Source organism: Dufourea novaeangliae, unplaced genomic scaffold (assembly GCF_001272555.1).
Source record: "Dufourea novaeangliae isolate 0120121106 unplaced genomic scaffold, ASM127255v1 scaffold109, whole genome shotgun sequence".
NCBI lineage: Eukaryota > Metazoa > Arthropoda > Insecta > Hymenoptera > Halictidae > Dufourea > Dufourea novaeangliae.
The window spans coordinates 1476545-1619762 of record NW_015373997.1 but is presented as its reverse complement, the minus strand read 5'-3'; the positions used below and the strand labels follow the sequence as shown (position 1 = coordinate 1619762).

Below are 143218 nucleotides of genomic sequence, written 5' to 3'. Positions count from 1 at the left end.
GCTATAATAACCCTGAACATTTTGGTTACCCACACAAGGGTTAAAATAAAACCTTTTCGTTGCATATTATTTTGCCTATTACTTCTTTTATCAAATTTGAAATACAAAAATAACAAAATACTTCATTATATGAAATAGCTATTAATTCAAATGACAATATTTTTATTTTCACATAACAGAATGTCAAAATGAAGTTCCGAAATAAATTATTTCAAATAATTATTTCTTATTTTCATTTCAAATAAAATTTGCCCAAGTCGGATCTCGACAGACAAAACAGCGTGTACTGTAGCACGATCGGCTTCGTTCCCTTTCAATGCCGTATTTTCGAAGCTCCCCGAGCCAAATGTCGCGTCGCAGAATTCGACGAACAAGAGGAAGTTTGATGGCGAGTTCAGTGAACGCGCGGTGTTCCAAACGAAAACAGGAAGCCGCACGATGATTTAAATACTCCTCGACCCTCCCCCCTGGCCAACCAGACCGTATTTCATCGCCCGTGTCGACGATATTACGACGCGTGTCGTTCGACGATACGACAGATGATAAATCGGCAGGAACCGATCGCCAAGACGCAGATGCGATCCGTGCACGCGCGCGCGCTTATGGCGAACCGCGATCATCCTACGCTCGGACAGTAGTGGTTTTTCGTTTTGACCAGCCTCGGTAAATTTCACGCTCTGTTTAAACGGCTCGTCCAAATTTCGACGAATTTAGATTTCGAGTCGGATTAAACTGACAACAATGTCATCGCTGCTGTTTGACCCGGACAAGGTTCATCTTGTAATGTGTACGTACAGATGATACTGTGAAACCGCAGAGAATTCGTTGATACTACGGTCTCGGTTCGGACGAGAGGATTTTGTCATTTAGTAGGTTAACGACGATCCAGATACACAGCGATGCATAGTCTGGTATTTCAAAGTATTGCATGTACGCTGAGTTTATCGGAATCTGTGGAATTCATAGGTTTGGAATGATGTATGTGTAATCCACGATGAGAATGAGGTACTAAAGTGGTGATAAATTTAGGAAGGAAGCAACAGCTGCTAAAGTTGGGGTTAATGAATTTTAAGGCGGAACACTACTGTGAAACTTAAAAAATATCGATTTCTTCTGAATGCATTTTTTTTCAAGTTTAACTCTTCAAAAACACTGTATGGAAATTTCAAATCGATATTCGAAGAATTTACAAAGATACAGTGCATTTTGATTAGATAAATAATTTCAATTATTCCCTGCAAAATTTCTTCTGAGGATTTCAGGAAAATGAAACTTACTAGAGAACTTGGAAAAACACAATTATCAATAATTTGATGATAGAAGTTCTGTGCATGACAAGTCCATGTAGCACTTGTCTGCTTGATACGTCATTGACTTTTTATTTGTTCATTTTTTTATCATTGTATACTTCGCTCGATATGAAACAACTTTCGTTTGAAACATTTTTTTATAGAAGTAATTTAAGTCACTCACATTCTACGACTGAACTGTACACGCATACTTATGATTAGACTGCGAATGTTTATGCAAATATAGACTTTCGCAGATCAAAGTATAAGATTTGTAGTCCAGTAGATATTTAATGGCCTTATCAAGGTTTCCATAAGGTTCGACAGAAAATAGAAAATAAAAACCCCTGAAACATTATATTAAAAATTTAATTTCACCGAGTTGTAGACCATCGTATACGCGATAAATGCATAAAATCCGCAGTCTACTCACGCTTAATTTGTCAGGCTGCAACCCTCCGTTCCCGAAATTCTATTCGAAATCAACGAAACGAGTTACACCCGTATACACCTCAGCTACGAACGTATTACCATTCATTCGTGCATATTTTCACAGCGAAAAGATTAATTTTCCCGTCGATTAAACGCTCAAATAACAATTACCGTGATAAATATTCATATCCGGCTATAATAAATTAATCGCCACTGAAATCGTAACGAGATAGCGGCGTGCACACGAATACGTAGAACGAATTGTTTATTGGAATAAATGATAAAGAATTTCAAAAAGCTGTCGCTGCAGGAGCTTTGTCAGACTCACACGAACCGTTCGCTGGTATAACACCACGAGGTCCACCATAGTATCGCGACCGCAATTTATTTCGCTTTAATTTCTCCTCAAAGATCCGAGGCCACCGACGATTCCCACTGTCCGGCCGGGTATATCGCGGTGATTTAATTTAATCCTTTCATAAATCTGCTCCCCTGTGTCGTCAACGGCGGTGTCTCGTCGCGAGAGTCACCGACGTCGAAAGGAAGTGTCGTCGTTCGCGACGAGACGGCGCAATATGTATGGTAATACCCAGAGGGGATGCGCGACGAAAACCAAGGTCCCCCCCTTCCCCTAATTTCAACCGTTCCTCCAAGTCCCTACCCCCTATTCTTCCTGTGTCCCGAGCCGGCCTTTTAACACTCGTCGCGATCGTCGACACTTGGCCAAATTGCCCCGTCGCCCATTGTCCTTAACGTCTGAAGGGTTCTCGACCATATATGTATACCTGCCGCGGAAACGTCAATCGTTCGAGTCTACGCGACCGTCCACGCGATCGCGCCTCCACCCCCTTCCACGATCGATTTTTTCGTTCCAATAAAACAAAAGCGAAAAATGTAATGACAATCGAAATCCTGGGAAATAATTGCTTCAGGCGTGAGGATCATACCCGAAAACAGACAAGGCAGAAACTTTTCCCTCTGTATGCCATTCCGAGAGAGAAAATCGTATTGACCGAGGCCCTTTCATCGTCCTGTCAAGATCTATCTGAAATACGCGATCAAGGGGGTGGGCATTTGATACCGTAACCATGGCCCTTTGAACACAACCGATCGAGTGACAGGGAACCAGGGGAGGGATTGTAGATCCTGGAAAATGCTTCTCCCATTTCTATTCAACGCGAAACAATGGCTACAGTGTTTTTAGCTGTAAAACCTGCCGAGCGGAGTCTACGGACAACTTTGTGGAGAGACAGTTTTTAGAGACTGGTTATATTGAATTATTTTGTAGAGACTCTTGTTCGGACCAACATGTATGGAATACAGTAAATCCTCTCTCTGTTCGCGCTCGGATGGAATACTGGATGATGACCAGAGGTACAGGTAGTGTGGTGGACGATGATTACGACAAAGTGTTTATAGAATGACCAACTCGTTAATTGACTAGTTAAAATAGACTGTATTGCGAATTATAAGAGCGCGTAACTATTTAAAGGACTGTCCCTTACGACGACAAAACTATTATAATTATACGCTTCTGTTTGCGTCCGGTAGTCAGACGACAGTTTAATCTTTTGTATCTCCCAGAGGAGTCCTCCCGCTTCCCTACGGACAGCAATATACAGCGGGGGACAAAAGTATTCGTACACCTTTTAAAACAGAACAACTCTTTCCAAATTGGTATATTGAATCAAATATATGTAATCGAATTCAATTGGTAAATACTTATGGAACTGTAGTTGATACTGAGAGACACAGAAAAAAAGATATGTTAACGATCAAATAAAATAAAAAATTAAGATCAAAGTATGCAAACTTAGGTTTCGGTGCGTTTGCTAGTATCTTCTTTGCATGTCGACTATGAGCGTCGACGTCAATTATTTTCCTTTGATTGTTCGACGAACTTTCGAATTGTTCTTAAAAATTGAACAAAAATAAAATTTTGTACAATAAGGAAAATAATTCTTTTTTTCCACTTATTTGTAAATTTCTTTTCATTTAAGTATTTTGAAGTAGTTTAAAATATTAATCATTCTAATTAAATTGGTAAAATTGATAAAAAGTATAAAGCGCCACATAGAGCCCTAGCTAAATACGACATGAACCGCGTGAGCTACCTTAATGAGGTTTAGTATAGTGATAAAGCTTGCAGTTCTGGAGCCAATGATATTTGTTTCAGCCGCATATGGCCATTAGTTTATGAAATACTTAATGTTCTGTGTCGAGGAGCCTTCGAACACTCAACGAGGTTTCTTTGTAGTGCTGGAGTCATGGGATCTGTAACTACGGCCACTGTCCGATGATTCCCGAGTGTTCCGGGACAACGAAATTCCGGGCGGACGAGGGATCCTCGCGGCCCCCCTTTGTCACGATAATGAAATTCCCAAGGAAAATTAATTAATCGGGCTTAAGACATCCGTCCACTTAACAGTCGACAGCTGTCACGGGCGAACGTTTAACTGCGCGGAACTGTATAATGACCGGGGTAATCGAAACGAATGGGTCTTTTGTGACAGGCGTTATTGCTCTCGTTATGACTCTGAATAATTGTGACGACGGGATACCGATGGAACGATCCAAGGGGGAACTCATTGATTCTTCGTAGAACTTGACCAGTCCACCTTCAAATTGATTTCAACCGGCGGGGGGACAAATAAACTCCGGAGAGAACACGAGACTCGAGCTTGATCTGTCCGAAGAGCCAACGTACCCGCCCGTTTGACCCTTCCCGATTCAGACGAAAGCCGTTCTCGTAGCCTTCGGAAACTCCGTTTCCCGGTAACTTTGAAATCTTAATGGTTTTCGAGTATGATTTCGCGTTCGGTCGGGGTTTTAAAACATTCAAACGTAAGAAGAATAGCATCGGTGGGTTGGCAGGGACGAGAAATCGATGAGAAAAGGGATTCGAAGGGATGCTCAGGTGGCAAGCTCGTTTCTACAGCGAAGACGAACCTCTCTCTCGTTTCAGCAGTAGCTACTCGAGATTAGGTACGACCGGATGGAAGGAAGAAAACGAAACGGGAGGGAGAATCAAGGTTAACCTGCAAGTCGTGTTCCTACCAGCCCACTTACCGACGTTTCTTCTTCAAGCCCGATTCTTCCTCCGACCTCACATTTTAGCACTTTCCTCGCCCGTTATATCCCCCCGATAGCTTTTACACCCCGTCCACGGGTCTCCTCGTCCGGTCGATTGTCTGAAGAGAAAAAAAAAAGACAAAACGAAAGCTCCCAAGACCACCAAGTCTGGTGGCTGGCTTCCGTCGATTTTACGCCGGAGGAGAAAAAAGGGCGGAATGGGTTGTCGGCTTTGGTATTCACCCATCCTCAACGTTGGATTCCAGACGAATCCAGTTAACCGGGCCGCTTCTTTTCTCTCCAGCTTCGACTTTCCGTTAATTCCCAAGGTACCGGGGATCGTGGCGATGCGGTAACTTTCGATTCGTGGCACTTTCTGGCACTTTGGAAGTTGTTGTCCAGCGGCAGGAAAAGGGGAGATTGAAAAGGCTCGACTAACCGAGCGAAAAAATTTAGTCCCTCCAATGTTAAGAATGCCACGGAGGTACAATCTTACACAAAATTCCGTGAAATTTGAAATACTTAATTATCTACGCCTTACGCGTAGTAAATCTGAATGTAAGGAACTCAAACGATAGGTAGAGTCTTATTTAGATTCTTAAAAAAGAATTTCTCCCTTTGTAAATCAAGTTTTCTAGCATTATACGCACTTTTTTTCGTTTACAAAAAATAATTTACGATTCACAGGAACGATGGTCGACGTGTTTTTCGAAAAGCATCGTCCTCGATCTCATTTAATCGAACGTTTTATATTCATTCGTCGAACGCGGCCGCATATTTCTATCATTCCTTCCCGGCCGTAGTTCTTTTATTTCACCCCGTTCGAACCCCTCCGCGTGCTCCTCGTCACCCCTGGCTCGTTTATGATGGTATAAATGACGCGTCCATTATCCGCCTTCAGTCAGCCTGAAAACGAGCCGAAGCATCAGCTCTGTTGTTCGCGTTCTGCTACGGGTCAGAGAGACTTCTTACGGGAATTTTAGTGAAACTACCCCCCAACCGCCGTTGGATTATCTTATAACCGAACAATGAATTTTTTACGGTTATATTATACCCGTATTGTTTGAGACTCGGTATACCGAGATGCTAATTAAGGTTCGACGAGCCTGTATTTTATTCAAAATCTGAAAGTAACAATGGTAGTGTATAAAAGTGTAATAAAGATTTGTTGTACGAGGACTGATCAAAAAGTTCGTGGACTTTAAATCATTAAGTATTAATCTTAACAATAATTCCATAGGACCACCATGAAGATAATCTTCTACCCTTATACACCTTTGAAATCTTTTCAAACCACGATTTCTGCTCCTTCTCCACATCATAACCATAAACTAGCATTTCGTCCCCAGTTGTGATTAATTTAATAAAATTTCTACCTTCTTGGAAAACTGGAAGAAATAGATTTAAAAGGTGTACAACGGCAGAAGGTTGATAGGCCTTCATGACGATCCTATGGAATTATTGTTAAGGTTGATAATAAATAATGTATACATAAAATCCCCGAATATTTTGATCAGACTGTGTGCATCGAACTCTTAAGAAAATTGGTATACATAATAGAAATATCGAGGCGCTTAGACAACGGTTTGTTGAAACGAAAAGGTCAATCTATGAGAACCGAGAAGCAATATGCGTGTACGAGTGAAGCCCCGTGCAGTTTCAAAAGTTCTTTGAAATGGCAATTTCGTATATCTGGAACCCTCGTGCACCCGCGATCTCCTCCCTTTATTATGGTTCCCGAAGTCGCATCCCTTATTCTCGCTATTGCATCGTAAGGGGAGCCCACACGTTTATTTACATATTCTTCTATTGCCCTCCATGGACCCACGGCTGACTCTACGGAATCGATTTCCGCCGCAGCAAACTTTTCGAATTAAATGTCAACGCTCCGCCACTGTGACCCCCTCCACCTTCCGTTCTTCGCTTCTTGGGGCATCGTAAATACGGACAATACAAGCGTAAAGGACGTTAAAGACAAACACTCGGCTCTGATAGTATGACGCGTAATTGCGACATCGTTGGATAGCTATCGTCGTTGTAAATAACAGGATTGAATAGACAATGGCGTGGGAGCGGTTCGAAATTAGTCGAGACTCGTCTACGAGCTGCGACGGGAATGCCTGAGAACTATTTAATGATCGTCGCGTGTACAAACAGGAGAACGTCGTGCAACACTTCGGAACTCCTTCATATCTAGGGGCGGTGGAGCGCGACCGGGGGTCCAACCGTGAGGAGGCCCACCGGGTATGCAAAAGCGAGCGATTTAATAGGGAAGGGTTCTACGGTCATGCAAATCGCTGTAACGAGTTTAGACGAGCTAAAGGTTTACGGGCCATCCCCGACTCGACTTTCCCCGGAAACTGTGAATATATAGGCATGATCGAGAACAATTGAGAGCATCCAGGGTCAATTGTATTCTGTAGCTTTTGTAGCCTTTGAAATTGGGATGTGATGTGATTAGACCCGGTCAGGTGGGTTTAAGATGTTTAATGATCCAATTAGTCTGTAATGGAAATTAACTGGAGACCGTTTCGAACATCTTCTTTATTTCAAACCAGAAGATGTTCCTAGCTTAAGATTAGTGGTTTTCACCCTCCTTCTGATGCGTAAAGTAGAATAGATGGTTGATAGTCAGACAAGTAAATTGTACTATTGATGGTTAGATGCGACAATGCACGTTAGTCAAAAGCCACCATACCACTCGTGGCTTCCTAAAGAAAAATTGTACGAAACCGAGCCGCTTCCGGACGGCGTCCTCTTTTGGTAGAGCGTGGATGCTCTGAGTCTCTGGACCCGACGAGATAAGGGAAGCTTCTTAATGTCAAATCGATTGTCGGAAACAGTCGAGAAAGATGCCAGCAAACCGTGAAGAAACTAACCGCCGCGCCATGGCATCCTGCCACCACGTCCTGTGCCCTTGAATCCTCCACGATCCTCTGCATATGCACCAGCGATCCACCGAATAAATCATTGCGTCCATTTGTCCGCCGGCCTGGTACCAAGAAACCGCGATACTACCAGCTCTAATACAATCGATCGTGTTTATAGCTTCTGCGATCAAATTGAATTCCATTTGACATGCGTCGTTTTACGAAAAATGCGAGATCGCGACGGCAAGACATCGACCAAAGTGGCCTAGACGTCATTAGGGCTTCCTTTCAGACGACACGCATTCATCACTTGAGCGCCTTAGTGACGTGGGTGACACACGGAAGGACCGGGTATACGGAGAAGTGTACTGGGTGTACCATTTAAATCGATGCTCTCGAATATCTCCGAAAGTATTTGTGATATTGGAACGTGTTTCAAACAAGTGTTTAATGGTATCGAGAGGGACATAATTTGATGTCAATAGTTTTTTTTTGTAGGTGAAGGCGTAGGGGACATATGAAAATCAACTTTATTTTTTTCAGTGGAACCATTATGTTTTGACACACCGATCGATGCAGGTCGTCATTTCCTGTACAAAATTATTAACCTACTTATACTTTTAGTTTGGGAGATATTTGAATTTTTATTACAAGAGAGTATGAAGCACAGAGCGTTGAATTCCGTGAGTAATAGCTACATTGGAATTGAGTACTCTCTTGTAATAAAAGTTCAAATATCTCTCAAACTAACAGTTTTTCGGTATAAATAGGTTAACAATTTTTTTAGAGAGAATAAACTGCATCGATCAATGCATTAAAAAATATATAGTTACATTTAAAAAAATAAAGTTGACCTTCATATGTCCTCTCCGTCTCCACCTACAAAAAAAACTAGTGAAAATCTAATTATGTCCCACTCGATACCATTCAACTTTTGTTTGAAACATTTTCCGGTATCACAAATAATTTCAGAGATATCTAAAGGGATCGATTTAAATGGGACACCCTGTATATCGACGAGCTGGCACGTTCGAGTACATATGAAATTAGTGGAGAGCATATCTATGGAACGGTAGTAAATACATGAGAATACTCTACAGGGCCTATACTATTAATCAGAGCAAGTAAAGTACCAGTTCCAAAGGCCTAATGGAATATGTATAATAGTCTCTCCGAAGTGGTTCAGGTGTCTACGATAAGTCTTGTTTTCGGAGAATTAAGTGAACTTCTTAAGACGCTAACCGAGACGCAGAAGACTAAAGAGGTATGGTTGCACGGAAATACAAGCTAGAATTCTTCGTAGGAAATTTAATTGAAAACCTTGAGAGAATAGCCTTACGAAAATTTAGATCTTTAAGACAATCTTTGAGAGGCGTTGGTGACGTGTCTGACCAGTCATCGATATTTCTACTTACAAAGGAATACACTGAATCCGTACACACTGATTTTAATTAAACTTATATGGAAGATAGTCCTCCAACAAACTACTTTACTTTTATTTAAATAATGAGCATTTGTATTTTTTATATAAATTACGCCTTAAAAGGATCGTTTTAGACACCTTTCCCCTACTGCCTGATGTTCGTTGAACTTCCTGTATCCTCGCGATCAATTTGCAACAGGTTGCCACTGAAAACCTCTGTTAACACAGTTTTCGAGATACCAGAGTGTATAAAGGAAGATTTACGGACGAAGTAGTCAATGATTAAAATCCACTGTAGTATATTTGTCGAAGCGAAGCGCGGAAAGGTGGTTACTAAAATCGCCGGTTGAACCCGTTCAGGGAAGTTTGTAAGATACGGCACAGGTTGCAGAGTAACGACGCTCATCTGTTACACACAGTATGCCGTGTACATACCAACGCTTTTTCTTTTTTTTTTTTTTTTTCGAACAACGGAGACACTTTATGCGCCAGAGAACATACGCCAGGCGATTCCCGGTATCACGGTGTCGGTAGTCGGGTTTGCTTTATTCGCTGAAATTACCCGTTCGTGGTCTCCAGCTGCCCGTGGAAAAACGCATCAACATAAGAATTTATTACCGTACATATTACAAGCGAAGGCACGCGAGACACCGCCGAGATTTCTTATGAACGAGTCGCGTTTAATTAAAATCCAGCCGTGGATTATGCTTGAATTCGCAAAACTGCAATTTACGTTGAAGCATAGCCCGCGAGTTTTAATAACATTCCTCTCTTTCTTCCTCTTCGCCTCGTCTTTCTTGTTTAATAAACTACGTGCGATGAGAGCCAGAACGACAGGGCGCGGCGGCGATCCACCCGCCAAAATGGAATTATAGTCCTTTGCTTTCGATCGTTGCACCCTTCCAATTGTTTCCCTCGGCTATAGTGTTCATCGACCTTTCGATTATTTATCGACGTCGCGTTCGAGCTAGCGTCTTTGAAGTCTTCTAAGGAACGGGGAACAGAGGAAAGCACCACTTCTCCATGGGTATCCGTAGTTGTCTTCATGTCTGTTTCGTTGTTTTCTGTGCCAAGCACGTGAATTGTCGTAGAAATCGTGTAGATTAATACCGTTGAACAGATAGTTTAACAGTCTAAAGCGGAATTAAAGTTAGGAAAGCCTGGTACTATTGTAAAGTTAGTCCAACGAAGCTATTCAATTCGGTAAATAGCAGCAAAATAAGAATTTTCAGCTGATTTACGGACTTTCCCCGTAGCTAATTTCTATGTATTGCAGGTCTACATTGGGAAAGGAAACTTCAGTATATTGATTTCCTTTTCACAATTACCAACAAATTTGCCACACCCACACAAACACAGACCACCAATGGTACACAAAGCGAACCCATAGAACCGAACAAATAACAAATAGGTTTGCAAACAACTACGAACGGGTCCATTTCGACAGTCAAGTGAGACCTCAGACATTCGTCACAAGTAGCAAATGCAATCACCAGATTTGCTCTTTATTGTTATTCACAACTATTTCGATAAAATTAATTTATTCCTCGGGAAACGAAATTCGTGAAATAATCCAATTAAACAATTCCCATGAATATCATCGCAAAATATACTAAATGTTATAATTGTACTAAGACACTCCATAATAAGTTCAAAATCTTTGTTTCATTCGTTCGGTATTTCACTAAATTTCAATTATTTAATAAAATTTTCTCTTTAGATATTCTAGAAAAATGAAACTTGCTAGAGAGCTCGGGTAAAAACAATTATCAATAGTTTCTTATTATTTCTTAACAAAAACAAGGTCACCGGGCAACGAATCTGTCCGTAATTGGGTCACTTACCTTAATGTAAGTAAGAACGCTCAATACGCTCGAGGTTCAGATTGAAAAGTAATGTCGAGCGGAGTTCGACCGATCCCGAGTCTTCTCCACATGCAATCGCCTCATGGGCCAATTTTGTCCGTCGTTCCGTCCCGTAATTCCCTCGTAATTAACGCGGCCGTGAGGGTGGACGGTTCGCAGGCACGAGGGGCGAGTCTGCGATGTATGCAAATGAACGCTGACGGAAACGCCGACAGAGTTGTTCGTCTTGATGCACCGTCCGCTCTGCGATGACCCGCCGTGGAAGAATATAATAAACGAATTTTCCGCGCGATCAATCACGAGTCTATTAGGGACACCGAGGACCAAATGAAGAGGTAGAAGAATTATTATAATTAAACTGCGGATTTCATGCATTTATAGCCCACAGTACTCTGTGAAATGGAATAAAAGACAACTTTCATCGGACCCAATGATTTTTCTATTTTAGTTTATATCCAATACGATACTTAAGAGGAAAAATAAATATCTACAATTTGCTCCTGTCTTTATAAATTACGTTAGAAAATGTTATTTTACATAGAAATCCGCAGTCTACTTATAATATGCCTCTTTAGACGCTTCTACGAGCCCGTCCTTCTTGTCTTCGACGTTGCAACGGTAGCGGCGCGATTTCTCTTTTCGCTCGCGACAAGAGGCTATTATCTACCCCAGAAGTTATAAACCTTTATTTTGTTCCACCCTGTATATGCCGCGTCAAGAATTTATCCTCCTTCCGTGGAAATGGGCCTTTACGGTATCTTTCTCTAAACAGACCAAGGCAAATGGAACGATAACGACAGAATGCTCTTTGTTGGTCGGACGGTCGTTAATTAGCTCGAGCAGCCCCGTCCGAGTCTCGTTCGATCAACCGGAAGACATCCTGTTACCGTTCGCCCTATCGATATCAGGTAAATTCAACTAGTTCCAATCTCGGACAAAGCCTCGTCGTCTCCCCGCGTTAATCGATCGCGTGATCCCCGAATACTTCGCCAGTTTCGCGAGTGTTCCCACCCCCATTCCCCCAACCGAAGAGGAGCTTGGAAGGGAGTTTCTTGGTGAAACTTTGATGATACCCGTCGACCTGTGTGCAAACGAGCCTAAAACAATGAGCTGTTACCATCGACCGAAGTCAAAGTCCAAGTTCGCTTTCGACAACGCGCCACGCAACATAATCGCGATCCTCCCCCCACCACCCCTCAAAGGCGCGCTTGTAGCGCGTTTGCAAATTAAATTCACCTCCGTTCTCATTCAACGTCGATCGCACGACTGTTCGAGAGATCGAGCAATCGAATGGACAAGATACGGTTAAATGGGCGGACATCCGAAACGACGCCGGTCATCGAACATTCGAGAAACGATTGCTCGGAGATTGGGAGAGAATTTGTTGGTTCGTGTTGCCATGTGTTTGAAGGATTTATCGCAAAATGCTGCGGGTAAGTGACCCTGATGGGATTAATTATAATATTGGATGGGATTATTTATAAGACAAGGAAAATAACTAAATATAATCAGTTCTTCATAATGGAAATACATTGACCGCCTGATTGAACACTAATAGGAACTGTCTTGACCGTTAGAGCGGAAGTTAAATATTTCTACCAACCTAAATAAAGCGAACATATGTTGAACATAAAAACAAAAAAATCCTAACTTAAACCATTATTCGCAACAGACCCAATTACTCATCGTTACGGAAGAACAAGAATTCTTTACCCCACTTTCAATATTCCTTATCCTCGGATGCAATCCTGATAACCCGTTCGCCCGAATTAGAACGATTTCAAAGGACGATAGAATTTAAACGGCTCCAATGGAGCGCACCTCCGACAATTAGCGTACAAAGTGGAAAAACTGCAGATCCTCGTTCCTTCGCGGTTCAAACATTCGATTCGATAATGTTCCGTAAATTCTCGAAGAATAAATCGCGTTAAATCGTTCCCCGCCATTATCCCCGGCGTGTCAAGTTCGTTTTATCGGCGGCGAATTGAATAAGAGTGGGGAGGGAAACGAGCTAAACGAACTCGAAACTACCTCCACGTGGGTCGTCCGCGACGTCGTTAAAACTATAGAGTTATCGGGGCCGTCCGTGAAACTTCTACTTGTTGAAAACAGGACGCTTGTTAAATATCCGACTAGGGAAGGTAGCGTGGAATTAACATTGCTCCGCCTTGTTTCCAACCGAATAAACGGACGCGTTCGTTAACCACTCGACAAGCGTATAATCGTGCCGTGGGGCGCCGCTGGCGAGGATATTGAACGCCTTATTTAGCACCAGGCTCGAAATTGCCGTAATCCTATTCCCCGGGGCGAGTTTACGGTACCATTATGATGCTGATATTCGTTCGCCGGAAGTGGCGGCGCCGCCATTTCATCTCTGGTCCCACCACCCGCGAACTTTTTGTCGCGACACGGCCAGGACTATCGTAATTGAAGTATCCCCTGCGATTAAGATGGATTCTCGTATGATAGGTCGAAAAAGGGAAATAATTTTTTTTACATAAACCATAGATACAATTGATAAAAATATGCTCCCAAAATTTGAAAGTCGAATTACAAAAAGCAAAGAAGTTACAGCCTGTTCAATATGTCGCGCCAGAATTCGAAATGGCAAACAACATAGAACTTTAGAAGAATTTTTCTCGAAATCATGTTTTCGAAATTGGCGTTCACGATAACTCAAAAACTAATTAAGTGGTTAATTTCATGCATAGCTCATTTTATTCGTTATACAAGTCTCTGGGCACTGAACCTCAAATATTGAGTTTAATTTTTATTTATAACATTTTTTTCATTGATATGAATCTAAATTTATCTAGGGAAATAAGCTGATTTTTCTTTCAAACGCAATAGCTTTTCCAATTTTTCATGTTTTTTCTTAGAGTTTGGTTCAGTTACAACGTTAACTATTTAACTTTACGAACATTTTTTGTATTCTGCAATCAGATGTCTATGACATAAACTACAATATTACACCAATAGAAATTACATCGTCGAAGAGCATAACAAGCTTCTACATTAACTAATAAACTGTAAACACTACCGACACAAAAAAAAAATATTTTCTACAACTGGAAGATGTCCCATTTTGTTCCCAAAGAAAGTTTAATCGAATACTAGCAATAGTTTTCTTACAAAAAATTCATGAATATCCCCGAATGAGAATCCCCAAAGGTGACACGACCTTTGTGGGTGATTATTCACCGGTCTGTTTACGTACCGGAAGTCTTTGTCGGGGCTGAAACGTTTCGCGGGAAGTTCGAGATGTATCGGGCAACTTCCGACGAAACGGCTCCACCACTTGCGGACATTTTATCTAGTTGGTGCAGTGGCTCTGGCTTAAAAAAAAGGTCGTAGCGTTCGATGCACACGATGCACAACTAATTGTAAGTGTATTAAAACAAAGTGCTCGAAAGTTGTACACGCTTTGAACCTATGGCTTGGCATAGTTGCCGCATTGCAGAGTTCTTCCATAGAAGGGTTCAGTTACGAAATATAGAGGTTTACAGGGTGGCGCGTCCGATAACGGAGTTGGAGGAACTGACAAATTGTTGTTGAAGTTTCTGAAACAGTGTTAGTACCTCGTATCGGCGTTAATATAATATTATGTCTAAATATTCGTAACGGTGAATGATGTGCTTTGCATTCTGTTTTCTTCTAGTGTAGGAAAATAGATCCAGTCCTTCTATAAACGCGCAAGAACGTAGTGAAATAAGAATAAAATGAACGTATCTTTTATATTTTTACACTTTCGCTACTATGAGTGTATATACATACATGCTCGCTGCGAAATACTACGAGCGTATGTATACACTCGATATAAATCATAAGTGAATAAGAGCTACTATCTAAAATAACTAGTTAGCTATTGGTTGTATCAAAAAACGTTTTAATGAGGTTTAATCAAGGTGACCTTGAACCATTTCATGAATACAAGAAACTAAACTCTATTTGTAATTCCTAACACAACTTCCCCTGTACAAATTTGAAATTGTCTACACATTTCAGGAATTCTTCTGTTTTATCGTTAAAACTTGTTCCCCTTGTTATACAAAATGGTCCCTAAAAGCTCGCCATACTACTTAAATTCATCAGACCGTAAATCGTCTATAATTGTCGCCATCAATCACCTCGCTTCCAAGTTCCTCAGGTGTCCTAGAATCATCCGACGAACTATTTGCGCATAATTAAAGGTGACGTTGAAAAACCATCAAGCGATTCGTTGCGTACCGGACCGTCGGGAATTACGAAACGTTCACCCGTGGCGTCTCGACTGCACGCAAAGAAATTTACAAGGAGTCGCGGGACGCCGATAATTAACCGTTAATTAAGCGAGATTTTTCGGTCGAGGAAATATTTCGCGGCGGTAATGAAGCCGCGCCGCTACGAGATATCTGTTCATAGAGGAGTTACCTGTTCATAGACGAGATACCTGTTCATAAAGACGAGCGTGTGACCGCGGAAGCGTTTTGCAGTCGTTGGGTAGATACGTTTGAACGACAGCGAACCGAAGGAATCCTGTCTAGGTCAGGGCAGACTCTGAAGAGCACTCCTTGAAGCAGTCGCCTGCATCGCGATGCACTCGAAGAAGCAACTTTTAGATCTCGAGTGACATCCTTGCCGAGTGCGCGCGCGCGCGCACAAAGCCGCGGGCACTTGAATGCGCGGCCCATAATTAAGGCAGCGGGATAACGAAGTTATCGTCGAGAACTGAAACCACCGCGGCTGTCGTTCGCTATCCAATTCTCCTCCTCGTCGCCGTAATATATGTTACGCGAATGTAGATCGAGGGAAGACAGAATGAAAAGAATTTCGCGACGAGCATGCAAAGCATACGTTGGCTGTAACTATTCCGTGTTTCTTATCTGAATTCACTGGCGACTGCGTTCTTCTTCTCCTTTCGTTTCACTGTATGTATGTACTGAAGATTGCAGTTGAGATAGGAATTCTTATAAAAGAGACAGATAATGCTATTCTATGTGATACAATTATTGTAATGAGGAAGTAGAACGTCGCGAACACTTTATTCGTGATTGTGTTGATTGATTCTGAGAATTAATTTACTGTGGGGCTGGTTTTGTGTTGAAGAGCTAGGTACTGTAGTCACCTAGTACATGTAGGTTAACGGGTTAGCCCACCCTGACCGCATGGAAATCATAGATACCTTTGCGAATTTTTTCTGTATTTGTTGTATGGAAATAAAATATTTTGTATATTTGGACATATATGTATATATTACAGGCTTTGCAACTGACTTCCAGGTTACTTCACTGTATTCCCTGAAAAAATTCACAAAGGTACCTATGACATTCAAACGGTCAGAGTGGGTTAACTCCTTAACGTGTCAAGTGCCGAGTTGGTTTTGATGACTTTTGATGGTTGTTTGCAAATGTTAGAAAATTGTGCGAATAGGTTTACGAAGAAAAATGTAAAACGATTTGGGGGGTAATGATATATCAATTATCGACGACCGACGTGGCCTGAAGAGAAAGTTTACTGTCGGTCACTGATAACCTATATGACACTCAACGTGTTGACAGATATTTATATGAGCAGATTTGTAGATTGAACACGATTTCTTTCATATCAGATGCTACTGATGTTAACCTAACAACCTATTCCTTTTCCTTAATACAAGGATAAGGGATCGAAATGAATATTATGGAGTGAAAGACAGGAATCTCTAGTAATTACTGAGGTGGTACTAGATCAGCTCCCACCACTCGCATATCAAATCTGGCCATCACGACATAGTCACCAAACATTTCAGTAGTATATTCAAACAGTTATTATTATTCGTACAATATAGAGTTGAATTTCTCACCGATCGATGTGAATGTATCGCGATCAAATGAATACTATCGAAATCCCGGTCTTTCTTCAACGTTCTTTCAGCTCGCGGGTTTTTGTTGCCTCCCCTCATGCATAGTTCAAACCAGGCTCGTTGGAGGGAAGGGGAAAAGCAGATCTCCGTTTCCGTTTCATTTCAGAACGCCAGTGGGCCACTCGTCTTCGCTGTAGTTAACGCACCCGAACTCGTAAATCTCTATTCTCTCCGCGATGATCTCGTGTATGTACGCTTGCAGGTACCGATACTGTAGGTCCTGCTCATACGTGATCCATTCTTCCCGTGGCAGATAAGTCTTCAAAAAGTCTAATTGCAATGCCCGTATAATCCTGGAAATTCCACAATGTAACGGCCACTCGATGTCGCGCGCGCAAATAGTTTCGCCTCGTGGTCGTTCACGGGCGAGAAGGTTCGCGTTCGCCGACGAATATTCCCGCAGAAGTTTGTCAACAAAATTGTGGTACCGGTTCAACGACCGTCAGTTATGTATCAGATGGGAAATACCGAAAATTTCGAGCGTCCAACACATCCTTCGGCAAACGTCGAAGCACCTCCTGGATTATGGGAGTTCTCGTGTCAACAACGTCGTGAGTGTACAGCCCCCATCTATTGAACTTCGACAAATTAAACACAAGCTTCCTTAACATATAATTTTTCCGATCACGCCGATTTTCAGGAGTTTTCGTAAATTTAAACAGATTCCTCGGTATTTTAATGATCGACGATAGCCTCGACATCGAGACGAATTTCTAAGTAACCGTGAAAGCTAACCTCAAAACACACTGACGCGAGTCGCGGGAGATCACTCGATGAAAACAGGATCGTCTCACGAGTAGGAATGAATCGATTCAAGTAAGTAGAAGTAAATAATCGATACTTTCGTTTCGATATCGAGTATTTGTAGTATCCATACTTTCGGTTGTGATGTGTTTTCCGTGTGGAAAAAAAGAAGTCATTGAATGAAGCGAATAATTGATGTGAAAACTAATGAATATGAAGGTGGATGTCGTCCGGTTACGTGGGCATAGCCAGGTTATCAGTCAAGGAGGGGGGGGGGGCAAAAGTATGAACTATTAATTAACACATCGACTGTCACAGTGAAAAAAACCGTACGTAACCACACTTTATTTTGTTTTTTAAGTCACAAATCATTGAGAATGTATGCGTTTTGTTAATAGAGGCTGTTGGTCGTGTTTCAAATTATTCTGCAATATTAAATATTACATAAAAATTTTATAACTCTGGGAAGGGAGGGAGGACAAAATCCAATTTGTTTCTTGTAGGGTGGGGAGAAAATCCTCCTTTTTCTGTCCAGGGTGGGGGGAGTGCACTGGTCCGGTTATTATTACATACTTTATTAATAAATGTTCGTTAATAAAATATGACTTCGGTAATAAATGTTCATCGATAAAATATCTCTTTATTAAAATCAGAAATGGGCAAATTTATTATCTAAATAAAGAGTTTCGAATAACAAATAAAATATTAAAAATGTACTTCGTCATTTTTAATCGTGTAAACGTGAAAAGTCAAATTTTTGTAACAAAATAATACTAGTTCCTGAACGAGTCGACATTTGGCATATAACCATGCTTAAAACTCAGGATGATGCCCCTAGATACTGCAGCTTGTCACTGTATAATATTCGAATAAAATTCTGCTCAACTCTGGTTACAATATATTATAAAAAAAAAAACTTTGTATTCATTACAAGTTATGAGTGAAAGAATTGACACCTTGACAGTACCAGTTTATTCCTACTCGCGATATCGTATTGAATGGAACCCCCGCAACACTGATCCGTCTCGAAAATCAATTCTCTAACGATCATGAGACCTGTATCGTAAGTTTTCGGAAGTCTCGAGTGTAAATAACGGAGGGGTCCTCGCGGTTCAATTTCGCGGTCGTAAAAAGCCCCCCTCCCCTCCCCGTAATCGAGAAAGGATTTCGCAAGGCGGTCGACTTTAAAGCTCCCAACGCCTGTTCCCGGAGCACGACCCAAATCCAGAAGAGAACTTCTAAAGAGATTCGCATACCATTACAAGACAATGGCCCCGCAAGACCGGCAAACACGTCTTGCCTCCGCTTTCCTCTCACTCGTCCCACCACCCTCTGCTCTGGCGGCCCTCTTCGTCATTACGCTAGGACCATTCTAATATTGAGCAAACACCCGGAACGCCTTAAGAAGGTTTGCTCGTCGTCACGAAGAAATATTAGAATGAAGCGATCCGGAGCCCGAAGGGGCGAACGCCCTCGCGTGACGCTGCTCGCCGATCAACTTCCGTCGAGTTTTCTGGAAGGGGAGGGAGGGTCTAACTCTGTTTAAAATTCAAGTTCCGGCGTCTCGTTAGGCCCGTGACACGTCATTACGCTTGTAAACTCCTCGTGTTTCTTCTTGAGCGAAATGACAATCCTTCGAGAAGCTGCGATAGTTCGAGTTCGACGGAAACGAGTTTCCTTTGTTTGATACACGGAGCGTCGAGGATAGAAACTCTTGGCTGGAAAAATAGAAAAGTTGATAATTCGCTTTACGATCGCTTCTTTATTTAGTGCATGATCGTCCGCTACTTACTTTCCTCAATCTCAGTATCTCCGTCGGTTTTCACGAAACTTCTTTTTTCAAAGCAGCTTTGAGAACGTTGACTATATTCGTAATATAAGTCGAGGGTTCGTAACTTTAATTGTTTAAGTATGTCTTTAAAATAATCGAATGTCTACACCTAATATTTCACATATATCATTAGGAACCTGTATACTACCATCTTACAAATCCCAACTAAAATCGAAATCGAAAAGTTGGGATCTTTCCCTTGTTAGCGACTCTAAACCTGAACATAGTTCGTCACTTTACACTTTGTAACTATGTAAAAGTATAAAGTGACTAACTGTATTTAGGCTTAAAGTCGCTAACAAGGGAAGGATCCCAACTTTCCGATTTCGATTTTAGTTGGGATTTGTAAGATGGTAGTATATAACCATGTAATATTGCATTTTATTTTACACTACATCCCACATAGCGCATGACGCCCAATAACGCGTTGAACATAACTTAAAAGCGCCTTTGACTTAAAATAGCCTCAAAATAAGCGTCTTCAAGACATTATGCGCTATCTGGGATTAAAACCAGCCTCGATTCACGAAACCCATTCAAATCCCACATCTGTGAACCAAGTGCCTTCAGAATAGTTACAATCTAAAGTTTCGATGTTTCGAACACGAAAACGCCCATTATGTAAGAGTGGATACCGATCGATGTCAAATAACCGGTACACTCTAGGTCTGCTACGGCAATTTCTCAGTCTCGGTATCAGCGGAACGACGCCGAACATTAAAATACACGTCGTCGAAAGGTAAACAGAGGCTGGGGCCGTAAAAACGAACGGCCAGGAAATTATTCGTGCGGAGTCGCGCGCGGAATAACGGGCGCGGGATTCTGGGATTTATGCGGGAGATCGGGCCGAGACAAGCGTCGATGGTACACCCGCTCGGGCGTGTGTGTTCGATGCTGTGCCGTCGTTGTCCCCCTGGAAGATCACCGGCGCATACGGTCGCGGAGGGGCCGCGTTACACGTAACCGTGGAACGGGGGGCGGAATACGATTTATGCCGGCGGTTCCGTTGGTAACGTGCCACTGGCAGAGGGTGACCACCCCTTTATCGTTCGCCGTGCTACGCGAGTTTCCGTTTCTATTCGTCCCAACGGTCCCCCCACCCTACCCTGTGTGCGAACACGCGACCTCCGTCGATCGTAGCTCCTTTCCGCGCCGGACGAGGGTCCGAGCTCGCCCCGGCGAAAAGCGTTATTTCGCCTAACCCACCGCCCCCATCTACCATAATTTTTCCTTTGGCCTTGGGCAAGAGCCTCGCGTGATACTCTTTCGCCGCGTAATTCGTACACGTCCGCCGGAACACGCATCCAATTTACCGGATGTTCAGACGCGGTGTCAAGGCAGCTTGCAACGGAAGGAAGACCATTCGTCTCGTGCTCGATGAGATTCCTGCGAATTTACGTCGGCTGGGTTGCGGGTGAAACGGTTACTGGCCCCGGGACTTCTTGGTGTATACAGGGTGTCCCAGAAAGATGGAAAAGTCATTTACCGTTTTGTAATATGACGGTCCATTTCCGAGATATTAGCAGTTAAACGAACTCCAATCAGCTGAGCGGTGGGCCACACGTACGCGCAGCATAGTCAAGAAGCAGAGGTCAGTGTCCGTAAATCGTGTGCATTTTGTTATTACAGTCGACTTCTTAAAATTAAATCAAACAAAGTCAAAGTACCAGCATACCGGATCGATCGGCGGCGAACGTATATTAGGTCCATCGGCACGTCGAGAAAATCCTTAGTTTCCCAAGTCCCGTGGCTCCAGGCAAGCTTTTCCACCCACCGGTACCAAGTACAGTCCTCGTACTTTATATTGCGAGTGTGTAACCGCGTGTCTTATCATTTTCACAGAGGCGCAAGCTTCCAGGTGTCCACCGGCCGGCATGCTACCCTCGTACCGGCCACATTTTCCCTCAAAAACGAATTGCTGAAGGTCCAGCTGCGGTCCCAGTAAATCTCGAGCACCCGGGAGCACACATATACACACACAAACACATAGACACACCGTGGGTCACGTTTACGCGACTCCACTTCGCGTATTCCGGGATCAGCGCTCCCTTTCTTCCCAACGGAATGTTTCTCGACGGAGTGAGTTTCTTTTCAAGGCGGACCGATAAAAAGAAAAAAAACAGAGGGATAGACCGCGCGTGAAAGTATCGACGATTACGCGGTCGGTCCCGTGGAATTAAGCGATTTCCGCTCCTCGAGGCTTGATAGGGGAGGCATCGATTCGCGGGACCGAATCGAGGTCGGGTGCTTCGGCTTTTACGAGCCGCAGTATCTTTCGCGTCTTGATTTTTCTACACCCGGTTGTCGAGGTAAAGTAATTCGAGAGCACCACGCGATGCCCTATCGAGGAGACACTATGATCGAGGAACTCGACTTTCGAGCCCCATTCGACGGAGTTATGGCCCATCGGGCCGTGGGCACAAGGAGAACACCACCGCACTCGGGTAATACGTGAAAAATAATCCTCCGTGATGGGAGGAAAACATACACGCCGCCCTTCCGGGCCGTTCGATCGTCGAGCCTCTCCATCGTCAATTTTATCGACATCGATCCAGCTTCTCTTGGCCATTTGCTTCTCGTCGTCCAACGCGTAGTTTGTCCCTCAAGTCGAAATCGGGATTTTTTACTCGTTGAAACCATCTCTCACATACATATGTGCAGATAGAACAACATTGACATAGGTTTTTTCAATCGTTTTGTGCCGTTTCACTTCAAATTAAGTAACAGCAGGATACAATAACGGATATACACTTTGTTAGGTGTGTCATTTTAAATGAAAATGAACAAATGTTTCTGGCTAGAGGATTGAATTTGTCGACGTGTTTTGTTATAGCAGAATGGCCAATTTTTTAGGAATAGAAGAAAATGCAGGTGCAATATAAACTCGTTATACAGACTCCTCTCGATTATTGTTCCGATCTCGGGGCTGACGCACTAGCCAAGTCCTATTCAATTGGATACATAATCCAGGATTTTCTCGAAAACAAAGCTTCAAGTGAAGAAATTTTATTTTATATTTTTCCGTATTTTTCAATGAGGAATCGCCGTATGCTCGCTTGTACATACCTTTCGGCCCTGTCTGACCATTACAGATGATGATGCTCTATGATCTGTTTTTCATTGATCCGTACGAAATTCTCGTACAAAACGAATAATTACACATCATTGTTTGTGTTTATGAATATTAAGGGAACAAACAATAACCTTTAACGAACAGGTACACGGGTTACCTCGTGCTCAGCGCACGATCTGTTTATAAATATGTATTAAATAAAACAAATCCGGAACATGTATTTATTGGAATCAGAGTACAGTCAGACAAATTTTACAAACACAAGCATGTAAACGTCAGACCGGTATGATCGTGCAAACAATGACCCACGTTGACCAACATGAGCAATTTAATACATGAAATCGGCAAATTAACTGAATAGAAACGATGATTCGCAATTATTGATTGATCCTGTTAAATTAAATTTCCTACACCCGACAAGAATCCGGCTGATTAATTTGATTATCCTGAAAACGTTGAGTCAAGCCCATTGATTATTAATATTCACGATGAGTTTATTTGTCAAATGAATACATCGTGCAACGGGTACATACGATTAATTAAGAAAAAATAGACTGTCTGTTAATAAGCCATCGGTACTTCGGTCCGCAATACTTGGCCATTGTTTCGCTGTTCATTCGCGGTTTCATTCCCTGTGACCGTTTCACTGGTCGATCGTCGGCGAATCGAGCCAGACCAGTGACGACGAACCGTCTAATAACCGAGCAATTTCTATCCCAAACACTCGACTCGATTTATCCCCGACGGAGACATCCCTTCGTGTCTACCTCCGTGCTTTTATTTCGAAACTATCTCTGCCCCCGAGATATCTTAAGCTGTAGCGTTTCTTTCATTTCTTCGTTCTCCCCACCCCCCTTCTCCCTTACAGTTTACACATTATCGGGAATTAAGACAACGGAGACGTCGATGAACCTTCTGATCTCGTCGATTTATTTATTTCGATAGAACAAACTTGGTCATCGCTTAGACAAAATTACAAACAAAAAAAAAGTATATATATATGTACAGATCATCCGTTAACTGTGGTATCGTGGACTGGAACTGAGAGAGGATCAAGATCTTCCCACGTCAAGCCTCACGGAAAATGGACCCACCTTCACCTCCTTGTGAATCCCAAGTCCATCCCCCTCCGTGTTTTCCCTCATGGTGTTAGCCGCACTTCTGCCGCGAACGAACAATTTTCCCGGGAATCGATCGATCGACTCCTGAATCGTTTCAGTGGGTCTTGTGCTTATAGCGAGTGTCTGGAATATTCCGTGGAGAAACCTCCTAATAGGCTGACCCGGCAGACCCGGCAGACCGATGTTGCCCAACTGTATATTCGACAGCAGGTTTAGCTGTAAAAATATTAATTAATATACAGACATACGGTGTGTTGACATCAGTTCGTTTAGAAACTATCGTGACCGACACGAAAATGCAAGGAATATAAAGATTGTATGTGTACCTAACACTGTCATTACAGTAAAACTCGATTTACACATCTTGGGGATCAAAATCAGTTCATATAATAGGATTTCATTGATTTTCCTCCCTACCTGTAATTTTTTTCGTTCGAATATCCGGAATTCACGTTCGGATAAGTGGATTGAATCATACATTTACTCGCTTTTCTGTTTACAGTAACGTTTCAAAATCATGTACATTTGGAATTAAATTTTCGAGAACAATAATATCGTAACGGTTAGTGAATCAATTCTAAAATCTTCTCCTTGTCAGTGCCGAAGGATCGTCGAACACTTATCGATGATTTACTTTACTTGTATCTACAATTGTCATATACGAACCAGACTGTTATCATCGTGATGTGGCTCGTACTCGTCTAAGAACTTCTCCAGTTTGATTTCCAACGGGGTGGGCTTGTACGAATTGGGATCAACGTTCGCCGCAGGTGGATAGACTGCTGGCTCCCGCGGGTAGGTCGCGGTATGTTGACTCTCGACGCGATCCACCGACGAAGACATAGGTGGAGGATGTGGAGACACGTCTCGCGGATCGGGGATACGTTTGCCGTTCGGATTCGACGGTTGTTTGGGGAATCCAGAATCGGGGACGCGTGTGCTGCGCGTCTCCTCGTCGTCTCCTTTCGTCAATGGCGCTTCTACCGATCGCCGATTCAATTTACGCGATCCCGACGAAGACGACGTAGTCCCGTCATTCTTTCCCTTCGAGCTGATCATATCCTGGTTTCCTGTAACATCCAGATCCTGAAAGAATCGTTGATCTCGTTAAGCTTAATCGCGTTATCCCTTGCCGTCGACGTAATCTCGTCACTCCCAATAAATTCAGCATTTCGTGGAATACGAATTCGCTGTCGAGGGATTCGTGAAATTGAAATGAAAATTGAAACGTCATTGTTCGTTAAGTAATATTAGGTTGCATCGACGTGGTTTGCACATTTATATTTACTATACGCCCATGGAACGATCATTCTACTATCAATCGATCTAAGTAGGCAGGTTTACAGGTAAAGAGATTCACTTAGGAAAAAGGGAGACAAAACAGAGATACAATGACTAAATCTAACCCTTTCATTCCCACATTATTTTAAAATTACCAAAGATATATTTTGTTGCATTTTTGAGTATATTACATGACATATAAATGATTCTCAAGAACATTTTAATATTTTGAAACCGTCTAATGCCACTTAAAAACTTTTTTACTTTTTTTACAATTATATACAGTAATTCCCATTGTAATGTTATACATACTAAAACCCAATTTTTCGTACATTTAGTCGATAAATCCAATAATAACTGTCAAGTGAGTGTTAATGAAATTTAACAAATTTATTATTTTATAGTAGACGCATACACTACTGTAAATCTTCAGCAATACTACTGGAACTCGCTTTCCATACTTTATCGATCATTACAGATCACAACAGCTCATCTACACCGACTGACCAACACGAGCATTTCCATTAACACGTCGCCAGGGTCCACTCCGTGGCTCGAAATAAATTACCAAAAGAAATAATACGCCACCAAGTCGTAAGGGGGCGCGAGTCAAACTCAAGCCATCAGAACGCATAAAGAAAACAGCAGTAGGAAAAACGAAAGGGGGAGGGTCAAGAGTTCAGACGGCTTTGGTCGTCGCTCTCTTCGTCCTAGGTGTCCGTTGTCTTTTTCATGACGCGGGAGACAGGGAGCAAGAACAAGAAAAACGCAAAAGGAAAAGTAATTAGCGAGCATTGTCAGGTCTGGAATACCCACTCACCTGGTCGAAGCTCGTCCGAATAAGTCGCAGGACTTTCTCAAAGGCGTCTCTGTACGCCGCCTTGTTCCCCTCGTGCTCCGGCGTAATTACTTGTCTAAAAAGAGCCGCCACCAGATTCTCGTCACTCGGATTCAGATACACGGAATTCCCGAGGACAGCATCGTCGACCGTCTTCTCGCAGCCGACAAACGATAACACGAAAACGGAATAGAACGCAGCCACCAGAAGCCCACTGGACACCGTAAATAGTTTCATCGCGGAAAATCTGATTCTCTATCGTTCACGACACGATCGTTGTAGAATGTCGCGCGAAATCGCGATTATATAGGGGCGACGGACAGCTGTTTCGGGAAGAGTGATTGCGCAAAACGATGAAATATAACCTACGGAGGGGGGAGGGGGGGCTGCGACTGTTGATCGAACGTCGGCTAATTGTCGTTTGCACAGTCTGCTCCGACGATCGGATAGCCTAGCGAAGATGATCGGCGCACACGTGGACATTTGACGGATAGCTTGGATCGTTCAAAGGGGAAAGAGGTTGATCAAGTTAAACACAGATGCGGCTGTCTTCGTGGGTAACTGGCGTCTCGAGGACGCCAATAAAAGGGTCTTCGACGAATTCATCCGCCCGGAAATACGTATTTCGCGGTTCCCCGTCGAAATTTTCCACCGACGACAGCAAGAATTCTTGGACGGAGAGGGATCGCGCGACCGGTTTTACTGGCGGACAAGCCAGGGCGAGCTGCGGGTATCGACGAGAAAGGATGTATAAGTTCGTCGGCCACCGGGACGAAAGTTTCGTCGAACTGTCGTCGTTTTTCATGCAACTTTTCCGCTTGCCTTCCCCCTCCCCCTCCCCTACGTCCGAGGGGTGGAGAGGCATTCGTAAAATTTCTCGGGGAAACTTTATCGTTTTCCGATCATAACGCGACGTGCTTGTCCCTTGAACCCTTCGGTTCATCCACCTGATAGGCCGAAGAACTACGTGCATGTGTCGTATTAAAATTCTTTGAGCGATTCCGTCGCGAGAATAAATGCGTGGGAGAGTTCAAGGGGATCGTAAGTCGGGCAACCCTTGCTGGGAAATTCGAACCATCAATTTAACACGCGTTTCTTCGCGGTTCCAAGATGTAATATCGACAGCTGGATGATTAACGGCTTCGGGAACACTTCGTATTTTATGCTGTTTTAGTATCGGTGATTCTATGTGAATAACTCGTGTCGCAGCTGTACGAGATTGACTCCCGATAACAGTCGTGGGAAAGGGAAATTATCGACTACTAGAACTGGATGACTATTGGTAATAAAGTTTTTGAATTACGGAAATCTCTTACTTTCCACAAATATTGAGTTCTAGGAGAGATTTATCAGGTTCTGATAAAGTTAAAAATGATTGTCTTTAACAATTTCATGTTCTAATGGATTGTATGAAATTGTAAAGAAATACGTAAGGTGAGATTCGTTGCTTGCTAATTAGTTGACGAAGTTGAGGAAGTCAAGCGTCAGTTGCTGGTCTGTTAAACAATTTGTTAACGGTGACGACAAAACTTTTTAAAGTTAAATAACGAAGCGAACGTTTTTGTCCGTCGACGTGGTGAACAACGAAAACAAACGTACGGCCCGCATCGGCGTGTTGGTTGGCTTCCAATCAGGGTCCCTTGTGCGTCGTGATTGCTATTTCTTTTTGGCCTCATGGATCCCAAAGGAAACTCCTCCCAGTCACCCCAAAAAGCAACTTCATCTTGGTTCCAGTTCTTTGCGATCCAGCACGTACAACCGCTGGGATCAGCCGCTCTTTCGGCTAATTGTGACGAGCTAATTGTGAACGAACCTTAATGTGTTCCGCGTCGTGATGCATTTTAATGCGATGCTACGAGAGTTCTTTGGCTCCCACCGTTTTCCCTCACGGGCAGAAAAGACCTGATAGTATTTTCTTTCTGGTGGAAATTTGAGTAACTAGAAAGACACGTCTTTCAGGATTTTTTTTTCATTTCACATATTTTCCTTCAATTAATAGAACCCAATTACATTCGGAGACACATGATGGATCATCGGTGGATCACGATATGACTGTAGATTTCGTAGATTTATAAGAAATATTAAAAATTAAAATACTGTAAAATGGATAATGGGAATAATGGAGATGATATATCATATAGCGTGATAAACGAAAAGACTCGAGATACAGGACAGTTAAGTCAAGCTATAAACGTAGGAATTGGGAAGAACATAATTCGCCACCTTGATCGGTGTTTCCATTGCCATAGGAGTCTTGAACTTCTGGATAACGTGGAGCCTATTAATGAACACAAAAATGGAATGATTTTCCTATTCGTTTCCCATCGTTATCATCCAATATAATATAAACGATGTATGCATCTAAGAAACATTTCGAACCGTTTCGTGGACAGATATGCAATCAGAAGTTTCGAGCTGTACATGTGCACGGGGTCACGATATTTCGGTCAGCAATTACTGCGACCGGAAATGAAACGGGCGCGCCATTCGTGTACCGAATGAAGCGTCCAGGTAAATCGATGTTAGTTTCGGTGAATTTGATTTCGCCATAGCCATCAATTCATTAAGAAATTTGGTAATAAACAGGAAGACGGAGAAATTGAACGTCGAGCATAATTACGAACCATCGGACTACCGTCAAAAACGTTTCGGAGCAAATGATCGCAATTTAATGGAACAGTGATAACAACAGCATTTATTAACAGAATTACAGAATTAAATTAATTACATATTGATTGTACACAACATATTTAATCAACATATCAAACAGACTCTTGAGCTTTTCGGTATTCAAAGACGCTTCCTCGCTCGACGAATCCTTGAGTAGTCTTCCTTATTAATGTAGCCTCTTTACCAGGTGAACCGTAACCGCCACCGCCAGGACTCTCCAAAATGAACGTGTCCTGCAAACAAACCTCCCATTAAAACGGACGACCCGTGGAATATACAAAGAACATTCCACGGAATCGAAGAAAATGACACCGTGACCCCCGTCCCTCGATAAACGCGCCGTAATATCAGATATTTTTCAGCTTCTCGCGGAACAACCGAGTTGCAAACAACCGGATCGCAATTGTCGCGATAAAACCTTTTACGATCCAACGTAAAAACGCGAACAACTTTTCTTCCGTCTTCGCCGCGCGTAGCTACTTGCGTTCGACGGATCGAACATCCTGCAGTTTATTTTGTTCCGAATTTTATCGCACGATTTTACAACGACGCGTATATTTTTACGCAATTCATATATTTCGTCCTTCGAGGTAATGGTTGATGGAAGCTGTAAAAAGAACAGCGTCTCGTCGACATACCCCTGGACGCACTGGCACCGCAGTCTTTGGGCCCAAGTTGATTCTTCGCCCATCCGCCGTCTGCAACGTGTTCCTTCCGCGTTCGCCAGACAATCCTCCGGCCAATCCGGGAGGGCTGTGCACTCTTCTTTCCGTTAACACTGACAACATCATCGGGGTTCTACGAATGAAACATATCCAGTTAAAAGTAGCTTGCGATAAGAACTAGAAGATGACTCTTATTGAGTATAAATGTAATCTAATGGGTTCGTCAGGCCATTTTTAGTTAAAGAAAAAGTCAGTTTTTACGTGAAGTACCTAAAAGTCATCTCACGGATGACACCATCGCCTCCGGGACGGGAACCAGCTCCACCAGTCCCGGGACGTAGAGAAAATTTATTCAGAATCACCGGATACCGAAGCTCTAGTATCTCTGGGTCTGTGATCCTAGTGTTGGTCATATGGGTGTGCACTCCTCCTCTACCGTTCCACGTTGGTCCCTTGTTGATTGTTGAAAATTAAATGAAACAAATGGTCCAAAAGTGATCTGCTAATTTTAGCAATCACGTTGCTAAATTGAGAATTGTATATATCAGAGAAAATCGCTTACAGCTCCGCTGCCTCCAGCTACGGTCTCATAGTATCCCCACTCCTCGGTGCCCAGTGTTACATTGTTCATGCAACCCTGCGACGCTGCACAGGCCCCGAATGCTTGCAAAATAACGTCCACCACGCGTTGAGACGTTAGGACGTTACCACCGACCACTGCGGCTTCTTCAGATGGGTCCAAAAGTGATCCTTTCGGGATAATTATCTTCACCGGTTTCAGACAGCCCTAAAAATCACCGAAAGCTTTGAAGAATGTTTTATTACATGTACTTATACGTTAACTTATTAAACCAGAGAAAATATTGAGTACGACGAAAAGACATATCGATGGTACCTGATTCAAGGGCACATCTCGACCGACGATACACCTCAAACAGTAGATCAACGCGGACAGAGTAATGGCGCGAGGTGCGTTACAGTTTCCCCACACTTCGTATCCTGTACCACTGCAATTTCAATTTCTCGTTAAAGGTTTTAATGATACTCATGAACGTTTTCATATAACAATCAAATCGAACATACGTAAAATCACAGACCGCTTCGCCTCTCTCGATATCAACGTTCAAAGTGAATCTAATCGGACTTCCATCGTCCATGTGATCTACCGCGGTTGCAACGGTACTTCCGGTTTCTTCGAAGAGCTTCCTTCCGACAGATTTCAGCATTTCCCGGACTGCAACTTCCGCGTTATGTTGGATGTGACCCATGTAGGCTTGAACAACCTCCAGACCGTATATATCGATCAGCTCGTTCACCAATAGCGAACCCTTGAGTAAATATTAGCAATTTTCTTGTGCATTCTTCAAGATACTGAGGAAAGATTAACAAACGAAATACTTATTCCTACTTTGTGATTGGCTGCAATCTGAGCCTTCAGGTCGCTCAGATTGTCGGACAGGTTCCTGGTCCCGGAACTTCCTGGGATCTTGCCTGGAGCCATCAATTCTTCTGTCAATTCCTTCTCGCGGAACACACCATTGTGCACCAAGAGGAAACTCTTAAAAGTAGCTCCCTCCTGCAAGACGTATCTTCGTTATTAAAATGAACTGGGAAGGAATATTATCATTGAGAGGAATTGCACAACTGAGTGATGAGAAAATGCGAATCTTATTGATCAGAATATTAATAGACATATCAAATTCAGCTCTCACAAATACATTTTCCTTCAGGATTATCTGAATGGACGTTTTTCCTATCCTTGGATCAGAGATTCGATTGATTTAACACCCTCAAGTGTCTTTGCATCGAACTTCATCAAATTGTACGTCAGCCAGACACACGCTACAATCACTAGAAATTCTTCCTTGGTCTCATACCTGAAGCAAAGTAGTAGAATGAGGCGGCATGGAGCCAGGTGTGATTCCTCCGATATCAGCGTGGTGGCCTCTACTAGCCACGAAAAACACCGGTTTCGCCACGTCCCTGTGAAGATTTATCCCCAATTCGTATTCTCAACTCATCTGTGTATTATACAGAGTGAACCACGAATCGTAATCAGTAGATATATAAAAAAAGTAACATATGTTATATTATGATACTTATCGAATTCGTCTTGAAATCCTCTAACAGATAGGCGTAAAATAATTATAGATGTTTTTTCAAAAAATTAAAGGTGCCCTTGAAAAATCATGAAAAAAGAGAGTTGACAAAAAATTTGCTATAATCACGTTAAAGATCTCTTGAAACTATGCTATACCTGATAAAAACATTTTCAATCGAACTGCTAATAACAGAGTAATCTCTACTGATCACGATTCGTGGTTCACCCTGTATACATACTTAGAAGTTAGGAAATGTAAATACTTGTAAAATACTGGAGTTATGACAGTGAGATCCGGAAGATGAGATCCGCCAGCGGACGGATGATTCGCGAGTATCACGTCGCCTCGCGTGAATTCACCCCCGAAGGCTCTCATCTGATACTGCACCGTCTCCTGCATGGCGCCCAGATGGACCGGTATATGGGGCGCGTTGGACACCAATCCTCCATCGGGACCGAACACCGCGCACGAGAAGTCCAGTCGTTCCTTTATGTTCGTCGAGATCGAGGTTCTCTGGAGAATCCTTAGAGATCCCAATTTGTGAAACTTCGAGCAGCTCGCCCCGCAAAGGGTGGTTCGTAAATTGCATCTTATCGCTCGATCTACCTGCCCATCTGCTCGGCGATACTCATGAACCGGTGGGAGAAAATGCTGAGCTGAATAGCATCCAACTCGGTCGTGACCTCCGTCTTCAGGCCTTGACCGATCATTATCACGACGTCGCCGCGAGATGTGATCGATGCGTGGCAATCGGGCTCGATCAGAAGGGTGCTCAGGCTGTCCATGATAATAGCTGGTCCGGAGATCGTGTGGCCGGGCGACAAGGAAGCTAATTGGTACACCTTGGTCTCTAGGTAACCGTTCTCGAAGTAGACCATCGTTGTCTGGAAAGTCAATCATGTAAGAGTATTCGGTAGTATGGGGTACATATTGTATATTAATAACTTCTGTGTCTTGTTAGCGATTTGAACTGTTACCCAGTACCGATTTGGATAAGAAATGACTAGGATATGGTTGTGGATTCAAAGTTGCAAACATGTCGTAAATATTTTAGATACTAATGAATGTTCTACACTGTCAAAATCACAAATTTTTCTGTTTACTTGCCTTTTCCAACTTGGGAAGTGCTTCAGAAGACGGTAGAGTCGGATCTTCATCTACATCAGTCTTCCCCACTCCCCGTACTCTCACGTCGTTGACCAAAATTTTTCGATTCGACATAGTGAAGCCGAATTCCGTCTGATACCTAAATCAACCATCGTTAAGTTTCGTATTTCATGTTCTCACTTTATTTCTCACCATTAGAAACTTCACCTTTCTAGAAACGTAGTCAGAAAATCGCCATGTCTGGTACCCTCGTTTCCATCCCCTTTTGGATTCGGCGTGCACATCAATGCGCAGTCTGTTCCTTGGTAACGCAGGTGTAAAAATGGCTGAGTAATTATGTGAGACTCTGCGAATCCTTGCCTCAATAGCCTAGCTCGAACTCTTCTCTCTAAAGCATCTAGACGCTCGTCCAGTCGCGCAAACGATTCTGAATTTAAAGAAGCAATGGTATTAGAACTACTGGACTATAGATTTTATTTCTATGACGAACATAAATCCCTATTTAATTCTCACTTTCAGAATCTATATTTTTAAAAAATTGATATGTTAAATTATACACATATTTGTTGTAAGTTGAAGAAATTAATGCTTTCGCGATTTTTCAAACGTACCTTTTTCGTAAGCTTCCGCGCTAGGTTCCTGAGCCTCTTCCACAACGTCGGCTAAGGCCATCCCATAGGCTGACAAAATTCCCGCGTATTTGTGCACGAAAACGGTTCCCATTCCGAGGGACCGTGCAATCGCACACGCGTGTTGTCCACCAGCACCCCCGAAACAAGCTAAAACGTGACGAGACGTATCGTATCCTTTAGCCTATCATATAAAAAGAAAGAATAAATAATTTATCTCTATTTATCTCAGTCTCAGTACTTAGCTACTGTAGTCTGCGAACTATATTTAAACAGACCTGTGTTAGAGCTCGTATCGGTCTACACATCGTTTCATTGGCGACTCTCACGAATCCCATAGCCACTTCTTCGATCGTCATATCCGTCTTCGACTTCTGGCCTTCTTTCGCCAAAAATTCGTTTATCTATAAACAAAAAGTTAATGCCCCGTCTACATAAAAATCTCATGGTAATCTTCTACAGAAGAAGCTTTAATCTTTACGTAAAAAAAAAATCTTCCATGAATTACTATACTAGTTACAGATTTTTAGCAACAGTCTCAATTGAATTCAACTTCCCTAAAATGGTCACCGTTTACGTACCTCGTCGGTAAGTGCACGGAACGCCTCCATCGTCCGCGACTTGTCCAACGGCTCGTTCTCGCTCGGTCCAAATATTTTCGGGAAATACTCGGGCAACAATCGTCCTAGAGCCAGATTCGCGTCAGTCACCGCTAGAGGGCCATTCTTCTTGTAGCACGCTGGTCCAGGATGTGCTCCGGCGCTCTGAGGTCCGACCTCGAAGAGACCCGACCTGAAGAAAAGCATCGATCCACCTCCTGCCGCAACTGTGTTCACGTCCAACTTCAACCGAATTTGGTGATGTTTGAGATCATCGAAGTGACTAGACTTTCTCACCGGTTCAATGATTTGGAAAACTATTTCCAGTAGTTACGATGACGCGATATTATTGCTAATCTAGTAATAGGTAACTGAGCTACAAAATGGTACCTGCGCGGCTTGGATCGTCACGCCAGCCGTGGTACTCTCGTACACGTGCTCGTAGCTACCACCGTAACGACTGACGTCGGTAGAGGTCCCACCCATGTCGAATCCAATCACCGGTAAATTGGTCTCCTTGCCATAGGTGGTCATAGCGTAGCCAACCACTCCACCGGCTGGACCGGAAAGTATAGCGCGGGAACCGTTGAACCTGAATAAAAAGAATTAAGACCTAGACAAGATTGTCCCTGAACTCGTTTGGATGTGGTATTACAGTTATTCCAGTTCGTTACTTGGCTACTTGAATCACAAAAGACTCACGAGTTCATTGGAGTCAATCCACCGTCGCTCTGCATGAATAGCACATTCACGCCCTTCAGTTTATCTTTGAATCCCGAGGCGAAGCCCTGAAACAGAGTTATGAATTAATGATCGAGGATGCAGGGTCCTAGCTTCCAAAGACAAGTCCTGGAAATTCGAAAAAGCGGTGTGCTATTTCGAAATAGAATGTTTTCTTCAAGATTTAAAACAAAAATAACGGGACTGGGATATGTACCTCTAAATACTGTTTAATATGCGGCGTCAGGTACGCGTCAGCACAGGCGGTGAAGCCTCGAGGAACGATCCTCGTCATGGGCATAACTTCGTGGGAAAGGGACACTTGAGGAAAACCAGCCTCTCTCGCCAGTTCACCGACTCTGATCTCGTGTTCAGCGAACCTAATAAAGAGAAAGACAAACGAAAAGCTATGAAGTCGACAATTGATTACAATCCAAATGTTTGATAGTCACATTTAGGGACTGACATGTAGCTGTGCGCTAGAACCACCGCCAAGCTCTCAATCCCAGATCGTCGTAGGTCCTCCAGGTCCTTCTTCAACCTCTCTTCATCGAGTTCCTGCGTCACGAACAGATCTTCGCCCGTGGAACCCTTCACTGTTCGCCACTTTTTCGAATCCAGGCAACATCTACCGGGTAAAGCAGGTACCACCCTGCACTTCACTTCTATGACCCTCTTGTAAAGGACTTCCGGTGTGGTTACTTGCTGAAAAGACGGAATATTTATCCCTCCCCGCTATTCCACAGCGTCTTCTTTATTATTCGATCACTAACCAGGTCAAATATATTCGGTCGTGCCTGGTTTCCAATGAAAAGTAGATCTTTGAAACCCTCGTTTATCAGAAGGGCCATCCTCGCGCCCTTTCTCTCCAGCAACGCGTTCGTCGCGACTGTTGTCCCCATTCGAATCCACGATATCAACGAAGTATCGATTTCTCCGTCGATCTTACGTCCGGTTTCCTAAAAGTATCGCGCCTAAGACATCGTGAAGAGCTCGTAGATTGTGAATATCGTTACCTGTTCGAGTATCCTCCGAATTCCTTCGCGCGGCGCGTCCTCGTAATTGGCGGGATCCACCGAGAGCAGTTTCATCACTCGAACTTTGCCGCCCGGACACCTGGCGTACACGTCTGTAAACGTGCCGCCCCGATCTATGGCGAACTCGAACGTCTCCGGAATCATGTTTCACGTTAACACCGACGAACGACGATCTAGCTGTTCGGTCTGGCTGGCCGCGATCACCTAGACGGTCGACGGGAGACTGTCTCGCGGATCAACTCGGAATTTTCTAGAACATCGGAAGCCCGTAAACGATAACGATCCGATAAGATCTCGAGAGTTACGGGGCATAAAGACCGCCAGGGCAAACACAGTAACGTCTCGATCAGCTGGCGACCAGTGAACGTTTCAACTGTCGGACGCCAAAGTAAACGGGAGCACACTGATGGTGACAGCGTTCCTCGAACAGACGATTGGAGGCCAGGCTGTATCTGTACTGTCTAGATTGTTTGCATCCTGACACTTTCTATTTGTTCTGAGATTGGTGAGCGGTGGAACATTGCGCACACGATAGCAGGCACTGTAGCGCAAAGTTGAGGCAGCTAGTATTTTTCCATTTATTTAGAGACAACGAGCGTTGCGTAATCACGTTGAAACGGCTCGAGAGAACGTTTTAGATGCGTGGATCGTGACGGTTCACGGTTGTAGAATCTACGATTTGTATATTTCATAATTATTAGACTTTCTCTGGTAAACTGTTCGTTTCACTTTGGTAGGCAATTCTTCTAAAAATCACTTTAATCGTACGTGTCTTAGGAAAATGAGTTATTAATGGAATATTCGTTTCTGTTGGCTGTGTAATTTGTACGGAATGTTGACACAATACTATTCGTCGCGCCGATAACGATAAGAGCCACTGTACTCCTAGAGACTGCGCACAAACGATGCCTGACTCTCTACTGGGTGTCCAAAAAGCAACGTTTTTCCAACATGGAAAGTCGAACAGGCGTCTTATTTACGGAGAACAATTTTTATTAAACTAGAATCTGGTGTTCCATTTTACAACGTTAGTTTACAGTCGCAGTCCTTATCACTTCTTACAAAATAAATCAAAGTCTTAATCTCTAGAGATTTGTTTCGTAAAGTATATCTACATTCATCGCTATAGATTAAAAGGAAATGGATATGCACAGGATTGTGGATATTCTACAAGGAGGTATCATAGATTCCATTCACGAAAATCTAAGATTTTCAAATTGTGTTCTGTAGCTTGAAATAATTGAATATCAGCTTCAGCATTCGTAGGACAAAATACGTGTAAAAAATATATATAATATGTATAAATGCTTCTCGGAATAATTTCTGACGAAACGTTCCGACGAGACGAAAGACAACCAATCGACCGAACCCTCTTCGGCTCGCTGTACTCCCCTTTCCTATCAATAAATAGAAATTGTACAAAAATCGGGATTACACCTTCATCGACTCTTTCGCTGTTTAAGACTACTTTTATAAAAAAAAAAGATATTCAGTTCGTAGCGTTTATATTCGAGCTCTGCCCTCGAGAATATCGTTGTAAAGCTGCTCCGTGAATTTCACGTAGACGCCAGAGCTATCCAGAAAATAAACTGGGTCCGTAATCTGCGAATGAAATTCATAAAACAAAACTAGAAATAAAAAGGAACCAGAAAATTATGGACCAAGTGGAAGCGTACCTTTTTTATATTGAAACCGTCTTGCTGAAGATCCTTTTTCTTCAACTTAAACGTACCTGAAGACGTGAAAATCGTCGTGTGTTAACATTGAAGATTTGAACGACATGAAAATATTAATTACGATTGACACAATTACCAGTCATTGGTAGTTCCGACAGAACTCGAACGAAAAGAGGCCTGGCGTACGTTGGCAGGGTCTTCTTCACGCCCTCCGACATTTCCTTGATGTTCAGGGTATTCTCTGGGTCATAAATAGCGGCCATTCCAGCCTTCCCTTCCGCGTGAGGTACCTAGCGTTCATATGAAATATTCCAAAAATATATCTGGATTCGTATCTTTAAAGAGCACCGTGTACTTTTCATCAAGAATCACCTCTACACCATAAACAGCTGCATCCTTCAGTCCTATCACATTGCTGACAATAGCCTCCACCTCCGAAGTTGCAACGTTTTCGCCACGCCACCTAAGATGATCGTGAAAAACCGTTAAATACGTCGTGAATGGTTGAAAAATGCATAGTCTATACTTTACATAATTAGCAGACTACAATTTGGGAACATTTGTACATCAAGAAAACTCGTTCCTAGTCAGACTATCATGGATATAGCGAAAACGCTTACCTGAACGTGTCACCGGTCCTGTCTTTGAAGTAGAAATAGCCGAACTCATCCATAACCAAAATATCACCTGTTCGAAGAAGATCATAACGCTAAGTGTGCTACGAAATAGACTATTTTGTTTTGTTTGTTTTTTTTTATGAATCACCAACCAGAATTGAAGGCGCGATCGCCTTTCCGGAACACGTCGCGGAGAATCTTCTGCTCGGACGCTTTCCTATCCGCGTAACCGGAGAAGTCGTTCACCACCTTCTTCGGGTTTATCTTGCCCACGAAGATGCCTGGCTCGCCTATAAAAAGACACGAAAAAATCCAATATTAAACAATTACATAGATCACAACGACCATGAATAGGAGATAGAAAATGAACCTGTACAAGGTTCTTCGGTGAACTTACCAGCTTTGCAACGAACACAGAGGCCATCTGGTCCTCTCACGGGTTCTCCAGTTTCGTGATCAACCTTCAACAGAGCCACAGGGTACAAAGAGCCCGCGCACAACGGCACGAATCCCACGGCGCCGATTGTATTATCAATATTCACTGGAAGGTGGATGAATAAATTTTCTCTTCCTTTTACCTCTGACATATTACAGTAAAAGCTCTATGAGAGTTTGAACCTCAGGTCCGCTTCGAAACTTTCACGATGCACCGCGAATCGTTTCAAAGTAGAAACTCTCACGAGGAACTTCCTATCCAACACTCATGGAGCCATTACTGTATATCAACTCCAGAAAGTGGTAGTTACCAAGATTCGAGTTTCCTTCGGTGGCGCCGTAAAATTCGCCAATTTGCTTCACGCCGAATCTTTCTATGAAAGGTTGCCAGATGTGTGGTCTGAGCCCGTTCCCAAATATCAGACGAACTTTGTGCTTCCTGTCGCAGGGACCCGGAGGGACGGTGAGCAAATACCGACATATCTCGCCGATATACTGGGCGACCTATGGTCGGAAGATCGTTTTATGCAACGAGTGTCGAGTTTTTCGTAGAATGCTTGAAAAGACACACAAAACGTGTTCAAAGAATCTTACCGTGCATTCGTAATGAACGCAGTCCGGCCAGAACTTCGAGGCGCTGAAACGTCTTCTGAGCACGACCGTCACGCCGGTCAGCAATGCCTGGCCAACACCAATCAATCCTCCCGCGGTGTGATAAAGCGGCAGGGAATTGTAAATTCGATCGGTAGAACGTAAGTTCAACATGAATCGAACTCCACACGACATCAGCATGAACCTGAAAAGCGATATTCTGTCCTTGATTCTATGCACTCGATAGATTTCGACACTAAAAGAAACTACTGAATAATGCAATGTCACTCGTCGGCGGAAACAAAACTTCGAATGAAACACGCGTAAACGAGATACAGTGATTAACATACACAAAGTGACCAGGAACTTAAATCGGCACTTGAATTCGAATTATTTATGACCAGACTTCTGTGATCGTATGCATCCATTAGCAATACATACAGTGAGTCAAAAAAGTCTTTGGACAGCCTCTAAAACAGAACAACTTTTTTTTTAAATTGGACCAAGTAACTTGAGGTTTTTATTTGTGAAGGTGGAAAGATTAGTTTAATAAATGATGTGTAGAAAAATTTGGAAAAAGTTGCAATTGATTGGGATCGCGTAGAAAATAGTAGAAGTTGCTTTTTGTAACTTGTTATTTGAAACTGTAATGAAAATCTAATAAATACATTTCGAAGATTTATGTTAGTTACATACGTGCTGAAAATTTTATCGAAATCGGTTAACATTGCTATGAGATGCAAACGGTTAGTAAAGTTGAAAATTGCAGGTTTTCGCGACTTTCAACCACAACTATAATAAATCTAAAGATTCTTACATTTCGATGCCTTTTGTGTATTTTTATACCAACCGATTGCAATAAAAGCTTCAGCATGTATATAACTAACATAAATCTTCGAAATGTATTTATTACATATTCTATCTTAGATAAAAAAAAAGTTGTAAAAAGCGGCCTTTACTCCCAGGTAACACATAACGCCTTGAAGACGTGCATTTTACGGTTCTTTTAGATCTAAAGCGCTTTTAAGCCGCCTTCTTTTCCAAAATTTTGTTAACACATCATTTACCAAACTAATCCTTCTCACTTCACAAAAGAAACTCAAGTCACTTGGTTACAATTTGAAAAAACTTCTTCCGTTTTAACGGTTGTGTGAAGACTTTTTTGACTGACTGTACATAAAACGCTAACGAAGTTCAACAGAACCATTAATACATCAAGTCCCGCCGTCACAAGGAAGTTCATAAATGTCGGAATTTACGTAAGTACCCGCGGTCTATTCATCGATTCAGAGAAGCGCAGCATGGCATACGTTCACGAATCTCCATTCTGAAAAATACTGATTTTACGTTATCTGGGTAATTCGATCGGCGTGTCGTAATGTTTACAATAATTTCCTCCATGACTGGACGATTTTTTCTAATAACAACAGAGCTGTTCGAAGATTAAGAAGATCTGGTTCCAAAAGTTGCACCGATTACAATCCACTGTGACGCACAAGCCATCGAAAATCAGATTTATCTTTGTTCGTTCGAACGTTTTGCCGTAGCAAAGAGGACGCCGTACCTTAGATTAGTGATAACGGCAGCCTTCGGCAGCCCGGTGGTGCCAGACGTGTAGATGTAAATTAATTTATCGCGGGGTGTACCAAGAGCGAGCTCCTCGACGAGGGGCGCGGAATCGACGCGTCGAAGTTCCGCGCTTAGATCGGTCGCTCCTTCGAGACACGTCGTGTCTGGCAGTTCCGACGATTGGTAAAGTGCCAGCTCAGGGATTTTCTCCTTGATCTCCTTAATCACTAAACAGAAACGTTAGTTCATCGTTAGATCGATTTGCTCAGTCTTTGGATCGACGAAAACATAACGACAATCTTACCTTCTTTAAATTCAGACCCAAAAATCACCGCCTTGCAGTTAGCCGCCTTCATGCTGTGCACCAAAACATCGTGACGAAGGTTGGTGTTGATTAGAGCGCCAACGAAGCCAGCCTTGCTCAGACCCAGCCAAGTTCCCACGTATTCGGGCCTGCTTTCCATGATCAGGGCGACACTGTCCCCGCGTGACAAGTTTTTCGATCGAAAGTATCGTCCCAGACGATTGCTGTACTCTTCTAGCTACACAGGAATTTGGAGCATTACGTTGTTGCACGAGGAATTGATGTCCTCGAGGAGGCTGGGTCGTCGACTTACGTCTCGATAGGTCCATTCCTTGTCCTCGAATATGTAGGCTATTTTATTGGGATGGGCTGTGGCGTAATTGGAGAACACCCTAGCCACCGTGAGCTCTCGCGTTTCCCACCACCACAAGAGGATATTGACACGGATGAATCTGTAGGCGCCCCTGTTGTCAGAAAGAATGATTCTGTAGTTGTTTCTAGGTTCTTTTTATATTCCTGTTACTTGGCACACATTGCAGAATCTAAATCTCTAGATCCTTCACCTCGTTCACTGGAAAACTAAATCCCGTAATACCTTCACAGGATTAGAAACCTCTTTTTATGAGGTAACTTTTGTCATAGTTATCCCTATGCTTTGTGTTTAAGTAATGTAGCCAGAGAAACAATTTATCTACGTTGTTGTTTATCAAATTAATCTTTCTTGGTACTCGGTTAAGGAAATGGGGATAGGATTCTCGGGCAATTTGTTCCACGAGATGATCCCTGGAGGAGGAATCGTACGGGAATTGGGACTAATGGAGATTATAGTAGACCCAATCCCACAGATTCTACGCGACACGTTTTTGTTATGGGAAAGGGGTCACACGGAAAAGGATTGAATGAAACGATCAGTTGGGAAGCGAATTGGGTTACGGCCGATGATGAGGCTCGTATGTTTTCTGGATCGGTTCTAATGTCCCCCTTCCAACCACGTTCCCCTAACACCACATCCTATCCTCTCGGTATCAATTGGCTAATATCGCGGCATGACACGCGCGTGACATGTGTCACACGAACCCAACCTTTCCGTCATTGCTCCTTTGACACTTGTCTGATTGCGGTTCTATTAGCCGAAGGTGGCTGAAAAATTCTCGTTTACCGTCACGAGCACGTTTGCCTATGAATCGACGGACCTGATTTACGTATTTCCAACTTGTAGCTGAAAGACAAGTCACGATATTAGAAGTGTAGGCAATATGTGTCACCTGGCCAATGATTATTATAGCGATCACCTTGACTATTTCACTTTAATAGAAATTCTATTCGAACTGCACCGCATACCATAGTCAGGGAATTAAACCGGTATGATTTTGATACCGGTATTAAAATACTGGTTTAAATATTGATACCGGTATTAAAATATTGATTTAAATACTGGTATTCTTTCGGTTTCTATAAGGGTAGTGCTTATATAGGGTTATATAGGGCGAATGTACAACCGAAAATACCGGTATAATTACGTTTCGGTAGAAATCCCTGACCATAGTTGATCACAGGTTTATTCGAATAATAGATAGCGAAAAGACAGGATATCTAAAAAAATTTTCAGAATCAACGATTGTTTGCAGACATGCCTTCTCCTTCAAACACAGACGTTATTTTATCTTAAAAATGGAAACTGTCATGCTTATTCAATGATAAATCGACAGCTAGTCCCCTCGACTGTATCGTTTCCTATCTTCATCTAGATAGTGAATGAACTGGTGTAAGAGTAGCCGAAGGAAGACGAAGAAAGGGAATCAAGAAAGCTGGAAAGAGGCTCGGAAAAGACGCGAACGACGCGTCCCTGGAAGATTACGCCTTTGTCGAAGCTCTCGTATCGCGGTGAGCATACGACACCAATGGTCAGTCCCTTCCAGCGTGTCCACGGTTATTAAATGAAATCAAATAAAATAACGAAGCACGTTGCGTGACTAGGTATGAGGATTACCTGCGGCTGCGGTGCATCGCTCGCGGTTTCGCTGGCATGCGTTAACCCCTTGAGCCATTCCGTTCATTTGCACCTTACAGATCGCCAGGTATACGTCAAGTTTCTCACCGTCTTCGAGCCTGAGTAATCCAGTCTTACCTTTACAATTTCAGTCGCTCACACCTACCACCGGATAATTACATCTCTCATTAAAATATGTTGTGGCGACCCAACGCAGGTAGGCGATGGTCGTAACACTAGTCGCGTCTTGGGCCATCGACACGGTCACTAAAACGTCATAAACAGGGATTCCTGGACGGCTGCACATCACGTGCAAAATATTCACGGTCCTTAAGACCCTTCCTTATATTTCGGCGCTGACTTCCAGGACCCCAAGAAACAATACATACACCAAACCCCACTTCTTCCAACTCATACTACCACCTCTTGAACCACTTACACCAACCAAAATTCTGCATTTTCCACCAATCAAGAGTCGATCCGTTCCAGCAAGCATCTATACGTTCATTCATTCACCAGACAATATTCAACCGTCAATAAGAACACATCGATCAGTCAGAACACAACCAGTAAACACATATACATACATCACATTGTTAAGTTTATATTAAAGTCTAAGTGTGTTACTAAGTTATGTCAAATCATTTAAGACACATATTACTACACACCAGTACACCTTTCCAACGAGCTCCGCGGTATTAATTCACCAAAGACCAGTGGCTAATCGCGAGCTAATTCGCAAGTACACCGCATCATAATAATATGTCGATCTTCCTTTCATGTTCTAATTATTTTTTTTTAAATCACGTGAAATCCGCAGTACGATCATAACATTAACAACAGACAAACAAACTTGACAACTAAAATATTTTCGATTAACGGTATACATATTTAAAAAAGAATTCAAAAAGCCACATTACAGCGATTAATACGTGCCCATGGTTTTGGGTGCAAAAATTCAGCCTGAAAAAACCGTATCGTCCCGTAGGAAACTGCAACGGGTACACCGCTCCCGTGCAGGGCAACTGGGACCGTTCGCTCTTCGAGTCACGAATGGGGTAGCGCTTAATGGAATGTAAACGCCGGTATCCACTGACTCGTTCGCGGACAAGGCCATGCGCAAACCTGTTTACCCATTCGGCGAGCGTGAATTTTGCAAAATAATAGTCGACAACGATTATCACTCAAGCTCAGCGGCTAATGTAAACGATCTGCACGTGCATCGTGACACACGCGACAACCTGTTGCGAGAGACCGTTTCGACGCAGAGTTGGGCAGAATTTTATTCTAATAATGTATGTGAAAAGCAACAGTATCTAAAGGCAAATTTGCAGTTTTATACTTTGAATATGCAATGCAGATGATTCGTCCACACTGAAAGGTGTAAAAATGATTTTCGTCTATACTTCATGCAAGAAGATCCAATGTGAACATCCAAAGTGACCAATGAACAAAGTAGAGCCATTCTCTACTCCTGACGAATTGAATGGACTGTGGATGAGTCACCTACGAGGCAAATCCAAAGTGTAAAAGTGTAAATTCGTCTTAAAATCGTCATCCAGACCTTTAACCAGTTAATAAATTTTCACATAATGCCTCATTTTTGCCCAGAATCGTACGTTTTTAAAACAACTCATGATGTTCAAAATCTGAAAGATGGTAGAGCAACTCTGGTTTCGGTTTCGTGTTTGAGACAAGAAACTCTACAAAGATCGTCAAGTGGATGTTACAGATAAAAAATTTCGTCTCAGTGTTATCCGCGGAAACGTTCTTAATCAATTCCCATCGAGCTGCTCGCTCGCGGAATAAGGAAACAATTACGGTAATTGAATTCCCCTCACACGACCGTCGATAAATCGTCCGTCTGCGCGGAGTGCGATCGACGAACGACGGAAGGTCACGGTGTTCGCGATCGATGTCCTTTGATATAATCTTTGCCTTTCCCCCGCGATGGCTAATCCAAAATCAAATTATCTACGGGCGTGATGACATGTTTTCGAAAAAGGACACATTGTTCGACAGATTACGATGTTGTCACGGATTTATCGTTTCACTCTCGTTCGTGATCGTTTGGTTGATCTATATCGTGGACTTTGAACTTTAGTGCAAAAATCGGGCTCCATACTGCACTTCGACTGTTGTTTGAAGTTAGGTTTGATAGGTGATTACTAAATTTTCTTAATATACATTCGCCCATCTTTCGTGTCCATCCTTTTTACTTTTTTTGTATTTTTCTGTCGTAACTACATGTTTTATAATATGTACGAATTATTCTTTACTATGCCTACGTATATTATTATGAAAAGGGCAAATTCTTAATTATGCAAAATACACGTAGATAATGATACGTCGCGTAACATCGTGTAACGCTGAATGATTATCCTCACATTCGCTTGAAATAATTTAAATATTAATTATGCAGATATTGAAATGATACAAGGATATATACGTGCTTTTATTCTTGTGTTAATTGATCGCGTGGAGATGGAGCGCAGAAAGCAGTTTCCCTTGAGACACGACGCAAAACGAAATGCGTTTAAAATATACATACGTCACCGTATGCGTACAGATTTTCCTACGAATTTCGTATTACGGACCGTGGTATCCTTTTGCGACAAAAAAGAAAATGCGTAATTGCAAGCTAACCCAGATATTGAAAATGGGTTTAGAATGTCAAAACCGTCACTTATCTTATCACCATCGCTCCCTCCCCAGAGTATACCCAATATAACTGACAAACAAATCAAGCGTAACTGTTAACATTCATAAACAAGCTTCCAAGAACCCAATCTCACGCATCCAGCTCGAGATTACGAAATTTTCATTAATCCCTCATACTCGTTGCAATCTAGACCACCTGTCTCTAAAAAAACACGTACAGTCGCCTCCGAAAGTATATTAGCCGAAGTATACATGGCATATTTAGGTCGTTTTGTTTTTAACCACAATAGCCTGGATGCACCAATAAATGAACACGTATCAGTGAATGAACTTTATATATAAAAACGAGTAAATTAAATTATCAAAATAATCAAATGAATAACTATTGAGATTTTACAATTCCTTGTTTCATATTCAAACAATTTTCACGCTATTAGTTAAATATGTTCGTTCACTGGTGAAATCTGTAGTTTTTCTTTTCAATTTAATTACTTACATTTGTTCAATGTTTCTCATTGAAATCTGTACGTTATAAAAGCTGTAGATACTAAAAAAAATCTAATTTTCCTGTGCCACATATTCATTAGAATTATTATCTAATATTGTTACAGAATTGTTACAGAATCTCTTAAATGTTCATTAATTGGTGTGTTTACCCTACACAAGAATTAAAAACCTTAGGGTGTTTGTATAATTATTCCACGCAGGTGCATATCTTTTATCGTCTTTATTTTAACCACAATACCATAAGAATTGAAAATTTAGGTCTGTATTGGTCCAGTCGGTTTCGTCGAAAAGAAGACTGACCCCCAAAAAAATCGCGTGCGTGCACACGCGCTCGCGCTCACGAGCGTGATCGCGGGATCAACAACAATATCATTGAACAGGCTGTTTAAATTCCATGCACCGCGTATTAGCCCCACAATGGTCGGGTCGCAAGCTGTACAATGCGCGGGATGCATCCGCCGGTGAACGTGTGCGGTCTTCTCGGAGCAGCAGGTCGCACAAACGCGCGACACGACGACGAGGAATACTGGCACGATGTGTCAATCAATGGCCGGCGTTTCTGCGGGCTCTGATAAAATCAATGCCAAATTGACCACGATCTGGTCGACGCGGTATTATACAACGATCGGTCGGTTCGAAGTAGTGATGGGCGATATTTATCGATATATTTATACAGTAAATCCTCGATGACCGTTCGAAGGCTCTTCGACACTGAGAAGGAGGTCTCCAAGTGTAACGCTGACTGTTTAATGAGGTTAATAGTTAGTGGGGATATTTGTTTCAAGTGCATATGGCCATTAGTTTATGAAATATTTAATGTTCAGTGCCGAGGAGCCTTTGAACACTCATCGAAGATTTACCGCATATCGATATTTATTCGTCATTTTCCAGTTATGGTCTTATTTGGTTATTAGTGTAATTGTTTTCATATGATTACTTGGAATCTTAATTTAAATAAAATAACCTCTTAATACTATGCAAAAACTTTTACTTTAGAAAATTCTTCATGGTCCAAAATGATATTCTGTTGAATATATGCAACTTACTTTTTAATTGGTAAATTGATAGGATTTTCGGATCGATATTATGAATATCGATGCTTATTGAACTATAGTTTTTATGTATCGATATTTAACGACAAAAAATATATCGATAAGCATTATCGATATTGAAACCTATATCGCACATCTCAAGCTCGAGGTATTGCTGGTGAACGCAGCCGATTGCGTCCGGAAACGAAGAAAAATGCAAAAGCACGCGAACGATATCCGTGTCTGCCGGTGCAGAGGGATCGATTAAAAGGTAAAAACACATTAATATCACGTCACGTGAAATCACATGCTATCACGTTGATTATAATTTGTTTCCAAACAAATTTGAAACAATGGAGATACATATATTAGCTCACACTCTACGAATGTAATCACACAAGAATGTAGATTTTTTGTTTTACTATTACTGAAATTTGAATGGTACTTTTGGCGAACGTTATGGTGATTTTTAATTTCCTATAGATTGCATGATATACTATATTATGCTAAATTGTATTGTAGATTATGTATATTAGGTACTATATTATAATTTTTAGTATACATTCAATGCTAGTAATGCTCGTGTTAAACTCAGTTTTCCCCGTTTAGAAGTTAGAGAAAATAGAACACTGAAGAACCAGAGCGACGATTTTACAGTATGTGCCTATTTCATCAATTTAATGCCAGTATCTCAAACATTTCTTGCCGATCGACAGTACGAAACTACTTCCAATGACATCCGAACATTAGAAAAACTAGGTCTTACTGTTATTACTATGTTCGCTATTTATCGTGAACAAACACATTGTTTACATATAAAGAATATTTTTTTAAATGTCTTAAATATTCTTAAAATGGCTATTAATTCTTGATTTCATGAAAAGTAAGCAGGTTAATGTGTTTTTACATTTATCATGCTTCCAATTGTACAAGTTTGCAACAAACAGTTGCAAAAAAAAGATCGACAGATTTTTTGCAAAGCAATTTATGTTGTACAATACTTGTACGATAGATCGTGTCGTCTGTGGGCGGTTTAACGTCTCTATCGATCGGATCGTTCGCAAAACGCGTGCATGTCACGGAGTGAATACGATCGCACACGCGCCTCTGCTTTTCTTTTGGACGATGGACTTTCGATCGCGATCTCGCAACCTCGAGGAACACTCGCCAGACGGTTCGAGATAAGAATCCAAACGATCTCGTTACTGCTATCTTTTTTTGGAGAAGAGAGATCGTCAGAAACCATTCTGCCGATACTTCTTCCGGGTTCGACGTGACTGTCCCGATTTATACCATCCGTAGAACATCGATAATACAGCCGGATCTCGCTTTGAAGTTCGAGAAAACGACGTCTCGATCGTGAATGACAAACAAGTTGAATTAATGTTTGATGAAATTTCACTATATTCGGTGAAATGAACGTCGGGAATATTTAATGCGTCGATCCATCATGCCGTGACGCATTTCACGGAATATATTTACTTAATACGTACACTTTTCAGCTGCTGATGATCGAGTTCAACTGCGCATGACTCTATAGTAACGGAATCGAAAACGGTACATTGTACGCGAACTTTGAGAGTAAAAAAACGTTGAATGGCCGTAATGTGGCAGTCGATTATAGACGAGCCTCTGCACACGGGTAAAGAATTTTGTATAATTTGAAAGAATTATGGAATAATTTCTATGTATTCTTCGGTAGTTTGTAGGTTTGTACTGCATTCGTACGACTGATCTATTAACCCCTTGCCCTACAATATCGAGTCCGACATGTGATAAGGATTTTAAACTGAATATAATAAACGTGTATATTATTCGTTTTCTTCGAGTCGACGTGAAATACTGTTCCGCTGGTATTGACATTTAAGGTTTCGAATAAATGTAACACTTGCCATAAGAATAGAATTAATTTTGTGTCTGGGAAAATATTAACGATAAAGTAATTCTTGAGAATGAAGACGTACAAGAAATCGTATTGCATGGAATTAATAGCTCAAAGGGTGGATATAGTTGTACAGATGAAAGACAAAGTTCAATTCGCAACGCGTACGAGTCACGGGAAAAAGTGGCCTTTCTGACTGATACTTGTATGTAGACCGTCCTGCATCGTCGATCGCGTATAAATATCTCGTTTCACTGCTTTTTATGCGCTTTCTGTATTCCGCAGTCGCGTGCAACTTTATTACCTATTCGTTCGCGAGCACGTGGTTCCCAATGGATTCGCAATAAATGTCACAACAACCTGTCACCTATTTAATCCACCTATCCCACACGTTCCGATACCGAAGAGGCAACGATCCGAACAACGCCGTCCCCAATGACTCGTACTATTCTTATTCGATTGATTCCGATGGTATTAATTATTTCCTGCTCGTTCGATCGACGTTAGAAACCGCGCAGACGATTAGGAAAGTGGGCTATAGCTCTTCGATTCAAGATATTTAACCCTCTGTACTCGACTAGTCTAGCCTGAAGAGACAAAATGTACGGAGAATCAGAAAATTCCACGTGCAATTAAACCATCCCGGTTCGAAAGTAATTTCGCAACTATCATTAACTGATCCAACATTAAACACATTTCCAGAAATGTTTCCAGCTTATTCTACCATAGATCAACAGCCATCTTCGATCTTTTTTTTTTCTCGTATTATTGACTTTAAACCGCTCCCATAATCATCGACACAATTCACACTAGATCACCTGCTAGCAACACCGTTCGTCGAGTACGATAAACGAGCAAACGATACAAACCTAGTTCTAACACGGAAAGAAAACATTCACCCCGCGTTAATACTCACAGCACGTCTCTAGGTAATGTTTTGTAGAGCGCGTAAATGAAGCGTCGTCGGTTTCCAGTGAGCAGATAACCGGCGATAAACACGGACAGTGCCGTGAACACCAGTTCTTGGGCTCCCATGGCTACGCGCGAACGTGGGACGCAGACGAACTGGGAGAGCACACACGATCCTATCGATCGATCGATCGTACGCGTGGGCGGCTACCTTTCGACGCAGAGGATCGCGCGGTAGGCCCCGATACCGCGCAGCCCGCGGTTACAAAAATTGCAACAAAAAAAAAAAACGGTGTATGTATTCGGCTGTCAGAGAACGGGCCGGCTCGAGTCGCGAGCGAACGAACCACGACTGACAAGCACACCGCTTCCCGGCCGAACCGTGTATACTAGACGGCTATCTGCCGACGTGTGTGTATAATCATATATGTGTATAGATATCATGCATCGTGTATATACAGGGTGTCCCCAAAAGATGGGACAATCCGCAACCAGGATGTTCCTCGTGCAAATACAAATCGAAAAGTCCTTTACAGTTTTGTAATTTGAAACTTCATTTCCGAGATATTAAGGTAGCTGATGCATTTGGTGTCGTATCTAGCTGGGGTTCCAAATGGCGCTTTATACTTTTTAGCAATTTTACCAATTTAATTTTAATGATCAATGTTTGTGTTATTTGAAATAAATTTGTTAAAAACGTCGTTTGAAATAATATTTCAAATATCATTTCAGAAGTGCCCAGGTCTGGTCTGCGCGTACGTGTGGCCTCAACTGATTGGAGTTCGTTTAACCGCTAATATCTCGGAAATGGAGCATCGGATTACAAAACGGTGAAGAACTTTTCGATTTGTATTCGCATGAGGAATATGCACGTTACGGATTGTCCCATATTTTTAGGACACCCTGTATATCTCACCCGCGAACAGAGAGTACGGATCGTCATTGATGGGCCATTGGCGTAGCACGCTCCGCGGGAACTTCAGAGGTGACACACGACGCATTCGAAAACGCGAGCAAAGATCGAGAGGAATCGCCTTTAGAACGTGTCCTTTCGAAAGATTCACTGATCGGTGGACCATCGAGAACGTGCTAATTTATACGTCGTATAAATGAAATAAGTCATCTGTATCGAATGTTCACTGTCTAATCGTAATATCCCGAAAGGAATGTTTCCTTAATAGCTTTTTCCTTCGTATTTTCCCTTTTTTTCGTCGAATAAAGGAAATCACTTCCCTGGGAAGTAATAGAAAGTTAAGGAAAGGGTAGAGGATTATTATGGGATGCAGTATGGGAATGAATTTTATGTTCGATTCTTTGGTTAATTTCTCCCACGAAAACCGACCGAGACCGGTTCACGTTGGACGTCGTACCGCGTTAGAGGCAATCGTGCCCGGACCTTAATTGCACTATTTGCGATGACGCGCGTGTGCACGCTGCAACGTCGCGTTCGGCTGTTTTTTTTTTTTTTTTCTTTTCTTTACAATCGATCATTGAGATCAAGCTCGGCTGGCACGGGCAAGGAGTATCGATAATGTAAGATTTATCGCCGTGAAATCGAAACCGATTCGTTTTTCTATATCGATTCGGAGTGACAAACGTTGTTTCTCGGGGTGAACGAAAGAAACGAAAACGCGTGCGAACGCCGATGCGTTTAAAAATAACAAGGTATGTATTTATATATAAACTTATAGTTATAATACACGTATTGAATCCATGAAAGACAGGTACATATGTACAACGTACGCTCGCAAGCAATCGGATTTTTCAGTCTGGAGGGTAGCCTCGATCACGAGTATTTCACGACGATGGATACTGAAAACAAAATAAAAACGCCAGTGATACGTAACACGTGCTTGCTGATCGGGCCGAACGCGGGAAATCGAGAATCGAAGCGTGCGATGGCGGGGGTGCGAATCGAACATGAGAATGCGGGGAGATACATGGAGGAAAACGTTGCGTCTCGTTGGACCTTGCGGGGTTGCACTGAATTTTCCAGACAGCAGGATGAACTTAATGATCGTGTTATGTGACGCAAGCCAATCTAGCCAATTGTATCGTGATTAAAAAGCTGTGCACGGACGCGAGATAAGAAATAAGATTAGTGGAAAAAGAGTGGTGTGAGAATACCTGGAATCGAACGACCAAGGCTCGCTACATCGTATTCGCTATCTGAGAACCAGGTAAAGCACCATGATGTCCAGAACTGAAAACGATACGCCTCGGTCTAACTACGTGGGCTACGATTGAAACGATCTTTTTCAATGGCGACGAATGACTGACAGAACGAGAAAAGAATTGTTGACAAGAGAAGACAGAGAGACAGAGAGAGAGAGAGAGAGATAAAGGCGGGCGACAGATGAACACACAGACGGTTGAAATGCACGATTGATAGTCGAAAAGGATTTTAAGCATTCTGAATCGACTCGATGGGAAGCGATTTTTGTAAAAGCAAGTGTCATAGTTAATGGAAATGATATTATGTACTATGTAATTTCAAACAAGATCGATTAAGTATAATTTACGTAGGAAAATCGAATCCTCGACATTTACACAATTGCGTATTTCTGTTTCGAACCTCAAATGCAACGAAAGAAAAAAAAGGAAACACGAACATGCATCGAACATGCATATGCCAGCGAACGCTGGTTTACTTATGTACCGATGATGCAGATGACGACCGTCATCGTGATGGTGACAAGGATGATTCTCGTTTTAAAGTTCTGAAGCCACGCCTTTTGCTGGGCTCTCTTCGCCGCAGCCCTGAACTCGTCCCCGGCCATGGACAGACGATCGCTGGCCTCCTGTAATTCCTCGAGTCGATCACCGCGCTCCATCACCTTCTGCACATTGTTACGCATCACGTCGGTCACTTCTTGAATTTGCAGCCGAACGCTTGAACATGAAATTATTCGTTTCTTAAACTCATCGCTAGAAATTAACATTTTCAACCGACATAGAATTGTCTGAAGCAGAATGTTATGTAGAAACGAAGCACAAAAGTAAACTATAGATAGAGACCATATTTACCTGTCCATCTTTCCATCCGCTTTAGTACTGCTCGGTTCTACGGTAGATGTATTTGGTCGACTGAAAGTTAACAATGCCCATTGAAATACATTTGAAAATGTGTCGAAGATGTAATAATGTCATTGAACTCACTTGAACAGCATATCCTCGTCCGGGTCGCTGTCGTGCTCCAGCAACAGCTCCTGAAACAATTCGAGTCGATTCAAAATTCCCGCCGCGCAACGATATCTCGAGTCGACGCGTTATCGACGTCCTGCCGGGGGTAGAAACAGCTGCGGCCCACTCACTCTTTCGTCCTTGGCCGCGATCTGTATGTCCTGCCTGGATAAATTCCACTTGCTTGACGTTGCCATTTTCCCCTCGAATTATCCTGCGACTGGTGTTTCACCGAATGAATCGTTTATCCTGCCGCGAAACGGCCAGTTACAACGGCCTTAGATCAAACACAGATCGACCGCAATGGACGCGTAGCCATATTGTTACGACATAACCACAAACAACGTACAAGGATAGAGTGGATAGATCGGATATGTTTGCATATATTTTGCAGACAACAAATTTTTGGTTTTTCATTTGCGAATATGTCAAGAGTATGAGGGATAGATAATAAGATGCCAGGATATATAATAAGGGTGGCAATATAGAAGGAAAGTATTTCAGTGGATTAAGGAGATTATACGTATAACTAGCATCACTGACTAGGTATAGGATAGACCTATCATCTTATGGGACTTCGTGTCTCATGTTCTGAAATACCGATAGTGTAAAAAGTCAGGGATTTTCTGCTGCCCTCTACGTTATGAGAACGGTGAATTTGTGAACTACGTTAAACCATTCGAGCTTAACTAGTCTAACTTCTACAGTGTTATCGAGTCTAAAGTACGTAATGTTATCAGATCATGTACGTCGGAAAATCATCGAAGGGACCATGGTCGTGAACGGATTCTCCTCTGTCCGTTCGTTGTAAACGTACTAAAAAAAGGTCTTTTCACTTTATATAAAGCAGGCTTGGGTATTTTTGATTTGAAATGAAAACTACAAATAAAAAGAGCCAATATTTATTCCAAATAAAATAACAGATAAGTTTATTTGAAAATAAGGATGTATGCAAATTTTTGTACGAGAACACAAATTCCGACAAATCCGACCCCGAACCTGCACAAGCTCGGTGAAATCGGTATGGAACACTTCGTAGGTTCGTTTTTATTTTATTACTAATAATTCTATGATATATGTATATTCCATATATTTGTAGCATCCTGAAGACGGGTATTAACGAGCCATTCCACGTCGAAACGCACAGAACTGCGATCTTATAGACAGATTTTTTTCGAATTAGCAGCATTTGTTGATACCCACAAGAAACTAAATTGTGTAAAATTTTAGTTTCTAATCTTGAACCGTTTCCGAAAATTTCCCTTGCGGGAAGCCTTACCATAATGAGCCATCTCGTGGCCGCGGAAATCCGGGAATCGGGTGACGTCACGGTGTGCGAGCGAGAACGGTAAAGCGAGCCGCGGTATCGGTGCTCTCCGTCGGTGTTGAAGGAATTTCAGGGGTCTATGGGGGGAGGTGTGCGAGCGAGAGAGTACGGTAGAGCGTGCCGAGTATCGGTGCTCTCCGTCGATCCAACGCGCTAGTGAGTTGCGTCACCCAGTTTATTGACTTAGCCGTGTACGCCGTGTACCAAGGTCGTACCATCCCGTGCAGGTCTGTGCTTGCTTCCTCACTTTGTCGTGAACCGTCGCGGAGGGTGGTCGCGCGTCTCATACTCGTCCGTTCTCTTGTTACTAACCTATTGTTTGTTGCAGGCATTCGACAACCATCAATTTATTTACTGTGCATATTGTTGTGTCCCCTCTCTTGATACTAATCCCTTGTATGTTACAGATGTTCGAGAATCATTGGCTTCGATATTTATCTTCTTATGTACTGTGTTTCATTTACTGTGATTTATTTACTGTGCATATTATTTATTTATTTACTGTGCATGTTACTAATCTATATACTGTGCATATTGTTGTGTCCCCTCTCTTGTTACTAATTCCTTGTATGTTACAGATGTTCGAGAACCATTGGCTTCGATATTTATTTTCTTATTTACTGTGATTTATTTACTGTGCATATTATGTATTCTATGTGTATTGTATAATGAAAAATATTTTTCCAAACAGTTATTCCATCGAAAGAAGACATCGATCAACGTCTACATCTTCAAAGCGTGCGTCTACCACTGCGTTAAGTTACTGTAAGTTAAACTTAAATCATAATTCGATATTCATTGTTATATTCATATTCATCATCACATCGTTTATTATTAATTTTAGTCTATCTATTAATAGACTTAAATTGTGATCAGCCATTGTGCATACCAAGTTATTATTAATTCATTTTGCTCGTTGATTTCTCTACACAGACTTGGGGTATGGGCAGTGGGTCTGTACCTATTATGGTACGGGCAGTGGGCCTGTGCACTAAGACTGTTTGCCGATCCCTCTGGTTTCTATTGAGAAGCCAGATATCGGACGTGTTTAGTCTTTGCCTGGTAAGTAGGATTTGGAGTAAAGGCTCGTGCGCGCCTGGGTACAACGTACCCGCCTACGGAGTAGACGGGAGTCTGCTCCGTAAAAGGACTCTGTTTTACAGGGGATCTCGCTTGCACTACCATACTTGGTCATGACCTGTGCTCGGGTCTGGTACGTAGGTGACCAGCCCAAAGGGCCTGGAAAGTGAGAGATGGATTCGGGTTTGCGAGGTTGCGCCCGTCTTTCCTATTTTCTTAAACCAGGTTCTGGCGACAACACTTTCATCGCGATACTTGTTCATACTGTAGTTTAACGTGGTTCATCGTAGAATTAATTTTTGGCTTGGTATATTAGGTGCGTAAACGAAATGATCGATGGAACTTTTTCCATTCCGTCTATCTCTTTCGATTGAGCATTAGCGACTACATTGCGTTAAATTTGTTATTTCGTATTACTAGCATTAATTCGTATTAATTAGAATATTAAGATAATATTAGTTCTAAGCTGAAGAACGAAGACAACCGACGAGGGAACTTAGTTTTTTATAGGTTTAGGCTCAAGAAAGAAGTCATCCGCCGAGGGATTTTAGTAGCGATGGTATTAGATAGTTAAAGTTTAAGTTATTTATAAGGTTTATTGTGAAAGGTGGGTAGATGTGGAACTTGTGATTCCATCTACCTGCCTTGGGCCTCCACTCGCAGCAACCTCCTCGTGGTGAGGCCTGGGCAATCGGTAAAGTACTTTAAACTGAAGACAATATCGAGCTAATGGCTGCGAACTTCGAATCCATCTCATAAAACCACGTTCTATATTACATCGAACTAGGATTATTTTAGAAATCGATATGAGATTCAAAGTGTAAAAATGTCTAGTACTTTGAATGTTTTAGAAAATTATTCGAGATAAAGATGTATGGAACTACTGAAAATTACTTTAGATTCCTTTTCCTTATTCTGTAAATTCTTTGATTGGAACATGAATGCTGCTGGAAGTATGAACATTTTCACAGGACAATGATATAAATGGAACTTTAACACTTTTTTAAGTGTTACAGTGATATTTCGTTGGCCTCCGTATTAGCGCACTGCGCCGTACGCGGATAGCATGATGTTGTAGTCGCAAGAGAGCAATTGAATCGAATAAACGTATTGTACCATAGCGCATCGTATTGTATTTCAAACTTTTGTATCGTTATAATTTATATGTATATATGTATATTCCAATAAACATACGTCAGGCAATATAAGCTTCATTTCATCGAATTGTCTTAAATATAACTGCATAAATATTGTACAATCCTATACTAATTATAGTTGTCTGGTGCAACAGGTTACTACAGAAACTAACTACTGCCTACGTCTTTTAAACCTGGGCTGTAGTAGTATCTGCAGAAACTGCCATGATTGCTGGGGTTACTATACAATTTGTTCATATTTCGACAGTTGCACGAGCAACATTCGACCGACCTCGAGAGTTGTACGAGCAATAGCGATAAAGAATCACGTTTCAAAACCCTTACGCATGCTCGGGGTGTTCTATGACCCCAGGCTCTCACCACACGGGGTCCATGGCGCCTCCACCGGGGGCTCTGTGACCCCACGCTCTCACCACACTGGTTCTCTGGCGCCACCTGCGGGGGCTCTGTGACCCCACGCTCTCACCACACTGGGTCTCTGGCGCCACCTGCAGGGGATCTGTGACCCCACGCTCTCACCACACGGGGTCCATGGCGCCTCCACCGGGGGCTCTGTGACCCCACGCCCTCACCTCACGGGGTCTCTGGCGCCACCTGCCGGGGTTTTGTGACCCCACGCTCTCACCACAGGGGGTCCATGGCGCCTCCACCGGGGGGTTCTATGACCCCACGCTCTCACCACACGGGGTCCATGGCGCCTCCACCGAGGGCTCTGTGACCCCACGTTCTCACCACACGGAGTCCATGGTGTCTACACCGGGGGTTCCATGACCCCACGCTCTCACCACACTGTGTGTATTGTCCATCGCAACTAATTCCCTCTTCTGTAACTTATAAACCTTCCGTACGTTCTTCAAAGATTCATAATTTTTTCATAAGTTTGTCAACGAAATCTTCATTCCTGGGGACATAAGATACATGTGAGTAATGAATTGCAGATTCTTCTGCCAGATTCAATCTGTTATAATTAAATACATGTCGGTGATAAGAGAGTGGACAATAGTGAAATGACTTGAGACAACATCCGCTGGAAACTTGATGCTTTATTGCCGTTGCTCGTATAACTGTCGAATTCGGACTGACGCTTGTCCGTTCTACCGTGAACACATTGCATAATAATCACAGCAACAATGGCAATTGCTGCAGATACTATTATAGCCCAAGATTAAAAGACGTAGACCGTATGTAGTTACTTTCTGTAGAAATCTGTTGAGACAGACAACTACATGCAGTTAATATATATGTATGTACAAAGTTTACGAAGTTTAAATATTTGAACCAACTGGAAGAAATGAAATTTAACAACTGGACTCACTAATACGTTCGAAAAATGATATTACAGGAATCTACTGTTACACGCCGTCAACTATGTATCTAAATTGCTCTATGTATTTTGTTAAACAAAGGATGTAGACCCATAAATAAATTATTCTTATTATTATTATCTATATATAAATTATTATTATTACTCCTGTGTTTTGTTCTACAAGGGAACACAAATATCCGATAATGTTCTTCTGTATTAGCGTCCAATTAAGAAAAGCATGTACTAAGTAAATATCGATGAGAACGAGATTCCATCATGTGATTGCTTAATTCGTATTAATATCTATAATGTCTAGATTTATCCGGTAGTTGTATCACGTGTCACGGGTCGCTTGACTAGTGTTTTCATAATCAAAAGATAAAGCATTGCGGGGGACACTTATTATTTCATCATCGTGCCGAAAACATTCATAGCCACAAAACATTATCGAGATTGTACGTTTATTTAACAGAAAAATTTTAATTCGTCTTCTTTTAAATCATTCTGTTCTTTCCTTTAGCGTAATATAATCTTGGTAAAATGTTCTATTCGCATGAACGAATAAACTAATAACTGTGACGTTAATATTAATCTTAACAAACATTTCGATTTTCCCGGCTGTCTAACGGAACAATCTTCTGCAACCGTATCTCGTCGCGCGACCAATCGGCAATTCTTGTCCAGGACCTGTTCAACAAGTGTCGTGTATATACATATACATCGACAAAAACGAAATGAAACCAATGAAACGAAACACCGTGTGGCCAGTGATCGGTGTGTCGGTCGCACGTAAAAGCGATCGATTTCTTTCCTCGTTAGATATATCTTGGTAGGTATTCAGTGTTACATAAACAAATTGTAAACAAAACAAAACTCGAGAGAGAAAGTGAAGGGGCCGGCGATACGGGAACAGAATCCCCTTAGAACGGTAAGTGTATAATTAGATCGACTGTTTAGAAATTGTGGTATTCAAGCGAAAACATTGTAGATTATACACAAGGTGGCAATAACAGGGAAAAGTAACTGTGTTAGATAAAGTCCCGTATAAGACGCTTACCAAAGAGATAACGACATCCAACAGACCGGTTATTGGTTTCTGCACTGAACAGTACTGAATCTACTTCAGTCTTTTCGTATCAGCCGTCCAGTACAATAGTGGCGTTCGTGATGACCGATCAAAGCAAGAACCCTGTGATCAATTTTGGAGCCGGACCGGCCAAGATTCCGCACGAGGTATATACACCAAATAATTATGTCCACAGATTGAAGTCTTTTTACAGGCAAAGATACAATATCGAAACATTTTAAATCGTTATGAAAACATATTTCTAAAACACATAAACATGAAATAATGGTATAGAATAGTATTATCGTTATAAGGCATAAAATTTAGTATTGGCCAATTTATTAAGAGTGATAAAATATATAAATAGGGTATCATTCGTATAGAGGTCAAACTCGTTCCTACAACCAACGTGTGCACCGCTTAATATCAATCGAGAATAAACACTGGAGTAATTAAATACATTCTTTCGCATCAGATAAAACATTTTCTTTAAACTTAATTTGTTCTTTCATCCTTTTGTTCCCACATCTTCCGTCTGATTTATGCTGATCGATCGGATATTGTCTGGCTACAAACGGCAAAATTTATTCATTAAAAGCTTGTGTTTAAAACATTATATCTCCTAGTTTATCGGTCGTAAATATCGATCACGATAATATTTTTTATAGGTATTAAAGGAAGTGCAAAATGAACTTCTCGCATACGGTAACACTCGAATTAGCATTTTGGAGTTGAGTCATAGGTCGAACGAGTTCAAAAATATTATTGAAGATGCTCAGGCAACGTTGCGAGAAATATTGTAAGTTAACGTGAAAAAAGAAATCCATAATCAGTTATCGTATTTATCCGATAAATATTGCTTATTTAAATTTTTCAGACACGTTCCCGACAACTATAAAATCTTATTTATGCAAGGAGGAGGTACAGCTCAGTTTGCAGCCATTCCTCTAAATATGATGACCACTGGTACTGCGGATTACATAGTAACTGGTAAATTCTAAATCCGCCATGTTAGGACTCTTATAATTCTGATTCAAATTGCAATTCTATTGTATATACTCTTTCTTTAACATAAAATGAATTTTTAAGGATCGTGGTCTGCCAAGGCGGCGAAAGAAGCAGCAAAGTACGGCGAAGTGAACTTAGTTCTGCCAAAAACAACGAAGTACACTGAGGTCCCTGATCCCTCCACATGGAAGTTGAACTCAAATGCATCTTACGTCTATTATTGCGCCAACGAGACGGTTCATGGTAAATGTACAATAGTGTAATAAAAACAATACGCACAAACAATGATTTATTTACAGAAAATGATTATTTAAGGAATCGAGTTCAATTATATCCCCGAGACGAATGGTGTGCCCCTGGTTGCCGATATGTCGTCGAACATCCTCACGCGATCTCTAGATATTTCAAAAGTATGTACCATTTAATTCGATAACGATTAAACGAGAAAAATTTGTTGATAGGGAAATAACAACAGCGTGTTGTTTAGTTTGCAGTGATATTTGCTGGGGCTCAGAAAAACATTGGCCCGGCTGGTGTAACGCTTGTGATAGTGCGGGATGATGTTCTTGGTCATGCTATGAAGGTCTGCCCAACGATGCTGGATTTCACTGTTATGGCAGCTGATAACTCCTTACACAACACACCACCAGTATTTCAGTAAGCATCCTCGATAAAATCATGTTGCACAAAACGAATAATCGTTGTAGTCCTAAGTATATGTACATATGGTACTAGATTCGTTCGTGCAGTTACTAATACCTAACATAATACCATTGTTTATAAATCTATTTCGATTGTTAGAGTGTACACAGTCGGATTGGTTTTCAAATGGATCAGAGAGCATGGAAGTGTTGAGGGAATGGAAAAATTAGCCATCCTGAAAAGTCAGAAAATATACGAAGTGATTAATCAGTCTAAAGGGTTTTATTCCTGTCCTGTTAAGACTGACGTACGGAGCAGAATGAATGTACCATTTAGAATAGGCAAAGACGACGAAGAGCTGGAGAAAAAGTTCCTTTCCGGCGCGAGCGCACGCGGGATGCTTCAGTTGAAAGGTCACAGGTCAGTGTATCTTAAAAAATAGTCTATTAAACATTAGGTATCATTGAAGTTTATGCATAAATAATGCCATTCCAGGATTGCCAGCTTTCTATTTGTACACATTAACCATTATTCAGTGGAGTATATTTTTTGTTACAGATCGGTAGGTGGAATTCGGGTATCTTTGTATAATGCTATCACTGTAGAAGAGGCAGAGAAATTGGTAGAATACATGCAGTGGTTTTTCAATGAACATTTTACGAAGGATTAGGTGAATTATAGGACAGCCTATAAGAATATTATCTCGTAAAAATAATTTGTATTTACATACAAAATATTATTTTTGCACATTTTATATACAACCTTTTATACACTTTATACAACTTGCATTCCATCTGTTCAAACGCGAGAATATTTCGTATTTAATAGTAATATTCATCATTTTATTGAGTATTATATATTACCACACCAATTATAATTTTTTTTAAATGTTTTCCCGTTTTTTATGTATTGAATAAATGTTGGAAGTATCAATTTATTAATCAGTGACACTTTGATAAGGACATTTTCTTACATCCACACACCTCTCGATCCCTAGCAACCCGATTTGCATATATTAAATCTAATTCTCTCTCTAGAGTAAAATTAGTTTTACGACATCCATCTATCACAGCTTTGGACCACTGTAAATACATTTTGTGTAAGTTTGTTTAATAGGTAAGTTTGTTTTTCTTTTATATGAATTACCTTGAAATATTCTTTCACTCTTTCTGCTGTCCATCCAACTGGGGTGGCTTTTTCGATATCCCTCAAATTATATAATTTATCAGCTAAAGTAACTAATTTAGCTTTATAACTTCGTTTGGAAGCATTTTCGATTTGTAGTCTCTTACGTTCTGCTTTTGGTAAGCTTTTATCATCAGTTACTTCTCTAACAATACCGCAAACCTCTTTACCAAATTCATTTTCTATTTGCTCAAATGTACAATCTGTGTCTTCTACTGTATCATGTAATAGAGCTGCTAAAATTACAGGTGGATCATAAATGTTGCCTTCTTGAATCAAAATATTTGCAACACCTAGAGAAAACATATTGATTGTTTAAAATATTAGAACTTACATTTTTCCAGTTTTATTTTCTTTAATTTACTGTAATATGATTTGGATTTTAAATGGTTACAAACCTATAGGGTGATTTATATATGGTGTTTCTTCAGTATCTTTCCTTCTTTGATCCTTATGCTTTACTGCCGCAAAATTTACGCATTTCATTACTAGCATTAACAATTCTGCATTAGAGCATTCTTTGACGCATGTTTTACAAGGGCCATATGTATTAAATAGATCATCTCCCACAAATGCTGCAGAAATATTGTCTTCCATAGCTAATTTGCTCAACAACGCTAAAATCTTTATTCACATAACAAAAGTCACTTTACTTGTTAACCTAACGTAGTAAAAAAAAAGATAAATATCCATACCTACGTAACTGATGAGGTATAAAATTCTTTTAAATCCATAAATATATCAGTTACCTCAGCTGATGTTAACGCTGATGTTAGTTTCAAATTTTTAGAAGAGAGGAGCAAACGTCGGGTCGATGGTACATACGAAACATAACCTGGAAACCAAGAGTTGGTGTTGTGTTTTGACAGTGTAAATTGTGTCTCAAAATGTCACTTAAACGAAAACTAACACAAGATGATTTGCGTAAAGCGATGAGTGAGCACAAAAAGAAGTTAGGTGTTGTCAAGAAAATCGAATCACCTTTAGCAAGATATCCTTTTTATTAAAATGTAATATATTTTAAGGTTAAGATTTATGTTTCTATTCGTTTATGTCAGAACTGGTATTTCCGGAATATGTATATTTAATAATCGGTTTTATATATGTTATATGTTTTCACTTCCATTTAACGTAACTGAACACAAATTAAATAATATACTATGCACATAATCTTAAAATTTTTTATAAATCCTTAACCATGGTAAACACATATACAGATGTAGGTCAGCTGATGTGTATTTTATGTAAAGTTATTGTGAGGAACGAAACAGCTTGGCCAGTTCATTTAAATTCAAAATCGCACAAAGAAAATATAGAGTTAGCAAAGAAAACAAAATTAGAACCAATAGCTCCAAAGACTACAACACACATGTTTAAAAGGCCTATATCTCCTTCTCAAGAAGTTTCAGCAAATAAGAAAATAAAAGGAATATTAAAGAATTCCTCACCACAGTCAACACAAGTAGCATCTAGTTTGCCACCAGATTTCTTTGATAAATCTCCTAAACAACCCAATGGTTCTACAGCATCAAATACATCTATAACAACACATAGGTCAGGACATAATAAAGACTCTTTGAATGATAAAGATATAAAGCCCTTTGAAACAGAAGAAGAAAGAGAAAAAGATAAAAACAAAGATATAAATCCAACAATCCTTCCAGAAGGTTTCTTTGATGATCCAGTTCTGGATGCTAAAGTATGTATATTATAGGTACGTAATAAATTAATATAAAATTATATATTCACTATGGGTGTTGTATTTATAGGTACGAAATGTTGAATATAAAAATCCAATAGAAGAAGAATGGGAAAAGTTTCAAAAAGAAATTAAAGAGGAAACAGCACAGTCTGCACAGATCATTGCAGATGATCAGGAGGAAGCAACTACAGAAAGACAACTAGATGAGATAGAAGAGCAGATACGACATTGGTCTAGGTAATTAAAAATGAAATCAGTTTTTCTTTAATAAAGACAAGTATGTATAATAAGTAAAACATTGTTTTAATAGGGTAATGGATCTTGTAAAACGTAAGGAACAGGTACAAGCTACTGATAGGAAGCAAAAGAACGCGGACGACGATGTCTCCAGTGGAGATGAGGCTGATTTCGATGAATTTCTCGATTGGAGAGCCAAAAACTCATACAAATGAGACTAAATCTTACTCTGTACAGTATTTACAGCCTGTAAATATTTAAAAATGTGCTACTTTTAAGACTATTTTACCATTTAGAGTGTTATTATATCAATTGGTTTTCATATAAAATTCCTAGTATTATTTGTACAAAAATACAAAAAAACAAGAAAGGAATAATACTTGAACAACTTATTTTATTCTCCTCCTTATCCACCTCTAAAGAAAACTATGCGAGAACATTAAGACCAGTTCATACAGTGTATTAAGAGTTTATTAAAATGAATTCGAAGAGTTAGAATATAATTAAATTTCAGATACAATTGTAATAGATCATTAATTATACGTTTACAAGCTATAATATGAAATGTATAATATAAAGGTTACAAGGTAGGCTAAGCCGCTAATAAAATAGTGTGGGGTAGTATATTGCCAAAAGTTCAACGATATTGATATATAATATATATATATCCACTTTCGTTACGTACCGGACACATTATAAAATATTGAAAATTGAAAAAATGAGAGACTCGCATACGTTTTACCCGCACCCATCCACGCCATTACCTAAGAAACTTTATAATCGCTACACGATATCCTCGCGTCGAGTTCGTCTAAATCTCTGTCTCGATACATTATAATCTCAGAAAGTTGCTGGCTAAAAATCGTATATGTATAATATGATAGATATATCCTTAAAAGTTATCAACGTTAGCGCGTAATCGATAGAGCTTAACGGTTTAGCTAAATGGTTTCACGAATTGCATTTTCTCAATGAGCACATGTGCGTATATATTAATATATTATATATGCATTACACACGCGTTCCTCAAACTGTGTATACAATAATAATAAAATGCTAAGTCGAATCACAATTGTTTTACGTGAACCGTCCCGCCAGTCGAGCCCACAGGACGGATCATAATCCGAGAAGTGAACGTAAAAGAGTACGATCGGACGAGACTTCTCTATGCCCATATTCCGTATAGATATTCTACCTCCTTGAAGCATTAAACGTACGTACACGCTATACGGTAGTTCCTTAAAAGCAAGCGGTGTCAGTGATTACAATAATTCGTTTTTAATAATATTACGCGCGCGCGTGTTGTGTGTGTACGTGTTTGTGAACAGGAAACGGATACTTGATCTGAAAAGAGTAACGCTCAGGAAATTCGGACACGTTCTCTTCGTGCGGCTATGTAAAATCGATTCGAATAATTCAATGACGGTTTATTTAGTGCTTGAGTCAAAGGTGCCGTACGGGGTGAAACTTGCAGCAGGATATTTACAAAATCGCGAAACTCGTAGGCGAACAAGAAAGATCACTTTCCTAAACGACGATCGTCGTATCCCCCCCTCGACGAAAAAGATGGCGGCTCCCGCCACGAGTTTCCTCGTGAATCGACGATCTTTCTCCGTTAATTAAATCTCGATTTCCTATATCACCAATTGGAGGACTACGTCGCGACAATAGGTATGGTCTAATTTTGATTTCAGGACGTTTACGTCATTATGTCGACGAGAATCGGTCACGAGTTTCTCGTTCGCGTCGTGACGTTCCGGTTTCTCGACGGAAATCCGGTGTTCCGCCATGACGCATCGTCGATCCCGCAATGATGATCAGTAATTGGTGGTCACGATGTGTGTTACCTTAACGCGATCTACGTACATTCGTCGCTAAATGTCACACCTGAATCGTCGAGGTCAATTCCACGCGGAAGTTCAAGTCTGTCTTTCCGTGGGAACGAAGATGGTAATCCAAACACTTCCCCATACTTGGATTACCGTATCGTTCGGCCCCCATTCTGATTTGCGAGAAAAGCTTCCACACTCGGTGCTCGACGATTCTTCGAATGTATCGCGCGAAACCTCTCAAAGGGTTTTCCCCACGGTGTATCAATTACAGATCCGTCGCTCGATGATACCGAAAAGAGTCCTTTCGACTCACTCTTTCGTGTTCACGTATCTCGAAGTAGTCTGGGGAATTATTTGATTTGGAACGGGACCGGGAACGAAATTCTAATAAAATCGGACGAACAGCTACAAGTTCCGTGACGGTCCAGACAGGAAAGAATGCCCCAGTGGCGTTTTGTTCTCCACGCAGAGCAACGGAGAACACGAACGGAGGCGAGATAATCTACCGAGGGAGAAAAAGAAACCGAGATACAATCACCGTGTTTTCAATATTGGACCTGTTTATCGATTATCGTGTAGAGTAGTATCTCCCAACACCGGGATTGCGCGCGCGCGAGGAACCAATCTCCATACGCGCGCAAAATACAGAGAGACGTACAAAAGTGAGCGAGTGTCTGAGTGATAAAGACGGAGGCACCCTGCTTGTTTCGTTTGGTAGTTTCAATTGTGTTTTCCTATCGTATTTAAGGGTGGAGGGAAACTAACGGCTCGAAAGCGTCTTAATTAATAAATTACTCGAACAATTTAACGTATCGTTAACTCTAAGAGTGTCGCGAGCGGACGATATACTTTCCACGGGTCGTACGAAAAAGTGTGTCGAAGATTCGTCGCTTCGACCGGAGACGAAGAATCGGGGTTCGAGGAGGAAACGTTCTATCCGGAAACGGAAACCTTCCCCGAATTTCGTTCGCCGGATCAGACCGAGTCCTCGTCGGATGAAAAATTGATTTCAATTCGACCCTTAAATTCTTCCTTCCTCTGGCCTTTTTATTCCCGTTTTTAGTTCTTTCCTTAATACCCCGGCCTCTGCAAATAAGTTCGTCCGCTCGAGTACGAAGCTCGACTGACTTTCTCACGCGTTCGTTACACGATGACAGATTAACTGGCTAATATAATGTGTATATATATATATACGTATGATGATAGTTCTAGCATAATCGTTGAAAAAGATCCTCCTATTTTCTCAGGTTCATACCTCGACACACGTGTTATACAAGATCGGCCTGGTGCGCACGATGATACTTAGGTGCGGGAAGATAATAGCTAAGCGAGTCGCCTTACACGATTTTAAACGCTAATTTACCCTAGATATTAAGTGTTTAGTAACAACGACGGTAGCAAGAAGAATTCTGTTGTAGCTGTACGTTGCACATAGATCACAGAGTGGATACAGTCACTAGGCATTCCCAAAAAAGTAATCTACAAATAGTGCAAATAGTGCCAAGCCTAGTATCATGTATATGTGTATATATATATATATATATTTCTTTTTTCTTGTACTGATATTTATATACGTATCTATATATATATATATTTTTATATTTAATTAATCTCAATTCTGTTTCTTTTTTTTTGCGTAAACGCTATACACGCGAGAGCGCAGGCACTAAATTGTTGAGATACAATCGTACCGGACTATCGATGATCTTCATTTACTTTACATATTTATTCGCTTCAGACACAAAGAAAAATGAATTCAATGTGTGTGTTTACGCGCGCAATGACTTCCGTGTATATGTGTGTGTATGTAAATGTGTATACAGATTATAGATCGATCGAAATTTCCGAGAACGTGATCTTGTGCGATTAATAAAGATAGTTGTAGAAACGCGTCATATCGATATACGTGTTTGGTGCATCCTACGGCGAGAAGTCCTCCGAGGGCAACTCGATCTTGCTCCGCGGAAACTGATTCAACCGTTAAAAATTCAATCGCTTTACACGTTATTCGCCACACTAGTATATTGTACGGCGGTGGGTTTTCTCTGATCGACTAGACTCAACACTCGAATTCCTCTTTCCGATTGGCGTTACGGTGTTCTGTCCTCTATAATTACAGTCTAATCGAGACTATCAAGTGATCTTCGTTATTCAGTGAAAAGGACTATGGCGTGTCTAATATCCCGTTTTTAATTAGACGGTCGATCGCGAGAAGCGTTAAAATAAAGGATGATCGATCGTTAAACGGTCCAGCGCAGTGATGAAAGAAAACTTGTGTCGCGAAGAGTTGAGCTATCTCTCGTTGCCTAGATCCACGCGCGACTAAGATCGGATTTTGAATCCTGTATGTACGTATGTATATGTGTGTGTGTTCTTATAGTGAAAACGGAATAGAGCAATAACGCACATAGTGCTTTGGGATAAACACGCGACACGCGCCGCGAGTTGGTCGCTACACGCTATTCTCAGAATGTCGGCTCACAAACACTTTCGTCTGGTCCCTTTCGTGTTGGCTTCTCGAAAAAAAAGCGGCGTCGATGAGAACACCTGCCGTGAGAGAGAGCTCCTCATTCGCCTCGTCAACGGATCGCGGGCCATTCGGAGCCGGTTCTCCCACGAAACTTAATCTATCACCCCCGTTTTTCTTCGCGTCTTGACGAGCCCCGGATTCGTCCGAATCTGTGTGTGGTTTCACGCGTAGATTCACGCCGTCAGACCAGCTGACGCGATCACAAAGAATCTTCCACCTGTAACTCGCCTTATCCTAGGACAACCGGAGTTCCATCTTTTAGTTCCAGCCAACTCGATCTTTCGGACGACTTACAGGTTATTCGAGTATGCTTTTAAATGGTGAAACAGTAAGGACTTGCGCGCGGACTGTCGTAGAGGTAAAAAGGTAGGAACGCGATGGATTCCGTCGAGTATCTTTGGCGTACGCGCGATCCGATCGAATCATCCGGTTGAACGGTGGCGCTGCGATCGCCGCGGCAGGGATCGCCGCCATTTTGTCCGTAGATAGGATGTCGGGGACGCGGAACGACCGATTCGAAATTCGAATTTCGAACTCGTCAAGCATCGACACGCGTACAGAGAGCGTCGCTTATAAAATACTGAATTTATTTATTAGCTAGAGAGTGATTAGCGCTGAAGCAATGCATGTATTTCGCGCGCGGGGTGTTCGTTAAATGACGGAACGTACACGCTTGTCGTTTGGTCCGAAATAACGTTTACGAACGATGCGAAATCCCGGCGAACAACGGTGGGACAATCGCGCATATTCCCGCGATTCCGTATTTCGCGCATAAAATACATAAATAATGTATTTTAGCGCATCGCGAGTTCCACGACGAAGTTTCGGTAGCAAACGAACTAGATCAGAGACGGAAGAAGTTCTGCTTCGCGGTGATAGAATGATTCGTTTATTTATCTAAGCGTCTTTTTTTTTTGTCGTAGAAAAAGTTACGTTTTTCTTGCGTCTTTTTTTTTTTTTGAATTCTTCTTCTCCCTTATAGACAGCGGAATGTGAAACGACCTATCTACTCGAGAGTCGAAGTTCGAAGATTGCTTTTCCCGGTGCGATTCCTTTCATTTGTGCAAGAACACGCGGATTAATTATGATATGCTCCTGTAATTTTTCATCTCGTTCGCATCGAGTCATGTTTCACCGGGTCCCGTCGTTTCAGCGGCGATTCATCGAAATCACGATTTACCCGTTCTTCGAGCATATACACCTTTCTTAGATTAACACGCCGTCGAATGATTCACGAGAGACAGGAGCGGTGTCACGTGCTTCCACTGCATACGAGCCGGTTTTCGCTGTCGATTTACACCGACTGGAAAACAGTAAACCGGACACACGGCCCCTCGGGCAATTAAAGTTAGAGAATGATTATCTCGGTAAATAATGATTATCTCAATTGTAACATCGTTTCCTTCGATTATCTGAGAGTCGGATCGGATCGTCGCCCTTCGCTGGGCATCCGAATATCGAAAAACGATAGTCTCGATGAAGTTCTATCGGGATCGCTATTGCTAACTTGCGCGGCTTCGTTGTCGCGATAGACCTAGAAAAAGTTTCGGTATCGAAGACAAACTGTGTCGATCTCGCTAAAATGGACAAAGGGAAATAACAGAAAATGGCGAGAAACGTAACGTGGGGAATTGTGTGAGAAGTTTGCACGTGAAAAATAGAGTTTCGTAGACGGTTTTCGTCTTCTTCGGACGTTTTCCCTCCGACCGTCCGTGAGTGCTGGGAACTGAGAGGGTTGGGAAATTCTTTTTTCTTGTTTTCTTTTGTTTTTCTCTTTCATTCCCCCCCTCCCTCTCTCTCTCTCTCTCTTTCTCTCTTTGTCAGATTTACGCCTTCGCCTCGAAAATTTCCACGGTGACGTTATCCAAAACGGTTTCCGTCATGTTACTCGGCTGGTTCGGCGGCGACTTGTTCGATTTCGTAGAGACCGCTGACGCGTTCCCGCTGCTCCCGCGACTTCCCCGTCGTGATCCTGTTCGTGACCCTGGCGACAGAGATTTTCATGCTAAAGTATCGCGTGCTTTGGCTCGACGGCGATTCGACATGACACGAAAAGCCGGAGTAAAGTTTTTAAGCATGAAGAAACCGCTATCAGGCTCTTTGTCACGGTTGGAGAAACTGTAATGGCGGCCAGTGGTGCGTTCGTGACCGAATGTCCCATTCCGAGGACATTTCCGTTGTCGTCCGTTTCGTTCATGGATGAATGAGAATCGATTAACAATTGGAGTTTTTGCAAATTTCACGTTTAGTCATATTTTTTTGGCTTCTATGCATACTTAATCGCGGTATTCATCCAATTAACGGATAAACCTGAGCACACTTTGTGTCTATTAATCAGTTTTCTTTTCGCAGAAAAAGTACGTAGTACAACAATTAGGAATTCAATTTTTCAACGAAAGATTATGGTTCTATCGTGGAAAAATAATTTCTAATATGTATTGGCTAGTGTTTCTTTGTATTCTTAAAAAATCCTTTTCCCAGTGAATAGAGGTGAATCGAGATTAACAAACGATGCGGAAACTCGATGATCGATAACTGGAAACAAAAAAATTTAAAGACTCCGTACGTTTACTGTAGGGATTCCAATTAAAAACTGCATTAACTTTTCACATCTCTGCTCATTCTCTGCTCGTCGTTTATTCCGTACCGAATTTCCATCGGTGAAACGAAAAACGTAGAAGGTTTTTGGAAAATATCCGAACGTATCGGGTGGACATCTCGTTTAAAATGATGGAATTTTTAACCGACCCGATTAATATCGCCGCGGCATTCAGCATCCGGGCTTCGTCTCGTTACCGGTCGCCATTACGTGCGCGTGCATGCAATCGTCTAAATCTAGAAGTGCTCAAAAAGTGAAACTTGAAATTGTGTTGTATACGAAATCCCATCGGGTCCGCCGGGACATTTTATCGAAGAACAAGTGCAGGCGAGCATGTATCGACGAAACTACGGGTTAATAACACCGTTTCACGCGTGTCACCAACGCCCCCACCCGTGCTCATTATTCATTTCCGGCGGAGCCGATCGACAATCTCTCTACCTTACCGTGTACAATCGTGTCAATCAACCGAGTCGCATTCCCTCGAATGCAATCACGGCCCGTTTAGAGAACTAAGTACTTCAGAACTCCGTGCGATAATGGAAATGTACCCGACGTGTGTGTATCCATTCCCGTCGCCGCAGCTCGTGTTCTTTCGTAACTCTATTACAAACTTGCTCATACTACTCGCGGGAGGAAATAAAAAATCCCACGGGAAAAGTATCGAGACATTCGTCTCGAGTTTAACAGTTCACGAAGTGTCGCCGCTGTCGACACGATGGTCGATTAAGAATATATACATATGTACATATATCGGATCGTCTCATCAGTCTTTATGTAATTATCTGTGTAAGCTTTCGATAAATGGTATAATCAGGGCCGGCGCTACCATTAAGGCATTCTAGACAGTCGCCTAGGGCATAAACCATGAGAACGCGGAAAAATCCAGTCGGTGTTATTGAACGGTGCAGCAGATATAATAATACCATTTTGTTTAACGTAATGAATAAAAATATACATACGACCAAGGTTGAACACTTGATTTGAAGGAACTAGTAGAACATTTAGCGAGGTAAAGGACAAGAAAAATTACATTTTAATTTTATGATCTATGTGTAACTTGTTTTCTGCAATTGATACTAAATATGTGGATTCTAATTATCGTTTTCTTTTTTTATAATTTCAATTTAAAAAAAAATATTTTATACTAATTGTAAAATAGGGGGCGCGTTAATTAGCTTGGCCTAGAGCGCAAAATAACCTGGCGCCGGCACTGGGTATAATACACATGTACGTGAACGGAACAGGTGCAAAAGTGAGCACAACAGCGAGGAGGATGCGCGGGACGGGTCTAGGTTAAGTTACCAATTTAATATTGTAAGTTGCTGCTGTGTGGATTACATTCCGTATCGCTGTGGTGCATTTTATGGAGGTCATTGATATTTTTGTAGATTTACCATTCTTGTAGATCAGTGATGTCCATACTAAACCCCGGAGATTAAATTCTTTCCCACCATTTTTTAGATTATTTTATCGCAAGCCGTTGGCTACTGTCGGTGCTAAAAAGCAATACTCGTGGACATCACTGTCGTATACGATTAACGATCTTTCCATATATGTACCTACTTTCCGTCTACCGGAACTCAGCCGTGCCAAAATACGCAAAGACTGCTGAGACGACCAACCATAATCCGGATTGTTATTTCCTCTCGTTTCTCGGTTTTACCGCGTATCACCGAACGAATTGCTTCTCTAGGCCACGGTCGTCTATATGGTAACGTTTGAACGCAATCTCACTACACGTACAGAGACGCAAGCAACGTTTCTTTACTGTAGCAAGCAACTATAGTCGTGATCCTCGAAAAACGTTGGATTTAGAGGGAACTCTCTAGTATATACTATATTCGGGTCGAGAACGATCGACAAACAACCCACCGATCAACTAGGCTCGAAGTTCTGACGTATCCGAAAGAGGGTAAGTACCATTTTCTGGGGCTATGTACAAGAAACACAGAAACACGCTACACGATACACCGTAAACAGAATAAACAATATGTATATACATATATATAGTGGCTCGTAAGTGGGTTTACGAAACTTACCCTCTTCGAAGGACGCGTCAATTTGAAAAGTTTTTTTTTTTTTTTTTTGTTTTTACAATAGAGCACCTCATAGGTCCGCAGTACATGATAATTCAAGATTTAACGGTCACAGACGGGATCATTAAACAGACTACTGCTATAGATGGTCGACTGCAAAGAGAGTCAAATCCATTAAAAGAGATACATGATTATGGCGATAGGGATGCATCGTTCTGGCGAGACTTCGGGTAAGGGGACAGGGGGTTACACAATGCTGCTTCGACGCTTCGTAACGATCGATTCTCAATGATTATCTGATCTTCTTACAATTAATCGTGATTTTAAAGGCCGTGTCGGGTGTGTTTGATGGTTACTTAACAGAATTTTTGTAAGGGATGGATGGTTTCGCATAATCATTCACTTACTAATTAATGCAAGATTTATCGGTATAATGTAGTAATCTATATTCGACAATTTTAATCTTGTTATTACTCACTACTATTATTACATGCGTATCTGCCATGAACTTACGAATTTTTTTCTTTTCGCACGATACTTGGTCCCGTAGTTTCTTTTGCAGGCAATTAAGTATCTTGGTTTTTTCTTTTTATGGTTCTAAGGATCGATTGTAAAAAGTGTACGCGACTATTAATGCACACACGTTGTCCAGTGACTAGCGATTGGGAACGCCCGTAATGCTTGTTCAGTCACAACGATGCATCCAGGTGTGACACATCGGTCTCGATGCACACTGGGGTATAGAACGTGTTTAGCAGATATCTACCCTCTTGGCAGGCAATTGTGCATGCGAGAAATTCAGAAGGATTCTGCGCTGAACAGAAGGTTTCTAAAGTAGAGATAGGCAAGAGTAGGTAGTCACCTACTTTTATGTACTCGTATCTATATTGTACATATATGGGATGTTCTACGGAAATCGATAATAACGGGAGACAGCTATTTACGGTGGCGGTTGATCCAGCCGTAAGAACTAATCTCACCCCCTCCTTTGGTTGGTCGAGTTCGTTTCATTGCAAGGGCTACCGTTACCGTGTAACGATAATAATAATCGTTGTTGCGAATAACAACAAAAGTGTGCCTGGACCGTTCACTTCGACCGGGGTATGATTCGTATTAAAATGCAAACAGAGGGTTGCTCTACTTTCTACTTCTTTCAGCTATAAGAATGGTCTACTTCTCGAACTCACGTTTACCCTGAATACTTAATGGTACTTCATCGAAACCACTCTGAACACTCCAATCACGTATGACTTTTCCTTAACCGTGCAAATTATATGTTATACTTCGTACACGACGAGAAAACGTCGAATAGAGCGACTGACGAAAGTATTCGAGCAATAGGGTGATCAAATGGTTGGTACGAGAACTGTGTAACATATCGTGGATTATTGAAAGAAATTTAGCACATCTATAAACAAAATATGTATTACCTTTCGAAGTTTCTTATCGTGCTTATTTTATTATTACGTTTGCAAAGGACAGCTCTGTAAAATTGATTGATCTAGATTATGGTCTCTTGAGATGAAAATTCAGTCGATCTACCACGTTCGATCCACTTTCTTCTTCACTATATTTATTAATCTCGCAAATGTTATTATCAAATAGGTCGACAGAATATTACCATGCAATGTAAACGACATAAATGTATATACCCCGATATCGGTTTATTATCGTTGAAACCACCTTCAAACTTCGACAAATACCATTAACTCATAAAATCCACCGTTTACATGCACCTCCATATTCGTTAATGCAATTATAATTCAATAGTAGCTACTCCCCTCGATTAATTCTCCAGCTCGTTAGATTCGTTTCAAAAATATAAACCACTGTCCACACGATTCCTTCGATAAACCACAATTTTCTCCACCATCCCTCGCACTTCGAAATCTACCCTTCGCTGCGAATACCTCCGCTAATAAAATGCAAGCAGTCTTTGCGAAATACGGACATTTCGAGAACAAGAAGCTAGAAAGCAATTAATGGAACAAAATCGGCCCCGGTATGGCGGTTGTGGCGAGACGACCTGCGTAGGGGATGGAGAGGGCGGCCGCCTCACGATTTCCATCGAACACCCGATATATCCGGCGCGTAAAAGAGTCGGTCCCGCTTCGTTTCAACGGGACACTGTATAACAAGTTGCTTGCTTAGTAAGTGAATGAATAAAAACCCGTACAGCTCACTCTGTGCTGTGAGTGTTGAGAGTGTTTCGCACCTTGCGAGGCGTTCGGCGAGTGGGCGCGCAAGGAGGCCATCGAGGGTTGCCTCGAGGGTACACGTACGCTCGCCCTTGAACCACGTCTCTCGCCCGGGTGTAAGAGTTTGTTCTCCCTCAGCAACGAAACGTTCATCAGACGCGCATTCGGTGTATTGAAGATCGTACGATTCTCGCGCCAGCGAGCCCTGAAACAGAATGCACACACACACACACACACATGGTCAGAACGACGAACGAACCGCCATGGTGGAACGGCATAGACTTAGAAATACAGGGTGTAACAAAAATGTTGCAGGTCCCTGAAACGGGACAGTCGTAAGGTGATTTGGAACAAGTTTTTCCTTAGCAAACATTTTATCCGAGGCTTTGTTAACGAGATATTAGCGAAAAACTCCGACCAATCAGAGCGCGAGTTTACCGGCCAAGTTCCCGCGGTAACGTTGGCTACCAATGGCAGCGTGTAGCCAACGTCACCGCAGGTACTCGGTGAACTACGGGTATTACTGTTAAAGTTTTAGCATGAAAGTTGTGTCCGTTATGGATAAAAATATTCTAAAATTTCTCGCCAAGGATATTAGGGTTCCTCCTCGGTAACCATAATAATTAATTTTTTTGTATACCCTTTAATCTACTGTTATCTTATAATTCAAAGTAGTTCTAAGATGAAGGGAAGTTAGTTAAACGGTTCGAAATATTCTTTCTTGTTTGAAGCGAGCGAAAAAAAAGTGTAAGGAACAAAACGTTAAATTCACATTCGGCACGCGACGGTCAGGAAGTCCATTTTTGCATGGAATGTCGCACGGAAGTGGGTCACGAAGCTTCGTCGCGGGAATTGGTAAAGTTGAGGGACACCGTGAAAAGATATGCAAATGGATGGCTTACTTGCTGAAAAGCCTAAGAACGACGCAGATGATGATGAACATGAGGGCCATACCAACGAGAACACCAATCATCGTCGCGTCGACATATTGGAGATTGGGTTCCTCCTTTTGCTCCGCTGAAACAACATTCACTATCATTAACTAAATGGTAAATGACACGAAAAAATTCAGATTTGTATCCTTATTGGCCGTGAATGTATAACGTCCACTAAATGAAACATTATGTAGATTTTAAATTACAGCATGCAAAGTATACACAGAAAGTGACGTTGGTCAGCTTCGGTTTCTAGAAGAATTATATTGTACGATGCGCAATTTACAGTTTCTCATCGTTTAGACTGCAACGTTTTCGTACGAAAAAGAAAATTCTACTTCATAAAGAGGAACACATTTTGCAGTGTAAGACAAGTACGAGGCTCGACACAGTGCATCCTTCCATAATCCGAAGCTTGAAACTACAGAATGTATACATATATCTTCCCTCGTAACAGTCTATTTAAGGGAACAAAGTTTCAAACAAAAGACGCCTGAATATGGCTCGTTAAGCAACGACTGACCCTGTTTTACAGTTTTTCCTTCGCACTCGGAATTACCTAAATTCAAGGGTCGCACCAGCAGAACGAAAAAAAAAACGAATTTCGGCCGTACACTTTTGTTTATTATTCCTTTAAACCGTTAATTCAATTCTACAGGTTTCACCTAAAAACTCAAGCATCCACTTTCTGTTCCCACAACATTCAACTTTCAGCGTTTCTATTTCATATCGAATTCCTTCAATATTAACAATATTAAATTCCCATACCCTATGTAATCTTCCAACCCCGAATTCCACCCCCCTCGTACCCGAATACGAAACTTTCCTCGAATATACAACCTTCCATATTACACGTTACAAAATTCAAAAAGATTCCGAGTTCTCACTTAAACCAATTTTCAAGACAATCCAATTACCCGTTCATTGTGGTCCGTTAACCAAACTCCACCGTTTCGAGTTCTTCTATTTCATACTAATTCCCTCACCCCCTGTTCCACGATCCGTCAGGGGTATCGAGTAGAATGCCAGCAGGAGCAAAGCAACACTCTTCTTAATTGTTTAATCCAATCGCCGCGGCTGCTTCGTACGCCCTTTAATTGATCGCGCAAGACAGCTGACGAATTAATGAACTCCGTCGAGAGATTGTAGGCCGGAATTCCATTAACAAGGAACACGTCTCACTCCCGCCGTGCCTCCCACCCCTCTCCCGCAACCCCCATGACACGACGCGTAGGAATCTCATTAAAAAGCGCGAGAGAATCGACCCCCCACCTCTTCCACTAACACCACACCCTTTTTTCTCTCTTTTTTTTTTTCAACAATCCTTACCAACGCACACTGTCAGCCCGTCCGACTGCGTCACCGGGATCTTCTCGAAGATGCATATGCACCGTCCGTCCCTGCACTCGGTCTGGATTACCTTCGCCTCGCATTGCTCGTTAAAAAAGCACGACTCGTTCACGTTCGCCGCTGCAACAAAACGAAACGGTGTACAGGAGAACCATTAACGGCAGCGAACTACTCTGCCACGCGCCGGAACGGGTTTTCCTTTCTGTCGCGAGGAACCGATTTTCTCTGGGAAGTTATTCTTTCCTCCTCCCACCGTCCCCCATCTGGGGAAGTTCTTCCGTGCTTACTATGGAACTAGCTCCTCCCCCCGCGATATCTGGCGCTCATCCTGTCCCGGGAATGAATGCAATAAGTTTGTGTAGACGAAGGTTTGTTTCACTTTGGTTTCTATCGTGTACACGCGGATTGTCTGTTTCACTTCGTTCCATGTTTAGACGTGTTCTGATTCGCGCTGGCGATCTTCTGGTGAATTGAACCTAACAGACGGTGTCCAAGGTGACACGTAAAATTTTTACAGGATAAAAGCCGATACGTCAATCAATTACCATGCGATGCACTGATGACCTATCGTAGGCGAAGTCGGGGTCGCGCGTTATTTTCGCGATTCTGGAAACGAAAGTTCCGTCTCCCCTGTTTATCGATCCACAACTACGTAGACCGTACTCCTCGATATCAATCCTGTCGGAAACTTCCGGTGTTTCCCTTTAATCGATAACTTCCTGTCGTCTGAACCTGCTCGATGACTTTATTGCGGGACGCTCGGTGATCAGTACTTCCGGTGTCCTAGATTTCACCGGAAAAGAAGCTAATCGAACTGTTTCACTAACGATTCGTTGTGAATTCATGAACAGATTAATACCTTTCGTTTCTGAATGGGTAACAAATTTAGAACTTCATTGATTGACTTGCAAAAAAAGAAACGAGAATTAAAAGGAAACAGATTTTCGACTTTCACCTTTCGTGTCAAACGTGAAATACCAATGTTGATACAGTGGTTATTTTAGAATATAGTAAATATTCGACTAATGCTCAATACTTGGGACTGTTTGGGAACAGTTATCGTAGAGGGAGGGTATTTCTACACCTCATAAATTCAACTGGTCGGTCGATTAATTCCAAGGGGTATCCACCAATCGTGGGGATGAAACAGAAGCATTTAACATATAGATCATTTTGAGCGTTTATCGAGAATTTACTGTAGGTATCTAAAAATTTCCATTAATATCATCATTACCCACATTTAAAGCTAGAATCGGTACTTTTAAAGAAAACAATTTTGATCCTCATGGCTACGTAATTCATAAAAATAATGAATATTAGAGGAAAGTAAATGATGCTACAAAGTCTGACTAATTTTTTCACTACAGTGAATGGTACTGACAGTTTTAAAAATCGAGAAAAAATGCTCGAATTGTTCGTATGGGTGTTTAGTGATAGAATGCGCATGATATATCATATTAATGACGGGAGATTCCTCACAAAAGCGGGGCTACAACCGTAAGCCTGTGGTCGACAGCGTACAACCCCGATTGGCATGGTGAGTCCGATCGACTGATTATCTACCCGCGATGCCCTCAATATATCGACCACGAGCTCGCAATTAGGAGAGTGGCTCAACGCTGATCAGGCCCTTAATCCTGGATCAAGTTCGCTCTAGCCTTGCGATCCTTTTTCCTGTCCGCTGACCGACAGGTGCATCGTATTGAAAAAAAAAATGTTAAATAAAATTCAGCTAAACCTCTCCCGTGGCAGCTAACTAATATTGCCAAATCCTTTAAATAAACGCTCATCGGTAAGCAGTGTGTAACGTAACAGAGTCTGGATGTTACGAAAGGAGATTATTTCTTTTTCAAAAGAATACCTCAGGGTTAAATAAGAAAATGTAGAATTTTTAGAATTCGATACGCTCGGCACAGTTCTGTCCTTTTATACCTTTGGTGCCGTTTTTATGGTAAAAAATTTCGCAACACAAACGCATCGGCCATTACGTTTTTTCTGTAAATACAATTCTAAAGATTCTGCAATTTGTCACGTATTTACAGATAATAGAATTTCATCATGAATTGGTATCATTGGTATATAATTCTATTTACAAAAACCCTGGATTCAATTTTTAATTTCTCTCGCTGACCCCTTGACGACCGGGAGACCCATAAAAGAAGCACCGGGTCTTTTTTAGATTCTACGAGAGAAAGCCATAAGCAGCCATCTTTCGACTTTCATATCGTCCCGATCGTAAAACTCGTCCCTCGGACGTGACTCGAACCCTGGACCATACACAAAACTGCCTTTTGCCGTCTGCTTTTCGATAATTTCACGGAACCGTATTCTGCGCATGACGTCGAGGGAGGGAAACAGATGTTGCACCCGTTTAGAAATAATACTAACTTACAGTGTCCACACTTGTCGATGTGATTTGTGGCCTCGAACTCCTCCATGCATGCGCATTTGTTTTTCTTCGGCTCGCAGTACGATCCTGCGAAGCCGCACTCGCGATCCTCCACGCATTGATCGCCGAACTTCCTCGTGCCCCGTCCGCTTAGATCTGAAAACAGAGAGGTCAGGTCGTACCGTTAGTCGAAATTGGGAAACTAATTGTTTTTATGTAATCTACAATTCGCTTCAACAAAGTGGTGTATGTAGATTACGAATCTTTATGCAAATATCAATCTTTAAAGTTTTATTTATGGAAACCAGCAACAGGCAGAAATTTTCGGATCGTTCTGAACAGTTTGTCGAACTGGTGTCGAAATTAATATTTGGAAATAAAAATGAGTTTCCATGGCTCAGTGTTGTTTCCAGAATGATCTTCCAGACGATTCTGAAGTATCATAATTATACTGCGGTACAAACCATAGATTTATACCTATCGTTATAAAAAGAACAAATATTAACAGTTTTATATATTGATTTCATTAAACAAATTGATTGAATTAATTCCTAAATTGAAATTCAGCTAAATTTTTAAAATAAAGTTTATGACTGAAAAAATGATTCTTTTTCAATCTTCAAGAATAGAGAAAAAAACGGTGAAACGAGAGAGCGAGAAAGAGAAGTTGCAATTCCTGTGAACGATTTTTTTATTTCTATCGTGTAATTAACACCTGCTCGACGTACACTTGAAAGTTCAACAGACCGTCGGGCTGTTGAAGAATTTCAAGGGTCGTGGGGGGTCGACGCAAGCAAAGACGCCGGGACGCCTGTTTCACAGAGTCAAGGAAGCGATCCTTTTTTGCAAGGCAAAGAGACCCCGAGCTTGATTACTGCATTGTCGTTGCATAATGGCCGTCTACCCGAATGCGATCGTATTCATGCACGGGGATGAACGAGATATAGTACCCGAGCGTTTCAACGAGAATGCACCGAGATGACGATCCCGAAAGATGCTACGGTCGTTTTGTTACGCTTTGTCCACGCTTCAGACGACGAAACGAATCGTGAAAATAACGCCTCCATCCCCTTCCCCCGCGACTGCAACCGTCCCGCGAAAATCGCGAATTAATTCCGTAGACGGACATATTGAGATACAGAATATCCCAGGTTGAAATATACAGGGTGTCTCTAAAAGATGGGACAATCCACAACATATATATTCCCCATGCAAATACAAATCGAAAAGTCTGTTACTTCAATTTTATCGTTATTACCTCTATCCTATAGTTGGTCGCCATCTTTACGCTTGAATACGAACACGGTAACTTTCATAATGAATGTTACATTGACATTCTATTCGTTACATAGTGCAGCACACAGACAGTTCGGTTAATATGTGCAATGTTCGGGTAACTGTAAAATTTTCCCACCATAGAACAAACAGAACACTGAATGTCGATTTCAAGGTTGAAACGAAACCGTGTATCCCCTCGTTTCAGAAGGCTCGGGGACAAAGACCGGTAGCACCGGTGGCTTTCTCACAGGCGAATTACCATCCAAACTTTCCTATCGGACTAAATGATTAAAGCGGCTGACTTTCCAAGTCATTCGGAACAGTCGTTGACAAAAGGGAACGTAATAATACGGGAGGCGAAATCGCGTGGATTGCCGAGATCGATTCGCGTACCTATTTCGCTGAGTTCGGCGAACGATTTTACGGCGCGTGGCACGTGAGAAGATTGCTCAAATAAACAAGTATATACAGGGTGGTGTCTTAGGTCAGGTGGTAGAACCGGGCAAAAATTAATTCTGTAAGAAAAAATAAGTCGAGAAAAAAAAGGAATAAATTTTTTTAGCAAAATTGGATTCGATGAATCATCGAATGTGAAACGCGTGTAATTTTTACACGAGGAATTACCTTCTTCCCACGTTACACCACGATTTCGGAAGCACCCTGTACAGATTCGGGGGGATTTCGTCCGGAAGGGTTTCTTTTGTCGAATAAAAATGACGTTGGTTCCCTCGTCTACGCCACGCTTAGGGCGACCTACACGTTCGCGAAAAGAGGATTCCTGTCCCGATGAATATGAGGGCGCCAAGACCACATTCCTCCCCTTTGATGGAGCACTTTAGACCGATCGAAAGGTGTACGCGGCCGGATACCTCGTGGAAAATTTAATAAGCGTTGAAAAAGAATTGTCTGGTTCTTTCTCGTGCTTCTTTGAAAAGAAAAACTTCGTGCAATACCTAATGCGTCTAAGAACTTTTCGTTTATGGTGACCATTTAGTTCCTGCAGCCTCTTTCATCAGACGAAATCAAATATTTCTTCTGCACAGGTGAATAATTGTACTTGTTTCATAAAAAAAGTCGATCGTTGTGGTATATCTTCTGGATTGAAACTGGACATTACTATTTACACAAGATTATGAGAATTAAAAAATTTGGTTAGCGGATTACATACGTATAAGTCATTAAATAAGAGAGAAAATTAAAAAACAGGTTTGTATATGCAGAATTATTGTTTATTGAAAATTCGAGTCTTCAGTAAAAATGATAATCCAATCAGAAGTATAAACCTTTTCATCTTTCAAAAATTCAGTTCAATCAGAATCTTCGAAGAAGGTCGACAGAATCGAAAATGATCTAGCAAGTGAGATCAACAGATTCTCGGTTTTAAGCGTTGATTCCCGCGGAAATAGCCTACTTACGTGTAATTACATGTGTACTCGTCCAAAATGGATATGTGTGCGGATGACGCAGAATTGTAATGCGGTAAGCCTGCATGCGAAATGATCGGGGGCACCGGTCACGACGCTATCGGTCACCTGCGGATACCTTAAACCACGCGAAAGGTGCGTGCAGAATGGTTTTCGCGATATCAATCGGAACGCCACGACGGCGCCGCCATCCCCCGCGATGAAGTATGATAACGTACACGTTCGAGTACACGTATATTTTGTAATACGTTCGCTAATTAACACTCGTTACCGTAATGTAACGTTATTACACGCTACGGGATTTTACCCAATTAAATCTGTGTCTTCGTTATCGGGATATGGTGGTCCCGGGCAGGAGTTCGTTTGGGAGGACACCCGAGAACGACGGTGATGTGAAAAGCGCCGACAGATGTTTTAATGGGCAAACAAAGTCACGGGCGCGCTTCGGAACTGGACCAGGGAGTCGAGTTATATACGAATTCATACTTTCGTAATCAGAATTGGACGAACGTTGATTTCCTCTATGGATTTTTTGGGTGACCCCCACAGATATTACAGAAGACTCGTCAGAGTATTACGACTAAAGCATCTGTTTTATTCTTAAAGCCATTGTCAAACGAAAACAGTGCTGCGAACATGGTACAGTTATGAACATTTTCTTCCGTGCTAAATAACGTACCCGTTTCTCTCATCCTAGACTAAAAGGGTTGTTTTCATTCCCTAGACCACGGACTATTTCCTCGAGCACTCTTTCGCACATAAATTTCATGGGAATCGATCCGCGTGTACACGTCTCGAGTGACGCCTCTGTTCAGTCGTGGAATTGTTGCGGCATACGAGACCGTGATTAGGAAAATGGCAGCGGGATCGTGGTAGGCTTCCTTCCTCGTTCGAGTATTCGTTAAACGAGACAGATTTAGCAATTCGAAATTGCGGATGCCGGCTAAAATCAATATCAGTTCCAGTTCGTTTCATTTCCTGGCTGGTACGAGAGTCACAGCTTAGCTAGACTTCTTCGACCGTCTGGATCAAGGATTCGCCTGGATGGTCTTAACTGATTTTTCATTACTGATACGAGAACACGTGACCGACCAAGATTTTCCCAGAGACTGCGGCGCACTTTCCATTTGTTACGCTAACGGAAACAGAACCGTCGGCATTGCAGTTAAGTAGGACAGGCCTGAATGACGTCGGACGCTATTGCCCTTGCACGAAGGACTATTGCATGACTGAAACGGGTTTCGTGTGCTCCTCTTGAGCAATGGACCGAAGATAGACATCTACGTTTTATCAGAAAAATCGATCGAATTCTATTGTGGTTTTCTGTCTGACTTCTACGTTGGACAGAAACAGAAGATTTCGTTCGTACGAAGAAACCGTCCTCACGAAGAGTCCTACAAGTCTAAGTCGATCAAAGTCTAAAAAAGCCGAGTTTTGTTAAATAGGAGAATCATGTAAAGATTTTTCATCCAGTGTTTAAATCTTTTTGTCTAGAGAATATTCGCGATACAGAAGGTAATGTTTTTAAGAAAAATAGGAATATGTACTTGGAAATTCACCATTTAACGAAAAAAAAAAAACAAAGGATGCTGTGCAACATGTGTGCTCTAGATACCCCAACTCCAACCTACGCAGTCGCCACAAAAGTCATAAAAGAAAACATCGCATTAACTGCACCCTCGGTAATATCTTGCACGAGAGCACAAGCAACGAAACGTCTGAGCGTGTAATTATCCTGCAATAGCTGCAACTAGGGAAGAAGGTCAAACGGGGTGAGCGCATTTACATGAACTTTTCAAGTTATGTTTGTGTCCCGCGTCTATTTCCGATTCCCTACGTGTCACAAAACACTCTGGTATATGGGAACCAGGTACCGTATAAACCTCAAATTATCAAGTTTCTCTATCATCGATAGCTGTCAAAAAAAAAAAAAAAATATACGAATCCTGTGCCGTGAAACTATTCGTCGTTGAAAAGGGAGGGTCAGTGGCGGCTACGGTTCGCAATTTCCGTCTTTGAGTCGGGCGCTGCATAAAAGCGAGAAGGGGCAAACTCGAGGGCCTCGAACCTCAAAGAACTTTGCTGTTCGCGCATAATTGCGTGGTCAGTTAACGATCTGTCCTCCTTGCTACCACCTGAAAGAAAGAACGAAGAAAAAAAAGAAGAAAAAAAGATCGCGTAGAGCACGACGCAAGAACTACTCTCTCTCTCTCTCGCTCTCGGTGACTCTCCCCCAAGTAAAAATGGCGACACTTGGGTCAATCTACGCGTCGAAACTGGGTCACTTTGCTGTGGCACGCTGCCAAAGCTCTCACGTGCGAGCCCCGTCGTCCCGTGCTAGCTGCAGTTTTGAAGCTGGCAACCCACCTTCGAACAGGGACGCGGATCTAACAGGGGCAGGAAGTCAGGTGTCTGTTGGCCCATACAGAAAATTGAGCTGTACGAATTCCGGACGGATGTCGCGTACCGTTGTCATTATCTATTTTAAATCTACTTCTCTGAAATGATATATCAGTTTCATACCAAGAATTTGCGTTTATACGTCCAGTTGATATCAGGGACTTCTACCGAAACGTAAAATACCGGTATTATACCGGTATTTTCAGTTGTATCTTCGCCCTATATAATCTTATATAAGCCCTACCCTTATAGAAATCGAAAAAATACCGATATTTATTTCAGTTTTAAGTAATATATCGATTTTAGTATAGCTTTGATGGCATAATACTGGTATCAAAATCATACCGGTTTAAGTCCCTGGTTGATACAGAGATGGATCAGATGGTCGCTCTGGGAAATTATTACTTCCTCCACCTGTGATAGAAGTCACGATTTAATTTAACAGAAACTTGGAATCGAACTTTTGAAATTCAATTTTCAGCCTACGAAGATATGTTTCTTAGCGAATGAAATGGGTTAATGGAGAATTAATGTAACTGTAATGTGCAACTGAGGATGTTTTCCAATCGAGAAATGTTTATTTCCAGTTTCCGTTGATCCTCTAACACTACAACAGTACAGAGGAAACATGCTAGAACGATCCAGGGTAAAAAGTGAATTTATTTCATTTTCCCACGAAATGCAAATACGTGTCGGCGGGCATTCGACGCGGACGAAATAACAATTTTAAAAATGAAGAGGAAAATATCGTTACCGTTGAATTTGCATGAGGGACGTTGAGAGTCGACGATTTATCGGCGTCTCCACGGAAACAGAACGTAACGAAGAAACACGGTGTGCTTCGTGTGTGAACTTTCATTTCTCGTTCACCCCCTCGGTTAAATTGTAAATTACTTCCGTGGCGGAATCGTTAAAGAACGCGGCTTCAGAAGAAAAATAATCACCGGGAAAGGTAATACGGCGAGGGTAGTAGAAAAAAATCCCGTTCGAGTGATCCCTTTTCGTTCCTCTGGCGTTTCATTTACCAGACGCTTCTTTATCCCGACTTGTTTTTCGAATAAACAACAATCTCTCAAAACGGAGAAGCTTTGCAATTTTACATATCCGATCTTCCGTACGATTCGAACGAAATACAATCAAATTGAAATTTTTTGCTCCACGAGAAACTCGTAGAGGATTCAACGAACACAAAGAATTACACCTTCTTAAACGTAGACTATTTTCAATCCATTAGAATCGTCTCACCTGACCCGGAATTCATCCTGTAACTGGTACGAAATACGAAATCAATTTCTTTGTTTCTATACGAATTCTAGAGATCCAAACGTGACCTATCAACTTAAGAAACTCCTTGTTAATTCATTTCAAACACAACTCTGGGGGGCAATTGTCACGTGAGCAGTCGCATTCTTCCATGACCCCTGTGAAGTTCCTCGAAACGGAAAATCACAATTATTCCCAAAACAATTTATCCTCTAGCGTGCATCGATTAAACATTTCTTCCTTTCTGTTCTGTCGGTATTATACATCTCCGAGGTCGACATTTTTTCGTAAAGCACGCTGTATATATCGGAATGAAAAAAAAGTAGAAGGTAAGTATATAACGTTTTTGCACGTCCAATCGAGTAGAAAGACGGAGGGAGAATCGGGGACGCGGAAAAGGTCATAAAATATACAAATCCCCGGACATAGATACTTTCAGATGGCTCGATAGCTCCGATGCTTATCTGAAGCTCAAAGGGTAGCTTTTATTGTGTTCCTTCACGCGATTTAAACAGCCACTTTTCACTCATTCGTAGCTGTCGCTCTACTTTAACAACGATCGGTTTAGCCCTCGTTTATCGACGATATTCCCGACTGCTAAGTATCTTTCGTAACTTTTGCCGTAAAAACGAAACTTACGAGAATAGATAAAACAGCCATAACGTGTCTTCGAGATGAAATACTCTAGGATCACGGTCTCGTACCTACTGGCAGAGGATGGACACTAATGTAACGCTTTAATCTCAATGAAGCACTTAATCTTGAACCGCCCGGAGTAGATCGCTACAATTGGGAACCACTACTAAGAGATAACCTCGAAAGCGACAGGACTGAAATTGCTGAAGCACACCACTGGGTTGAACCAAAAGTTCGTTGGGATTTTAAAAGAAAATGCAAGTCTAAATATTAAACATTTATCTTTTCCGTTCAGTCGATAATGTATTCATAATTATTTTTAATGTCTCAGCTATTAGACAGTTAATAACAGATAGTTGTATGCTTGTAATTAACGCGACAATTTAATCATTTCCACCGATGAAATGTCCTTTCACAGTGAAATTTCCCGTTTGAAATTTTTCAAACCATTTCCGACATGTACAATCACTGACAACATCGTTTCCACACACCGCACAAACATTTTTCTTTCGAGTGACATTTTAATTCATTTGGAAGTTATAAAGCATCAGATGCTGGAAATGTACTTTCTGGTCATCCATTTTCAAATCACACGCAAGCTCGATTATCCCAATGTTTACGATGTTTTTTTTTTAAACTGAAGAGAAAAGATCAGAGGAGATATACGATTTATAGGTTACAATGCGGTAATTGCAAAATATTAGGTTTTGTTTATCAGAAGATAAACAGAACGAACTTTTCATTCAAACCAATACATTATTGCACCAAATTGGTACCGATATAACCGACCAAAGTGTTGTATAAGTATAAACAATGAAAATATTACGTACTTGAAGATTCCGAATGCAATGCGCAGGACATAAAGAAAAGTAGACGTCTTGCATTGGTAATAGCTTCTATTCCCCGAAGAGAAATGGCGGAATGACAAACCGAACGTTAGATTTACACAGCGTGGCGTTCTCCCTTCGGAATGGCCGTTGCTAACCGACACCCGTGTATGATTTAAGGGACTCGAAGGAGATGAAAAATTCCGCCGTTAGTAAGATCACCAGGGCCACTTAGCATCCTGACCGTTTGGCGTCTATGACTACGCGATGAATTTTCAACTGGATCGATAGGAGGGTTAAACCTTCGCCAAGCGAAAGCTGGGTGAGGAATCACCCCAATCGTGATGTCACTCATCGTTGCAGATTCCCTTAATTTTACAAGAAAAGCTTCCCGATGCAGTAATCACGAAAAGTTTGAGCATCGTTGCAAATTAGCGCGTGGCAGAAGATCACGTGCCAGAAACCACCGTCTTAACTCACAGTTTACTTGTCTGTGGAAACAAATGGATCGGATAACGTGGTCCATAAACGACTATAAATTCTGCTAAACGAAGCTTTCTGTAAGCTGAATTTTTCTCCTAAGAGATCCAAGATGAGTGTTTGTCATTTTAATTCTGGAAAGTTTTTACGGTATACAGAGGAGTTTATAATATGTGGGAGTTTATTGTGGATTACCTACTGGTGCACCTAATTCGTGATGATTCCTGTTTGATTTTATCTTCCTGTAATTCTTCCTTGTTTTTATTTATTCGCCTGAAGATTATTGAATATAATATATGGATCAAATTGAAACAAGCCGCTTAAAATAATTCTCTGCCCATCTTTAATAATTAGGTTATAAGATCGATATATTTGTATAAACTGTCCAACAAGCTGATAAATGAGGAAAGGAGGACTATACATATATATGTGTATATCAATATCAGTAGGACAGCACTGTAATACTGATGTATCTTCACGAGGATATGACGTTAATTGATAAATGGTCTGTTGAAATCGGTAAGGCAGCGTTACGTTGATATGGCAGTGTCGATATAACAACGTTAATATGTCTATGCGCTGACATTGACATTATCTGTTTAGGGCTATTCGTAAACACCTTAATGAAGTCGTGGTTAGAGTGTATACAGAGTGTTCCATAAAAAACATCCTCTTAACTCTCGCAGAAGGTTAAATTTATTGATAGAGAAGATAAAGTGGAAGAAGTTATATTCTATCAACATAGTTAAAAAATGTATATTAACCAAGTAAATGTCGTCGAAGAACTTATTATTATCCACTTCTAATCATTAATATGACACTAATCTGACAATTGTCCTTGAAATAAAATCTATGATTGTTTCTAATTTATTATTCCTATGGGAAGATCCTTCAATCGTCTCGCGTCGCTTTAGATAGATTACAATACAGAACACCGTCTGTTTCCATTAAAATGAAGGGGGCTTACAAACTAATCCATAAAACGTCTCCACTAAGTAAGGATTCATCCGATAACATCGAACATCCTCTTCGAAGCCGTACTACCATTCACTTAATCCACTCTTTCTTATGAATAATAAATTTAAAGCAAACCTAGGTGTTAATTTCGTGCAGATAACTCGACCTATCAAGTGCTTTTTTTTTTTTAAAAAAATCTCTGCTTTCCCGTTATTTTTTCCGCCGATAACGAATGTTCGCGTCGATGCATCGAGTGTAGCTTCTGTTTGACACTTCTGATAAAGGACAGCCGCGATTGCAGATAACAGTACGTCGGCCGGATGGCGTGTGCTCGTTTCGAAAATTTCTCGATAGTGCTGCAGAGCGGAACATTTAATTGTAAGTGTTTAAACAAAACATTTCGTTTTGCATTAGACTCGATAAGATTTTATTGCTAGTAAATTATACATTTTAAACAGAGCTACCTTAATAAATCGCAGAGAATATTAAAGTATTAAACGATATTACAATAGAACGCCGACAGGAGGTCACATACTGTACAACGGGAATGCATAAATGAACTAATAAACCAATATCGTCGAATACATAATGTACATTTTCTGGGGCACTCTAACTAAAAAGACCCATAAAGTCGAAAATTTGGCTACTATCCGAACACGACCATCGTTGCTAAATAAGCTCCAGACTCTCGTACCCTGAAGTTCGATCACGCAGGCTGAGTCACCCGCCCCCGTCAACAATCCACTAAAACAACGGGGAACAGACCTCAATTCGAAACTCCAATATCAACGAAATAAAACACTCGGTGTTACGACTCGACAGGCCCGAAAATTCAATCTCATCAAGGTCGACGAAACGAAATATCGATTACCGGGGTATAGCTTGAACCTCTTAAAACGGGAGGTCGAATCGTCGTCGTCCCCGTTAGGTTAACAAATCCCGGTGTCTCGATGATTAACTCTGGTTATTTTTACGAGGCCGCGGGAATGAGGTGTCGTGCTTAACGGCGATGGTGGTTTCACGAAGATCGATTTCCACCGACGGTTTAACCCCGATCGACGTGGAACTCTGACGCCCGCACGACCCAGTCGCCCCGGCAACTCGTGTGAAAAGTCGCATAATGACTATAATGGGAGGGTGGGAGGAAGGGGGTTGAAGGGGGAAAAAAGGTGAGGGCAGCGTTCACAACCGTTGCGTGAGGTCGATATATGTATAAGTATCGCCTCGTGTTACAGTCACGGCACGCAACCACCCGAAGCAACCCCCTTTCACGGAAGGTGGCAGCTGCACCCTTACACGCGGAAGACATTTTCACCTCTCACGTCGCGCCACGTGGATTCGCAAATTGACGTCTTCTTCCGACGTGTCTTAAACCCTTCGGACGACGATGTGTCGAGGCCTATTTTCACCCAGGATTTCAGAAACTTCATACATCGTTTCCGGCTTAACAGAAACTAACTGAAGCGTACAGTTATTTGTATTGGGTTTTCGTAAGATCTACATATTTTCAAGAAATCCATTTTAAAACGTATTTCTGGGTGGATGAGTAAGAGTCTATCTGGAGCCTGGCTAGCAAATTCGATCATGAAAAATGTCTGCCTTCTGAGAGTGAACGTGTTCATTGTTGAACTCATCGCCACCCTCTTAAAGACAAGACTTTAGCTAATAATTGGAATCTTTAGGAGCCTTGCTGTTTAGTTTTATGACCATCAAGTATGTTTTGTTTCTTCTTTTTTTAATATTCCGCGATACAAAAGTGAAACCTTGAATCAGAATGAAGAAAGGGGTTTTATTAACCCTTTTAGTACTATGGATATGTCGGGGAACAAAAACTAGTTCCACCCTCTTCGAACGAATTGTAAGATTCTCATTTTTATGACGAGCCAAGTTAAATTTTTACGATGAGTGATGAGATTTGTATTAAGAATGTTTCGCGGACTCATGTTTGATAGCCAACGATGTCGGGCAAACTCGTCTTTTCGTTCAGACAATTTCCTGGAAACGAACGGAGAAACTGGTCGTAGATAACGTCGATGAGTTTACAGAGTCTCTTTAACGAGCTTGCAGATAGCCTTACGGAGTATATGGTATTCGATTACTGTTAATGGATCCCGGGCAGATAAGAAGATTTCAAACTCGAGCCTCATCGATTATCTAAATAAAGTGTCACGGCGCCGTATAGCCTCGCGACTGTAGAAAAATCGCTTTATGGACTCGTCGGGGTGAAACACTTCGCCGCCCCGGAATAGCTTTCAGAGCTCCGGTTCCACGTGGTATGTATTAGCGACTTCCTATCCTAGTATTGAAAATAAATTTTTACCCCGTGTAAATTCGTACCGAAGGAGACTTACTTTTACAGACGGACTAAACTATGAGGTTATGGCGCTAGCTTTATCGGTGCATGAATCAATGGAGCCACTATACTGTGATTAATAATGATAAAGTAGGTCCTAAAATACCAATGTTTCAGATTATTATATCAACATAACATTTCTATACGTTCTCTTATTAAAAAAAGTGAAAGATTCTATAAATTTTGACGTCAAACTGTGGATCTATTAAATTCAAAACCCATTACCGCCCTTTTCTCACTTCAAAATGGCGGACCTAACCTAGACAAATATCACCGAAACAGGCTTTTGATTTCTCGAGCAATAAAGAATAAATTTAAAAAAGTAGAGTGAATTTAATATTGGTGCACTTACTGGTTAAGTTGTATATACACCTGGTGTATTTATTTCAAACTTGTCGTTCACTACACATAATTGATAATTGATGAATACTGACCCTGCGGGATACACTCCGATGAAACGCAATATTTCGTAGTTTGATAAATGACTTTCATCGCCGTATCGGATTTTCATTTTTTATTCGCATGCTCGAGCATACCATTAGGCACGGCGTTTGCGGCAAATTTTATGCAACAGTTAGTTGCGGTTATTGCGGCCTGGCTGGTAGTACACACATTCGCGTGGTTTCATCAGGCAGTATTGACCTTTTGTACACATAAATCGAAACTCGATATCGAAGTTATAATTCATAATGGCGGTCCGCAGCGATAGGCCAATGAAAATTCAAGCATCCACCGAATTGAACGAAACAATGGATGGAACGATAATTTTACGCTATTGCTGAATCCTCTGTTTGGTACCTCGGTATTATTAGTAACTTCATTACAGCTTTATGTTTGCAATTATTTAATTGAAATATTATCTTCGGACATTGCATAAATATCTATTATTTCAACGAACTTTTCAGGTTTCCTAGTAGACCAGGGTTTCAGTACATTTACTTTGCATCTTAATTAAATAAAACCTGTTATCCATAATGTACTGTATAGAGTACTATATTTAATTTGAAATGAATAAATGTCGAACGACAAGTAAAATATTCTAAAACTATTCATGGGTTTCTTCAGACCCCAGCTCATCAGTTAATAATGGATTTGTAAGTGTGTCTCGTGCAGAAAACTCGAACCTGTTAGACATTGTATAATGGAATAACTACAGTCGGTACTGAATTCTTTCCCCATTTAAAACCAGAATTTTCTACGACACGTCTGTTCTCCTGGACCTACAACGCTGAATATTTTAACCACCTCGTTGTCCAAGATCGATGACGTCATAAATTATTAACGTAATTATTTCGGGCCACGGTTTCACGCCTCGAAAGGCCGTGCCTCCTCTGAATAATTCGCGACGAGTCGAGACCCTATCTCCCGTTTTTCGCGAACTGTTCGTTCTGTTTTCCTAACAAAAAAAAAAAACAATTAAACAAAAAGAACGCCCTTTCAATGGTTGGTGAATATTTTCACGGGCGAGACATTAAAAAGCAACCAGGCTTTGAAAGCGGCGCACTCGATGACACTTCCTTTCACCAACGGCCCGGTGGGTGTCTACGTGCTTTGTGGGGGTGAGAATTTTTCAGAGCGACTCCGTGGACCCGAATTTCTTCGAGTTCACGACAAAGGAACCGTTTATTCGCCTTATTGTCGTGTGAGCCAAGGGGAAAAATTGAAGAAATGAGACCACGAATTTCGTGGTTTTTATTATAATTTACGGCAATTCACAAGATTGGTTTGTCTTACAATTAGAGAAATTCTTTTATTTCCAATTTCTAGGAAAGCATGAAAAAGTATTTGTACAATGGTTGCGTCTGTTGCTATTGTCATATATGTCGATACGGTATTAAGCACATTATTTTATTGGGTAATAAATATATAATGAGTTTCATGTTTGAAACGAGAATTACCACAACTGAAAATTCGTCTGGTTATTGTCATTTGGTCGTTAAACCAATCTGGATTTAGTTCTGTCGTGTACTTATAAAGTAGAACGTCGGTTACCCGAATGTCGATTATTGGAAATGTCAATCACTCAAAATACTGTGTATCGGGTCACTGTGAGTCACAAATGTTTTGCAGTGCATTATGCAACGCTTTAATTGAGAATACAAAAAATAATCAGGAATCAAATATTGGCTTCGGGTCAAAGTGACCCGAATAGTGCGCTTACACCTTGCATTGAATCGATTAATTATTTTTCGAGTTATTTTACACGCCAGTTTGAAAAACATGGCTCCGAGAAAACCGCGTTTGAAATTTCACAAATATTATATTAATATTCCGTGCACCGTTTGCTTCAATAATCGTGTAGCACAATCATTTTCAAGAATTTAAAAATAAAAGAACATTTTAGCAATACGTTATTGACTATAAAGGTACTGCAAAAGTGCGAAAAGAATAATTTTTCTATTTTGTTTCACCGTTGCACTGGTCTTGAGTAGATTGAATTTAAACACAGCGATTACAAAATTAGCCGTGGCCTGTGTCGAGCACACGCCCCACACGTGTCAAGTCTGACAGACGTCGTCGCTTATCAAACAGCAGACAAGCCTTTACTCAGCTTTGGGGAACGATAATTTCGGATTAGGGAGGGAGGGCTCGGTTCAGAAAACGAGTCTCGATAATCCAATTTCCGCGTTACAATTCGCTAATTTTACCAAGCTCACGACCGAGCTGTTTTCGTGACAGATTTCCGGCCGGTCTCGCTTTGTCCGCATTATTATCGGATCTGATTGTTATGTCGGTGACGTGACTTGCGCAGTGTATTTGCAAATGGAAATGAAAAGACTGTGCTTGGCTCTGGTCGTTGGAAATTCATCACGATCGCTTTTCTAATGTAATGAAACGGAAAAAGAAGGGGACGATCGAAAACAGGGATTGATCAAGAACAAGGGAAACGATCGAGAACAAGGGAAACGATCGAGAACAAGGGAAACGATCGAGAGCAAGGGAAACGATCGAGAGCAAGGGAAACGATCGAGAGCAAGGGAAACGATCGAGAGCAAGGGAAACGATCGAGAGCAAGGGAAACGATCGAGAGCAAGGGAAACGATCGAGAGCAAGGGAAACGATCGAGAGCAAGGGAAACAATCGAGAGCAAAGGAAACGATCGAGAGCAAGGGAACGATCGAGAACAAAGGAAACGATCGAGAAAAGAACCACCGAAATTCTACTTCGGTTGACAAAACAAGGGAAGGAAAAAGTTCCCTTCTTTTTTTTGTTCTATCGAAGGAAGAAATATTCAGGAGATCGTACGGGAAAATAGCGTTAGGTTTAGCAATTCGTTGTGTCGCGATCGCGATCGTTCCCTTTTCTTTAATCCCGCAAGGATCACGTTTCTCGCCGTAAATTGCCGGCGAGTTAGTGTCAGCGTTGCCTCGCACGACACAGGACGACGTGTGGGGCAAAAGTTGAACGAGAAATCAGCTACAAAATCATGCAGATATACGTATAACAGCCGGGGAAAGGTGTATATGATAGATCGTGATTTTTCGATAGAGGTTTCGTAGTTTTTACGTTATCAACGTAGTTATCTTACGCGACGAAACACAGCGACTGAATACTAGTATTTACATACTCAGATTTTTCGAGATAACTTTATACGAAGAAGTAGCACATTATATGTATATAAACTACACTATTTAGTACTTCATGAGTAGACTGCGGATTTTTATGCATAATAACATTTTATAAAATATTTCGTAAAGATAAGAGCAAAAGTAGGTATTTCTTGGTCTCTAAAGTATCTTATTGGATTAAGAATAAAATGCAGATCACGTTGCATTTGATGGAACTTTTAATCTTTTATTGTATCTATATGTAAAATCCGTAGTCTAATAATGACCTTAAAGTGATATAATTTCAGAGTCGAGTAAAAGTGACAAAATTTCAATTTTCATGAGGTTTAAGAAAGTTCCTATTATCGTTCGCTTACACAGGCAAATTCCGTAGAAAAATTCATTAGGAACATAGCTGACATACTCCTCGCCTATATTAATTTTTGTAGTTTTCAATCGATCCCATAGTCCTGAACAAGACGATTACAGCCTTATCTAACACATTATGCAAGAATCACATTACATTAGGTCACGTAACTTTAACTAAAATAATTTTGTACTTTCCCAACGAATAATAATCTATCCTTGAAACTTTCGGTATTGTACCATATTAAATGATAAAAGAGAAATTTTCATAATAATTCTTCCGTTCGTATTAAATTTTAAGTAAAGACGACACGAAGGATCTATTTCAATGGATCGATGAGAAACGCTCAAAAAATCTGCAGTTAGGCCAGAATGTGTGTTTCAGGGGGGAGACGGTATTAAATCAGACTTTCGACGACGTGGCCCGATCGAAAATGAAAATGGATCGTGGCAAGCAGATACAATTAGCGGGGGAAATTGGCTGCGCTCTCGATAACGCCGTTACAACACCAGAAAATTCATTCGACTTTATATTCTTGTAAAACTAATACCCGAATGGAATGAAACTAAATTGAAATGCAAATTTTCTGTAATAATTTTCCACGCGAACCGTCCTCGACGGAATTTTACGTTTATTCCGAACGTATGAACAGAAAAAAAAAAGATGAAAGGATTCGCAAATGTACCCTGCGATTGTTGTGCTCAACCTTCATCGAAAAGTTTAATTAATATAGGCACCAATTGTGCTCTTTTCTGCTATGAATATATAAATATCGAGATATTCAAATCATAAACTCTTTCTAGAACAAAGATATGGATATACGATGCAAAATAATAAATGTGACGATTATTAAGTCCTCCTCTAAAAGATTAAAATAATACAACTCTTACGGATAGTTCGCGCAAACACGTGTCTTGATCATATTTTACTGTCGGTATTAAATTAATATGGAAATTGTTATAACATAAAACTACGACCAAAAAGTAAGGTTAGCTTTTGGGCCAAATTCACCTTAATAGTAAATACACAAGAATTAATATATTAACCCTTTGATGTTTGATGACGTACTAGTACGTATTTTTTAAATAAGAACTAGAATAGTAAAAAAAGGGAAATATCGCCTTTTCCTATATATGTATAAAGTCTGACAAACAAAAGGAAAGTAGTCTAAATATTTTTAGAACACCTGAAGTTGTATATTTGCAACCACAAAAACCCTCCCGCCAGTAAAGTGTTACTAACATTCGCTAAAATTCTATATACAGAGTGAACAAATAGAAAATACCACCTTGAATATCACCGTATGTATTTTGGAACTGTTTCAACCAAATGTTTCAGATAACACTGGATAACACCTGTTCCGCAGGAAACTCATTACGACCACGCGATGGCCTCTCTCATACCAAGTACATAATACTCGATAAATGTTTCCTTATTTCCTAGTTCCATCGATTCACTGTACAAACTAATAATTTTCAATTTTACATCCGAAAACAAATAATATATAAAAAAAAATCAAATTGTATCTAACGTGTCCCTTAAAATGCTACACAATTCATGAAAACATTTTCTGATACAACCAATAGGGAACGAGTTATTTTAGATAGTGATTCTTGTTGACTCACCCTGTATATTATACACGCTGCGAGCAAAATCATCGCGCGATTCCGTGGGAACCGATAGACTTTATCGACTCGTTTGCAGCCGGGTTATATCGCGGAATTGGCGAACGATCTCGATTGATTAAGTTACAATAATTTCGGGGTCGACCCGTCATTTGTTTGTTATCACCTCGAATTCAAAACTAGTTCAAGTCTAGCACAGAAGGCAGCGGCGGCGAGCGCAGAGGCCACGAGCTGCTCGGCACGAAGTTAGCTGCACGTGAGTCCGCAGTGCAGACTGCAGTGTGTGCCTTTACGTCTGTTGTTCGGATCGTTCACCCTCTAACAAGCGGCAAACAAGAGCCGGCGCCCCGTTTCGGACATGCTCGACGAAATTAGTCACGGGACGGGATAAGAACCGAACACAGTTGCCCATAAAACACACCGGGCGTGGACGTCGAATTTTGTTAACTCTCTGACTGGCCTAAATTATTTTTTGTTGTTTTAAAGATTTCTCATCTGAACATCCAGAATGAGAAAATAAGAATTACTATCTAAAATCATTTATTACCTATTAGTTGTATCAAAAAACGTTTTAATTAATTATATAGTATTTTCAGGGATGAATCGGATGGATACAATTTGATTTCATTATATTTCTTTTTTTTCGACGTCAAGGTCACCTAGAGTTTTTTCAAGATCAATGCATCTTTTTGTTAATACCACCATGCTATAGGTAGTTGAATTTGTCCTTCTATTGGCAATAATGTTTAGATTTCTCAAAATAGGTTTGTGACTTTAAGGTCACACTTGAGCGGTAATGCATTTGCAAATAAGCAGCCATATTTTGAAAGTTTCCAGTTACATTAGGTCAGCTGTGGGTGAAAGTATTCCCAGTTGCTTGATAATGGTAAAACTGGTATATGACTTCGAAGTTGCACTGAGCAGTAGAGGCTTAAACTGACATTGTTGAAATATTATTTTCTGAAGGTAACACTTTTTAATGTATTATCTGGTCATCTGGTCTGGCTTTAGACGGTCTCATTCTACTTTGTTCTACTCTCTCAGGTCTTATTTTGAAAGATTTCCGGAGTAATTTTTATTGTCTGCCTAGGACGGGAACATTCTCCTTTTAGCTTTTGATATTTTGATATAAAATTTTACGGTGAAACAATTATTATTGAAGTTATTTAGATAATAATGTTCTAGTATGCTGCTTGTTGATCTTCGTTATTGATCGAATTCCGTCGATCAAATATGATTTTGATACGGAAAATTACAAAAAAAATATAATTATAAAATTAAAATTCAGCCCATCAGTTTAATTTCGAATCAAATAAAATAAGCGAAAAATTCCATTGGTTAAATGTTACAATGTAAGGCTAGCCTCACATAATCAGATTCAGTTTATTATCTTATAGAAACGTAAAACTTTAGCATCAGTGATATTAATGCTCTGGTTAGGACGAATGTGTTCTACTTTATGACATCCACGGTATACTTTTGCATTCTTTCAGAGTTTTAATGCGCAGTTCGCGAGTATCGGGACTGTTGATAGTCTGACTAGAGCGATCATGTTCTACTTTAATACGTTTACTTCGGAGCGTTCAATGCTGCTCGAAGGAGTTTCAGGGTCGAACTTTCGGTAGTCTGACGCAGACCTTCATATTCTACTTCAACGCGTTCTGCCCAATCCACCTTGTTCTAACTAAAAGAACTTCAAACTGAAAACTTCGTCGTAAGTCAGACAAGTTGCCTCAGATTGAGACATAAATATTCTACTATGAAAATTTAATCTCTAATTATTAGTCCCATGTGCATAACTAATCAAACAACTTTCATTCACTCGACGATCTTCCGGTTCTATGTTTTTTTAACATTCAACGAACGAAGTTTTCAATGAATTTCACTACGCCTGCATTTGATTAAATCTGAATAAATATTAAATTAAAATAAAATATCTTACCCTTGCATCGAGCCACGAGAGATTTCAATCTAAACGATCAATCTTACGATCATTTCGATATTAATATTTCATTATTAGCGTTATAATAAAATGGATATGCAACTAAAGGAATTAAAATGAAATACACTTTTACAGAATTTTAGATTCTAACTGTATGTAAAGAGATTCGTATCAAGATGGCGACGGCGGCCATCGAGATACGAACACGGTAAGCTCTGCTGCTATTTTCTTTCTCGTTTTAATTACTCCCCATGGAGGAAATTATAATTTAATGTAATCGTTGGTTTCATCTGTCGCGACGGGTTCATTAGAATAGCTCGACTCGCGTCGATTAAACCGGATCTTACGAAACTTTCCCAACTAATCCGTCGTTTCCCACGTTGGGAAAGCGGTCGACCGACCGTTTCGCAATTTCGTGGCTCTACCATAAAGGGACTGGAATTATGCGGGACAAGTTTTAACCGTGAGCTGGGAACGTTACGATGAAAAAAAAAAAGTACATCCTCCAAGACGCGTAGACTCTCTGGAGAAATCTTTTCATCCCGGGTTTCCTTCGTTTTGGATTTTATTACAGTTAGTATTCAACGTTCATTCGAGGTGCCTATGTAGATTCATGGTGGACACGTCAGAGTTTATTTGCGTTCCATTGGAGGTTTCTTCGCGTTTCGCGTCGCGACAATATCGATTTCGAATATTATAGAACATATTTCTGATATCGGTGTGCTTCTTTTTTGCTTTTCGTTTCTTCGTACCGTTTCGTACAACATCTGAGAAAAGTCAATAACACATACTCCTTCCTTTTGATTTCTTTTTTTTTTACCAGTTATCTGTCGAAGGAACGATTTTCCATAGGTGAAAATAGGCGTTCCAATGTGTGTTTCACTGCTTTCTTTTTTACTCGATTCAACGTTTCTATTCAGAACTTCTTGTGTGCAGTAAACACTTTTGCTAGGATCTGTTCATCAAAATATAATCTAACCTAACCTATATTCTCATATTTATTAAATAAAAACAAGCGATTTAAAAAAAAAAGAAAATGTCTACAGTTAAAAAAAAAAATATCTAAAAACTCCTACCGCTTGATAAAATTGATTTTTTTAATCCGGACACTAAAGTATTCAAGACTAAAATCTACCGAGAAATAGAACGTTCCAAACCTTAAACTAAATACAATTCCGATAAACTCATTACATATGTATAATGTAATTTTTTTGTAAATTAATGGGCTTTATCCCGTGGAAATAAATATTATTATTAATAAATTTATTTCAAATACTGAAATAAATGTTAAACCGAATGTTAATATGGCATAAATTTCAGTAATTCCGAAACCAATTGGTAAGAGGTCTTTCCCTTACATAACTTTTTCCCCTAGCGGAAGCCGAGTTTCCTCGCGGGGGTAAAACCGTGGTCGCCGTCTCCTCGATCATAAGAGATTTATTTTCGGGCAAGGAACTCCAGCGTGGTACTTACTTAATTACCACGAGCGGCCCCCGCTTTTGTGCGAGTCGCATGTGTTACTCGCCGCGGCGAACCGCAACTCTTACCAAGCAACCCGCAACGTAATTAGAACAAACCCTAAGGCAGCCCCCGGTTTTAAAGTGTCTGCGATGGTTCTTATGCATCGACGGGGGACACGGCCGTTCTGATCTGGGTGGTTGGAAACGGGCACTAACCGCCACCACCCAGCAATTAAATGCTATTTACACGATAGTGCCGCTTCGACTGCGATTCTCTCGTTACAGTTTATTTGACTGCACACGCATTGTTCGTCTTCCCGTTCTCTCTAGACAAAATGCTCGACTTCCAGTAAAATTTTCATGTAAGTCAGACGGTATTATTGCGTCGTTCGTGCCTTGGCTACGGAACTCCAGCCATTGTTTCCGTTCGCGGTCGAAACTTGACAAATGCACGAATCTTCCACGCTCCATTTCCCGTAGGTCCGCAAAATGCAAATACGAAACGGGGAATCGGTTTCTTGCGGGCAACGCCTGAATGAAATGTCTCCTACGCCACACACACCCCTTCCCCACCTCCCGCCATTGTGTCGAATATTTCGCGATATGTTCGAAACATGTTTCAAAAATTGGATGGGACGATTCGAGAAACCGAAGATAGATACGGGGATATCGAAACGGGAGTTGTTTAAAATTCCTATTCAAGATTTTCCTGTGAGTTTTAAAACAAAAATTATCATACGGGATCTTTTGGAGAGGATCATCTCATTAGAAAAAAGATTGTTGAGAAAACGAAATAATCCATAATACAGCGAAATAGAAAATGAACGAATGAATAGAAATGACGAAGTACTTTTTTATCTTTTATTCGTTATTCGAAACTCTTTATATAGATAATGAGTTTGCCCATCCCTGATTTTAACGAAGATGTATTTTATTAATGAACATTTATTAAGAAAGTGATATAACTGGACGACAACCACCTTCACATTCATTCACTTTCGATACCGAGTATATATCGTAATCGAAAGTATCGATACTGAAAATACTCGGTATCGAAACGAAAGTATCGAATATTTACTTGTATTTACTTGGATCGGTTTATCCCTACTGACGAGACAGCTCGCGTAAAATATATTCTGTCAATCCCGCAACCGCTAATTCCAGAACACCAGGTATCAATAAACGATCGAATACGATCCCCGCGTGGTAGTAACTGAAACCGGCGCGAAGCCGCGGATTAATCGTCTAATTGTTCGCCGTTGCGGTAAAACGCACCCGAAACACAATGTTCGAGCCGTGTAATTTGCGACGCGGAAATTCAAGGGTGCCGCGCGATAGCTCGCGACTGTGTAACATAATTTCCTATTGATCACACAGCTAGACCGCGAAACCAATCATTCTTACCAAGGTGATCACATGCCACGCACCAATGCCCACGAAAATCATTGCATATACAGGATGTCCCAAAATAACTTCGACTCCCGGAAATGAGGGGTTCCTGGAATGCTTTGAAACAACTATTTCCTTAATTATTAACGAAAAACTTAAGGTCACCTTCAATTTTTTGCAAATACACCTATAATTTTTTTACGCCTATCTGTTAGAGGATTTCAAGACGAATTCGGTAAGTATCATAACATAACATGTGTTACCCTTTTTTTCATCTGAGTCGAGAAAAGATTAAAGAAATATTCGAACTGTAATATTACAAAGAGTATCGTATGCTACGCTATTTTACGCGTTCCGATGTTGAGCTCTTGCCTATTGTTTGTAAACATTTCGTTTTGTACAGTGGAACACATCTACTGATATCTACTGATCACGATTCGTGGTTCACCCTGTATATATCTTAAACAGTGTGCGACATTTCGAGTTTTGTCAACGTCCCAAAAGGGATACTCCCGGCAGCCTAAAGGTTAAGCTCCTCGGCTTGTCCTCCGGTGCAATTAAAATCAAAACGTATTCAATTGGACCGGCGCGTGCGGTCGACGATTTCACGGTTAAAATGTTCCGCCGCAGTCTCGTCGTGGAAATACCTTCACGGTTAATTGTGCCAGGGCCGGGAATTAATATTCCCGGGCCCCCTGGACCGTGTAATTGGGCTGTTGTTAACTGCGGGACATATGGCGAATTTTCGGCACAAGTCTCCCTGATTATTGTTATTGTTCTTCGTTGCATGGCCTTGTCGCGTGCATTTGTAACTACCGAACGAAATATGGACAAAGAGGAATACACAGTACGTCCGCTTTAACCCCCAAACACCACACACCAGTGCGAATTCGCACCAGCGAAACATTGTTTCGTCTGTAACATTTTATCTGGCTAGCATAACGATTTCCTTCCACCAATAATAAAAAATTATTTCTCACTTTTGCAATTATTACCATTGAATTCCTGAGGAAATTTCACCCTAGAAAATATGTTGCGAATTTGATTTTTATTCTCTTCCAGTTCCTAATCGTCAGAAATTCAAAATCCCAATTCGCTCTAGTGTGGTGTTTACGTGGGGAGTGGTTTTCGAACATTAAGTGTAGATATGCATGCTATTATTTCTCTAATCATTGAAAATGCGACGAAATGTTTCATACGAAAGTTGCTTGATTTCATGGGATAATTTTTAATAGAATATTTGAATTTCCTTTAATGTTATTTACACAGAGATTGTAATAATAATGTAATTTTTTTAAATGGAAATATATAGTTTTGTTATCGCCATGTTATTAAGAAGTATAAGATGCATTCAACAACCCATTTCAAAGGTCTACTTAAAAATGTTGCTCTCCTCGCATTTAATAAAAAAAAAAAATAAATGACAAATTATTGCAGTTAAATACAAATAGTGAGTTGCCTCGCCTTCCTCCGTTAACATAGATTCAGCGTAAAATGGAAGAGGTTCAGTAAACATTTGACAGAATTCAGATATCACATTACCGATTATTTGTTGGCTTCATAAATAAAACACCGTTATGGAACACCGAGTCGATAACAGTTGGTATTATAATTTATCGTAGATATACAAGCTAACGCGTTTCGAAGCATTGTTCACACCGAGCAGAGAACTTGGGAATGCTTGATTAAACTACATGGAATATGTATCACGCTACCTGATGCTTCTACATCGATACCTGAGGAAACAGCCAATACGAGCTTGTTTAGGGTTTGTTTAGGGCTAACTTGGCATGAAGCCACTCTCGAGCCTGCAACAGTACCTACGATATACACGAAAATACAGGATGAGCTCCTCGTAACTTCTCGAGAGAATAGCTAATAATAACTCGGAATTTTCTGTTAGGTTGCCAAAAAAAGAGAAACTTGAAAATCGAGAACATAATCAGAAAAAAGTGAAAATGCAATCGAATGAACCTGGAATTCTTTTAATTCGATGCATATACCTACGTATGTACAATGTATCTTTCATCTCCAGTTCCTTAATCTGTACTATTCGAAAAATATGAAGCATAAAACTTGATAAAACCCCTAACTCATGATTGGACTGCCGATGTTTATGGAAATACAGATATTTATGAGCTGGAGTCAAACACAGACCTGTTCATTTGATTTACTATTCTGCCAGGTTCCAAATAAAGTAAACGCCTCTCGAAACCTTAGCAAACTCTTGTGTTTACTGAATTCTAGAGAATCGTGTATGTACTCAATCTGTCCCGAAGGTTACCGAACTGAAATTAAAACAACATTTTTTCCTAAAATGATGTTGTTCTTCGTCATCAAAGTATTAAAAATAAATTTCTTTTAAAGAGATATACTGTTCACAATAATTATAAAAACTCTATAAATGACTCTAATAATTCTTTTCCAAGATGATTGAAGTAACGACGGTTGAAACTTTTAACTTCACACGAGAATCCAAAATCAGTTTGACATTCACAGGACTCCGACGATTACCTTCTCCGCCATCTTGAGGAAGAATTACCAAAGTTATTTCCAGTGTTTATATAACTATCATCAACAATGTATCGCTTCAAAAGAAAACTGTTTTCAATAACTGCTGATAAAAAGCATGAATATCATATGGAAAATTGCTGTTTTAAATTCACTTCGGAAACTTTTGGGACAAACCATATACATATACAGTGAGTACATAAAATCCGCAGTCTACTCATGATAGTTACTCATGTTCATTTCATCGATATTCGACAACCTTAAAGACAGGTTAATGCCAATAAAGGAGAATGTCAGTGAAAAGGGGATAGAAACTACTAGCGATAAATAACGGTCCGGCTTAGCGAACGCAAGAAATATTGTCCCTGTGATCGAGATGATACAGAGAGGCTAAAACGCTTAGTTCTGTGGATTACATGCATTTAATTAAGGGAGCTCATTTGTACAGCTTAATAACATTAGGCTGCCGCGGATAAAATTGAACGGTTTACTGCGGCAGTAACTGCAAACCTATCCTTGGGCAATCTGTAAATGTACACCACTGCGTTATACAAACGTGTACGGCCTGTAATGGCGGCCATCGTGGTACAGTAGGACGCGGGAAACTATATTTTGATTGAAAGTGCATTTCGAATAATCCCATCGAATAGTCCGTGTTCCATATGTACACTCGCGAAACCGCGTCACGAAAACTTATCGAAATATTCGGGACCTCTGCATTTTCGAATTTTCGGAATGTAAAATGAAATCCATATTTGGAGAACATTCAGCGAGATCGACGTTGTATAAAATTGCGGTCAGGTAGTTCATGTTACTCCATCGGAACTGTTTTTTTAAATCTTCTATTTATCTTTGTTTATTCGTACGAGGTAATAAGGAAGAAGAATATGCAAAGTATGCCGAGAGAATTAAAGAAATATTCTATTGTATCCTGAAAATTGATAATTCAGGATCGAGTCTATTTTCTGAATGATTTTTTGCATTTTATGTTTTTTGAAAGAAAAGAAATTAAGGTTTTGGCACTTTCACCAAAATCAACATCGAACGAGCATTAACCGAATTTCGTACGACAAAATTTTGATCGTTCCATCGACGTTCACTTTAACTTCCCTTCCTGTCACTTCCTCATCGACTTCTCAAAATACGACGAGCTTTTCCGTTTACGTATTTGCACGAAATAAAAATAGCTGAGTGATCTCCGAACGCGTGTGTCCTCGCTGAAAATGTACTTCTCGGCGCGGATTTAATTTCAACCCCGCAAACCTTCGAACGGTCTTGATGGATGGAAACAAACGATTAAGAGAAAAAGAAAAAAATAGAAGAGACGAAGAAGTGGCCGAGAACAGCAGTTACGGAGACAGAGAAACGTTCTGTGTTCCACGATCGATATAACCTTACATAGTATCGTGATGGGCGCATTGAATAGAGCCATCGGAGGAGGGAAATAATGCGACGCCGAAAGTGCTCTCCTTGTGTTTTTGTTTGCTCTGAAAACGGATTCTACAATGTCGCCATTTTGTGCCAGCAGAGGTCATGGCGTCGTGAGACGGCTCCGATTTACGAACCATTTAATTTACTACAAACAACCACCGAACTATAGATCTTATGCATTTACGGAATATTGATAGAATATAAAAATGTTTTCATCGTATTTTCAACAAATTAAATCCTGTAATTCTATAATCGACGAAGTGGCTTGGTTTTTTCTTTTCTAACCTACATATTTGAAATTGTACATAAAAAATGGAAAATTGTATGAACATCTGAGAATTGTGCTAAAGATTCTTAATTCAAAGTTTCGGTAACTGCAAAATTTTAAATTCACGATTTACAGTAATATATACGCGTCGGTATATCAATAATATACTTTAACTTCTACTACAATATAAATATGTCTTCCTGTCCTTGCTATTTATAAAAATGGCGCAGGGTGCTGAGAATCCCGATAAGCATTATTAATTTACCAATTTTGGTAAAACAATTGGTGAATTACTAATCGGAACACCTAATACACGATTATGTGTACAACACACGACTCCGCCACTTTTGTTCTTAAAAAACATCCTTACTGTAATTCAAGTTAACCATAAATAGAAGTATTGTTAGATGAGCCGTTCACAGACCAAAGTGACTAACTCCATTTTTTTCCAATTTCAATGTCAAAACACTTGATTGCTGCTCGTACTTCTTACAATTTAAAAGAAATTTTAAATATAAATTTTCCAGAGTTAATCACTTTGGCAAATTGAACGGCTCGGATACCACTGTAAAAAACATAACAAAATAACAAATTTAATAAAATATTCACACAGACCGTATCCTCTTCATTGGCCAACAGTACGAAACCACTTGTAGCAACGACAACTTTCTGTTGTCCACGAATTAGCCCGCACTTGTGACACGATCGAACATCTTCTGCACTAAAACACTTGACAGACAAAGATACAAGCGATCGTAGGGCGACGAGTAGAGAACGACTGTAACGTCTGTAACCGTACAAGCCGTTTTTCAGAAGAAACTACCACGAGGACGGCCTAGCCAATCGTCGAAGGGCAGGGAAGGAGGGGGTGGAAATGGAGGTAATAAATACCCGTTTTAAATCGTGCCGGCGCGTAACAGCAACTTGGACAGGGATTAAAAGATTAACGCGGGATCGACGAAACCTGAAGAAATTCCGGGAACACAGAGGCAAACAATCTTCCGGTCGATTCATTTGGATTTAACGATCGGAAAGAGAAAACTCGACGCAGTTATTGGCCGAAAAATAAAGACGCCAACGAAAGAATGAAGTTGGAACCAGGGCCCGATCAAGTCTGTCACCAGAACCGAGAAGATCACTCGCTTCAACCGAAAGAAAGAATTATTTATAGCTCTGAAAATATTAATTTCTTAACCTAGGTATCAGGACTTTTTTTCATCATTTGTCAAATACTATCTACCCCAGAAGGTATGAATCCTTTTTTCCTTTCACCCTGCATACACACGACGTCTAATGACGCCTGGAAGACGGCTTAAAGGCGCCTTAGACCTAAAATAGCTGCAAAATGGTCGTCTTCAAGACGTTATGTGCTATCTGGGTATGAACCAGTCATTTCCACTGCTTTGATAGTTCTACTGTTCACTGCAACATGGTTTAAAACAATAGGACGTAATTGTAATATTCCTAATCTTCCGCAAAGGTAGTATTAATACAGGAAAAATATACTATTCTAACTAAACGAAACACACGGATGTAGAGTGAACTATTCATCCTTTGTTCCAACGGACATTACCTCGATGCGGCCATTGGGACCGCTGCTTAAAACCATCGCGAAACGAGTGTCTGTGGCACCGTATGTAGACATCGATCGACACAACTTTCGCGTTCTAAGTCCCTGATACGACGTAGAGGATAAAAAGAGAAACGGAAACATTGACGGACGGAACCACCACCCCTCCGATGTTTCAGTTCATACGAATTCTGTCGTGGCGCATTAGGGATTGTCGGATCAGAGGACACGTTCTGGAAGTTCGTGAAATCTATGTGGGTCGACGACGGTAAATAAATATAGCCTTGCTCGATCGCGCGAAAAACGTTTCTCCCGTCCGTCCCGCTGATCATACCGTGTTTTTATTGGCTCGACAAGGCGCGCAAAATAGAGAATTTCTTGACGCAGATCGACGTATAGTCAAGGTGGAGTACCTACTGTTTGGCTGGTATCGAGCGCTACCGGATAGATTGACGATCATCGTCCGGGCTCGAATCGAAAACGTTCTTTCGATTTAACCCTGATAGCCTCGTGGCTTCCTTTCTTTCCCCTATTTTTTTCTGTTTAAAGAACTTATTTTACTTCTTGGAACGATCGATGCTTCGAACTCTAGAATTTGTCGTTTTCCAATAGTTCGAAAACTCTTGAGAATCTGGATCAAACTGGACCTAGGGCGTCTGAGGATTTAGATAATATTCAACGGTCGGGAGTATTTCGGACGATTTTACGATCACATCAATTGGATTATTTTTCTTGAAAAGGGCCATTAAGGTGATTGACAAGATATGTACCTACTGAAAGCTAGTGACCGTAACGATGATCTGCTAATGAAGTACCATTGAAAGGTCTAGTAACGAGGTAAAAGGCGATGCTGGATCATCTGTGGCCCTTGGTATAGTGTCACATGTAAAGATCAATTAATAAACGTCTCTGTCGTATTATTGTCTTAATATTTGAATCTTTGATTTCCAATAACTTTCTTCTTTAATCAGTATTGTTTATAGTTCCTAGGAATTATTCAAGGATACACGGGGAAACTAAAAAACATACACTGCTGACAAACGTTTGGAATTCATGATGATTGTGAAACATGAACAGATGATTTGTCTAGGCATTGTAAATTCATTGTCGTGAATTGAAAGATATTCCAATCGTTGTATAAAAGCGTACCGGTGTATATTGACCCAGATCCATCAACAGGCGTTTAAATATCGACGAGTGTCCCTTTTATACATCTAAATAACCGTTCACTCAGGCTAAGAGTGGATGAAAAGGGGTAATTAATCGTTTACGAAAGTAGATCGAAAAGAATTTCGATCGTCGACATATTCAAAAATAGGTTCACCACGAGTCATCCAAAGTGTTGTTAACCCCTAATTTCAACAAAATACTAGACTCTATAGGCCCTTCATTCCGCTAGAAAAACAAATCGAGCACAAGATCATAATTCCCAAGAAACGAGAATAACCTTCTAACCTGCTTGAACTTGAACACCCGAAATAGCAAAGGCCTGCAAACACCGAAACGTCTTACATAACCTTAGTCGTATAGAAGATCCACGTTGCATGGAACACTATCAACACACCACCGACTGCACGACGTCTTGGCACATTTTATCCCCCACTCATAAACATATATACACTTCGTCGAACTATTTCACGATTTTCTATATTCTATACACATTGTTAATTACTAAAATAACAATTTCAGAACAGCACCGATGTCACCGAGCGTGTGTGTAGGAACTGTCATCGAACGATCAAGAAGGAAACAGTGACGGATGTTTCAACACGTTAAAGCGCCGAGCTGATTTTCATAACCTTTCCATTCACGTCACGCTATGCAGATGAACCTTACGATATCCATAGTTGTTTACAAATGTTAGAAAATTCCACGAGAAAATAAAGAGAATTCAAAACGATATGGAACGGATAGTTTTGTATCGGTCATCGATGACCAACGCGGCGTGAAAGGAAAGGTTACGGCACTTGACGCGTAAAGGCCCGTTTACATGTTCAAATAATTCTGCGCGAACTGAGTAATGCATTCACATTTGTGCAAGAAAATGTTTATTCTATCAATTTTTGATTAATTTTCAATTAACATTCTAAATTTAATTTAGTAAATTACGTTTATCCAATGTTTTAAATTGAAATCTATACGTTATAGAAGGTATAGATATTAAAAAAATCTAATTTTCATATGCCACATATCATTCTTCTTATCATTCAAAATTCGACTTTAATAGTTACAAAGTCTCTCAAATGTTCATTCATTGGTATGTTTACCCTACACAAGAACTGAAAAGTTCAGGGTGCTTTCATAATTACGCCACGCAGTGTACATATGTATATTGTATCGTGTTATTTTGAAGTCGAAACTATCGATATTAAACTAACCTATTCATTTGTATTTTCTTTTCTATTAATTTCTGGAGGGAACACTTGAATTTCTCAATCGAAAACGCCGAGAGCATCTTCACATCGGTGCAACTACGTATCCTTGCTGACGAAACTTAAACATTAACCGGCGACAGAATGCGAAGCACATTTAAAAATCGGCGTTGCACCGGTTCAGAAAATTGTTAAACCAATTATTTTTTTACTAATTAAAACAAATTACAAAAAATTGCAACCGGTTGGAGTAATAAAAAGGAAACACGAAAAACTCACCCTCGATCGTGGTCAGTTCCGGCGGATCGGTCTGCCCGAACGCCAGTTGATCCTTGACGATCCACCACGAGACGAGGACCGTGCAGAGGATCCTGGCGACGGACGTGATCCTCTTCGTCCCATAGACGAACGACGTCGGGCACGTCGTCGTCGTCGCCGTGGCGTCGTCCTCGTATCCGTGCATCCTCATTCACACGTTTCGCCTCGATCTCACGCGGCGTGCCACTTCTCGCGCGCACACCCTTTCTTGCTCTTGCTCTCTCTCTCTCCCTTCGCGGCGATTCCCTTCAATTAACGCATACGTGTGGCGGTATGTATGAACACGCGGTGTCGAAGGAGTATCAGCAGCAACACACCTGCACACGCAGGTCGAGCCTGCCGTACCCGTTTCCGGTATCACATATCCGTTGGATCAGGCCGCGTGATCGATAGCACGCGCATATCTCTCCCGTACCGCCACAGTGTGATGTCAGCCCCCCTGTGTGTCAGCCTTTCCCCACGTAGCAGACGATCCGAGGATAGGTATAGTAGTAGTAATAGTAGTAGTAGTAGTAGTAGTAGTAGTAGTAGTACTAGTACCTGCCACCGCGGGTGTCTCTTCTCTCCTCCGCCCCGTGGTGTGTTTGGGTGTGTGCGCGTGGTGTTTGCGTGTGCACGTCTTCTTCGAGAGCCTGTTCTGCCGGTTAGAGGAGAGAGAATCACGGTAGGTGGGGTAGAGGAAGCGGAAGCGGGTTCATGGGACGCGATCGACCTGTCCTGCGGCAGCAACCACCACCACCACACCACCACCACCGCCACACCACCACCACCACCCTCTTTTTCACCGTTCGAACGATAGATTCATGGAAAGAGATCGTGTGCTTTTACGGAATTATATGTGTACGATGCCCCTCTGAACCGACACGAACGCCTCCTTAGACCTCCCGTCGACGGATTCGCCGGCGTGCTGCCACCGGGAATCGACGTTGCGTAGATCGTCCGACGCAGTGGAACCCAGCGTCGTCGTATTGTCTTCGTAATCCCTACCTCTTTGGGAATACGTGTCTCCCACGAGGTGGCTCGAGACCGCTCATGGAACAGTTTTTGGGGATGCACGGTGTGTGGAGGGAGGGGGAAGGGAGGGTTGGAGACTCGCTAGATGAAAAACGACACACCACCACCGAGATGATGCTCTCTGCACACCGCCGGCCGAACGAACGTTCACGTTGTGGCAGAGCCAGCAAACAACGACCGTTGTCGTCTGGCCTCCTCAGAACCAAGGGGGTAGGGTGGCAGCGCGAGACGCCAGGGCGCCCGACGTCCTGCGCAATGCACGCGAGGCGAACCAGCACACGCGTTTTGCAACCACCCAACCACCCACTCGACCGCCCCCCACCCCCTGGCATCCCCCTTCTACTATTACGCCGTAGGCGGCCGCCGCCGCGTTCAACGATGCAGGGGCGCAGTGCTTCTGAGTCATTCCTCGCGAAACACCCGTCGATGTTCCGCACCGCGGCGTAAATATACATGATCCTCTAGGTGAAAGAACACGTCGTCGTTGTGACTACCCCTCTAGAATCGAGGGACTGTACCCCTTCGCCACGGATGACCGTTATGAGAGGAGGGAAAAATGACGACAGTTGGAAATATAGATGTCGAAATTAGATGAATTTTTATATACTGGAAGTCTGTTCGCGCGGGGTGATGAGGAATGAGTGGGTAAGTGGCTTTTATTCGCGAGGGACGGTTTAACCCCTTTGCGATCTGCACATTTCTCTGGTGGCATTACCTATAACTAGTCGAAGGGAGAAATAAATATTTACAACTCCTTTCGATCGTAAAATAACACATTTTACTAGGGGAAAAAGAGGATGTCTGCCATAGTGGTGACACCGACTTTGAGGAGAAATTTTAAATGTCTCCACTGTGGCGACACCGATCGCAAACGGTTCAACCCTTTCGCCTGAAAGTTACGGTACCCGAAACTAATTCTTGCAACGTTATTAGTGGAATGAAGATTTTATGGATTTATGATGCACAGTTAGTAGGTATGGCGTAGTGTATACGCGCGACGGAGATTTAACCCTTAACTACGGACCAGTCGTCTCGGAGATGAATAAGCCGACAATTACACTGTGGGACACTTTTTAATAAGAAACGGAATGATATTTTTCTTTACTGTTTTTGGAAATGATTGTGTGTCACTTATGTTCTGTGAATTGAAGGCACTCAAACGCCACGAAGGTGGACGCAAATGAAAATTTACTCACTGTTAAGGATTCTAGTAGGGTTGAAATAAAAAGAGAACCTGAACAAACTTTCTGAATCTTTTTAGTATGCTGAACTTTAGAACGTCGGATATTCTATAAATGCATAAAATCCGCAGTCTATTTATGAGTTTCGGAAGTTATACTGCTGATCGATACTGGTGTCACAGAAACAGCGAATACTATTTATGATATGTACGGAGTAGATGTAAATAGGATGCGAATGTGTGAATTAATCGATAATGGGAATCTGGAACGATGTCAAAGATGTTAAAAGAGAATATAAATATTCTTAGAAATAAATCCGCGTTAAGTATGACAATGCGTGTTTCTGCAACACCCATTGGTATTATGGTACCGACGAAGCTCGTTTCGGCTTAATTGTCTATCGTCCAGCGACGTGTAACACCGCAATCGTGGAACGTGTCTTGCAAGCAAACTCCGACGAGCAGCGTTAACCTTTTATTGAACCCGAACCAACGACCCTAACTCAACAGTGGCCGTTCACGGAGCTCGATGGTGAACTCCCCAGGGTCGTGTGTGGTGATCCTTGTATTGTGGCGATCGACGTTATTGGTTGAGAAGGGGATCGAGTACTTTGAAGACTCGTAGGTCGCAAACGTGGTGGGTCACTTCTGAAATTGTGGAACTTCGTTGTGACCTACAGTTACTATTCTTACTATTATGTACTATATAATACTATTTTAATCGTATTCGTAACGATTCTTCAGCATCCTATACACCCTATTTTGTCCTCAGCGGACAATCGAGAAGATATTTTCAAATTAAAAACACCGTTCCATAATTTGAAAACATGCTTCTGCATCTCGCAACAATTCATTGAGGGTGCTTGAAATACCTCGGTAATTGTCTGGATATTATATTCTTTGTTGAGTACCTCCTGGAATTGAAAAACCACGGAATAATTCCTAGTTTTCCAACAAGCCGACAATACATCGACTGAAAGTGTTTTTGGCGAATGCACAAAAGCATTATACGTTCCCGCTCAGAGGTACTAAAGAAGTTAAACGACTTCATTCTACATACTGTTGCAGTAATACAATCACCAAGTGAGTAAAGATGGCGGCCATGTTGGATTATATCTGCGTACATACACACCGCTTTAACCTGCAAAGTATCTATATATTTCAATGCCAAACCTGTAAACGTTGTTACAAATAATTCATAGTTACTCTTATTATTAGTACCTTTTAAAAGAATTAACATTACATAAACGTCAATTACTATTCAAAGTCCAACAGCGTGATCGTACGATAACCTACAAGAAACGGCTGTCGATAACCAACGTATTCATGGATAAGATCCGATACAGATACGAACCAATTCATGGACTCTAATAAGAATTCCAAAATTCGTCCGAGTCTATATCCGACAGGAGCAGGCTCTTCGATTATAGAACTCCGGATTATTGCTTTTCGTTGCAACATGGGCCAGCTATCAAACAGTTATATCAGAGAGCTCTGGAGAGCTCTTAGATGAACCTTTGCCCGCGGATGGTGTCGTAAAGTATCAACAAGAGTCGGCTCGAAAATCCCAAAGCTTCCCTTACATGAGAACGACCCACTTTTACCGGATGGGTTTACGTAACCAGTCCCGCGATCCTTTTGCCCGCGTAAAAGCGTGCTGAGTTCCATTAACGGCCGTCCGGTGAAGAAACGTCGAGGGACCCCCTTTAGGGAGCATGTCGCACGATCGCCTTGTCCGTATCAGTCCACGTGTCCCAGCATGGGGACCAGTAATCACGCTCCTTAAATACCAGCCGGGACTGAACGAGTTCCCTTCCGATACACGAGACTGGTACTCGCCTGCTTACCACGTTGGCCAGCTACTCGAGACCTCACCTCTGCGACCTTTGCCATTATTGTTCACAAGTCCTCTGCAATGAGTGTTCCAATAGGGTTGGTTTTGTCTAAAATGATTTTCTGTAACTGAAGTATAATGAACCACCGTTTGATGGTGCGGTAATTGTGACATGTTTATTGTCAATTAACTTTCTGTTGAATGACTGATTGGATGCGAGGAACGTACAGGATACGCGAGTAGAATTGGCGCAAGTTTGTTGTAAGATTTCCTATAAGTCCTACAAGATGCGGTGTGGGCAGCTTCTTACTGAAAAGATAAAAATGGCACGACAACGGTAAGAAAACAGTTTCGTAAAGTCTGCCCGAGAGATAGATAATTCTCATTTAATACCACAAGCAGAAAAAAAAAAACTTGTTGAGTGAAATCGATTGGACGGTGGAACTACCCAGGTCTTATCCCGGTTTAGGCCCCTTACCGAGCATAAACCACGCAATTACACCACTGGTTGAAATGTCGCCTCAGGGCGAGACGTATTGCCGCGGGACGGTGAACAGGTCGTGATAAATCTGCGAACGATCAATCCGAGGGTTGTTACGCAACTGCGTATGACAGATCGCGGAACCTTCTCTCAATCATAATAGAAAGTAACCGATCGTATATGTGTATTCGGTTGCTGCTTTATTAACATTGTTTTTATTTTCGAACGCACTACATTTCGTCCCTCTAAGAACCATGGACGTGGCCAGGCTGTCAGTCGGGAGGTGGGGAGCATAATTTATCTCAAAGCAAATTTTATAGTATCACTTTAAATAGATTTTAGATTTACTTTTTGTATACAAAATATTAGATAATATAATATATTTTTTCTGCTCTGGGGGTGGGTGTAACATTTATCTCTTGGCAAATGTCATAATATTACTTCAAATGGATTTTAGATTTATTCTTGCATACAAAATGTTAGTTATTATAATAGAATATTTTTCTCCTCTTGGGAGGGGGATAAAATCAAAATTTTTCCACTAGGGTAAAGCAAAGGTCACTTTTTCCTCTAAGGGGGGGGGGGTACCCCTTCCGGTCCTCCTGGTTACACCCATGGCGAGAATGTGTAATACTTTATAAACGTAATTAGAGATAGAGTGATAATAAACGTAGCGAGCGTTCAAGTCAACGCGTAAATACATGTCTTTTTAATAACAAGGACCTAAACAAATGTATCTTATCGTGATACTGTCCCAAGAGTAAAGACTATGAGGTTCAACATATTAAGCGTGGGATCGAGAAACTTGTAACTCGTTGGTCATCTATCGACACAAATGAATGTTTCTTAGGTTAACAATTTTCTGTCAAAAATATGTCGTAATCGTTTAAACTCAACAGTTAAAAAGGGACATTTATTGTGAAAGAATCTAATAATTCTTCTGGCGACCGGTTGATACTTCAACAGGAAAAGAAGACAGTCCTGTAAAATTATTAGCATATATTATATATTAAAATATACAATGTACAACATCTTTACACCTTCGCATCCTCAAAAATGCGACTTCCGGTCGAAGATTCATCGATCACAATAATCTGTGTCTTAACAACATAGATCGAGGAATTTTATTGTTACCGTAATTTTATAAGTGTTGCGTAGAAAGATGTCCTTATATATATATATACGTACAAGAGTGCTTATTTATTTGGACGAAGCTACCAGATTGGACCAATAGGTTGCGAATTCTTTTAAAATGGTGCCGCTGCAATCAGAAAAGGAAGTACCTATAGATCGGTTCTTAATGAGAACTTCTTATTGTAATTTCGATTGAATGGTCGATCTATGCGTAAATGTAAAATATTCAACTGTTGACACAAATGTCATGGTGTTTAACCCTTCGGGTGGCGAAGCACACCAAAACTAGATTTTTGTCGTATATTGCGTACTTTACGCAAACAATACTTCTTATATATTCATCGCGCAATTAAATCCCAATGTTGATTTTCTTTCAAATAAAATCATTTAAGTATTCTCATATTAAACATAATTCCGATAATGACATTTCGCTGGACGCATAGGCGCTCCCACGGCGCTCGAAAGGTTAAACGCACCTGCACTCAATTCATATACACTCTTCGATATCTTACAAACAATCCATAGACCATTCGTCTCCACCTTAATCCTCACTAACTACATATACAGCGACATAAACGTTCATATATGCTCCGAATCTACCCAACGATTTTCAGAGGATTTACAAAACGCGTGACACAGATACGAAACGAACAAAGAAAATGAAAAACAAAAAAAAAAAAAGAAGGAAACGCGTATTTAGGGGCGAACTAGGTGAGAGCTAGTTTTCGTGGTTCTAGTAGCGAGTTTTCGTCGACCGTGGAGAAAAAGTTGCCCCACGATTCAACGTGAATATACGTGTACATTTTAAGGCCAGGGGAGGCCAGTCCGGTCGGCACCTTTGCAGACAGCCACGCGAACTTTCCGACCTGTAAATGCACCGTGGAAATTCTCTGGCTTATTAGAAAGCTCCCCGCGCAACGGTGGGACCAATTATTCCCGTTGACCGACGCCGTACAATTAGTCTTATTGCGTTATCCCGCTGTCGAAGTGGAAATCCTTCGTTCGCGACGGCAGTGAACGGGGAGAACTCGATGGCCGATTGTGAGCAGGCGTGCGCACGGGACATAAATAATAAAAGTTTGCGAAACTGTAGGAGGTAATTTCATATATATATAGGGTGGAGTATGAAACGTGATCAGCTTAAATTATTCTACTGCTAGCTATTCGATCGTACATTTTTTTACATCCTTAACCATTTGTCTTATGATATTTCTGACGTCTTCGTACGCCGCAGTTACTTTATTATTAATAACTAGACTGCGGATTTTTGTGCAAAATGTCAATTTCTGAAATAATTCATAAAGACAAGAACCAATGTAGGAATTTCCTTCTTTCCTTGAATATGGCATTGGATTCAAAGTAAAATAGAAAATTTGTTACATTTGATCAATCAATTACTTTTTTCAATCTTTTATTTTTCCATATATATAGTAACGTATCTATCGTATAAAAACGGAATTGGGTATATATGTATAATTATAACGTTTATCACGAACGACCACTTTGTCTATTTGATCGTTGAAACATAACGACAGAATAACGTACTTACACATTTCTATTTTAGTAGCAAGAGCACACGAAACAAAAAAAAAAAAGGGTCGAATTCATCCAATACCTGGATCGTTTAATCGAGAACACGTTATCGCGGGAATGGAAACTTCTGTTAGCCAGTTAATTCCAATTTGGCCGCCGTTAAAGACTTTATTTGCGTAGGACGCTGACCACACGGAAGACCGCGTGTATGTGTGTGTGTGTGTATATGTCATTATTTAGAGGGTGCGACTGGTAATTGGTATTCCAGTTCGAGCTTGTCTTTGATTAACGCTTTTTAATTCTACTGTTCCACCGTGGACGTGGTAAAAGCCGCCCCGAGCTGTTTTGCGAACGGCCGAACGGACGAAGTATGTATGTATATGTATATTTATATGCACAATGTTGCACAATGTTCCGCACTCTGGCGAATCGATGTATAACTATGTAGAATGATGTAATAGAACACGCGTATTATAAGGCGAACCTGGCCGCGGTGTTTCTCAATTTTTCAAGAATATAAACAAATACTGACAACTGTTTAAATTTGCAATAACGCTATTTTATAATTTTAAACTAATTAAAACTTTTAAGTTTGACATCGTGATGAAATGTAGAATGAAGACTAATACGATGTTTCCTTCACGGTCTTTTGTATAATCTCTCAAATAAAAGATAAATAACAAAAAAGCAAAGGTAATGGTACCTACTAAGCAATTAGTAGATTTATCGATTTAAAGAATTCTAGACTATAGAATTAATATTTAAACCATTTTGATTTCATTCTTCGATTCAACACCGTCCCGAGATTTTACTTTTCCTCGCGGTAATAATGGAAATATTGTTAACGTTCCAAAATATACCTATAATGTCAAGCCCTTCTTTCTACTTTATCAATATTCACTTAGGATAGAAACAGTATTACAGCTGAAGAAAGTAAAGTTCACAGAAGAATAAAAATATACATAACCTAGAAAGCAAAAAAGTATCGAATTCTTTTTTGTGCTAAAAAAAAGACGTGAAAATAACGAAACGAAAGTGCCGAAAAAATTGATCCTTCTTCGAATTTGAATCAAACTCTTCGACAAAGTGAGACAAAAAAAAAATTGCTGTACTCACGTGAAGTACACCCTTCCGCTTGCGTTCGGCGGTGCATTCCAAACAAGTGTCGCGTGCTCCTTTACATCTCGATCAGCGTGCGTCACGGCGCTGCATTCGGGATGGGTCTTCGTGTTCTCTGTTTGGGCCCAGGAACCGATCCAGCTATCTGTAACGGGGTCACGTGCCTGGAGGAAGAATCCTCGGAAAGTCGAGTCACTGATGGTTACTGAAACGAAACGAACATAAAAACGTCGTTCATTTCGTTGGATAACACTCATAATCGCCAGCGAAAAATCTTCAGGTGCCGCGACACAATAAAACCGAGAGTAGAAATATTTTCTATTTATTCGTCACTGGACCGCAGATTTTATGCACTTCTAGCCTACAAAGCTCTGTGGAATACAATCAAAGACAAAACTTTCATCAGTTTTCTGTTTTATATTCATAAGACAATAAAATACGTGAGAAAAGAAAGAAACACACCCACTTTCTTGCCTTCACGAATGACATTATAAAATGTTATTTTATCGCATCACCGTTCAATCGAGTTTTCTATTCTCCTTTTTTAGCGTTTCGTTTCATTGTATTATCTAAATGAACGGTTTTTTATTTTTCTTATACATACGATTCACGGCGCATCGGTCGCCATCTTGTTTCGTAACAGGCTTCCTGTCCGCTTATTAATTATATCTTTTGTCAAGCTAGAGATTGTTTTTCGGTTATAACTTTCTCTTCGCCGAACTACTTAAAGTGCTTCTTAACTACTTTTTGTTTTAAAGTAAATCTCCGGCAGAAATTAGAAATAGTCGCTTAACTTTCAACAGAGTTCTTGTTTCGCTTTTTGTGCGGATGGTGGATGGATGAGAGAAAAAAGTTCTTGCATAATTACCTGTTCGAACTCCGATGGAATTGAGTAACTCGATGTAAACTTTCATTATTTATTACCGGTTCCGCATGTGGAATGCTACGATCAAGGTTCTTCAACTTTGTTATGCCACGGGGTCAATTTTAACCATATACACACATTCAAATGGGTTTCTTCTGTCCCCTGTTTCAATCTACCGGTGCTTTTAACGGAATGAATACTTATTGAACTTAATTTCCATCAGTACTCTAAGCATCGACTGGCTATTTTCGCTTGGCAAGACACTTGGGAAATGACGTTATTCCATTTATTAATCAAACGTTTAAAAAAAAAGGAAAGAATCCTCTCTAGAAAATATGCTCTTTTCTGATCACAAAATGCCTAAAACGTTAAACTGTCAAGCTTAATATATTTTAATGAATACCTTTGCATCAAAATTGGTTTCAGCTTCATTTCTGTACAATTATTAACTGTATTTACAACTTCTGTACAATGTCAACTTAATTTTATAATCATTAGATTGATAATTGAATTCTTACACGCAGATAATGATTGTTCATTTTCACTGTGTCTGCAGTTGCTTTTCCACTTGTCTGTTCTTCTTTTTTTTAATAAGCTCAACGTGTTCCTATAATTACCACGGGAAATTAGACCTGTCATTTGTTTTGCTTCATATCGCTGGTCAGACGCGTTCCAAAGTGTTCGTGCCTTTTTTCCTTTTCATCGTAATTTTCGATCGATACACTGTATTAGAGACGGTGTACAAAAGCGGCGTTCTACAAAGGGCACAATGAGAATGGCTAAAAAGAAGGCGACCCGTGGTTCGATCCGCACTTCACTTTCAGGTACAAAATCCTCAATGTAATTTTGCGATACACCGTAATTTAGAAAATATTAATTTACTGTAAAAACATCGTGTATTAGATAAAATCGTATCGTCACAGGATCTTTATTTTTCCTTCAAATACCTAATTATAATACGCAAGATGGAAAAAAAACTAACACGATCGACCGTACATTTTCAATATCGCTCATTTACTGCAACAATGGCGTAACTTAAAAGTCGGTAATTATTATATTCTCTTTTCCTATGTACTATATACGTTTTTTTACTATTACATACTTAATTATTACAAATAACTCAGTTTTTTAATTATTAGTATAGAAAAAACAGTTGTTGTCGGCTGTAAAATCGGTTAATAACTTTTTGGCGTTATGATTAGCACCGTTTTTACAGTGCAATGTTAGAAATATTAAAAGAAACTTTTCTTTTTACTTGTTTGAATGTATAATAAATAAAGGCAAGCAAGTTTTTCTTTACCACAGCGTCTTTGCTTCTCTTAACAAAAATTCCCAAATGTCACCTTTTTCTCGAAGCCGCTAAAGGGGAACGGGGCCTTGAGTGAACGGCGATCGTATTCAAGAATCTCTTTCGTGTTTATAAATTCAGTTCCCGACACACCGAGAAGAATGATTAATGCAAGAATCCAAGATACATCTAACAATTCCGCGACGTGTGGCTAATGGGATCGAAACGGGTGCAACGAAAAGTGCGCAAAAGGTTATCGAAAATACGCGCGGCGATCGGATTACAGTAAATCCTCGATGAGTGTTCGAAGGTTCCTTGGAGCTGAATATTATATATTCTATAAACTAATGGCCATATGTGGCTGAAACAAATACCATTGGCTTCAGAATTCCAAGCTCTATCGCTGTGCTATACCTCATTAAGAAATTAACGTTATACTTAAGGACTTCTGCTTGTCAATGCCAAGGAGCCTTCGAACACTCATCGAGGAGTTAAACGACGTGAAACTTGCAGATCTCCCGGATAAACACGCACAGAGAAAATACCAGATAATTTCGGGACACGGTGATTTCACGTAGTCGGGATCGCCTAGCGTGATCCACGGATAGAAACGGATTCTTTTCCGTCGACAAATCCCCACGTTCCGACTATTATTCCGTCGATTGAACATGCAAAACCGGCCCCGCGAACCGTAGAATGCCCGATTGTTAGGCGTTTCCAGGACCCCGTGTGTTCCGTCCCGCTGATTGGATCGATTGTTCGACACTGACCTCGTCCGTTGCGTTCGTCTTTCTCGCCTCGATCATCGCCCCTCCCCGTCATACTGGTAATTTAGGATCGATGGACAGCCAAACGGCCCAGGTAACACGGAACACCTGAGATTAACTGTCCGTTGGAAAATTCCACGGTCCATCGGAAAAGCTCTAACAAAGGAAAGCACGGAAGTGTACCCCTCCGATTTTCATGAAACTTCGTATGTCTGTTAAGCAGTCAAAAATAAGGAATACGTATTTTTTTTTATCGGCTGAGACGCGACTTTAAGGGGTGAAGCCACCCCTCGAAGTTTCGACCCGAAAGTACTATCTCGAAAACTGGAGGAGATACATGAAAACTTCTAATAGACGAGGTTTGCGGTTTTTTATGTAGAATAATATGGTGCTAACAAATTGTCCACAATATAATTTGTTTATAACAAAAAAATTTCGGATCGAAACTTCGAGGAGTGATTTCACCCTTTAAAAAAAAATACGTATGCCTTATTTTTGACTGCTTAACTGACATACGAAGTTTCATCAAAATCTGATGGGACACTTCCGTGCCTTCCCTTGTAAGTATACTTGTCGTTCTAACGGCACAACGTGGATAACTATACACTTTTAAAAAGCAGCACCACAGCTGAGAGCTTAAGCAGCTTTTACCTTGTTACATGATTATGCATAAAGTCTGCAATTTATTATGGAGACCCGAAGGGAACCGGGCATGGAAATGACAGCGTTATTATAAATTATAGATGATGAAATGACTCCCGTACAACGACTCCATCGCGGAACAAACTATTTCATCGCCCGTAAATGTGAGAGCGTTAATTACAGAACTTTAAAGCGTACGCTTACCGTTCGTAAATAATAGTCCACCCATTGAAGAAGCGTTTACCTTTTTTTTTACTCTATGCTTCGCTTTGGGAAGTTTCAAGTATCATGAATAGACCGCGGATGTTTATGTATATTCACAATTTCAGATACTAATAGACTACGTGACATAACTATCAAACCATCCTGAAATTTTTCATCCTTACGTATTGTAGTTAAAATAAAAACGAACCACTTATGCCGTTTGTTCTTACACGATTCAAATGACGATTTTCTTAAAAATGAAAGTTTATGTACAATGAAAATTTATTCGAGAATTTCGACTAATATTTTCTACCACGTCTAATGTCTATATGAATGCGATGTGAAGTATATCGAACTTACCAGTTATCTGCGAGCCAGGACTATAGTGCGAGGACGAAGCGACGAGAGTGTAAGGGTTGGACGAAGCGGGTTGCGATCTTGAATCGCCGTGATGTGGCTCGTTGGGACGAGTCGGTTTCACGCAAGTGTCCACCGGTGCTCCATCGTGAAAACCGTCCACGAAAAGTGCACAGGAGACCACCACTAGGGCGTAGATCGTTAGGTTTATCGTAACCAAACTCATTCTTGTTGCCTCGAGTTCCTTTTGAGCGCGTCGCCCTTCGAAATAATTCGAAATTAATTTTGAATGTTAACTGAAAGATAATTAAGATTCTTGGAATTGACTTCTATATCGCTAGCCTCTAGTAAAAACGTTCTTTTTTTTTATTGGGATTTTCATTTACGGTCCTCCGCAGTTAACTAGTATGTACTCAAGGTTGAATTACGCGACCCGTCACGCCTTCTGCTTCGTTGACTTTCTACGAACTTCTGCGACGTCTAGGAAAAACTCATAGAACGCGCCGAATACCGACAACATACGATCCGAGACGAATTTTAGTATAGAATGTTACGAAATATCAACCGCTCGAAATCAGAGAAATTGATTTTGGAGCACTGACCGTTCGGTATCCTCGGGATCTTCCAGAGTTTCTTTACAGTATATTTAAAACGGTAAAAAAAGTTTAGTATATATGGAAGACGTGAAAAAAATGTAAGAAAATCTAATCCTAACGAAAGACGTCACAGAATATCAATATCGTTCAGTGTGTTCACGCAAAAATTGGCTGAAGGGAGAATTGATTCTGATCGAAAATAGTTCGTTTCAATATTTTGGTATCTAATAGTAAAAATGAAATGTTAAATATCGTCGATGTTTTTCATGATGATTATTTACTAAGAGGTGTTTGCTCTAACGAGAATTCAGCGTATCTGTAGAGGAACTCGCTGCCGTTTCCGTACCCACTTCGCGGAAAGCACTTACGGTAATGAAATTAATTTTATCAAAAAGGAAGACGGGATTCGGTGGTGTCGTGTGCGAGGTCGTACAGCTCGAAGGAAACTGAAAGGATCTCCTGAACGCGAGTGAACCGTGGTGGGATCCCACCATAGGATCATAAAAGGCTAGCTCAATTCACTTTTGCTAATTGTCACTTTCACTCCGATCCCTTCGTCGATTTTATAACCGATTGCGTGTCACGTTCCAATCTTTACAATTTTCTAGTCGAGCGCGCGACTTCCTTCGCGTTTTTCGAACCACGTCTTGACCTTCCCCGATCGAAACACTTTGGAGCTTTGAATTTTCGAACGCATTCGAAAACAAATTCACAAGGATGAGAATTAGTAAAATCACTCACTTGTTAATTTTATCCCTACCCCTAGGGAACACCGAACCAAAATGAAAAAAACCAAGTATATAAAAGGAAAGATGCTTCTAAATGATATTTTTAATTAGTCTATAGGTAGACATAAACATAAATATAAAGATAAATATAAGCATGAAGGAAACGTATAATTTTTTAATTTTTAAAAATGCAAACACTTATCTAGTATTAACATTCATTTTTTCCAGGAGACAGGGATAGATTTGTTATATTTTATTGCCACCTTTTAAGCCAAATTTTTTATTTCCTTTGTTGTCATACTATAATTGATAGCGGATAAGTACAAAAGATATTCTTGTGAAACTATTTCCCCTTCCTTTGAAAATACCCTTTTTGTCAATGTATAACACACAGAAGGTGGGTCAGCTTTACCCTCTACAATTATATTTTTCTACCTTCCGATATGTCGAAACGATGTTACCTAGCATAGTGTAACCGATTTTACGGCCTGACTAAGATAAGATTTTTTTTTTATAATCTCTTCTGCAGCTAATTTATACAATTCTGCAGAAGCCAGCCCACAGTCTGTCTTCCTTTTGCGAATAGTTTTAGCACAAAAGAACGTCGAAAGCATAAATCGGGACAAAATTAAACAACTTGTTACTTTTATTATCTTACTAACTTATTATCATGAAAAATGTTATGTCTATCTGAAAATATATTAATTATTTAATATAACACAAAAACATTCTGAGGATTTTACGGAATTGAATCAAAACGATACATAATTAAAAGACATAATGTGCAAACTTACTTTTGGTGTATTTTTTCAATATAGGGTGGTCGTATGTATTAGGAAAACCGCTTACTGCTGCATCTGGGCGGCAACTGAAGTAGATGATGGGTGGAATCTGTGCATAAACATTGGAGGAGAACATAGACATAGTCAGGTTATTAGTCGGGGGAGGGGCAATTTAATTTTTGTCTTCTAGAGTAGGGCAAATGCCACTTTTTTACATCCAGAAAGCACTTGCTCCCCCCTCACCCCCTAGCTATACCCATAGAAAAGAGGATTGTTGGTCAATTGGTATTTGTTTTATAACAGTTGTTACATTCGTCCCGTATTACGTTTGTCTCGAGTCTCCGATACGATCGCTTATACAACAGGAACTTTATATTCTATTTCTGTGAATTCATACACTTTACGATCTTATTTACAATAGTGAAACTCAATTCCTCTGTTAACAAATTGACTCATGAGACTGAAGTCCTGTTTTAACAAAACGGTTATTGTATGAATTAAGATTCATTTTTTAATCTTATTACATTTTCTGAATCTCAGTTTAATTTATTTTATTTAATACGTACTAAATTATTGTTGTTTTCAAATGAAATCTTATGATCGGAGTTGACGGAAAAGAATTATTGAAGCAGTAAAAAAGAAAAAAGAATGCCATCGCATGTAATTTTCGTTCTTATTAAATGGATTCGTGGAACAGAAGAATGTGCACGGATCACGCATGATACACGTTTGTACGAAAGCATGGTGCGTTCCCTCAGTCACTGTTACTTTTCAGAGTGGTATTGATTTTCCACGAGTTTTCAGGGCAACGGAAATAAAGCAGAGTAATGTTCGTCGCAATAAAAATGCGTAGAACGTGGTTCGCAGTCGTTTATTCGTGAATTATAAACTGCTGATAAAAACATACGTAATACGATGTTTGACATTACAGGCATCGGTGTAGTGGCTGATTTTGACCATTAAAAATAAAAGAAAACAATGTAGTTCCATACTGTCGCCATTTTTGTTATACAAAGTTAAAAAAACAGCATGTATTATTTAATAATTATTTACAATGGTCCTAGTTATATTTAAAGTATATACATGCAATTGTGTACCGAACACAACGATCTTCTTGTAAGTATACAAAAATATGAAAAGGTTTATTCGTTACACAGATTTCCAGACATAAGTTACACGTTACGAAGCAGAGATGTATTGGGATCTCTTTTTGTACTAATTTTCTCGGCTATGAAATGCAAGTTTCTTATTAGCACAATATATACGTCGATTGATGCTCGAAGAGCCTCGAAGGTTTGTCTACGTAAAACTTATCCCGCATTAGACCATTGACGTTTCAAAAAACATTTACTCATCGACGAAACTTGCATACAAAACACTAGAGAAACATATCACCATTCGCTCAATAACACATTTATAAATATGTTGAAGTTCTACGTGGAAACAAGGAATGTTTCAATCCGACGTCGTCGAAGGAAAAGAATACGCGTCGTTTTCAATCACTTCGATCGCGCAAGGTCGTGGGAACCAACCCTTATTTCGCATATGCTTCTCGTTCTGATCATCCTCTTTTCTCTCTCCAAACAACCAATATCTACAAAAGAATTTGTTATTGCCCTTAATATGTAACCTTATATAATAACCTACAGGAAAAAATCTTGCAATGTGAAACGATTTTGTTATAACAATACTATATAATTAAATAATCGGTAATTTGAAAGACTTGAAACATACTTTCTCCATCTTGTCACAATCACAATGTCCCCAACTTTAAGCTTAATACGTGGTTCATCGGTACAAGGTGGATGGCAAAATACACCCCAACCATGTCTAAATGGTAATCGTGATCCAGATACATCTTCTATGATTCTGTAAGTTTTAGCTCTCTTTCGTTTGTCTTTCTTTTGTGCTAATTGTTCTAGCTGAAATATGAAAATAATCACGCTTCAAATTTTAATTGAGTCCCTTAGCAAAGAATTCTACTTGTGGATGAATGTAGAAGAGATTACTGTTAGTGTATATTGATCACAGCCATCGATCACAGGCCAATTAATACCATCCCCAACTGGTGTGCAATCCCATGTAAGAACATGTTGTACATTAAAACGCCATCCTTTAGAATATGGGTAAATAAATTTATCTTTAGTACCAAATCTTCTGTAATGGGCCTTTTCTGTAATCCAAGCTTCGATTTCTGTTCGATTTCTAATTATAGCCAACAACTGCAAAAATTTGACATATAGTTATCTGTCTATCACTATAAATAGAATGATAAAATCAAACTTTTACCTGAAAATAAAGTAAGGTCCCTACAGCAAGAACAACACCAATGGACAAACCAATACTAACGATTACTAATATTAGAATGAACACAGAAGGTGGAGGAAATGATAATGGTTTTAAAGATAGCACAGTCATCACCCAAGAAACTAAGGTGAAAGTAGAAACACTGCAACCACCTACTCCACTTGCCAAAAAAGCTGTAAAATGTCCATGATTATAATGTCCCACACAATTGTTTATCCATGGACAGTGATGGTCCATCTTCATCACACAACGACCACCTGAAAATTAGGAGTTAAAGAAATATATTAAATCATCAGCAATAATTAAATCAATAGAATCTCACACTTTCTGCAATGATGAGTTCTTGGTGCTTTGTAGCCTTCACATACAAAACAATATTGTAAAAACTGTGTATCTGTTGCTCTGTTCTGAAATGATAAATGCATAACATGAATTTAATGTAAATACATGAAGTAAATATATTAAAATGTACATGTATAGTACCGGCATCCATTTTAAGGGAAGGAATCCAGGCCCTTCATAAATGGAGCTGATGAAATGGAAAAGAGTCGATCCACTGAGACAAAAGAAAAGTGTAAAATTAATTGCTCCAAACAAACTTTCCTGTGGTGGCCAACACTGTCTACTACAATGTATTGTCATCAATGTGATTACTTTTATAATTCCTAAAACACATAATGAACAAGATTATATTAATGATATTAATATCTACATATAAAAATTCATAGTTACATAAGTAAATACATTGAAGGATAATTTAAATTTCGCGGGTCTCTGTCGTACGTAAGCATATGAAACAAAATGGAAGCAGTTATCTGTCAAGTTCATCATCATATATTCCCGTTCAATTTCTTCTAAGCACAGTGGTAGAATTCAACCGAGGTGTAAACATTTTACTCAAAATAATAACGTTTTTAAGTATCCATGCGAATACAAATGTTCGTTCCCATTAAATATCATAAAGTATGGATGTAAACTGATATCTTCGATACACATACCGAGAGCAGTAAGCGGCCCCCAATGGCATATTTTCTTTAACGGATTAACACCCATGTCGTCACCATGAAACTGTCATAAAATAGCCTTTGAATTCTGAAAAACAGGTATTTAATACGACTGCTTCGAACGAACAATCCTTCTGATCGTTTATTAAATCGGTAGAAGTATGTTTCTCTCGGCAACACATTCCGTTACAGTTCATATGCCTCAATGTTGGCACCAATGGTGAATATTTTTCAACATCGACGATTCTTCCTTCTAGCAGCTTCGAGTTAAATGAAAATTTTCCCTGCTTAGTAATTACATTTTCGACAACATTTGCATATTTCATGACATTTTTTATTATATTTTAATTGTATAAATAAATTGAACTTTAGGAAAAGAGTTTGCAATTTCTAATTGAATAATACTAGTCTTATGGACTTAGTATGCGACCGTTTCGAAAAAGCATGTTTATTATCGTGTCTAGTATTCAGTAGTCTTGTTACAAGAAATAATTAGGTTTCCTTAATTAGGAAGAATGCTTGAGTTCCAAAGTTATTTTAATTGAGTAAAAATTTAATGTTACGAAATTCCGAAGACCAAACGCGCCATAATTTTGTACATATATAGATATTTATATAGATCGTTTCTGCGCGACCATAACATTTATTACAATTCAGGATAATTGATAAATAAAATAAATTATTATATAACTTTTACAAGCGGAAGTTTTTATTATCAATGTAATTAATAGATACGTAGAAATAATAACATAATAAAAAGTATCATAGTCTCTTGAATTATATGAAAATCTTAAGAAAATAATATGTAAGCACAGCAATGAGATTGTTATAACTTTAAAAGTAGTCGAAGTTCCATGTATACCGGTGTTGTATTTCCCGCATCAATTTTCAAATTACACATAGTAATTTATTACTTTTTTTTCGCACATGAAGTGTGTTTGATTGCAGGATAGCCAATACGAAATGTCGAAAAATATAATTCACGAAATGTTTATGTATGTTTATAGAATATTTACAACAGAATCCTTATATGTGCATACGTAAGTTAAGAGCTGCTACGAAACAATGTGTTTCTGTCAGTTACATAATGTATACGAAAACTGACCGAAACGTACTGTTTGTATATATACAGTTCCTTGAGATACAACCTCAAATATCAACAGTAATGTAATTGTCACTCACAAGTGCTTTTCAAAAAATAACGTTCGGTTAAATTCAATTATATAAATCGAGTTAGGAATGATTTGTAAAATTTGATAATTTTGGAAATAAAATACTCTTCCAAGGCATTTGTCTGAAAGTGTACAATTAACTTTTTTGATGACTGTGTAAACATGAAGGATCTCGATGTATGTATATATATTTATTATTTGGGGAACGAATATGAATACTTGTACGGGTGATAGAATGTTTTTGTAGAAAATTATTTGAACAGTTATCAATAGAATGTACGTAACAAAAATCTTTTTCAGCTTAAAAATGAAGTATTAGAATGTTTTCAACCACCTGTTCCTAAAGCACGACGACCTTTAAGAAAATTTAATACATTTACAGGGAACAATCATCCTTATCATTTAAAAAATTCTGATAATTCATCAATAATGAGGACTGTGTGCGATATCAAAGAACAAACTAAGAACTTTCTTGATCATGCTAATGATGATGATTACAGTGATGATGAGGATGATTATAGTGATGATGTGGATGATTATAGTGATGATGCCAATAACAAATCATTAAATAATCTATCACAAAGCTTCACACCAGAATGTCCTTTTTCTAGTACACGTAATTCTTCTCTAACAACACAAGTGCGTGAAAGAAGCTTTCAAAGTATAAATACAAGTCGATCTTTCAATATTACTAGCACTTCTTTGAGTAGCTATAGCCAAGTACCTATAGTTCAAAGTCAGTCTAAAAAAATAGATAAAAATTACAATAATTTATTTTGTACAAGTCTTGCTATCATTATAGTTCTATGTATATTTTTCTATATATTAATCCATAATGAAGCAACTCAATCAGAAACAAGTAATATAGATTTAGTTACAATAGATAAACTATTAGATGAACGAATGCATATTGTTCAGACACAATTTAATCACCAAAAATCGAATATCTGGAATGATATAGCATCTGGTATATATGATGCAGTTTTATATCCTGAGAAACCAACAGTTATTACATTGTTTGGAAATGAAATAGATACTTTGAATTGCTTAGCACAAATGCTTGGAGAAGTAAGTGGTACAATTTTAGGTAGCAATGATTACTTAAGTTTAACACCCAAAGATTTTCCAAATGATGTTGGAGAAACTATTTATAACTTCAAAGTAAAGATTTCACAAAAGCGGGTAGTAGTAAGTAGTTCCTTAAAGTCTTGTATTTTCCGTAGAAGGTAGATAGTAGTTTCTCTTACTGGTTATGTTACATTGAATTATTATTTTTTTTTCATGTTCTAGATCATTCAAGATTTATTGAGTATCAATACAGAAGCAATAAAAGCGTTTCATAACTTCTGTGACAGACAAAGACCCTTGATTAAAAAAGCTATTTATATAATAACAATAATTATTGATGAATACAAGCCATCGCAAAGTGAATTAGAATTCATTGACAAGCAAATATTTAAAAAATTATCAGGGAAAATAGATAAAGATATTCTGGATCCTTTGGTAACTAGGCTGACTGATGGAGTTATTGTGCCAGTATTACCAGAGTCAAGTACACGTTTCAATATGAAAAAATGCTTGGTTTCTAAATATAACAGACTGTGATTTTCTAGGAAGTTGTGCAACGTGTGATTAAACTATAAGATTAATAAATTGCACAATGGTTATATATAGAATGTATTTTTGTATTAAATGTTGAATAAATACCAATACATGTGTATTAATATTCAACTTTATTTCACTTCGTCAAATGACAGTACAGAAAATCAACATCTTTAGATAGAGATACCCGATAGTGATTTGGCGGTTCCTACAAATTTTCAAAAAATATAACAACAAGATCGATGCCTCTGGCATGATTTCAATTTACGCTCTTAAGTGACATATGTCTTCAGCTTTAAAGTAAAATACAATGAGTAGGTTCACTTTGTATGTGTCACATTGTACGTTCGTGTTATCGTGTATGTCGATCTGTGGTCAACGTAACGTTATTCGTATCTCAAATTGCCAATTTACAATGCGTCTTTGACGGAAAAAAAAATTCCGTTTTAATTAAAATCTTCAGATAATTAAACATACAAAAAAAAAACTTTTGAAGAATATCCACAAAGAATTTTAATTTTACAGCCGAACATAATTGAATAAGTTACAAAATTATCATTTTCTTATCAAACTTCGGTAGTTTACTTAAAAGGTACATTTACATATGTAATAAAGGAAGATCAAGCAAATTTATCAATACAATTTGTATCTGAGTATTGATATACAGAATGAAACTCGAAAAATACATCTGAATGTCTGTGATGATTTTAAAAGTATGTAAAAAAGATGCAACTTTTGTTTCATGCATTTTTCTGTACTTTTAAATTGCAACATAGATATTCAGACGTTCCGTGTCTCGTGACTTCACTCTGTATAATAAAGTTTCTAAGATACTTTTATCACATTTTATTTAAAAATAGCATGCGCAACATAAAATGACAAATCTGTTTCCAATATGCTTATATCCTATTTTGGTAAGCATTTTATAAATTGGCAACAAGTACTCGTAAGTGCGCACCTTGCTAAAAATGGCGCCATTAGCAAAGTGGTCGCTCACGGGATTCTTATAATACAGTCCTTTTCTGTCCTAATAATTCAAGTCAGTAACTAAAAGTAGGTAATATATATTTATATTATCTTGTATAATATAGTATGGTACCGTCAAACCTAAATAATAAATACATTTTATACAGTCACAGACCTTTTATACAGAATGTCCAAAATTTCGTATGCTGTACAATCGCAATTCGATCGATCCTCATTATAGCTTGCAAAATTCGAGTTAATGTATAACAAAAATGGAAACGTATTCCCAAAAGATATATGCACAAATAATTTTGTACAAGCATGATCTGTGCAATAGAATTTCTTCAATAGAGAAATCATCTGTTATTTTATAACCACAATTTGATACGACTAATCATTAAACATTTCGCAATTTTCAACGTATTGAAATTACACAGTACAATTTAGTTGTATGCAATATATCGCCGATACGCTATAAAATCATAGTAACCGTTAATTAATATACATGATAGAAATCGGAAAGGAAGTAATAATCGATAATTTGACGTAAACGTTGTTTCGTTTCTTAAGGGCACTCTGTATAGAATAGCCTTAAAATTACAAGATACGTATTTACAGTAAAAAAGTTTAATTGGTCATGTTCCTACCTAGTGTAGTAAGGATGTGAGTACCGCGTTGCGTAATGTTGTCCGTGTTGGCTACGTAGTCGCGTACTTCAGTCGTTAACGTCTTGCCGGTTGTGCAAGTTCTTTTTCGTAATACAGAGTCAGTCATACGTCGTATGAGGCACGGGTGTGCCTCTATATAGCAGTAAATCGTCCTGATCATTGTTTCCGTACTTATCCGTTTCTACTTAAGCGCTAAAGATGTTTGTTAATTTTTTGCTTGTTCAAAGATAAACTGAACGTGTTCCATATTACATATGTTTCATGTTTTATGCATTTTCCGAAAAAGATAAATTGGACCCTGTCCAAATCATTTCAAAGCTCGATTGAAAGCATCGTCCGAAATTTGGCATAGGCGGAACTTAAAACAATGCCAGTTGTGTATGGTGTGTAGATACAAAGTAAGAGAAAACCATTTAAGATAACTGCGTACAAACATTTTTTTATACTCATTTCTCATTGCCAAGAGCAGAAAAAACTGATCACTTCGAGAGGTTATTGATATTATTTCTTTTGCTTTCGGATACAAACGAATTCAATGTATATGTATAAATATACCACTTTTTGCGTCTGATCGATTCTGTAATTTCAGAGATTGTCCCGTTACGAGAACTAACTGTAAACGCAACGAACGAAACAAGATCGAATCCGGAGATACATTCGGAGTCTCAGTTAAAATCAATCCATTAAAACTCGAAGCCTTCAACCGGAAGCTGAGATGAGTCGGTCGTTCCGAATTGAAACTGTTGTCCCTGCGAGTCAATAGTGGGCACGATTCGCGTGTCCTCTTCCTCGGAACCGAAGTATCGTTCGATTATGTCGAAGGCCTTTTGATAAATTTCTATGTTCGAATGAGATTGCAAAAATTCGATTTTGTTTAGGCCTGAAACACCACAATACGGTTTAAACTAAAACCTTCTGTACAAATTGCATTTCCACTAATTTCCTATCCTCTATAATTGTATCACTCACCGTAACATTCCTCGATTGCTAACGCATACTGGTTGATACCGCTGTGTATGGCATCCTGTTCACCGAGACGGAGAATGTTTTCTAAACCGTTCAATGCAACCTGGATGATCTTAGGATCCATCACTGTCAATAAATCGCACAACGGTGGAATGCATCCTTCTTTCACGAGGTAACTGATTTGTTCAGGTGTACCACCACTGGTAGCATTAGTGATTGCCCATGCTGCCTCTTTTCGTGTTTTAAATTCGGCTTTTCCCAAAATGTCAATTAGAACGGGGAATATCTGAACGTCGATGACAGTCTGTGAAAAAATCGACTAATTAAATAATGTCCAGATAACGGCAATAATTCTTGACATTCATAACCTTATGTAATTTATATTTTTATGAAATTTTGTATGAAACATCGAATGCGATACTTATGTGAAGTCAATACGAACCTGAATTTGTTGAGGATTTCCTGCTGTGATGTTAGAGACTGTCCAGCAAGCCTCCTTACGAACCGGATCTCGAGACGAGTTTAAGAGATGTAGCAGACAAGTCAGCACATTACAGTTGAGAACGACTTGCGTTTGTACGTCGTCTCCCGTCACTATGTTTCCCACTGCGCGGAGAGCTGCGCTTATTACGTTATTCTGCTCATGCCTGATGTTTACAATTTTCTTATCGTTAATATACGCCAAAATTATGTTATATTATACACATAATATACAAATTTAGAAGCTTACATAAGTAATTCGACCAGACGCCTGCATACACCCGCATCTATAACCGCTTGAATCTTGTCATTCGGACCGTCACTTAAATAAGAGAGAGCCCAACAAGCATCAGCGAGAACGTCGCTGTCTGAATGATTAAGAACATGTGCTAGAACCGGTAGACATGGGGCGACTTTCTCGAAAACCGGCACCGGATTCTTGCCCCGACAAAGATTCGATAATGCCCATACCGCGTTACGCGTCATTGTAAGTCGCGTTGGCTTAGTAAGTATTCTAAAAAATGGATGACAATGATTCAGTTGAATGGAATAAAGATGAGAAATGAAACATTTTCCTAAGTCCTCTGTTAAGTTCATACCATAATATTTCTGCAGCTAATTTTAAGAAAGGTGTATTTAGAAGACATCTGAGAATATATCTATAGATTTTTACAAAATTTTTTAAATATGTAAAACACATGAAAATCGGATTGATAAATAACTCATGGTATCATTTGATAATTCAGAGAATTTTTGTGCCATGGCAGGGTTAATAAAATTAGAAGTAATAGGATTGATATGTTTAAAACATAAACATAAGTAACTCACCGAGTTATCTATTATTCTTATAAAAACTTACTGTAGAAGAGGAGCGAGAATCCCACTGTCTAATACATGGTCTCTACACTCAGGACTGTCTCCTGCGATATTGCCCAATGCCCATACGGATTGCTCCTGAACGTCTTCCGATTCGCAACTAAGTAACGATATAAAGACGGGCACAGCCCCAGCCTCTATAACTACGTGCGTTTGTTGAGACGTTCCACTCGCTATATTTGTTAAAGCCCAAGCAGCTTCAAACTGAAATTATCATGTACAGTCTAGTTTCATGTATATAAAATGTAGCTATACAGAATATTTTCAAGTGTACCAACTTGTAGAGTACAGTTTGTACTATTTTTTAACAATTCCACGAATCTAGGTACAATTCCTGTTCCTACAACTTCTCCTATGGGTGGATTCGGCTCCCTTGATAACATTTTTCTAAACTTTTGAGAAGCTGACAATTGTTTTTCAGGATCAGGACTATATAATGCCTGAACCATTTCAGGTGTAATAGACGGAGATTGCTACAAATACACAATTTTTATTTAACTCAATTACATGACTATAAATAGACTTGTGAATCCTTTTTGGTGTTATTGACTCATAATTAGAAGGAAGTACCGATTGAGGTGTTGGAACTAATGATTCATCTGTTGCAATAGTGTCCTCATCAGCATCAATGTTAGGAACATTGCGCCTCTTTGACAATTGTTGCTCTCTTTTCTGTTTTCTTAATTGCACACCTTCCTCCTCCCTGCGTCTCCTTAATTCTTGTGAGTCTAGTCCCGCATTTTTGTAACGGTATTTATGTGTGGTTGCAGTTGACATCTAAAAACAAGAATAACATACAGGGTGTTAATAAAAGTGTAGAACACTTTCACAGGGTGTATTCTACATGCCAAACTTGAACGAAAATCAAGAATGACGAAACTACGTTCGAAGTTTCGTTTTGGAGTTATTAATTATTGAAAATATAGACGAAATGCGTGTAAAATACGTTTGATGCGACCGGTTATTCTACTTGAAAACCGTGCTTTCCCAATGTTTCACGAGTTGGTTTCATTCATCCCATTTTATTTAATTTAGTTTCACTAGGTCATCAATCGAACTCGTGTATCAGCTGGGAATCGGCTGTTCGAGTAGTATAACTCGTCGCGTCAAATGTATTTCATGCGTATTTTACTCGTATTTTCAACAATACCTCGAAAATGAAGCCACGAACCCGATTTCGTCGTTCGTGACTTTCGTTTTAGTTTGCCATGTACAATTCACTCTGTAATAGTGTCCCACAGTTTTATAAACACCCTCTGCATAATTCGTGGATAAATAATAAGGTGCATAAATATTCGTTGTTTGATCAGATATTAAGCAAGACGTTACTGTATTTGAAATTTGACAATGAATTAAATATTAAATTACAGAAGTATTTGATATTCCACAGTATTATTGAGTGCACAATACAAGTGTATTTGAATATTTCATTATCATAGATTACAAACTGCTTTTCTCAATTTATTTGAATATTCAATACGAGTATTTGCCAGTTCAGATATATTTCAATTACAAAACCATTCATATGTGACCATCTCTGGATCCAAGAATACCTTGAGACTGCCTGACAATGGGCTATTGAGGGTTAGGTATTAATCGGCAGCGATGGTCGGGGGTGGGGTGTATCTTCTCGAAGATACTGCTTTGGTAGCGTGATGCGGTGAAAACCGTATTACCGCACAATTCTACGTCTTTACCTTCGAGAGATTCTATATTCTATAACAGACTAGCTAAAATCGGACATTTTTGGCATAGACGGGGGATAGAAAGAGTGACGTTCGCCTGGAATCGTCTCTCGTTCTCTCTGATTATAACGTCGCAGCCATGCGATTCCAGGGACGATCTAAAGGCGTTAGATAATCGAGTTATTACTTACGGCTGTGAAAGGAGTTCGTTCGTTAAATATAAGATTTCATAAAGAACAGTAAAGCGAGCACCGCCACACTTTTCACCTCCTCAAACTACGACGACCGATCGGGAAACCTTGGTCTGTACGATCTGTACTCCAACGCGCAAGGAATCACGGGTCACACTCGCGAAACGCTGATAGGTCCGTTCGAACAGTCATATTTATCTAACTTTTTCCAATTTCACTTGGCTAATTTTGTCGCGTCTGTAGAACCTTCTTAAATTGTCTCGACTACACAGCCTCAGTAAACCATATAAGAGAACTCTCAAAGGGATCGATATTCCCAAAAATTATTCGTGTTTCCTCCAATGTAGTAAAATTCGAGAAACTTTCTTAATGGCGGTACCCTCGCGAGCAAACTCGGCTTCCGTTAGGGGAAAAAGTGCCGTAAGAGAAAGGCTTCCTACCACTTGGTAAATTTATTTCAAGTACTGAAACAAATGTTAAATCGCACATTAATTTAACATAAATTTTAGTAATTTCTGATATCAAGTGGTAAGAGGCCCTTACACTTATATACATTGCTTTTTCCCCTAGAGAAAACCGAGTTTGCTCGTCAGTGAATATGCGTTCGAGAAACATTTAGTCCACGGTCATCGAGCCGCTGATTGGTGGACATGCTGGCCGAGCGCGATTGGTGGAGACCTTGTACAATGAGCAGACAAATGGATTCCTTTGAGAACGCTCCAGCGACAAAAGACTGCGTGAATCAACATAGTGCCCGGAAGTTAGGTTCTTTTCTGAATTTAAATAGCAAACCACGTTTACTTGATAAACGGTAATAACAATTTATTAATAATAGATTATTTCATTGCTTGGAAGAGTTAAAAGAATTTTTAATATTATAAAAGACGCAGTTGAAAACATTTTAGTGTTGAAATCTGTTTTAAAGTTGCAACGATCAGTATTTGAATAATATGAATAATTGATCCTGGTGAATAACATAGTTTATCTGATACAATATTGTTTGATATATTATTCGATAATATGTTCTTTTTATTTTAACGTTGTACAATATATATATACATCAGCTGTTAGCATGTATTATTTATTTTCAAACTATAAAATACCTGAACAAATTCTAAAATTATAAGGACTTACCGCGCAGCCATTTCTCTAAAAGATTTGTATAAATATTGAAATTTCGAAGTCATCGCATGTATGGTTGTTTTGTAAGAATTTAACTGTCCTACCACATGAGTGATCTACACAGAAATTGAAAAATTATAAACATTTTATATATTATTTTATTTATAAACATAACGTATATAAAATATTACATCACAAAGACGGGTCAAGAGTATCTTGTTGAAAAAAATGAAGTTTAATACATTATATTTGTAGAATCAACAATTGTAAGAGGCTCGAAACATTTAATGCTTTCGCAACTTTCTCTCTAACCGAGGGGTGTAACTCCTTGGACTTTGGAGGGGAAGGAGGGTTGAGTCTGAATTGAATTTATGTCTGAGGGGTTGTCTTTCAGGTTGCGCGGTAGGACCTCCGAATTCTTTTGTGCTCTCACAAAGCCACCTGTCTCTGACTCAGGTAAAGAAACGAAGGCAAATGATTGTACAGGTAGCAATCATTGGTTCCCGGTGTTCACGAGGCTCCACCCACCTGTCCGCCTATACAACTCCGTTATCATGTCGACGGGACCTGTTTTATGGTCGCCATGGTGTCTTCGTTATATTAGGCGCTACTTTCAACATGGCGGTGAAAAATGAACAAGCGTAACATGAAAAATGCGTTTAATTCAATAAATGGAACACATTTCGTACGCTTTATGATAAATGCTTGTATGACGATGGATTTTCTTCAGGATAAACATTTCATCGTGAAATGGTGTCGGAGCCACTGCAACCGGTTTCCTTCAGGCACAATTTGTAAATTCGAGCCACCTTGTATTGACACTGAACAATCGTTTCTTTCTTCGTTTCAGAAATCACGTTTCCCGAGATATAAGTCTAAGTATTCTAAGCAATAATATATGATCTGAAATGTAAAATAAAAGAAAATCGGACACAACGTGACAGGACATTCTGTTCCATTTAACCCTTGAGTAGGCAATTGGGTACCCGGGCACCCAGGTACCCACTTCTTAATTTCCTTGTACAGTATTTTATGCTTTTGTCTAAAACAGCACTTGGTATATTATAAGAAGAGAAAACTAAGAGTTTCGGAAAAGGGTGGAAGTAAAATTATCTATGTTTATCTAATCTGTCAGAGTAGGGGTATTCCTATTGCTCAATAACCGTGAATATTTTGGTTGCCCACACAAGGGTTAAACGCTCCTACCACTTTTTAAAATATTTCAGCTTATATTTGAAACACTCTCTATAACAACAATATGTAATAATATTCTCGAATGACAAGTGACCGGAAACTTTTGAACTGTAACGTACACGTCCATAGATTCGAATACATATCTTCTACGTCACCCCCTATAGCGTTCTCACGACTCTCCCTGGGGCAAAAGATCTTCGATGGACAGAGCAAAGAACAGAGTAAGCGGTGAACACGACAGAAAGTATTTAGCGGACAGCCAAGGGGTGGCGGCAACGGCGGCGGTGGTGGTGGTGGTGTGGGCTCGTAGAACGCGGAGGGTTGAGGAGCTATCGGGCGTGAATAATGCGCGGCGCCGTCCGTTCCTTGGTCCGTGGGTTCGATTCTGGCTCGGCTGGATGGATTGATAAAGATTAAAGGTAAAGGGAGGTGGCAGGGTCCAGGGGTGTTTTGGAGTTAGGCGACAGAAGTCAGCCCAGCGAAACGAATCGTGCCGCGCACGTATGGAGGGGGATGATGTCACATAGGGGTTCCCCTCCCCCTCGACGTAAATACATACAGATGCAAGCCGGACTGATGCATCGGGGCTTGGGTGTACAGTGACGTAGGCAGAAGGATTTTCGTTGAATTTTGACGTTCAACGAATTCTTGAATTCTTACATATTTGACCACATGGAGTGAAAAGCTGAATTTCCACGGTCATTTTTGATCCTGTTTCCGTCACCTATTGGAGCACAGTGATAGAGCTTGGAATTCGAAAGCCAATGATAATTATTTCAACCGCACATGGCCTGTAGTTTATGAAATATTTAATGTTCAGTGCCGAGAAGTCTTCGAGCATTCATCGAGGATTTACTGTAAACGAATATACACAAGATGATTCCAAATTAAATGTCCATACTTTAACGTGTGGAAACGTGTAGATATCTCCAGTCTGCTTATCAAACGAATGCTTTTCACAACACACAAATTTATTGTTCGATTACAAAAACTTCGATGACTCCGGTAAAACGATAGAGTGATCGGTACCCTATGTAGCGATCGGTACATACATAAATCCAATACAGTATTCTTAGTCTGTTATGTATGTACCTACAATGTACCCGATTTCCTTTCTACTTCACAAACGATTCATCTTCGATTGGATCGTAGATCGAACGAAAAAGAACGGGATTACCTGTTTCCATTTCCTCGGCTGGACGCCGAGTGTCTCCAGGACGTAAAGATTAAAGTGCTTCCTGTTCCTCGGACCGACTCGTACCGATGGAATTCCCGACGATTGCCCGAAATTCCGCAGCGGACCGCCCGCATCCCGACGGCGTCGTCAGGCGACGAATTAATTCGATCTAACGTCGCCGCGTCTGGTAACTGGTAAGCCCGTGTGACCGACATAAACGACCATGCCAAGAAGACACGTCCACGTAATGATCGTCCGTTATTACGATCGTCGTGCGAAGCGAAGACGAGGCGAGGCGAGGGACGCGAGCCAGAACGCGTTTCCCTGTGACCGACGTGCCGCGTGTTCCTTTTATCATCGCGGGTTGAACAAAGGAAAATCGTTACGCGGGAAAGCCGAGCGCGCGACGAAACGACCATTTAAAATGAAATACAATTGCCAGACCGCCAGGCCGGCTAGGCGTTCGGAATAGGAACGATCGACGGCGTCTTTCGCCCTGGTCCGTTTGAAAAATGGAACAGCACTGAGGGGGCGGGGGTAGTCACTTTGAATTACGAAACGACGTCGTTGCGACGCTCAAAACCACCTCGGCCTTTCAGTCTTCTATCCGACGGAATAAGAAACGAACTCAGGTGTTTTGCGATATTTGGGAATAATGCCATGTGCTCGGTTCCGTTGATCACGTTTCGTGGTGCACCCTGTATAATGAATTATACATATAGAAGTATATATAATGTACATAAATTCGAAATCGTCCAATTTGTGATTTGCGATTTCTTCGGAAAATTCATCGGAAGTTTTAGTACGAAAATCATTCAGATTACGATAAATCGCCGAGTCTGGCAATGCTGTTACTGTCATCGAAACGTTCACGAGTGACGAAACACCCTGACAATCGTCACACACCGACAAATCCTTCATGGGGGTTGGTTCTACGCCAATGCTCCCAATGGCTGGATGAGTCACGCGCGATCTTTCTCTCTCTCTCTCTCTCTCTCTCTCTCTCTCTCTCTCTCTGGGCAGCTTCCTTTGCACGGTCCCGTATGGCAGTCGTGCACAATAGGAGAATAGTAAACGCGGTAAAGGTAACTCGCTGAGAACGGGACGGGGCCGGTGGAGGCCTCCCCCCTCTGTGTGTGCGCGTACACCCGCGGGGTCACGTGCCACGATTTTCACCCCCGTGCCGAACGATCGGCCGGCGCGGTTCGTGAGTCTGGATCGCAGCCAGTGATGTGTATTCGAGACACAGAACGCAGAAGCGCAGAATTTTCGAATCGTAAAATTCTCGTATGGTCCTGGCGCCATACGTGGTACGTCTGAAAAACAACAGGATTGACGATATATCGTATTAAATTCGAACAGCCATCGTACACTGCGTGTCATAACTATAAAACCACTCTGAAATTTTCAGTCCTTATGTATTATTGGTTAAAATAAAATCTTTATTTTATATTCAATAGATCTGTTTTTGGGATCGCCTAGGAGTATCCTTGTCACACAATGATAATACACCTGCTTATTCTACCGCGACCATGCGTGAATTTTTAGGCCAGGAAGCAAATAACCGCACTTGCCCCATCCACTTTATTCACCTGATTTGGCTCCCTGTGATTACTTCTGATTTCCATGATTAAAAATTCCAATGAAAATGCTCATACATTCGATAAATTCACGTCTATAGCGTACCTAAGGAATACCTAATTTTTTTTGTAATGGTAATTTCCCAGGAATTATATGAGGTACTGGCAGACACAGTGGCTCTGCGATACATGATCCTCTAATTCTTTTGAGCAGTGTATTGTTCCTCGAGTATGAGTATCAAGACACCTGCCAAGTCTGAAGAAACCGGGAGTGTCGGTTTTCCATAAACCGCGACCAGCCCACAGATAGATTAATAAAGTCCTCGGCGAGACACTTGACGCGATTGTGTGTGGTGCTGTCCGTTTATGCACAACAACGCGTTTCCACTAATTGAGATCATCGTTACGATCTTCGTAGCTTCTGTCACGCGTTTCGCTGTAATTTGCCCGCGTTTCAAGCTTCTACCGCGATGAAGTTACACCGTTCTTTGTCGATTCGATCCTTACACACATACGCGCGCGCGCGCGTGTAACGTTCCCCTAAATATTGATCTGGTGGTGAAGATTAATTTTCCATTCTCTTTCAAAAAAGGTAAAGCTCCCATGGGTATTGAAAGCGGAGTCCTGTGACCACAATACTGTCCCCCTTTCTCGTTACCAGGCCACTTGTTTCCACAGTTTCTAGCGTCCCTGAACCGAACCATCCTGTTCCTCGATGAAAAAGTACGTAAGATGCAGACTAATTATCACACCCGGTATATGTCATCGTTTAACACCGAAACGAACGAAAGTAACATTGGTCGAATTTCAGAAGAAAATTAACCCTGATATGCCCAAAACCAGTTTTTTTCTAAAGTATCCGTTCTTCGTTATAAAATTATTCTATTTAGTATCCTTTACAATAGGGTAAATGTTCCAATTACTCCCAGTGTCTCTATAATACTGCCACTTTATTTATTTTACTTAATAAAAACGTAATGTATAAAGAATTGTGTACGAAAACTGTTATTATTAAATTGGGACTCTGATTTACATAAAAACGAAAGCAATATATGTACGTGTATGTACCTAATAATTACCCCTTGAAAATTAATATTCAAAAACAAAAGTGCAATTAAGCGTCAAAAACGCGACTACGTGAAGAAGGAAATGTATTTTATTATACAGCCTCTATCTCTTGTACAAAATGACTTTAATTTTTAAGGTAACAGATGAATAATATTATGTTCCAAACTGAGATGATTTTTATGTTAAATAACATGTATTTACAATCTTAAGGTGGCAGTGATTGGGACATCTACCCTGTTTTACATGGAATCGTCGCAATTTTTAGTTTCCTTTGAGTGATTTTGAGTTAACTTTTCGTAAACGGTGCCATTTCGAAAAAGAAATAAAATACTATTATAGCGGAGCGATGGGCATATGCGACGTAAAAAAAAAGAAAGAACCATCGTGACAAATATGAAAAGGCAAGCACGCCCGTGAGCGAACCGTGGGCCACGTTCCGCGCGTCATCGGTTAACTCGTCCAGCGTCTCGGCGAGGATCTTCAATTAAACAATTACCGCTAAATCGAGCGGAATTTCCAGCGTGGAGCCCGCATGCTCGTTAAGAATGATTCCCGCCTCACCTACGTTAGCCGTCGAATTAAGGTGGATGAAAGCAGCGTGAACCGTTTGATCAGGTATATACCCACGTGTGGGCCCACATATTCTTTCGATCGACGTTATTGTGAGGTCACGGGACGACGATGTGGCCCGCTCGTCGAATTTAGATCCGTGATAAAGTCAATTCCGTCGTGTTCCCTGGTGGTTAATTCTCCGTGAGACGATTCACCCGCGTTTAATTCGTATAGAACGCTTTCAAACGACGTCCCTGAACTTCTGTGTACCTTAAATGGACCTTATTCGAGGTACCGTGAGATTCTATCTTCTCCCTTCTGGAATTACATGCAATGATTTATAGTGGATTTCTTGGGGCTCTTTTAACGTGTCGACAGAGATGCTGTTACGAGCAATTTAAAAATTTCTCTGACATCATCGTTCTGTGTTGATTTATATGTATCATAGATGCATCAACATTTATGCAGACGTTACGTGA

General features: G+C 40.4%; 11 protein-coding genes across 17 annotated transcripts; 3 read left to right on the top strand and 8 right to left on the bottom strand.

The window, feature by feature from the left end:
* Positions 1-28469: 28469 nt before the first annotated feature.
* Positions 28470-35393, bottom strand: LOC107188016 (5-oxoprolinase). Its single transcript, XM_015576237.1, has 21 exons — positions 35229-35393; positions 34986-35171; positions 34679-34917; positions 34430-34592; positions 34195-34280; positions 33883-34084; positions 33475-33735; positions 33172-33297; positions 32876-33077; positions 32472-32691; positions 32265-32403; positions 31764-32041; positions 31420-31680; positions 30933-31038; positions 30464-30631; positions 30139-30383; positions 29951-30062; positions 29618-29842; positions 29326-29507; positions 29029-29188; positions 28470-28623 (listed from the first exon to the last, which is right to left on the bottom strand). The coding sequence occupies exons 1-21, from the start codon at positions 35391-35393 to the stop codon at positions 28483-28485; spliced, it is 3867 nt and encodes a 1288-aa protein (XP_015431723.1). The 3' UTR covers positions 28470-28482.
* A 319-nt stretch (positions 35394-35712) lies between these two features.
* LOC107188002 (long-chain fatty acid transport protein 4) lies at positions 35713-49813 on the bottom strand. Its single transcript, XM_015576216.1, has 13 exons — positions 49429-49813; positions 40755-40905; positions 40442-40679; positions 40133-40364; positions 38572-38773; positions 38289-38481; positions 37940-38083; positions 37695-37832; positions 37546-37612; positions 37298-37388; positions 37062-37215; positions 36926-36981; positions 35713-36851 (listed from the first exon to the last, which is right to left on the bottom strand). The coding sequence occupies exons 1-13, from the start codon at positions 49545-49547 to the stop codon at positions 36753-36755; spliced, it is 1884 nt and encodes a 627-aa protein (XP_015431702.1). The 5' UTR covers positions 49548-49813; the 3' UTR covers positions 35713-36752.
* Positions 49814-51071: 1258 nt separating this feature from the next.
* Positions 51072-53006, bottom strand: LOC107187987 (vesicle-associated membrane protein 4-like). 3 transcript variants are annotated; one of them, XM_015576196.1, is made up of 6 exons: positions 52736-53006; positions 52581-52630; positions 52449-52508; positions 52081-52313; positions 51549-51624; positions 51072-51233 (listed from the first exon to the last, which is right to left on the bottom strand). In XM_015576196.1, the coding sequence occupies exons 1-5, from the start codon at positions 52799-52801 to the stop codon at positions 51587-51589; spliced, it is 447 nt and encodes a 148-aa protein (XP_015431682.1). In that variant the 5' UTR covers positions 52802-53006; the 3' UTR covers positions 51072-51233; positions 51549-51586. The 3 variants fall into 3 exon arrangements, with proteins under 3 accessions (XP_015431682.1, XP_015431683.1, XP_015431684.1); XM_015576197.1 differs by lacking the exon at positions 51549-51624; XM_015576198.1 differs by lacking the exon at positions 51549-51624 and having other exon boundaries at positions 51196-51233; positions 52073-52313.
* Positions 53007-58242: 5236 nt separating this feature from the next.
* LOC107187986 (probable phosphoserine aminotransferase) lies at positions 58243-61052 on the top strand. Its single transcript, XM_015576195.1, has 9 exons — positions 58243-58402; positions 58463-58707; positions 59209-59339; positions 59418-59530; positions 59630-59791; positions 59864-59958; positions 60036-60205; positions 60350-60610; positions 60749-61052. The coding sequence occupies exons 2-9, from the start codon at positions 58642-58644 to the stop codon at positions 60858-60860; spliced, it is 1110 nt and encodes a 369-aa protein (XP_015431681.1). The 5' UTR covers positions 58243-58402; positions 58463-58641; the 3' UTR covers positions 60861-61052.
* A 2-nt stretch (positions 61053-61054) lies between these two features.
* On the bottom strand, positions 61055-62086 carry LOC107187988 (guanosine-3',5'-bis(diphosphate) 3'-pyrophosphohydrolase MESH1). Its single transcript, XM_015576200.1, has 4 exons — positions 62071-62086; positions 61774-61999; positions 61337-61668; positions 61055-61272 (listed from the first exon to the last, which is right to left on the bottom strand). The coding sequence occupies exons 2-4, from the start codon at positions 61970-61972 to the stop codon at positions 61132-61134; spliced, it is 672 nt and encodes a 223-aa protein (XP_015431686.1). The 5' UTR covers positions 61973-61999; positions 62071-62086; the 3' UTR covers positions 61055-61131.
* Positions 62087-62225: 139 nt separating this feature from the next.
* LOC107188040 (zinc finger protein 830) lies at positions 62226-63529 on the top strand. Its single transcript, XM_015576266.1, has 4 exons — positions 62226-62366; positions 62585-63074; positions 63145-63314; positions 63388-63529. The coding sequence occupies exons 1-4, from the start codon at positions 62263-62265 to the stop codon at positions 63527-63529; spliced, it is 906 nt and encodes a 301-aa protein (XP_015431752.1). The 5' UTR covers positions 62226-62262.
* A 4980-nt stretch (positions 63530-68509) lies between these two features.
* Positions 68510-110772, bottom strand: LOC107188068. Of its 4 annotated transcripts, XM_015576310.1 has the most exons (7): positions 110146-110772; positions 109567-110056; positions 79190-79342; positions 76777-76917; positions 75415-75529; positions 74530-74717; positions 68510-69660 (listed from the first exon to the last, which is right to left on the bottom strand). In XM_015576310.1, the coding sequence occupies exons 2-7, from the start codon at positions 109754-109756 to the stop codon at positions 69503-69505; spliced, it is 945 nt and encodes a 314-aa protein (XP_015431796.1). In that variant the 5' UTR covers positions 109757-110056; positions 110146-110772; the 3' UTR covers positions 68510-69502. The 4 variants fall into 4 exon arrangements, with proteins under 4 accessions (XP_015431796.1, XP_015431795.1, XP_015431798.1 ...); XM_015576309.1 differs by having other exon boundaries at positions 109567-110772; XM_015576312.1 differs by lacking the exons at positions 109567-110056; positions 110146-110772 and adding an exon at positions 108371-108606.
* A 4542-nt stretch (positions 110773-115314) lies between these two features.
* LOC107188042 (putative defense protein 3) lies at positions 115315-124177 on the bottom strand. The gene is made up of 4 exons (XM_015576269.1): positions 124142-124177; positions 122027-122284; positions 117898-118105; positions 115315-115375 (listed from the first exon to the last, which is right to left on the bottom strand). Exons 2-4 carry the CDS (start codon positions 122247-122249, stop codon positions 115315-115317), a joined length of 492 nt encoding a protein of 163 aa, XP_015431755.1. The 5' UTR covers positions 122250-122284; positions 124142-124177.
* A 1407-nt stretch (positions 124178-125584) lies between these two features.
* Positions 125585-127646, bottom strand: LOC107187961 (palmitoyltransferase ZDHHC6). Its single transcript, XM_015576169.1, has 7 exons — positions 127435-127646; positions 126920-127101; positions 126759-126843; positions 126419-126693; positions 126139-126351; positions 125864-126051; positions 125585-125723 (listed from the first exon to the last, which is right to left on the bottom strand). Exons 1-7 carry the CDS (start codon positions 127487-127489, stop codon positions 125585-125587), a joined length of 1137 nt encoding a protein of 378 aa, XP_015431655.1. The 5' UTR covers positions 127490-127646.
* Positions 127647-128659: 1013 nt separating this feature from the next.
* LOC107187959 lies at positions 128660-130246 on the top strand. The gene is made up of 4 exons (XM_015576168.1): positions 128660-128789; positions 128995-129348; positions 129466-129800; positions 129903-130246. Exons 2-4 carry the CDS (start codon positions 129042-129044, stop codon positions 130215-130217), a joined length of 957 nt encoding a protein of 318 aa, XP_015431654.1. The 5' UTR covers positions 128660-128789; positions 128995-129041; the 3' UTR covers positions 130218-130246.
* Positions 130247-131733: 1487 nt separating this feature from the next.
* Positions 131734-136226, bottom strand: LOC107188006 (importin subunit alpha-7-like). 2 transcript variants are annotated; one of them, XM_015576220.1, is made up of 9 exons: positions 136047-136226; positions 135724-135886; positions 134741-134947; positions 134449-134643; positions 134154-134374; positions 133545-133808; positions 133257-133461; positions 132818-133118; positions 131734-132728 (listed from the first exon to the last, which is right to left on the bottom strand). In XM_015576220.1, exons 3-9 carry the CDS (start codon positions 134945-134947, stop codon positions 132532-132534), a joined length of 1590 nt encoding a protein of 529 aa, XP_015431706.1. In that variant the 5' UTR covers positions 135724-135886; positions 136047-136226; the 3' UTR covers positions 131734-132531. The 2 variants fall into 2 exon arrangements, with proteins under 2 accessions (XP_015431706.1, XP_015431705.1); XM_015576219.1 differs by lacking the exon at positions 135724-135886.
* Positions 136227-143218: the final 6992 nt, after the last annotated feature.

Bases quoted from the DNA above. Each gene is read 5' to 3' on its own strand.
- LOC107188016 (XM_015576237.1), bottom strand. From the start codon at position 35,393: ATGATTCCGGAGACGTTCGAGTTCGCCATAGATCGGGGCGGCACGTTT. The intron at 33,736-33,882 runs GTACCATTTTGT...ATTCGGTTGAAG, and splicing joins TGACGATCCAAGCCGCGCAG to TTGGACGTGAACACAGTTGC. The intron at 32,404-32,471 runs GTGAAGTTTCTA...TGGTTGATTTAG, and splicing joins CTGACTACGTTTCTAGAAAG to GTATCAGACGGAATTCGGCT.
- LOC107188002 (XM_015576216.1), bottom strand. From the start codon at position 49,547: ATGGGAGCCCAAGAACTGGTGTTCACGGCACTGTCCGTGTTTATCGCC. The intron at 40,680-40,754 runs GTAAGTCGACGA...ATTCCTGTGTAG, and splicing joins AGGAATGGACCTATCGAGAC to CTAGAAGAGTACAGCAATCG. The intron at 40,365-40,441 runs GTAAGATTGTCG...GTTTCTGTTTAG, and splicing joins TGGGTCTGAATTTAAAGAAG to TGATTAAGGAGATCAAGGAG.
- LOC107187987 (XM_015576196.1), bottom strand. From the start codon at position 52,801: ATGGCAACGTCAAGCAAGTGGAATTTATCCAGGCAGGACATACAGATC. The intron at 52,509-52,580 runs GTGAGTTCAATG...GTTAACTTTCAG, and splicing joins GACGAGGATATGCTGTTCAA to TCGACCAAATACATCTACCG. The intron at 51,625-52,080 runs GTACATAAGTAA...TATCGTTTTCAG, and splicing joins GGTCGTCATCTGCATCATCG to TTCTGGACATCATGGTGCTT.
- LOC107187986 (XM_015576195.1), top strand. From the start codon at position 58,642: ATGACCGATCAAAGCAAGAACCCTGTGATCAATTTTGGAGCCGGACCG. The intron at 58,708-59,208 runs GTATATACACCA...TATTTTTTATAG, and splicing joins CGGCCAAGATTCCGCACGAG to GTATTAAAGGAAGTGCAAAA. The intron at 59,531-59,629 runs GTAAATTCTAAA...TGAATTTTTAAG, and splicing joins TGCGGATTACATAGTAACTG to GATCGTGGTCTGCCAAGGCG.
- LOC107187988 (XM_015576200.1), bottom strand. From the start codon at position 61,972: ATGGAAGACAATATTTCTGCAGCATTTGTGGGAGATGATCTATTTAAT. The intron at 61,669-61,773 runs GTTTGTAACCAT...TGTTTTCTCTAG, and splicing joins ATATATAAATCACCCTATAG to GTGTTGCAAATATTTTGATT. The intron at 61,273-61,336 runs GTAATTCATATA...ATGTATTTACAG, and splicing joins GAGTGAAAGAATATTTCAAG to TGGTCCAAAGCTGTGATAGA.
- LOC107188040 (XM_015576266.1), top strand. From the start codon at position 62,263: ATGTCACTTAAACGAAAACTAACACAAGATGATTTGCGTAAAGCGATG. The intron at 63,075-63,144 runs GTATGTATATTA...TTGTATTTATAG, and splicing joins ATCCAGTTCTGGATGCTAAA to GTACGAAATGTTGAATATAA. The intron at 63,315-63,387 runs GTAATTAAAAAT...TTGTTTTAATAG, and splicing joins CAGATACGACATTGGTCTAG to GGTAATGGATCTTGTAAAAC.
- LOC107188068 (XM_015576309.1), bottom strand. From the start codon at position 109,756: ATGAGGATGCACGGATACGAGGACGACGCCACGGCGACGACGACGACG. The intron at 76,918-79,189 runs GTAAGTTAGTAT...GTTTTGTTGCAG, and splicing joins CATCGACAAGTGTGGACACT to CGGCGAACGTGAACGAGTCG. The intron at 69,661-74,529 runs GTGCGAAACACT...CTCTGTCGCCAG, and splicing joins CTCGCCGAACGCCTCGCAAG to GGTCACGAACAGGATCACGA.
- LOC107188042 (XM_015576269.1), bottom strand. From the start codon at position 122,249: ATGAGTTTGGTTACGATAAACCTAACGATCTACGCCCTAGTGGTGGTC. The intron at 118,106-122,026 runs GTAAGTTCGATA...GTTTCGTTTCAG, and splicing joins TCCTGGCTCGCAGATAACTG to TAACCATCAGTGACTCGACT. The intron at 115,376-117,897 runs GTGAGTACAGCA...TTCTGATTGCAG, and splicing joins AGCGGAAGGGTGTACTTCAC to CGGCACCATTTTAAAAGAAT.
- LOC107187961 (XM_015576169.1), bottom strand. From the start codon at position 127,489: ATGGGTGTTAATCCGTTAAAGAAAATATGCCATTGGGGGCCGCTTACT. The intron at 126,844-126,919 runs GTACTATACATG...TTATCATTTCAG, and splicing joins TTCCCTTAAAATGGATGCCG to AACAGAGCAACAGATACACA. The intron at 126,694-126,758 runs GTGAGATTCTAT...CCTAATTTTCAG, and splicing joins AACTCATCATTGCAGAAAGT to GTGGTCGTTGTGTGATGAAG.
- LOC107187959 (XM_015576168.1), top strand. From the start codon at position 129,042: ATGAGGACTGTGTGCGATATCAAAGAACAAACTAAGAACTTTCTTGAT. The intron at 129,349-129,465 runs GTCAGTCTAAAA...CAACTCAATCAG, and splicing joins CCAAGTACCTATAGTTCAAA to AAACAAGTAATATAGATTTA. The intron at 129,801-129,902 runs GTAAGTAGTTCC...TTCATGTTCTAG, and splicing joins TTTCACAAAAGCGGGTAGTA to ATCATTCAAGATTTATTGAG.
- LOC107188006 (XM_015576220.1), bottom strand. From the start codon at position 134,947: ATGTCAACTGCAACCACACATAAATACCGTTACAAAAATGCGGGACTA. The intron at 134,644-134,740 runs GTACTTCCTTCT...GTGTATTTGTAG, and splicing joins TAGTTCCAACACCTCAATCG to CAATCTCCGTCTATTACACC. The intron at 134,375-134,448 runs GTTGGTACACTT...TGATAATTTCAG, and splicing joins GTACAAACTGTACTCTACAA to TTTGAAGCTGCTTGGGCTTT.